The sequence below is a fragment of the Musca autumnalis genome, unplaced genomic scaffold (genome assembly GCF_047663935.1).
Source record: "Musca autumnalis isolate F117 unplaced genomic scaffold, ASM4766393v1 scaffold_2, whole genome shotgun sequence".
NCBI lineage: Eukaryota > Metazoa > Arthropoda > Insecta > Diptera > Muscidae > Musca > Musca autumnalis.
The window spans coordinates 79288644-79432822 of NW_027411755.1; the positions used below are offsets into that span (position 1 = coordinate 79288644).

The 144179-nt window shown below is 35.1% G+C and overlaps 2 protein-coding genes across 6 annotated transcripts; both read left to right on the forward strand.

The window, feature by feature from the left end:
* Nucleotides 1-9865: 9865 nt before the first annotated feature.
* Nucleotides 9866-79363, forward strand: Prip (aquaporin prip). Of its 5 annotated transcripts, none has more exons than XM_073968095.1 (9): nt 9866-9893; nt 10026-10364; nt 42728-42769; nt 72940-73082; nt 73151-73254; nt 77030-77173; nt 77245-77392; nt 77455-77681; nt 78896-79363. In XM_073968095.1, the coding sequence occupies exons 4-9, from the start codon at nt 72992-72994 to the stop codon at nt 78929-78931; spliced, it is 750 nt and encodes a 249-aa protein (XP_073824196.1). In that variant the 5' UTR covers nt 9866-9893; nt 10026-10364; nt 42728-42769; nt 72940-72991; the 3' UTR covers nt 78932-79363. The 5 variants fall into 5 exon arrangements, 4 of the variants coding, with proteins under 4 accessions (XP_073824196.1, XP_073824194.1, XP_073824193.1 ...); XM_073968093.1 differs by having other exon boundaries at nt 9871-9893; nt 77455-77729; XR_012410269.1 differs by lacking the exon at nt 9866-9893 and adding an exon at nt 78556-78650 and having other exon boundaries at nt 9923-10364; nt 77455-77729.
* A 56626-nt stretch (nt 79364-135989) lies between these two features.
* Nucleotides 135990-139248, forward strand: LOC141394149 (uncharacterized). Its single transcript, XM_073968087.1, has 2 exons — nt 135990-136127; nt 136303-139248. Exon 2 carries the CDS (start codon nt 136371-136373, stop codon nt 137361-137363), a length of 993 nt encoding a protein of 330 aa, XP_073824188.1. The 5' UTR covers nt 135990-136127; nt 136303-136370; the 3' UTR covers nt 137364-139248.
* The last annotated feature ends 4931 nt before the right edge of the window (nt 139249-144179 follow it).

Consider the following 144179-nt stretch of genomic DNA (forward strand, 5'->3'; position numbering starts at 1 on the left):
TTATCAATGCTACAGCAAGGAAAAAGTTATGAATTTGCGACATTTAAAATTAATACTGTAGTTATTTTCCATAATAAGTGACTCACATATTCGATTTATGCATATTGTTATGACTTTACAGTTAAATAAATATAAATTCACAAGAAACTGAAAAGTCAGCTTTGCAATGGAAATATACTAAACTTGGTTTATCATGTTAACATACTTCCATACTATGGATTTATACAGAAACATTGGTGCATTAGATGACACGGAATACTCGAGTAGTTAACTGTTTATCGAAAGCGAGATATCCGGTATAATTTTGCACTTTTAACTAAACCATTACAACTAACTAATATACCTATAAATATTTAATAAATATTTGCAAAAATATTTCTCTATCGACCATAATTTGAATTCATTGATTACTATGTAAGGGTGTGTGTTACACCCATGTCTGCATTTATTGCTGTCGCAAAAGAGCGACAACAACAAATATATCCGTATATTAACTGTTGTAACTTTAATCGTATAACAATTGAACGAATATCAATATCTGCACAAATATTGTTTACTACATAGTACCTATCTACGTGATTAATTGATAAAACTTGCCGATCAATCGATTGAATCCCCCACAAGCCATATACACAGATAAACACACCAATGTGCCTTTATGATTTGACACATTTGATATTTTCCACGATCGTTCAGTTGTAAAGTAGCCGAATTCCATGAAAGCGACTTCGTCATTGTCATCACGTTTGTAACACATTTCTGCAAACAAATACAAACAGACTTGTCGACTACTGCAACAGATTGCGGGTCGACAGCGATGATCGACAAATCACTGCAGTTAAAGCACAATGGGTTTGATATATTTAAAATGTGAAACATTTTTACCAATCATTCGTTTGGAAAGTAAAAACAAAGGAAAAGACTAATATTAAATGCCTGAGGTTAACGTTAACGACCCTCACAGAGGTTATAAAGAGTATGATCTTAACATTAGTTTGGCTTTGAGTTAGGTTAGCCTGAGGCTAAACTAACTCTTACGAGATAGCTAAAATATGTCAGAGAACAAACTGCGGCAAACCTAGACAACAAACCCACTGCGTTTTAGATCTCCATTCCATTACATATATGTCAAACAAATCCTTATAAAGAAAGTTTACCCATCAAAAGGCTATAATATAAACATAGCCTAAAGCCCTTAAACGCTGCAGATCAAGAGTTAAAGGCATGGGCAACGAATTTCACATATATCTCCTTTAATTAATACAGAGATAGGGAATGACACCAAAATCCTATAGGGAAACCCAGAAGAAGACAAATCCGCCCGAGCCGAATTTTTTATACCCTCCACCACGAACTATATTGCGTTTATGAAAGTACTAAACTATTCCTTATACAAGGTGGCGCAAAAGTAAATACCCGATGTTTTTTGGCTGTAATTAAAAAAAAATATGAAAAACTTTGATTCTTCTTGTGTATTATTATACCCTACACCACTATGTGGGGAGGATATTATAAGTTGGTTTTGGCCAAAAAGTTTGTAACGCATCGAAATAATGGTCGTAGACCCACACTTATATACATCAAAATGAATGTCTCGACGAGCTGAGTCGATCTGGCTATGTGTGTCCGTCCGTCAGTCCGTCCGTCCGTCCGTCTGTCCGTCTGTCCATCTAAACCTTGTAATCACGCTACAGGCCGCAATTTTGATCGGATCGTCACGAAATTTTGGATGTTGATGGGGGTCCCGGAGGGGAAGAAGCCTATTGATTTTGGTGATGGTCGGATAATATTTAGGGGTCGGAAAGGGCAAAAAACTTAGGTGGATAAAAAGACAACGTTTTTTTTAAGCCAATATCTCAGCTTCTATATGGGGTATACCAAAAGCAAAACCTGACAATGAAAGCAGAAAATATCACCTTTCTAATGATGTAAAGTAGTATAAAACCCCAATTTTCATTTTAGCGATTTTAATTATATTGACAAATATCACAGCTTTGATTGAAAATTTTCCAAAAGCAAAGCCTGACTATGAAAGTAGAAGATCCCGTCTTTACAATGATGCAAACTAGGTCGGCGTAGGTAACCAAATAACGGAGATATCGCAATAGTCGGTAATACATCCCACATTTATATTTTTTTGGAAATCACGCTACAGGTCGCAATATTGATCGGATCGTCAGGAAAATTTCAGGGTTAATGGGGGTCTCACAGATGAAGAAGAATATTGATTTTGATGATGGTCGGATAATATTCAGGGGTCGGAATGGGCAAACACTTATTTGGAGAAAGGTCAACGTTTTATTTCAAAGCCAATATATTTGTTTCTTTAAGAGGTATATCAAAAGCAAAACCTGGAAAGGAAAGTAGAAAATATCACCATTACAACGATGTAAATTAGGTTGTCATAGGTGGTCAAATAGCAGAGATATGGCAATAGTCGATAATGCATCCCATTTCCGATTTTTTTGTAATCACGCCACAGGTCGCAATTTTGATCGGATCGTCACGAAAGTTTAGGGGTTAATGGGGGTCCCACAGAGGAAGAAGCCTACTGATTTTAATGATGGTCGGATAATATTCAAGGGTCGGAATGGGCAAAAAATTATTTGGAGAAAATGTCTACGTTTTATTTCAAAGCCAATATCTCTGTTTATTTAAGAGGTATATCAAAAGCAAAACCTGGCAAGGAAAGTAGAAAATATCACCTTTACAACGATGTAAAGTAGGTTGTCGTAGTTGCTCAAACAACAGAGATATCGCAATAGTCGGTAATGCATCCCATTTTCCGATTTGTTTGTAATCACGCTACAGGTCGCAATTTTAATCGGATCGTCACGAATTTTTTGGGAGTTGATGCGGGTCCCACATAGGAAGAAGCCTATTGATTTTGGTGATAGCCGGATAATATTTAGGGGTCGGAATGGGGAAAAACTCATTTGGAGACAAATTCAAAGTTTTATTCTTTGTGAATCGAAACAACGCAAATCGAGGCAACGCAAATCGAGGTATGAGTGTATTGGCTTCTAGTAGGGGTATTCCAACGACAAAGCCTGTCAATGGAAGAAGAAAATATTTCCTTTACATTGGTGTAAAGCAGGTTGGCGAAGGTGGTCAAACAAGGGAGATAATCGGTATAGTCGGTAATGCATCCAATTCTTCCATTTTTTTGCAATCAAGCTACAGGTCGTAATTTTGATCGGGTGGTCACGAAATTTTGGTCGCTATGGGGGTCCCAGAGACAAAGAGGCATATTATTTTTGGTGGTAGTCGGTTTATATTCCCTAAAAGAAATGTTTACCAGTGAAAAGCTTATGCACAGGGGTAGTGGTGTAGGGTATCACATGGTCGGCCCCGTCCCGACTATAGCCTTTGCTCACTTGTTTTTATTTGGTTTTTTAATTTTTTTACATCAAGTCGAGAATATGGTGTCAGATAAATGGCCGCCGCCACAGTTTATTGTCATTTGAGCCCTTTTTATGGCATTTTCCATCACTTTGGCCAAATCTTCCGGCAATATGTCCTCACATTCTTGACGGATATTGCCTTTAACATCTGAAAGAGTCTGAGGCTTGTTGACATAAACCCGCGGCTTCAAAAAGCCCCACAAAAAGAAGTCTGGAGCGGTCGAATCAGGCGATCTTGCTGGCCAGTGCAAATCGCCAAAACGGGAGATTAGGCGCCCGGGAAATGCATCCTTCAGCATATCGGTTGTGCCACGTGCAGTGTGTGTTTCGTTGCACCGTCCTGTTGGAACCACATTTTTTCCAATCCCAGTTCATCAAGTTGCGGCAAAAAGAACTCGTTGATCATTGCTCTGTAGCGCTCACCAATCACAGTAACCGTTTGGCTCGCGACATCTTCGTAGAAAAAAGGTCCGATGACTCCTCCAGCAAAAACAGAACACCATACAGTGACTTTGAGCGGCTGTAATGGCTCATCATGGGTTACACGCGGATTTTCAGTGCCCCAGAAGCTCAAATGTTGCTTATTTACGTACCCGCTAAGATGGAAATGCGCCTCATCACTCATGATTATTTTTAATGAAAAATCATATTCCTCTTGGTGGTCACCAATACTCTGCGTTCTGGAGCAGTGTAGCGTAACATTGTTTATTAACGTGTATTTCGCATGTGTTTACCACACAAATGTCAAAACAGAACTGACATTAGGGGCCAACCGCAGAATTTATAGCATTTTCTGATAGGATGATTACTTTTGCGCCACCTTGTAATTTTCTGAATTAAGTTTTTGTATCCTCGAACAACACGCAAAATACAGCAATCTCGGTTCGAAAAAATTGATAAAAAACATGAAATAATAGTACGTTTATATATAACCGTATTTAACAAACCGACTGGGTTTCAAATATCAATTCCATTGCTTATATTTCAAATAAATTCTCATAAAGAAGGTTAACCCTGCAAAAGGCTATAATATAAACATTAGCAAATCAAAATAGACACTGAAATAGCAAAAATTCCCACAAAGCTGAATTTCGGTGGAGAGCTACCCAGCAAAATTTGACGGAAGGGGTTCTTTGCGATGACGTGATTTCATGTCATCTTTTGCATTGGTTTAAAGGAAGTCGTGAAAGATCCGATCTTTTCATTAGGATTTGAACCAATGCAAAGGAAGTCGTGAAAGATCCGATCTTTTCATCAGCATTTGTACCCATTCCATCGATCCAATAGAGATGATGTTTGTGTTTTTATTTACACACCTGTTTATTTTCATTTTGGTATGTTCCAGTACTGCAAAAATCTACTAATTTTTACTATTTTTTCCGACAACATAAGGGAAAAATTGTTATCGTAGTAAAAATAAGTAGATTCTTGCAGTTTCTGGAACAGACCAAAGTTGTTAGAACTGTCGTCGTGATGTTGTCTTACATTTCCTGCATATCAAACAACTAAAACTTCTAAACAATTGGTATTATATGAAGTCCCAACCATCGAGCTAAAAATAGAATCGGACTGCACACATTGCTATTTTAAAAGTTCCCTTGTCTGTTCTAAATCTGACATAGAATGAAATCAATCAAATCTCGCTTCTTGGAATTTGAAAAAAAGTCCGAAACGAAAAGGAACAAGAATCTGAAAATAAAGAAAAAACTACTTTTGGAAAGAAACAATTAAAAATAAATTAATTAAGCATAAATGGTATTTTCCATAAAAAGTCTCTCCTCCCCGTTCGTTACATTTTGTTCTTAGAGATCCCTAAAGCAAGCCGGGTTGTAGATCCCTACATATTTCCGTCACTAAACAAAAGAGTATAAATTACCAAAATGTTGTTATAAAATAACAAAATTATAAATATAAAATAAAAGTAATTTACGAAATAAAAATACTTAAAGGAGTGCATTTGGAGTCCATGTTGAAATCTGAACTGGTGATGGGAAGATAATTGAAAAAACCTTTTGTAAGATGAAAGAAAATCAGTTGCGGAGAACGGAGGAAGTAATCTTTTGCGTTGCAGCGGTGGTGATTACATTGCAATTTTGGATGTAAACTTTTGAAAAACTAAACTGATAAATTAATTGTAGCTATTTCATGGATTCGTTTGAATTAATAAAGAGTTTTGTTTTTCATGAAAACCATATTTCAATACAGCATTTCCATTTTCCAAACAAGACATGAAAATTTCATGCCAGGGGGTTGGTGAAAATGACATGCCAAAGCATTGGTTAAAATGACATGTCAAAGCATGGGTGAAAGTGACGTGTCAAAGCATTGGTGAAAATGACATGTCAAATCATTGGTGGAAATGACATGCCAAAGCATTGGTGGAAATGACATGTCAACGCATTGGTTAAAATGACATGCTTAGGATCCAGAAAAGAACGTCATCTTTTGGGGTCCACGCTCATATAAAATTCATCGATGAAGATGCTAAAAAGATGACATGCTAGATCACTTGCACCCATGATTGAATGTCATCTTTGGCATCGAACATTTTGCTGGGCTAGGGTTTGTCATTAGAAGCAACGTCCTAAAAGTCCCATCGATCCCATTTGTGCAAAAAAAGTTATTCCGGGTCAAAGGTCAAATTTTAAGGGTTTTTTAGGTTTACGGATTTATTTTTTGAAAACGGTTGATCGTTGATGAACCAAAAACTGACTAAAGTAAATATTGTAGGCAGAAAAATTATCTACAAGTTTGGTCTTTAGGTTTTTTTCTAGAAGGAATCATTTTTGAGATATAGCTGTTCCAAAAAACACATAATTTTTATGCACATTTAAGGGAAATATGCACATATTCAGACGAACATGTTAAAATAACCGAAGTAACCGGGTCTGTCCCCCCAATAAATATAGGTTTCCTTGAAGAGCGAAATTATATTTATCTTTGAAAAATAAGAGTTATTCCATGTTAGAGTCATTTTATGCAACAACAGCTCATTTAACCCACATGTATAATCGCAAGCCCAACAGGAACGACCCCAACGAAAACTCTCCGATTTTTTGAAATGTTGTCCGAAGGTAGGGTTTGTTTCGCTGATTATGTAAAAAATATAATTTTCATGGACGGACGGCGGATCCGGTTTGCCGGTTATTTGACCCGAAAGGCCTGATTTAAAAACCGGGTTAGATCCGGTTCTACTGAATCGATTACTTCAAAGTGGAAATCGTTTGAAAGCTTATGGAAATACCTAACACACAGTGCGGTTATTTTAAAGGGTTCGCCCCATAATGTATTTACGTGGCTAAGTTTTAATTTGACTTTTAGATCGCGATATCTCGAAAATGGTGTCTTTTTTAAAAAAATGTCTAAAGGTTGGAAATCCAGAATGACGTTTAATGAAGCCTGCGGAGTGCTATTAATCGAGCTGGTAATCAGTAACGACATGGTCCTTTGTATACTTCAGCTTTTTTCTACCTTCGGGGAGCACAAATTCCAATTAACAACCAATTCGGAAGAAAAATCCCGATAGGTGCTTGGCAAAGTTGAGTAGGACAATGGGATCTATGTTTGATAGGAAGGTCAGAGTATATATCTCATATCTACCCAGTATTCGATGTCATCTTGTTTGCAACAAGGGACACCTGCACGCATAGTCTGCTGTCATCCCGTTTCGAATTTATGAATCTCACTCTGCAGTGATCTGCTATAAATCCCACCGCGATTGTTATCCCTAACTTGTCAAGTGAGAGGAGGTAGGCCGTTCTACTACTAGAGACCACAGGTCAGATTGCTTTAGATACCTTGCAACCAGGTTCCAAGAGCCATATTTGATTGCCCTCTCGTTGAAGATCTCACGAAGTTTGCCAATGTAGTACCACATTGGTGGCCGTGTAGTTCCATCAACCGGAAAGTCGATACAATTAGAGCGACCTTCATCTGCTCCTCGTTTCCTGTTATGTTTCTATGGCCCGGAATCCAACATACGAGTAGCTTTACGAAATCGCGTTTGTAATGTAGAGCCATAATCAAGGATAGCTCGAGAGTTAATGATTCATGACTTGAGAGCCTTGAAGGACGCTTGACTATCGACATACATATATAGTCGCCGGTTCTACAAGACTACCTTCAAGTCTTTTCACCAGTTCTGCTGCATTGCTGATAGCAAGAATCTCCGCCTGAAAAACGCTGCAGCTATCGCCAAGCTTGTATGAGTGTTTAGTTAGTGGGTTCTCGCAGTAGATGTCAGCTTTGAACAGTTTGTGTACATTTCCAGACCGTCTAGAAGAGATATGCACTCAGCCCATGCTTGAACGAAGTTGACATATAATCGCTTACGCCACCCCCGCCAAGTGTGAACTTCGCCACGATCCTGACTCTCGGAGTCTTAAAGCCGTTCTTGCCGCTTGAAACTGGATTAGGATGTCCAGAGGTTGGAAATCCAGAATGACGTTTAATGCAGCCTGCGGAGTGCTATTAATCGAGCTGGTAATCAGTAATGACATGGCCCTTTGTACACTACATAATTTAGAAAGCAGCGCTTTTTTCTATCTTCGGGAACACAAATTGCAAATTAACAACCAATTCGGAAGAAAAGTCCCGATATGTGCATGGCAAAGTTGAGTAGGACAATATTATATATGTTAGATAGGAAGGTTATAGTATCTATCTCATATTTACCCAGTATTCGATGTCTTCTTTTTTGCAACAAAGGACACCTGCACGCATAGTCTGCTGTCATCCCGTTTCGAATTTAGAAACCTCACTCTGCAGTGACCTGTTATAAATCCCACCGCGATTTTTATCCCTAACTTATCATGTGAGAGGAGGAAGGCCGTTCTACGACGAGAGACCACAGGTCAGATTGCTTTAGATACGTTGCAACCAGGTTCCAAGAGTCATCTTTGATGTGCCCTTTGGTTGAAGATCTCACGAAGTTTGCCAATGTAATAGCACATTGGTGGCCGTGTAGTTCCATCAACTGGAAAGTCGATATACTTATAACCACCTCTAGCTAGTCAATCTGCTCCTCGTTTCCTTTTATGTTACTATGGCCCGGAATCCAACATATCTTTACGATATCGCGTATGTGATGCAGAGCCATCCTACAATCAAGGAGAGCTCGAGAGTTAATGATTCATGACTTGAGAGCCTTGAGGACCGCTATACATACATATATATTCGCCGGTTCTACAAGACTACCTTCAAGTCTTTTCACCAGTTCTGCTGCTTTCCTGATAGCAAGAATCTCCGCCTGAAAAGCGCTGCAGCTATCGTCAAGCTTGTATGAGTGTTTAATTAGTGGGTTATCGCAGTAGATGTCATCTTTGAACCGTTTGTGTATATTGCCATACCGTCCAGAGGAGATATGCAGTCAGCCCCTGCGTCCCTACTTGGAAAGATAACGGATAAGGAGTCAAATTTGAACGAATTTGGCATATAATCGCTGTAAACTTTGCCACGATCCTGACTCTCGGAGTCAAGCCGTTCTTGCCGCTTGAAACTGGATAAGGATATCCAGAGGTTCGAAATCCAGAATGACGTTTAATGCAGCCTGCGGAGTGCTATTAATCGAGCTGGTAATCAGTAATAACACGGTCCTTTGTACACTACATAAGCAACACTTTGTTCCCAAGTGCTTGCCACCAAACTGGCCACCCGTAGATAAGTATGGGCAGGACAACGGTTACATACTGTCAGTGTAGGATTTGCGGTCTCAACCCCCAGCTTTTCCCAATATAGATCTTGCAGGATTAGACTGCTATGAGTCCTTTCTTCGTTCGCTCCTCGATACTCCTTTTCAATGCGAAAAGGAAGGAGCATTTCATAAAACGTTTGGTATCGAATATAGACGGCGATGAGGGTACTCCAGAACGAATCCCAAACGACGGCATTGAGTGTTTACCAGCCAGCCAAAGTGTGGTCATGAGACGAGATGGCTAAATAAATAAAAACTAATATCCAAATCTGAACCAATTTCAATATATTTTGCCAAATTTATTTCTGAACCAAATACCGTTACACATTCCAAATTTCATCAAAATTGGAAAGATATAGCGTTTTAGGTGCATCAAATACCTCAAATCGGCCGAAAATATATATAGGAGCTATATTAAAATCTGAACAGATTTCAATATAATTTGGCAAATTTATTTCTAGATCAAATTTCGTCTCACACTTCAAATTTCATTGAAATTGGAAAATTTTCACATCAATTGGACAATAAATGCTATGATTTTTGTTGCTCTCTGTATAATATTATTATTTTTCTTATTTTTTATCTAACAACCCAATGTGCGTCGGTGGAAAATCAAAGCTTTACAACAACAGAGCAGTAGCAGCATTTTTGATATGCCTGTCGCTAGATATGGATGCTTGAGTGTTATAAACGAACAACGATAATGGGTATCGCATATCCATGCTGTGTATTCGGTTCAAATCCAAATCCCCACTCAATTGTTTTATACAATGTTCAGTTAATTCGTAAGTAAGTAGGTATGTTCATTCATTCATTTATTTATTCGTTTTGTAGTTCGGAAATTTCTTTCGGTTGTTGTTGTTGTTTAATGTGTGCGATTTTTTTGCTAATTATTTTTATATTTTTGCTGCTTTGAGTCTGCCGCCAAGGTGCTGCCATCGTTGGCGTCCAATTCAAACGTTAAAACGATGCCGTTGCGTTGTCTTTAACATTGCGAATTTTCATCGTAAACAGTTTAATTCGAAAAGCCAAAGTGCGCGCATCTCTTAAGTTGAATAGTTCTAAAGCCTTTTGAAAACAAAAAATAAACAAGAAAACAAAAAACAATAGAAAAAGAATTAACAATCACATTATTGGAGTGTGAATACAAAGTTAAATAAAAATATTTAACAAACAGATATTTTTTAAATTTATTTTTTAAATACACTGGGAAATTAATTAGTGGATTCCAAAATAATTCGGACGACGACATTTTTTGAAAAAAAAAGGTAAGTTTAAAACTAATTAGCGCCTTAATTTGTTGATAACTAAATTAGTTTCAAATAGCTGGTAATCGTTTTATTATTGGCCTATTACAAATAAACATATTTCAATTTTATTTACTCAGATGTGTTAATTATTATGTTAACTAAAATAAACAGGACAGAAAAAGTAAATAATAATATTAATTACGAAAAATAACTGTAATATTTATGAACTACTGTCAATATTTACGTTATTAAATATGTATTAAAAATAATAATTTTAAACTTGAATGCAAAATGTAATTCAATGTTGAACATTTAAAAGCCATTTTTGTTATATTGCGTACAATTTAACTAAAGGAATGAGATTTTGGCAAAATTATCCTTTACTTCTCAGTTATTATTATACATCGAAACATGTGTAAGACATTTTCATGTACATATTTTTGTAATATTTCATTGGATTGGAGCATTATATATTAGTTTTCTCAGATTTTTCGATTTACATTAAAATAAATATTTGGTGTGTTTCAGAAATTCCAAGATTCTACTATTATTACCGTTTTCCTTTATTAAATTGAATAACTTTAAATTTTTTCTGTATGAAAACACACACACGCATTATTTGTAATTATAAATTTTCCCAACAAGTTTGTGAAATATGAATACTCTAGATACGAGTATCTTTTTTATTTTAATTTTTCGTCGCAAAATTATTATTTATTTTTTGATATATATTCAAATTTCAAAATATAACAGTAGAGAATTCAGAGAATTTAATTTTGAATTGGAAATCTTGTCAAATTTGACGGGATTAAAAGGTAGTTCAATATCCACAAAAAAAAAAATGCCAGCTAATGAAATGAACATCTATGTATCTCTCCTTTATTTTGATGGAATAATAATTTGAAAAATTGTTCGATACGTTTTTTTAATTCTCTTTATCTTTGAATCGACTTATGTATGTCCGTCCGTCCGCCTGCCCAAGTATTTGTGTAATCAAAGTAGAGGGAGGCGGCATTTATTATCCTATCCTAGTGAGAATTGAGGATGGTATTTTTTTGTCTACATGAGGAACGCTATTGTTTTTGGTGAGAATTGGTTCCGATTTGGATATAGCCGTCATTTATATTTCCGCCGACTTCTGGTATATGATACACCAAACACGCTATGTATGACAATTTCAATGAAATTTTAGCGGAGGGTAGCGGTAGAAATAAATTTATCAAATTACAGATTTGTTTAGATTTATATTTTCGGCAGATTTGAGTTATTTCAAGCATCAAACATGCAATGTATGTTTGTCCAATTTCAATGAAATTTGGAATGACGGAAATTGGTCCAGAAATAAGTTTGCAATGTTTTATTGAAATCGGTCCAGATTTGGATACACAGTATAACAGGGTACAATATTAGACAGCACGGTGCTCTTGAAGCAACTTGAAATGGAAGGTGCTTACACCTGGGAAGTTTCTGCGGATTCTGAAACTACAATGTTAATAGATGAGAAAAATAAAAAAAAAACAAAAAAATCGCCGGAGCGCTTTTTAAATAAATCGCGATTCAAGTTGACATTTTTAGAATCAATTTGTCATCTTAAAACGTTTATAACAAATATTGCTATTAGCGTTAAACGTCTACCCTCAAGAGATGGCAGGTCAATTAATTCGTATGGAGGAAGTGCAAAAAGAAAGGAACTGATCCTATTTTAGGAGAATAGCATTTGACAATTTCTAGCGTAGGTCGAACAAGAGATACAAAGGAACGCTTGGTCACATAGGGGTCGTCAAATTCTCTTGACCAACGTTTTATAAAGCTCAAAAGCAAAAGTTCAAATTTTGTCCGACGTTTTAATATAGTTCCCTAGTGGCGTACCTCCTGATTTTAGGTTTTTGAAGATTTTAACCACATTATTCAATTTGATATTTAGTCTTCGTTTGGGATATAAAATATTCCGACATAGAGTTGTCGTTGCAGGTATAAATTTTGATATAGCCCCCACACAACGGTACAGCTCGATTATGGGTATATTTTTAGGTTTCATCTACATCATTCAACGGAAATTGCTGAAATCGGGCTTAAAAATTTATTTTGTTTTATTGTATTTTTAAATATTACGAGGTCTATATAAAAAATATAAACGTCCGTAAGTGGTTGCATTGTGGTTTTATACCCTCCATCATTGTATGGAGGAGGGCATATTTGCCAATTTTCTTTATTTTTAAACAAAATTCATTGGTTCTATTGTATTTTGAATTATTACTCATACCATATATAAAAGACTTAAAGGTCCATAAATGGGTTTTATAATATGGAGGGTATATTTGTCAATTACTGAAATCAGGTTTCAATATAATTTATGGTTGAGGGTATAAAAAGTTCGACCGGGCCAAACCTAAGGAAATTTTTGTTTGTTAAACTTGATTCCTTGGCTTTATTATATTTTGAAATATTAGTATACAGTATAAAAAACCCAAACGTTCATAAGTGGGTGCATTGTGGTTTTATACTCTCCATGTCAATGAAACTTGAGTCGTGAAGATTGGAGCTGCAATATTCACGTTATTTGAAAAACACGAAGAAAATATTTTATTTTTATGAATTTATAGGAAAATTCGAAGACAAATTTGAGGGTTTCGCCTTTTTCGTCAAAATTTTGCGCATTAATTAAGATTGTTATATTCCAAGTGTGGCATATAATTAAAATAAAGTATTATTGAATATTGCAACACTTGAAACGCATAGAATCTACGTAATAGAGGAAATGACATGATGCGCATCCGATTTTCCAACACAGCGATATTTTATTTGATATAAACTTTGAGAAATTCTATTTGGCGACCACGATGTAGCATCAGTTAAGCATAGTACACACTGACCAAAAAACTGAAAGTCAACGACGTTTATTTCGTTAATATCAAGGAATTTAAGAAGGTGATCCAAAAGGCAAATTCAGTCCGTAGTCTTCATTTGTTGTAATTTTTTTGCGGGAAATATCTACAGAAAAGCTAGAAGAAAGCGGTAAAATATTCTTCGCGAAGCTTAATTAAAGATGTAGCTATTCTTTATAGTTGTTAGTATTGTGTCACCTCCTTTTTATCACCATGGTTAATATCAAAGTCTAGCTGAATAATTACTTTCCTAATATTTAAATAGTACTTCACATATTGAGATATACCCTCAGCCTGTGTATATTGAAACAATTTTTTCCCAAAAACGTATGTATTTAGGGGGTCTTAAAATTTTTGGATGTATGAACCGCCAAAAATGTTCATTAGGATTAAAGATCAAAAGTTTTGCGGAGGAGATACTTAAAGGAATGGATCGACATTGACCATTATGGAAGTGGATATCCAGCCATTACATATGGTGCTATAGGGGGTTTTTGCACCCATCAGGCTGTTTACTTAAGAAGTATGGACTTGCCCCTGAAAAAAATTTTACCATCGTAATTGAGGCGGCGAATGCAAGTTGCTTCAACAAAAATCAAAGTCATTCGATTGCAGGTCTTAAAGTGAACTTATCCGAAATTTTGTGTGGGAGGTACCGGATGGAGTGGACAAATATAGTCCATATTTAAACCTGATCTATTTCTGGTAGATATATTAGGATTTGTAAAGTATGGACCAAATCGGTTACTCTCTTCAAGAGTTATCGTACGTACAAAATTTCCGAACATTTTCGAACTTTTGTGGGGGAGGTACCGGAAGGAGTGGACCGATATAGCCCATCTTCGAACTTAAACTAAGTTTGGACAAAATATTACGAAAGCCAAATTTTGGATCGAATCGGTTGATCCGTTCGAGAGTTATCGTGCGCACCAGCCAGCCAAACAGACAGACAGACGGACGGACATGGCTAAATCGATTCAAAATTGTCTGAAACACATTTCGTCCAAACATACTTAGGGTCTAAAATCATTATTTCGATGAGGCACATTTTGCATAAATGCTGAGGGTATAAAAAACAATTTTTTTAGAATAAATTACGCACCACAATTTCGAAAGATTCCTTTGATACTTTGAAGGTTACACGCCCAAGTTATAAATTCAAAAAATGCAAAATCGTGAGTACTGCTATCACACAGGAAGCTGTTACATAAATCCAGGTGCGCGTCCCGATTAGAGCCAAAATTCAAACACCCAAATTTTATTCTTCAAAATGTCAGCATCCGTTTGAGGTATGTAGGTGCAGTGGATAAATATTTAAAAATCATACATTAGAAACTTCAACTCTGAAGTGTATTCTTAACTTGCTTACCTGAGCATTAAGCTCCGCATTGTGTTGTACCAGCAAATCTACTAACTGGAAATTAATAAAAAACTTGTTTAACGCATTTTCCAGTTTTTTCATTAATATTTTAAGAAATCCATCGCTCAGTTTATTTTACCTAAATTCTTTCAAAATTTATTTTATAGTATAACTTTTCGGGAGTTACAGTTTCAACATATGCTAATTTTCTATGCTCATAATAAAAAATTTTGTCTTTGTAAAATAAAATTAATTTAAATTGTTTTACCGATTTCAAAATAACAGACTTTTTATAAGTTCTTCAATTTCACATTAAAAAATACATTTTACGTATATTAATTTGCCACTTAAAGATGTATTAAGTTCTTCTTTCGTCTGTCAAATGAACTTGAATTTTAATAAGTTTTTAACGTTTTATAGATTAATTTACTTTTGCTACAATTACAATGTGACATTCTATATCATTCTTGTCTGTGTCTGTTTGATTTTCTGATATACACACAAATCAAGTATTTTATGAGTTCTCGTTACATTGATTCGATTAGATTAAGAGCTAAATTGTGTGCGCATCAAAGAAAGATGTCATCGATCATTAGAAAAAAATAGGAGCGAAACAAAGACTGGGGCGCTGAGTATTGCAGAAATGGTCAAATTTTTATAGAAACTATGCAAATAAGAATCAGATTCACCTGTCAAGTCATTATCAGCTGATATATAACAAAAAATAAAAAAAAAAGTTGATTGTAGACTCATGTTCACGTTAATAATAAAGTTCAGTTACCCAAAAAACTGTTACATTGTGGCATTGTATTGTTTTTTACAAGCATAAAAATTTGTGTAAACGTTTTTGGCACCTGCCTCAAAATATTTGCATTGAAAACTAATTTGCATAAGGAAAACATTAATTTGTTACGTTAACATTTTGATACGATGTTTTTCGAACATTGAAATAAAGATAAAAGTTACCCGTCTGTATTAATTTGTTTTTGTAATAACCGGGTTTTTAAATGTAATAAAGTAGGAGATGTAACAGAAAATATTTAAAAGGACAAATAAAGTTCCAAAATATATTTACCATGCTAATATGTATTTTATTCACATTTTGCAATTTTATTTGCGGCAGTTCTCAATTTTTTGGAGAGAGGGGTGATGCTATTGGGAACCATTCCGACAAACTGAGAATTCTCGCAAGTAAAATGGCCTACAGAAAATTAAATAAAACTATTTCAAATTATTTATTAATGAAACTATAATATAAAAATCAAAATTCAAAAGAATAATAAAACGGAAATGCTAGAAATATGCCTTTTATATTTTTAATACAATATTTTCTATGGTTATATTCCAAAAATTATCTGAATCATGTAAAATAATTAAAGATAAATTGTACCTTTGATCTTTAGAATTAATTAAAGGCATGAATGAATTCCCAAAAATTATGAATCATATCAAATGGTCGAAATACTGTCGAATTAAAAACCAATTAAAATGTCTAATTAGATAGCCGACTAAATTTAAAAACACTTTTTATGACATCACAAACAACAGATCATTCACTCTTAATAAAAATGTTACACTAATTCCTTTCTCACCACTGGTACGTTTAACAGACATGCATTTATATGTATGTACAAATGTTTGTTTAATTACTTAAAATTAATTTTATGAATTTAAATGTGAGTACTGTATGCAGTTCATTGACTTACATTTTTGTAAAATTTGATTCAAATAAACAAAATATAAATAATTGGGTTATAATGAGTTCGCCGGAATGGTAATAAGTCACAGTTAAGATTATTATTAAGTATTTTTAAATTCTATAATTAATGTGTAGAACTGTTAAAATCTTATATTTTTGGCATCTCAATTAGAAATATTTACATGCATGTAATTACATCAAAATTATGAATAAATCACTTTTATACCTAATATTTTTAAAACCTTTTAATTTTGGTTTCTTCATTAGAAAAAAGTACATTAGGGCGAACCAAAAACAAAATTAATTTAAGTTAATCTAATCCTTCCTCCTACATTTTTTATTCGATCCAAAAAGCTTATATGTGTATGATATTTAAGGTGATATGTTAACGTTTACCAGTGCCACTCCAGCGACATTTTTTCCATAGTAATTTGGCCACCGTGGTGCAATAGTTAGCACGTCCGAATTACACTCAGAGGGTCTGCGGTTCGAATCCCAGGCCAAGCAACATCAAATTTACAACGGTGGCAAAATTCCCCCTCAGTAATGCTGGCGACATTTCCTGAGTATTTCAGCCATGAAAAACTTCTCTACAAGTGGTGTCATAAGACACGCCGTTCGGACTCGGCGATAAAAAGTAGGTCCCATATCATTTAGCCAATATGAATCGGCGTGCACTCATTGAAATGAGAGAAATCTCCCTTGTCCCTTCGGGGATGTTGTGGGAACATATGTATGTATGTAATTTGGACTTATGCCAATTTTCAATACCTGTGGACTTATGTCATGGCGATCGGTTATTATTTTGTATTGCATACCAAACTACCGTTGCAGTGAAAAAGTGCGAATGAGGAACAAACAGTTCAGAGCATCAGACATTACATATAGTAATAACAATTCAGGGGTATTGAAGCGGTTTTATTAATGTATATGATTTTCAAAACATTTGTTTCAGTAACAAACTTCTTTATTTTAGCGATCATGATGTTTCTTGTCGTCTTCTCGGTCTTTTGTTAGTAATTGGCCGTCCGACAAGCATGCGTTCGATATTAATTAATGGAAAGGCAGCCATTTGAGTTATCTTTACCATATTTCCTCAGTTTTGGACTTGTAAACCTATCAAATGTCACGTCTTTATAATTTTGTTGTGGTTTTGAACATTTGAAAACAATTCAGATTAAACTTTTGACTTCATTAGTTGTTTCTATCAATTTCTTCATAAAAATATTTTTTGGAGCCCTGTTTTTGTAACTAATTTTTGTTCGTTCGTCTACACGCAGAGAAAAAAATTATGATTAATCCAACAATATTTGAAGAACAAAATATGTATTGTAAAGATATTGTTAGATTTCGTATGTAGTATTGTGACTCCAACAATCATTTTTGTTAATTACAACAATTGTTTTGTCATATCATTCAACAATACTTTTTGTCTGCTGGACAATATTATTCTCTTTTATTCGACAAATTGATTGATTCTCCTCCCTCGGCATTCGATGCCGTAGTGAAAAAACAATTTTGATGAGTTTTGTTTGTATGAGTTCTCTTAGCATTGTTTTTTTATTTTATCTTTGATAGATTCTTGTTTTTGTGTGTATCTTCTTTTTCATTCTTTTTGTGTTATGATAGTTGAGTTACACCACAGGCTAAAAGGAGTGTTTTGGTCGTATTTTTTTTTCTTTTCATATTTGTTCTGGTTTTATTGTATTCCTTATGGAGTAGTTATATTTCTTCATTCAATTTGTTGTCTTCATAGTTAAACCTGGCAAAACCTGGCCGTGTGTTGTGTATGTCAATACTCATAACATTACACGTGATATTTATACCAAAGTTATGTTGTAAATGTATGTGAGAATTATATAGGTTCAAATAAAAATTTCAGTAACAGGTTTTCTGGGCTGAAAATATTTTTTGTGAAAATTCTAGATTATGATAGTTCCTACCATCGATATTGTTAAAGATTTTTACAATATTGAGGAATTTCGCAAGTTGTTTTTGTTTTGTATATTTGGAGCAAAAGATGTTGTTTTTGGATTTGCAATTACAATTCTTGAATAAAACAAATGAATTGTTGGAACAAAAATTGATATTGTTGTTCCAACAAAATCATAAAATATTTTTTCTCTGCGTGTATATTCGTAATAATTTGGGCATCCATAGCTCTGCTCCCAGATGGCATCAGCGCTCTACATTTGCGCTATGGCGAGTAAATCGATTTACAAAATTTGACAATTCGTGTGAGAAGAATATTTTTTTTACTAAAAAAGAAGGGGGTAAGCATCGATTTTCATCATATACCAAAACCATAGTGTACACTTTCTCCCCAATACTTGTTGGAAATATACACCATCGGGCTTCATTATACCCTCAGCATTTATGCTAACGAGGGTATATACACTTTCATATGGGCAAAATGTGCCTCAGCGAAATAATGGTTTTAGACCCCAAGTATGTTTGGACGAAATGTGTTTCAGACAATTTGGAGTCGATTTAGCAATGTCCGTCCGTCTGTCTGTCCGTCTGTCTGGCTGGCTGGTGCGCACGATAACTCTCGAACGGATCAACCGATTCGGTCCAAAATTTGGCTTTCGTAATATTTTGTCCAAACTTAGTTTAAGTTCGGTTATATCGGTCCACTCCTTCCGGAACGTCCCCCACAAAACTTCGAAAATGTTCGGAAAATTTGTGCGCACGATAACTCTTGAAGGGAGTAACCGATTTGGTCCCTACTTTGCACATCGTGAAATTTCTACTAGACTTAGATGAGGTTCTAAAAAGGACTCAATCGGTCCTCTCCTTCGGGTACCTCCCACACAAAATTTTGGAAAAGTTCACTTTAGGACCTGCTCTCGAATCGTTTTGGTTTTTGTTGTAGCAACTTCCATTCACTGTCCTCTATACGACAGTACAACTTTCATCAGGGGCAAGTCCATACTTCCTGAGAAAATAGCCTGAATGGTGCAAAAAACTCCTATGACACCGTATGTAGTGGTTGGAGCGCATGATAACTCTTGAACGGATCTGCCAACTCGGTCCAAAATTTGGCCTTCGTAATATTTTGTCCAAACTTAGTTTAAGTTCGAAGATAAATCATATCCATCCCCTCTTCAGGTACCTCCCCCCAAAAAGTTCAAAAATGTTCGGAAAAATTGTGCGCATGATAACTCTTGATGGTAGTGACCGATTTGGTCCATAATTTACACATCCCAATATATCTACCAAATATATATCAGGTTCGAATATGGACTATATTTGTCCATTGCTTCGGGTACCTCCCACACAAAATTTTGGATAAGTTTATTTTAAGAACTGCTCTGGAATCACTTTGATTTTTGCTGAAGCAACTTCCATTCGCTGCCTCAATTACGACGGTAAAAGTTTTTTCAGGGGCAAGTACATACTTCTAGAGAAAACATTCCGAACGGCGTAAAACCCCTCTAAGGCACCACCTAGTGGCTGCAGAGCACGACAACTCTCGAACCAAATACTGAGTTGATCCACACTTTCCATATCGTAATATATCTTCGAGTATTAGATGGAATTCGAAAGTGATGCTTGTAGATCCACTCCTTCCGGTACCTCCCCCACAAAAATTCGAAAATATTAGCTAAAATAGTAGGCGTTATATCTCATAAACCGAGAAACCCGGTTAAGGCTCTGTGCGAGGATCCCTTGAAAAGTTTTACCTAGTGGTCCTGTTTACAGCGATATCATGCTTTTCGTAGACAAGTACATGCTTCCTGATATAATGGTCCAAAACCTGTGAATTATATGGTGACAGACTAAACGACAGGTGGTCGCGATATCATTCGAGGGGAATGACACCCAAAATAAGAGCCACTTTCAAAATGAAAAATGTCGGTCCATTCTTTTCGATACCTTCCCCGCAAAACTCTTTGAGATTCTATCCAAATCCATATTTTTGTCGGTTCATACGCCCATAATTTTCAAAACCCTTTTTTGGGGAAAAAGGTATTTCAATTCACACAGGCTGAGGGTATATCTCTGTAGGCAAAGCCGGTAGTTTTTTTTTTTGTAAAAGTTTACCACATCTGATAGAGGAATTATGTACATTCTTAGGGTGGTTTTATCCTGATGAACCATTAAAATTTGCTAATATTTAGAGTTGTGTAGTTCCGGAACGAATAGTTCAAAGGAACTATTCCGGACAAGCAACTATTAGAACTATATCCAGCTCTTGGGTTTATATATTTCCTCTAGTTCATATAGTTCCATTCGTTATTCTCGTTACACTAACGTTGCTGTTTATTCGCTGCAATTTATATATTTTTATTGAACGAAGGAAACAAAAAGAACGATGAAAGAGAAAGATTCGACGAACTATTTTGAATGAAAAGAAAGATGTAAGAGAACGATTTGTTGAACCATATCTCGGAACTATTTGGAACTATGGAACTATATAAAAGAACTAGTTCCTTTCGGAAAAGGAACCAGAAACATCGATCCGCTCTGGGAACTAGATTGTCCAATTTTAATAATATTGTGATATTTTTTCATAAAGCGTGTAAAAAGTACCGTTATGACGTATATATGAAACATGTTAGTTATTGAAAATTTAGATTACTATATACTCTACGTGCCCACAAAAATATAATTTACAATTATTCTCTTATCGTTAGATATAACGGTATTTGTAGGCAAAATTGGTTGGTTCTATTCAGATGAACCGGAGTGTATGTCGTGGCTAAGTGAAACTTTGTTATATTTTAAAAATGAGTTTATATTCGTCATTTAATTTCTCTAGATATGTCTCATCTATCATTGATTTGAATTCCGAGGTATTTGTAAGTCGTCACTCGTTCTATATCATCGCCATGTATCTTTAGGGGAGTATTAATGTCGGTATGATTCCTGCATACCACAGTATATACTGCTTGTTACTAATACGGTGTCATCATATAGAATTTTAATACAGTTTATATCACTATCTTCTAATCCAATCTACATTAACTTATCATGGTTTACCGTATTAAACGCTTTTTCGTAGTATACGAAAAAAATACGTCTTTGTGTACCCCTCGGCAATTCTGTATTAATACTTATTTAGCTAGTAACACTTCTCGTGTCCCCATGCCTTCCTTGAATCCAAATTGTGTTTGTCCCAGATCGGATAGATTCGTCTATATTGTATTTATTAAAATTATGTTGGCTCATTAGACTTATTAGTTTATCCGAGGGTTGCACAAAATTATTAGGCCTAGGCAACACCGCGAGTTGCCAAACGCCATTTGAACTTTTGGACAGTTTGTCATACGACCAAGTGTTTTGTTGTTTACAGTGACTTGAAAAAATTACTTTGCAAAAAAATGGAATTTATTTGTGAACATTTTCGTCCGATTATTATACCCTCAGTATTTATGCTAACGAGGGTATATACACTTTCATACGGGCAAAATGTGCCTCATCGAAATTATGTTTTTAGAACCCAAGTATGTTTGGACGAATTTCAGACAATTTGGAGTCGATTTAGCAATGTCCGTCCATCTGCCTGGCTGGCTGGTACGCACGATAACTCTCGAACGGATGAACCGATTTGGTCCAAAATTTGGCTTTCGTAATATTTTGTCCAAACTTAGTATAAGTTCGAAGATGGGTTATATCGGTCCACTCCTTCCGGTACCTCCCCCACGAAAGATCGAAAATGTTCGGAAAATTTGTGAGCACTATAACTCTTGAAGGGAGTTACAGATTTGGTTCATACTTTGCACATCGTGAAATTTCTACCAGACTTAGATGAGGTTCTAGTATGGACTTAATCGGTCCACTCCTTCGGGTAACTCCCACCCAAAATTTCGGAAAAGTTCAGTTTAGGACCTGCTCTCGAATCGCTTTGATTTTTGTTTTAACGACTTCTATTTACTGCCACGCTTACGACGATACATGTCTCATTAGGGTCAAGTCCATACTTCCTGAGAAAATAACCTGAAAGATGCAAAACACCCCTATGACACCGTGTTTAGTGGTTGGAGCGCAAGATAACTCTCGAGCGGATCAACCGATTTGGTCCAAAATTTGACCATCGTCATATTTTGTCAAACATAGTTTAAGTTCGAACACTCCTTCAGGTACCTCCCCCACAAAAGTTCAAAAATGTTCCGAAAAATTGTTCGCACGATAACTCTTGAAGGGAGTGACCGATTTGGTCCATACTTTGCACATCCTAATATATCTACCAGATATAGATCAGGTTCGAATATGGACTATGTTTGTCCACTCCTTTGGGTACCTATCACACAAAATTACGGATAAGTTTACTTTAAGACCTGCTCTCGAATCACTTTGACTTTTGTTGAAACAACTTGTAAGTCCATACATCTTGATAAAACCGCCTGAAAGGTGTAAAAACCCCTATGGCACCATATATACTGCACGATAACTCTCGATTTAGTCCAAAATTTGGCCTTCCTCATATTTTGTCATACTTTCGATTCGAAGAAATTCAATACCGGTCCACAACTTCCGGTGCTTCCCTTAAACGAATTTGGTCCAAACTTTTGATCTCCTAATATTTTGTCTAAATTTAGTTTATCTTCTAAAATGGAGGTACCTTAGGGTACCTTATCCACAAAAGTTCAACATTTGTGTCTAAGTGCAGTTTAAGATCTGTTCGAAGATCCTTTGGAAATGTATACCGATGCTGTTCGTTGTTGTCCTGCTTACAGCGGTATTATATTTTCCGTGGACAATGCTTCCTGGTCTACTGGTCCAAAAGTTATACGATGACCCACTGAAATAATCTATCGAAAAGATATGACTCCCAAAATAAGATCCACTTCCATAATATGACTCCCAAACTAAGTTCCACTTCCATAATGGAATATGTCGGTCGATTCTTTTAAGTACCTCCTCTGCAACCCTTTTGAACTTTAATCCTAATCCATATTTTCGGCAAGTTCATATGTCCAAAAAAGGGCACAACATAATGAAAAGGACATACATACATTCGATCTGACCGTATATGAACGTTTCAGTTCACATAGACTGAGGATATATCTATGTCGGCAAAGCCGACTGATACTTTCTGACTTGTTTTTCACAAATTTCGACGTGGGTAAGTACGGCAGGAGTGCACCTATCAAATTAAATCTTTGTATGTCGATAAAGGGCCATCCTATAGCACTATGAAAAACTGGTTTAATGAATTCAGTCGTGGCCGACACACGCTAAAAGACGAAGGTCTTGAGGTTCGTACAGAAGCGGCCGTTAAGCCGTGTTTGAACGGATAATGCAAGATCGTCATGTTAAATACCGTAACCTGTGACATTTATTCCACCAACTAACAGTTGATATTGCATGAACACATGGCCACAAAAATGATTTTTTGTCGATATATCCGGTAAAATTGGACAATCGCTCAAAAACAGGCTCTTATGGATTGGTGCAATGAAATTGTAAATAGAAACGATCGCGACGCATTCAAACGACGTTTATTAGATTGTCACAGACGACGAAACAAAAGAGGAATCCACCGTTTAGGTCTTCGAAAGCGAGCCTGTTGAAGCGTTCAAAAACTATGTTTTGGAGGTGCCTCAATCGGAGTGGAATAAGTGCTTGAACAAATGGTTTTAGCGCATGAAATAGTATATAAATCATGCTGGAGACTACTTAAGAAAACGATAAAACTATTTTTGGAATTTCATATTCGCCTTTTCATTGTTAGGCCAGATAGTTCTCGTGCAGCCTTCGTAGTCGCCGTAGGTCCTCGCATTATTATTCATATAATAAAGGTTGATTTAAGCCTATCTTGGGGATATTGTCCTGTTTTACATATATTTTGTTGAATAGTTTTAAAATAAGCTTTGTGTTATTTCCGTCTATTAATTCAAGTACCTCTGCAGGTATATCGTCAGGGCCCATTGTCTTTTTATCTTTCATTGACATAATAAGTACAGTCGAACCTCGATTATCCGGGAACCGATTATCCGTTAACCTCCATTATCCGGGAAAGGAAAACGCAGATTTTTTGTTCATCTTACACCGATTAACATTGAAAATCTTTATGATTCAGTATTATACTTGAATTATTTAATTGAATATTATCTTAATATGGACCGGAATTTTACGGAATTTATGAAATTGATTGAACTGAGGCTAACATATCTTTAAAAAGATACATAGGAAAGATATATCTGCATAAAGAAATTTAGACTTTAGGAAATTAAGAAATGTGAAATTATTCCAAAACGATAATTCTAATTTATTACTATAGAAAATATTTATTTCTATAGAAGATATAGAAAATAAAGTATAAGTATGACGCCAATATTATGTTGTAAATAACCTATAAAAGTCATATAACAGTTTTATAACTCTTCCCATTTTCCTTCCCCTCAGTACTATGTAGATAAGAGTTTCCCTTTCTAAAATCCATAATTTCAATAGATTATACACTAAGGTGTGGAATTTTCGGATTTTAATTGAAGGGCCAATTAAAAATACAAACATGTACTTTATTTTGCTATACAAAATGAATCTGCATTTTTCTTTTGATTATCAAAAATTTAAAGATAATAACATAAAATTTTCAGTTAGTAATTTTTTGGTTTATTAATTGGGGATTATAAAATTATTATCAAAATACGTCAGAAAAGCTACACCTTAAAGTAATTACCTATTTGAGACAAACAGTTGGATGGGTTGGTTGAATTTTTTTTATTGCAAAACGTCATTTTGGTGTGGTAGGTCAATGTGCCTATTTTGATTATATTTTATAATTGTTTTTGAGTAATGTGATTTTTATTGTACCATCATCAGTCGGAAGATTATTTCAGAAGTTGAAATTAATGATATGAAAATATGATCAGTTTAGTAACTTCGCGAATAACTTAAGGAACAGACGTATAAAGCCAGTGTATACCATTAGATTTTTCGTGAGAAGTTTTAATTTAGATTACACGTGTAAGCATTAAGTTTAAATTTTTAGCATTTTGTGAAACATAAGACCATTTAGATCAAAAAGGCGAATCGGAATTTTATATAATAAATACATTGAACGAATTTAAAAATATATGTAAGTTCCATATTAGGGTGGGGCGATTTGTGTGGAAGGAAAAAAACCTTAATGAGCCCTTCGCGTTTCTGATTCCTGGGATTGAACTGAGCAAAAAAGTCCACTGGACCATATATCTACCGTGAAAATCCAGCCTCCCGATTTTGACTTTAAGTTTTTATTGACTTTTTTTGGATATTTTGGCATATAACAGCCAAACCATTGAGATTTTCGATCCAACACAAAGACAAACATTGTAGCCAAGACAGTAATTGAAAACTCTCTAATACATCGCAAAAGCATTGGAACGCTCCTTCAGGCAGTTTTGGCCTTAAGAATGTGCAAACTTTTCGGAAAATGTCGATAAATGACATTGTGCTACAAAATTTGACCCGCAAAATATTCAAGTGTTCTGATGCAGAATTATATCGTGTTGGGATCCATGGAGAACGACAATGCCTTTTTTCATTTGGGTCACTTCGTTTTATTTTTTTATAACGGTAAAAGTAGTGAAAATCTGGGTTTCTTACATTTTCAAATTTAAACGGGCACATCTTATTTTTTCCACAACGGATTTCTTTTGATCCTTCTTCCTTTTAAAGGGGTGAATAATGTCTTTTGAATAAGCTATTATTGTTATAAATCGGTTAACAAATGGCTAAGTTATAGTGGTTTTTGTCTGAAAAACCCCACAAAAACCCTATAATGGAATTTCTCATAATTTTCAAAAATATAATGTTTTTTTTGTTTTGTTCAATATTTATTTTAAAAATTATGAGAAATTCCTTTATAGGTTTTTTGTGGGGGTTTTCAGACATAAACCACTATAACACAGTCATTTGTTAACCGATTTAAAACAATAATAGCTTATTCAAAAGACATTATTCACCCCTTTAAAAGGATGAAGGATCAAAGGAAATCCGTTGCGGAAAAAATAAGATATGCCCGTTTAAATTTGAAAATGTAAGAAACCCAGATTTTCACTACTTTTACCGTTATAAAAAATAAAACGAAGTGACCCAAACGAAATAAAGGCATTGTCGTTGTCAATGGATACCAACACGATATAATTTTGCATCAAAACACTTGAATATTTTTCGGGTCAAATTTTGTAGCACAATGTCATTTATCGACATTTTCCGAAAAGTTTGCGCATTCTTAAGGCCAAAACTGCCTGAAGGAGCGTTCCAATGCTTTTGCAATGTATTAGAGAGTTTTCAATTACTGTTTTGGCTACAATGTTTGTCTCAGTGTTGGATCGAAAATCTCAATGGTTTGGCTGTTATATGCCAAAATATCCAAAAAACGTCAATAAAAAACTTAAAGTCAAAATCGGGAGGCTCGATTTTCACGGTAGATATATGGTCCAGTAGACTTCTTTGCTCAGTTCAACCCCAGGAATCAGAAACGCGAAGGGCCCATTAAGGTTTTCATATCGCCCCGGCCTATTCCATATACAAACAAACATGTGACAAAAAGTGAAACTTTTAACTTGTATAGCGGATTCGTTCGTAATACCAATTTTGATTAACGTCCCAGATAGTAATGTGAATTTTTCTCCATACTTTCCCCAAATTAACCATATTTGTTATCTTCAAATATTTCGTCATAAAACTGATTTCTTAAGTTACTTTGGATGTAACAAACTTGGTCTGTTGCAGAACCTGCAGGAATCTAAAAATTTTTACTACGATAACAATTTACCTTTTATGATATCGAAAAAAATAGTAAAAATTAGTAGATTGCCATTCTGGAACAGACCAATTTGTTTGAAAGCAAATAGTGATAATGTGGTGTTTAAAGTTGCCCAGGCCTGTAGTTCTGAATTCATCAATTTTGTGAGGCAAATTTTAAAATATATGGAGTGGGAGAAAATTGTATAAAGGTGAATATCGATATTAGTTGCTGTTTGAATTGTGACAACTGCAGAGTTTGGAGACGAACATGTTATTTATCTTTTTGAGTGGGTTTTTTTAACAAAGCGTTTTGCGGTGGCGACTAAAGCTCGAAAACGAATGAACCGGTCATCATTTTGTTTGTGGGCTTATTAAGTACCTAATAATATCAGTTTTTTTTTTTAAAGGTGAAGACTCAAAATCGAATTGTCGATTTTTAACAAAAATGGGTAATTTTTTGATTTGATTTTTTTTTTTTTAATCGGCCAAAAAAAAAACATTTTTTAGGGGAAACTCTATTATTTTAAGAAAAAAAATTGATGTATTCAATAAGCCAACAAAAATATATGGCGATGACTAAATAAATAGTTACTTCGGTCGGATAACGTGGCTAAAACCGCCAAAATACCGAAAATCGGGAGGTAACGTTGTATGGGTGCTATATCAAAACGTGGGATCTATGCCCATAATTTTTATCAGAAAAGTTTCTTGTCCACTGGGAACCCTCGATGCAAAAATTCAGACAATTTGGTCGAAAAACTTAGGTCAAATCTTCAAAATACCCAAAATCCATAATTTTTATTGCGTTGTTTTGCCAACTGGGAACCATGGAACTCAAAATTCAGCAAATTTGGTCATAAATTTAGCTAAAATATTCAAAATATCGAAAATTGGGAAGTACCGTTATATGGATGCTAAACCAAAACGTGGACCCACCTTCCAAATTTTTTGCCCTCGACATTGTCAGCCAACAATAAGTACGTGTACCAAAATTCATCCAACTCCGGAACTACTGTCTAACATATAAGTAGGTACCGTTATCGTTTTGGTTTGTTTGTAAAGAACTACATTTACCTTCCATTGATGTTGTTGATGTTTTTTTGCTACCTTTAGTCAAAAGTATTGTAATTCCTCGAAATATTGTTTTTTTTTCATTCGTCGATTTGGTAACAATCACCGAATGCTATTTCTAAATGTCTTTGGTATTTTTTTTCATACAAATTTTAATTTTTTGAAGAAATATGTAAGTACTTGTAGCCAAGTCGGACCGGTCCGTCTGGAAGACTAGTGCCAAGGAAAGTGGTGTAGGGTTTCATATGCTCGGCCGCGTCCGACTACAGCCCACTCGTACTTGTTTTATTCTAATTCGGATGATGCAGATTACTATATAGACACATATGGAAACGTTTATTTTACCCAGTTAGAGACATAATTACAAATTATACACTTTTGATCCTGATATCCTGTTTTTCTAAAACGACTGTACAACAAATTTGTTCGAATTTCGAAAACATTTGATTTAGTCAAACATTTGATTTAGTCAAAGTTTTCAAAAGATAAGAGATATAGATTTTTCGTTATTTCGTTTACTATATTGACACCTCCAAATAACACTGTGCAACATTTTTAAGGTGATCTTGTGCAAACAATTCGAACTGAGGATTTTTTGTAAGCACAGACCCAAACGACAAGAAACCCTAGTTGGGTTTTGTTGTGTCAGATCCAGCTCGGATTTTATGGCCCCATCTAAACGTGGTTAAATATTGAGTTTTGAAAGAAATTCGAGGCTATATCTCTGAAACCAATGCGAATCTTCTTCTGACCTCTGAAGCAAACTTGTAGATAAGGACAAGAATAAAATATTTGGAAAAAAATATTCCCTGGAATGTAATACACAACTCTTCAGAACATGTCATTGTTGTAAAATGCTTCTATGCCGTTGTTTTCAGTACATCTTTCAACGACGATTTAATAAAAATGTCAATAATGTAGTGAAACCTGAAATGCGAGAATAAACTGTTGGTGTGAACTGTGTTTGAAATACGTGTTGTAAAAGATATGATGAAAAATACCGCTGAAACAACATGAAGTAAGCATTTTAGAGTTTCAGAATGTTCTAAAGAATTGTTGAGAACTTTATTTGGAAGATTTTTGCAAAAGGTTACTTGGTTCAACTCCCAATAGTTTAGCCGATACTGACCAGAATTTCAGCAATTATGTAAAATTGTCTATATTTTATAGATTTTGATGCCTTAGATGGAGTTTTTCTTAAGTGGTTTCTTCAAAAGATAATTTCTACTAATTTAGGGCTACAGTATTGCTAAAGACAGCAACGCCGAATTCATATTCGTTTCTGAGATAAAGGCCTGATAAATGCAAAAAAGTGTAGATTTAGCCCGGTTTAGATGAGGCCATAAAATCCGAACTGGATCTGACAGGACAAAACCCAAGTAGGGTTTTTGTAGTCTAAATATGTACTTTCAAAAAATCCATACTCGAAGTTGTTTGCATTTTCAGTGTTGCATAGTGTAATAGTATGCTAAGTCTAAAAAGTGAGTTTTGCAGGAGAAGCTCTAAAAGTGTGGAAATTTTTTTTAACTTCAGTACTATGCTAAGTCGATATTTTTTTATAACTTCTGTTCGGATTGACCGATCATTACCAAAATTTGACAGAATTTAAGTTAAAGGACGTTCGACATCTCCAAATAATAGTTTGCTAATTCTGAACAGTGAGTTTTGCAGGACAAGCTTTAAAAGTTTGGAAATTTCTTTGACCTCCAGTACTATGCTAAGTAAATATTTGTTTATAACTTCTGTTCGGATTGTCCGATTATTACCAAAATTTGACAGAATTTAAGTTAAAGGACGTTAAATATAAAAATGTAAAGAACTTGAAAACATGCTAAGTCGACTTAGCATACTATTGTTTGGAGGCGTCGATATGTAGACAACACTTTATAGTTTACATCATAACTTGTGTGGTATATTCCTTGTGTGGTATTTTTTACTATGTAAAGTTATTAATAATTTTGAATGAATAACATTTATTCTTTCCTAAAATAAATAGTGATCTGTGAAAAGACTATGCACGAAGGTGGTGGTGTAGGGTGTCACATGGTCAGCCCAGTTGGTGCTATAGCCTTTGCTTACTATTTGTTTAGTTTTTAATATTTTATTAATATACATCTACAAAGAACTGTTTCATTACGTTAATTAAAAAAAACTAAATTTACTTGGCATACAAAATTTAATGATGAATTCGCAGAACTTTTTGTTCATGGTATTTGAAATTTGGCTATTTCGTTACATGTGATTTTTAATTGACCAGACTAGAATGTACTCACGACATAGTAAATGAATGACAGACAAAGTTGTTGTCATACAAAACACAATAAAACTGAAAATTCATATTATTAAAATAAGAGACTTGATGTGAATGATGCACTTATTGTCCAAGTGTGCAAATGTGCATCATGTGTCCATGTGACAAGAACATTTAATGTAAATAAGGTCTATGTTATTAAACGGCAGATTAACTTTTTAATTTGGTTATGGTTCTTACACCTCTAATCACGAGATATTTGAAATAAATACATTAAGATCGAAGCACTTGTCATATTATTTTAAATTCTCTGCAAATATAAAGTTTGCTAAGCTAACATCTATCTATATGTATGTCGCTGGTTATCAATGAATGTTATTTTGTGTACTTTCTTGTCACGACATTATCTTTTCCTTGCACTTAAGTGTTTATCTAGTTGTTTACGTTTTTAATCGTTTTTGTTGTTGTTAAGAAACATAAGTGCGATAATACTCTAAAACCTATTTATTATTTATTTACAATATAATTAATTGTAGATGTAAAGAGACTTCAAATAATTGAAACAATATTGTACCAACATTGTGAAGGTAAAATAACAATTTTTGTACAAACTTTCAACAATAGGTAAGACTAAGAATTCCCAGGAAAAATAATTTACATTCGAGGGGATGAAGAATTATTATGTTATAAAGAATAAATATATAAAATTTGATAACAGTTCTAAACCAAATTGAAGACAATTTTTTGTAAATTTTCGATTTTTTCTAAAATATCAAAGACGAACAAAAAACTCTCCAACCAAACAAAGTGAACAAAATAAATAAGCATTAAAACTAGCCGATCGGAGATCTGAAACACACGTTGCCGGAAAAATATCAAAATTCGCTATTAAATAATTTAATTTACACACGGAGGAAAAAAAGACGCCTCTCTAACATATGTCCCAAACATATATTTGTTTGCAATCAGTCCCAAACATAACATATGTTTGGGTCCAGCAAACAAATATATGTTTGGGTGTAAACAAATTATATGTGCAAACAAAAACAAACCCAAAATCCACAAAAAAAAAAAAAAACAAACATATGCACATGCGGGCGCTTTCTGAGAGCAAGGGAGCGTAAATTTCAATGTGAAACATTGAAATGTATGCTCACTTGCTCTCAGTAAACGCTCACTGGCTATCTCAAGCATGTACACACATTTATAAATGGTGGTGGTTTATTGAAAGGCATAGACAAAAAGCAAAAGCAACAACAAAATTCCAAAGAAATACATAACAGACTTTAATAAAAGAAAAAATTGAATGAAATAATGTATAAAAAGTCGCACTTTTAAAAAGAAAATTTTGTAAAGAAACATCGTTGAATGCTTCTCCTTAGTTGTGAAATAAAACACAATTCCTTCAAAGTTGAAATCATCAGCGGGAAATCGGAATCTGGAATCAAATGATTATATAATGTAATAAATAGGTACATCCATATTTCAAATATACATATGTATGTATGCATATGAAAAATGTATTGAAGTAATTACCAATATTAAATGCGATTTCTTCCTTATCCAATAAAATATTTCCATTTATCTTTTTGATTCAATTATAAAATGTATTGGGCATTTAATTTACTAAAAAGCACAATTTCTTTAAGAAAAGACAAAACACTGATTTATTCACTCACTTTACCGTCTTTACCCAACGACTGTAGAAAAGTGAAGAAAAAAGAACGACATAATTAATACCACTTTTTTATTTTCCTCTACGCTTGCTACGTTGGTTAACAACAACAAAACACGAAACACACCTGTTTTACCGCATACACACCACCAAAGCTTATGCGTCTCCGGATTTTTGGACAACAACATTATCGCTATACTAATCTATTGTTTATATTTTCCATAAGCTTGTTATCGAAAAACTAATTCTTGCGGTATTTGTTAAAACGTACAGATTATCTGATCCATTTTTACCATGTCAAATAGCCAGATTTATGGCAGCCTTTAAGGGAATTTTATTTTGGATTTTTTAAAATATAACTGTTATGTCATTACTTTTTATATGACTTGATAAAAAACGGTCAGTTTCATATTAAAGAATGCCATGCATGTGAGAGGTGGATTGGTGGTAATCCATCATACTAGTGACGTATTTTTAGGTTTAAAATAAGTATCGGGTGTTTTGTTTTCAAATTTTGGTGGAAATGTTTTAAAAATAGTTCTATTATAAATCTGAAGAATTCGACATAACCTTCCTTCGATAACACTAAATGAAAACAGGTAAAAACGACGTAGAGTTTAACCGGGTGGAACTCTTTGTACTATATATCACAATTATACTAAAGTAAATCGGTGGCACATTTTCTTGGTATGAATTTGAATATAGTTAATTATGTGGAAATTATACCTGCAAATTTTTTATTGAAATTCATACCTCCAAATTGTTCCCATTTGGTACAAAAACCTTAAATATGAAATTTTATGGCGATCGGTTTACGATAACAGTGTCCCCTGACAGAAATTTATTTCCATACTAATTCGTATGGGCCAAAAGTGTACTTTCACCAAATCATTCTACAGCCCGCATTTATTGTCCAAACGATTTTTCGATAGTGGCGAAAAATCATTTTTGGTAGAGTTTCGGTTTTATGACAGGTTCATATTTATCTGATGTTTCTTGATATTTCTGTTATGTAACTTTTTCTTCTTTGTAATGTTTGCGATTCGATGTGTGTAACTGTTGATAAACATTGTTGTCTTGTATTTTGTAACCTAGTCATATCCCCCCATTCCAAAACGACTATCACTGTTCTTATTTATATTATATGTAGCATTTATATCGAAATTATTGAGAAAATTTGCCAAATGATCGAAAATGATATCGTTTTCAAACTTTTGGCGAACAAAAAAACAACGTGATTGTATACACACGAAAAACATTTGCCGAAAATTCGACAGTGGTAGTCGTTTTCGAAAGTTGCGCGGAACATTTGAATAATATCAGCAACTGGTATGGGGGATGTAGCATTTATACCAAAGTTATTATAAAAAAAGTATGTATATGAGAATTATATACAACCAAAAATTCAGCAACTAGTTTCGTCAGACAATAATATTTTTGTATATAATGTGTGCGAAGACATTTGTATTGTAGGTGATTTTTATAAAATTTCTCAATTTCGGTCGCCAAAGTTTGCTCCAAAATTTTCTCCTCAGGTGAGATGAGCCGTCTGTGATTCGTACATTAACTGGACGAGAATGTTTTAAGGGTTTTTTTAACTCAAACTGTCGAGTTATTTTCAAAATCCGGATGCAGGTTTTCTCTATCAGCTCTTGTTTTCGTGATATAACTCAGGGACCTATTTTGTGATTTTTACCCAGATTTTCGTTATCCTTGGCCACTAGAAATATTTTTTCGGTGTTCTTTTTTTTGACATGAGTTTGTTGAGAAGATGTAGTGTGAACGATCTAAACAGGGTTTGCTATATTCATCGTGAATATACATGGGAAAATACAGAAGAATTTTCAAGACCCTCGACAAAATCTTAGATGTTACGCCCCGTTTGAAGACTTCTTCTTCCTCCTTTATTTTAAGAGCCGCTATAAAAGTACCAGAAGATGACGTTTTTCAGCTTCGCAAAAATGTCGCTCAGAAAATTTTAGGTACGGCTCTCACTGACAGCTAATCGATTTTGTCGCGTTTCGTTTTGTGCATTTGGTGGTGGTCGTTTCGCGCATTTTCTCTTGATTTTGTTCAGAAAAAGACTATATTTTGTTTTTTGTATATTCGTAACAGAACATACAAAAACACAAAACACAGCTTTTTTTTTACAAACAGGGGTAAATGTAAAAATGACTATGAGAACGCGACAAAATCGATTAGTTGTCAATGAGAGCCGTACCTAAAATTTTCTGATCAACATTTTTGCAGAACATTTTTATAGCGGCTCTTAAAATAAAGGACGGAAAGGACATTGAAGGAAGCGAGTTAGAAGGTCGAAGTGCTCTACGAAAATAATCCTCATTCGATTTGATTGAAGACATGTCATCTCAAGAATAAGCTAATGCAACAGTAAACAAAGATATAACGCTAAATCCTGATGGCTTACAGGGTCTCTAGCAAAAACTTCATCACGCCATAACGCGGAAGTTTGACTGACGGCGGATCTGTCCTTCGGGGTTCTTAATATACTCACCAAGGGCTTTCATCTCCAAAAGGAATTATTTCTGCCCCAAAATTTGTGTTCACAGTGTAATTGGACATAGGTTAACGTTTTGGAATAGCCCCATACACCCCCGGATTTCAGGTATTTTGACGTTTTTAAGCTACATTTCACTAGGCATTTAAGTTTCTTAGTGGCCAAAAAACTTATCTACCACAAATTGTGGGCATAGGTCTATGTTTTAGAATAGCCTCCATATACCTGTACAGCCCCAACTGTGACCGAATCAGTTGTAATTTGTCATTTGGGATTTTTAGTAGAAACTTGTCCACTAAAAATTTTGGACATATGTATGTATGTCCATGTTTTGGTTTAGCCCCCATAAACGGTACCACCCGATTTCGGTTATTATTTATGTACATTATAATGTGCGACAACAACAACAATGACGAGGAAAATCGAGTAGATTATGAAAGTAGAGCTAAAAATATGAGACACGTGTATCGGCGTTTTAAAAATAGGCGGGGCAAGTTCTGCCCATTTTTAATTTTTTCGAAATATTCGAGTTAAGATATCTTTGAATCCTTGCATTTCAGATATATAGTCTCTTTGGCAACTTTACGGAGGAGCATGTGGGCTTTATTTTTGTAAAACATTTTAACCCTCATGCGGTTCATCAAAGGGGTCTTTTTGTCCTTTTTTCATAAATCTTTCAAAAACTCCTTAAAAATGTGGTTGTATCAAATCCAAATACTCTACAAAATTCTTCGCCATAAAATTTTACTACAGGTCTCAGAATACACCAAATCTGTCTAATCGCCAGGAATCTCTAAAGATGAAAAACACATTTTAGGGTTAAAGTCGGACTTCATCTGAGTTTATTCAAAATTGTCCCACAAAACATAATTTTAGAGAGATGATGTCAGAGACAAAAATATTCTTCGTCAAATTTCTCTATGGGTCACCAAAAAAATGAAATGTCTATTTACATTTAATAGGATGAAAATATCAGTATCAATTTTGCTGAAAAAACATGAAAATATTTCCCAATTTTTTTGATGACAAATTTTTCCACCTTTTTTGGAGTTGGTACATGGAAGTAATATGAAACTTGGTTATAGGTGAAAAGTGTCAAAGGATGAAAAATTTTACACAAAATTTCACTATGAGTTTCAAAATAAACCATATATCTATGTATACTATTTCCTTAAAAAAATTAGATTACAAATTTAAATTATATGTTTTAATTTTGGACTGTTAATTTTACATAATACCATACTGGATCAAAATCTAGCAAAATCCTTTAATTTTGGGAATATTGTTAAAGAAAGAAATGTTCCAAATGAAATTTCATTATGGGTCTCTGAATAAAAGAAATCTGTAACCATAGCATATAACATTCTTAGCAGCACTTGTTTTTGATATATTTGTTTTAGGGCCATATTTCCCAATGTTCATACAGATTGTCGTTGTGATTGGATACAGTAAATATCATATTGATGGTTTTTCGTTGTGAATTCATACAGAAGATGTTTTAAGGAAATAGTATACATAGATATATGGTTTATTTTGAAACTCATAGTGAAATTTTGTGTAAAATTTTTCATTTTTTGACACTTTTCACCTATAACCAAGTTTCATATTACTTCCATGTACCAACTCGAAAAAAGAAGGAAAAAATTTTCATCAAAAAAATTGAGAAATATTTTCATGTTTTTTCAGCAAAATTGATACTGATATTTTCATCCTATAAAATGTAAATAGACATTTCATTTCTTTGGTGACCCATAGTGAAATTTGACGAAGAATATTTTTGTCTCTGACATCATCTCTCTAAAATTGTTTTGTGGGACAATTTTGAATAAACTCAGATGAAGACTGATTTTAACACTAAAACGTGTTTTTAATTTTTAGAGATTCCTGGCGATTAGACAAGAGTTACAGATTTGGTGTATTCTGAGATCTATAGTAAAATTTTATGGTGAACAATTTTGTAGAATATTTGGATTTGATACAACCACATTTTTAAGGAGCTTTTGAAAGATTTTTGAAAAAAGGACAAAAAAGACCCCTTTGATGAACCGCATGAGGTTTAAAATTTTTAACAAAAATGTTGCCCACATACTCCTCCGTAAAGTTTCCAGACACTATATACCTGAAATGCAAGGATTCAAAGATATCTAAACTCGAATATTTCGAAAAAATTAAAAATGGGCGGAACTTGCCCCGCCTATTTTGGTTACTTTCCGACGTAAACTTTTAAAACGCCGATACACGTGTCTCATACTTTTAGCTCTGCTTTCATAATCTACTCGATTTTTCCCATCATTTTGAAAAAAATTGAATTTTGTTGCACAGTGTCATCTATCTGAATTTGCTGAAATCTGGAATTCAAGCTTTGTGTGGAAGGTACCCGAAATTGTGACCCGGAAATAATCGGTTTCTCCCTTCGAGGGTTAAGTACTACCCAGTTTAGATGTTGCCTGCAGGCTTGTTTTGAGCTGTTAGACCATTATCTAAGGAAGTATGGACAAGTCCCAGAAAAAAATTGCGCAGTCAAAACAGAGCCCTCAATAAAAACTTGTTACAAATAATTTCAAACCGATCCGAGACTAGCTGTTATACTGTACTTTTTCCAAATTTTGTGTGGGAGATACACGAAGGAGTGAATATGTATACCGATTTAGTTCATATTCAAACCTGACCAAACCTGGTAGCAAATTTATCATATGCAAATTTATGACCAATTCGGTTACTCCCTTCCAAAGTTATCGTTCCCAGTATTTTGGCGAAGCTTGGACAGAATGTTACGAAGGGCAAAAAAATGAGTTATCCTGCGCACCAGCCAGATAGATAGGAGGACGGACAGGGCTATATCGACTCCAAATTTTCTGACACGAAAAATTTTCCAATTCCAACAAAAAAAAAAAAAAATTTTGCTATTTCTTTACCAGAGAAATGAATTTAGTTGATATAGATGTGTAAATTATGTGTACAGGCGCAATAAAATGCTAAATTTGCAGAAGTAGTACTTTCTTGCTGGTTTTGAAACTGAACTATTGAGTAGTATTATTTCTCTCTCGTTTCATTATCATAAAAATACTGTAGACATAATAGCCTTGGGCACACTAATAACATGGAATCAGTAGCTATTACTTCTTTAGTTTGACGATAATTATGTGTCTGGTACAATCATTTTGATTTCATGTTTTAGATAAGAAATGTGTCTGAGAATATTCCCATTTATTGCATGGTCTTGAATCCTGAACAAACGTAAAAACTATGATATAAATAGGAGCCATGACCCACCACAAATAAGAAACCAATTATATTTATCTATTAACAATAAAAATAGCAATAAGAGATATGTTAAATAGCTTATCCAAAACAGATCTAATTAATTCTCAATTAAATTCATAAATGTTCGCATATGGTATAAAGTGATATGTATGTATTTTGTACAACAGTTTTATGGGCAGTTAACCGGTAGTTTGATAACAAATCATGTATTCATGTTTGTCTCTTACGTCCATTTAAACAATTAAGTATGTAAAAAAACAGCATAACACATTCGGTTATACACAACTGTCTTAAGACTGCCTAAATTGTTAACTCTTTTGATTCGAAATAATCAACAAATACTCATTCACTACTTTTACACCTACACACGATGTAAGTATGTGAGTTTGTATATGCAAATGTTTATCTATGAAAAAAAACACATTAAGAGTTTACGACTAACGTGCCACAAGTGTATCCGCAATTGTTATGTATGGCATGTTTTCCAAGTGGTATTATCTAAATGCGTGATCAAAACATTGCATTTGGGAAGTGGCAAAATTAGTTGACAATTTTCTAATGCAAACTGAAATCAGACTATGCGATAGACACACTGGCTGACGGACTGTCACAGCGCGTAAGACAGCGTCCAAAAGCAGACGACAACATGCGAATACTCTTTTGGGCTTTTTTGCAAAATAGTATTTCATTAATTTAAATCACACATTTAACCTCAATTTACAAAACTTATCATAGTCGCGCACTTTTCAATCTACTAGCTGCTGAAGTGTAGGAGGTGTAATAAAAATATGGTGATTACGTATGTATGTACATACGTTCAGACATACTTACATGTGTACTTATTTAGATATGACGTTTTATACGCAAATATACTAAGTGTGTGCAAGATGTTTGGAATAAATCTATTTATAAATGACACTTGATAGCGTTGAGGCATGAATAATTTGTTTTTGTGACATTTAATGGTCGTTGTGTCTGAATCGTACAAAATAAGCAGAAAATATGTACAAATGTGCAAAAAAAGACAATAAAGTGATCTGGAATAGAGAAATTAAAAAAGTAGAGCTTGCACATACATACATACTTAAAATGTTTGTGATCTAAAGGTCTGTGTCATAAAATTTCTTATATATTGGCAAATAATAAGACCAACATTAGCATATGCTTTCCCAGCATGGTTTGGGATCTCATCTGCTCAATTGGGTAAGTTGAGAATATGGGAAAGGCGCGTTTTGAGGGCATGTTTAGACCTCCACCCAACTATTAGAGATGATGGTACTTATAAAAGTCCATCGTGTAGACAAATATGTGACGCTTATCAATTTGAAGGGATTGATAGATTTTTAATCAAGATATAGAAAATGACATCATTGCAGAATCCTTAATCTTTAATGATGATATCGAAGTTATCTGCTGTTGGAAACATTTACCTACAGCAGCTCTCAAAAGATTCGAGGATGAAGAAATGCTCTACAGAGATGGAAAACTCTTATGCTATCACAGAACATATAATAAGTATGATTTTAATGATTTGGTTTATATAACTATGCAATAATGCAATTATAAACATAACCAGTAAGGAAAGAATCAAAGTCGGGCGGGGCCGACTATATGATACCCTACACCACAGTGAATATGTAAAATATAAATCGGAGCTATATCCAGATCTTAACCGATTTCGATATAATTTGGCACATTTATTTCCAGACCGAGTTCAGTAACACATTCCAAATATCATTGAAATCGGACTTATATAGCGTGTTTGGTGCATCAAATACGCGAAATCGGCCGAAAATATATATTGGGGCTATATCCAAATCTGAACCGATTTCGATATAATTTGGCACCCTTATTTGTAATTCAGTTACACATTCAAAATTTCATCAAAATTGGACGTATATAGCGTGTTTGGTGCAGCAAATGCAAGTCCCCAATTTTCAGCTGAATCGGACAAAAAATGCGACCTGTACGTTGCGATCAAAAATACATGAACGGACGGACGGACGGACATGCATAAATCGACACATAAAGTGATTATATGTATATTCCCAAAAGGAACTATGGGTCTATTTCGTTTCCTATTGTATGTTACATACAAATGCACAAAGACATAATACCCCTTACCACAGTGTGGTGTAGGGGTTAAAAATATAGAAATAGGGAAACGTAAATAAAACCACGGCCCAATAAATTTTGTAAATATTAGCTTTAAGTATGTACATAGTTGTGTAAGTCTTTGTAGTCTTAAGTATTTTTAGTTTGAAAATGCATTCCCTTTTCCAATAATTCCCGTTTTTGGGAATATTTTTATGGAAGATTTCTCATGAAAAATTTAAAATAATTGAAGACAAGTTGTAGATAAGATTCAACATTAATAATGAATTTATAAGCCTGACTTATATCGGGCAAATATCTTATGATATAGAAAAGATGTTAGGAATAAGTCACAATTCCTGTATAATATGTAAGGTTCTTGAATTAATAAATGTGGCTTAAGGTCTTTGTCCTTTTATTATAACCTTCAACTTCAAAAAGGTACTCGTAATCTTGTCCAGCTTTTTTCTGTCTATTGTTCCTCCAAATGGTTAAGGCTTAGTTTGGGCTCATGGTTGAATGTGGTTATCATTTTCTTGGTCCTTTGAATCTCCTCCAAAAATGGTGCAGATAGAAGCACGTTTTAGTATAGGCCCCATATAACGGTATATCCCGATTAAGCTACATTTTTTGACCGACTTAGCTGAAATTGTGGTTAATAATACTGATGTTTTATTAACCACATTTTACACACTGTGTAAGTTAATAGAATAAAACTGTGTGTATTTTTTGAGTCATACCCCCATTACTATAAGTCTTCTTTTGTTATAGTTTGGATTTACCGAACAGATTAATAGCGTTCCGGTTAACTTAAAGTTAAAAGTGATAACTGAATTTCAAGGAGGAGCTTCTTAACATTAACTTTCAATATAAAAATTATATTTTTAATGCCTTCCCGACGCACATACGGGTAATATAGGCCAAAAGTTGATCAAAACTCAAAATATAAAAATAGCATTTTTAAAAACAAACTATTGATAAACAGTCACCTGACCCTTTTCCCCATTCGCTATGACCATGCAACTATCTACTGTTACCCAACCCAAAGCAGCAGCCGATTGAACTTAGTTATAATGAAAGCAAAAAAGTACATGTTCAAATACTATAAAATTAAGTGAACATTAAAGTAAAAATATTTTCGCGAAAATTTATATTTTTCAACGTTTTTTGTTTTTGTATATTCTCCGTACGATAACTCAAATTTCAATGGCGAAAAACTAAATGATGCAAACGTTTGTGGACCATAGTTACTTTTGATGTTTTATGCGCTTTAAGCTCGAATATCAGATTCAAAGATAATACGATACGCATAGTTGCTCCAATCTGAAATAATCACATTTTTCTCCACTGCAATCATGAAAACTTTTAAATTTGTTTCTGCAGCAAAATTGGAATAATTTATGTAAAACAATTCTAAAAAATTAAAAAATATTTTGGCAAAGTTTGCCAACACTGATATTTGGTCTGTCTTATAACCAGGACTCTTATTTATCAGAACATATCATAACTTTTGATATAAGTTTGCGCCATTCCAAAAAATCACTTTTTTTCTGATGTAAAATTGGAATAAGTTATGTAGCACAGTTCTAAACAAATTAAAAAATATGTTGGCAACGTTTGCCAACACTAAATTTTGGCCTGTCTTATAACCGGGGCTCTTATTTATCAGAATGTATAATAACTTTTGATATAAGTTTGCGCTATTCCAAAAAATCACTGTTTTTCTCATATAAAATTAAATAATTGAAGTAGAAATAGAAAATCGAATGGATACATATAGGACTATATTAATCTGAACCGATTTGAACCAAAATTAATACACTGTACTCTAGGCTAGTTCTGGATGCATGTATCAGTTTTCAGCTTCATCGGACCTATATTGCGTTGTTAGTGCATTATTTACCTCATATCGGATGCTAATACATATGGGAGATAGATCCAAATCTGGACCGATTTTCATTATTTTCTACAAAAATAGTCCTTGGACCAAAGATATCATTTGTGCAAAATATTATATCAATCGGATTATAAATGAGGTTTTTAGGAGTTTTAATCAACTTTTAACATACATTACTCCTATGTGCGACGTTTTCCCCCATCACTTTCACTCTAGGAGTTATGGACCCCCAAAGCTTTGAAACCTTAATACCAAAAGGGATCATTTTGTCAGTCTCATATCTTCTAAGTCGTTAAGACTTAGTATTTGTGAACATTGAAAAATGGGATTACCAAGCAGGACTATAGGAAAAGTTTGGAGTTTCAAATAACTGACATAATTTCGCATATGCATTTATCTAATGAAGTGCGATATATATATTAGTTCCCAAGCTTCGCCTTCGTCTGCCACAAAAACAACATTCAATACGCCTGAAGATCGGCTTAACCACCCGTGAAACGTAGCGTAATGGTTGAATGCGTGGGACTTCGGTAGACTCCTAATTTTTCAATGTATATAATAGGTCTAATAAGCTCAACTCGAAAGGGAATTAATTAAATATCACTATAAATGACCTTCGCCTTAATAAGACAAAAATAAAAAAGTTAAGAATTTTGTTTTACTGTCGGAGGCAATTTTCTAGCTCTTGTTATAAAGAACAAAATTGTAAACACATCCATAGCACTTCATCTTCAGGGTCAAAATCGTCGTTCACAACTCAAGCAAACAACAAATTACAAAAATGTACCTAAGATCTCAATAAAAACTCGCTGTGGTGTCAGAATATGGTTATTTTTTTGTGTCCAACAGTGTAATATAAATTTAATTAAAATCGAATTTACAAAATACAAAATATCCTCTCATATTCAGATGTTTTCTTGAATTTAAATACAAATGTAATACTAATTTTAATACATTATCAAATTTTGTTTATATTTTCAGATTTTGTTGATTTGAACACCTAAAAGAAATAAGTTTTCAAAGGTAAGTGTATATTTCGTCGATACTCGAATTAGTTCTGATCAAATACTTTTTAAACTGGCAAAAGAGTGAACTGTCATTGGCAGATAGGGAGATAAAAAAACATGCTAGTTTTTGTTTGGAGAAATTTTTGAACTGAGATTTTTGCTTTTTTTTTTTTTTTTTTTTGAAGTGCATGCTTTGAATGTTTAAGAAGTTGTATAGTATACACCTAGTTTCAGAAATTGCAATAAGATATGCATACATAACACAAACATTGTGAATAGAATCTTCACTTTTTGTACTTCATACTGTAAAAATTGTAAAAATATTTGAAATTGACGCAAACTTAACGTTTTAAAAAATGCCTAAGTTACAACACGCAAATACTTTCATTACAACAAATCATCTAATGTCTGAATGAGGATTTCAGCACGTACAAAAACATATTGAATGTTTAACGAGATACTTGTTGTTCCTAAATATACTCCTCTTTACAGTTGATGTAAAAAATTCTTGACAGTTACAATGGTCAATAAAATAAGTATATAATGTATACAATTTTCAAGATCAAGTATTTTTTCACTTTTATACAAATATGTACGCTATGTGAAAGGAATTCAACAATGTAAGAATCAGCTGCTAAATGCAAATTAATTAACAAACTTTAAAAAAATGTACATACAGTATACATACCGTTTATAATTGATACGCGTGCCTCAAGTACATGCATTTCTAGTGACTATATTAATGAGCAAATTACCATAATTGTTTTTTGTTTGACTTTGCTTTGATTCAAGATCAAGAGGAATTCTTCATACATATTTAGCAATAAAGTGTTAATTCGTTGTGGGTTCTTTAAGTTTTGTATGGATAAATAAAAAAATGTGAAATTCATAAATGAAATGGAACATGTGTTCATGGATAATATCTACATATTATATACGTATGTATGTACAAAACTTTAGGTCATTGAGTTGTCAAAATATAAACTATACATATCTTTGTTAGCTAATAATAAACATGCATCCCCCATTAATGCTGTCATATTTTAAAGTATTTGCAGAGCAATACAAAAAATGATAACATTCTTTTGCTATTTTAATAGAACTCTTGTTAATTATTGTTGTTCTTTAAATAAAAAAAAAAATAATTGAATATAAAACTGTACGAAACAATTTGTTCTTACTTAATTTTTATTGGCGTCATTTAAGTATGGGGATTACGTTTATTATTGTTAAGCATTTGCAAATAGATAACCCAAAATAGGTACGTATATTCTCTTTTAATAGATAACAAACAATATTTTTGAAAAATTCCGCATTCAGTTTCTTGTTTTGAGATATATTTGTGTCATTACACTATTAAGTCAAACACTATTTTAAGGTTTGGAACAAATTACTTAACGTTGATGACTTACTTTATATAATGTTAATGTGAATGGAGCACAAGGGAGAACCCCCAAAATTAATCGCTTGTTTGTATGAAAAATAATAAATTCCAACGTCGAGATAATTCATATTCTTCTACATTTATATATATAAAAAAATTGGATCACCTCTCCGAAACAACAAGTGTTCCAGAAATTGTCATGTCAGCAATAACTTTTTGTCCGTTTTTATCGCATTGAAAAATCATTTCATTATATTTGTAAATTATATATTTTTCGACTCTGGCCGAATTATGGAATTGTTCGCATTACCGAATATTACCAAAAATAAACTATTTTTCATGAATAATACTTTTTTAATAGAAATTGCTAAAACCGAACTCCTAAATAAAATATAGAAGTAAAAATGGTCTAAGAGTAAAAATATTGATGTCCGGATTTTCGAATAGCAAAATCAAGTGAGTAAATGCTATAGTCGGGACGGGGCTGACCATGTGATACCCTACACCACTACCCCTGTGCATAAGCTTTTCACTGGTAAACATTTCTTTAAGGGAATATAATCCGACTACCACCAAACACAAAATGCCTCTTTCTCTGTGGGACCCCCTTAACTGCGAAAATTTCGTGACGATCCGATCAAAAGTGCGACCTGTAGCGCGATTTCGAAAAAAAAGAAAAAATAGGATGCATTACCGACTATTGCTATATCTCCGTTATTTGGACACCTACGCCAACCTACTTTGCAACATTGTAAAGGGGGTATATTCTACTTTCATAGTCAGACTTTGCTTTTGGAAGCTCCCCAACCAAAGCTGTGATATTCGTCATTATAATTAAAATCCCACAAATGAAAAGTTGGGTTGTATTAGCGACTATTGCGATATCTTCGTTGTTTGACCACCTACGACAACCCATATACATCGTTATAAAGGTGATATTTTCTACTTTCATTATGCCGCCATCAGACCATCTGCTTTTTCACATGTATGGCATCAGCTGTTCTGTATATTAGTATATCCAAAGTGACAACATAGATGTCAAAAAGCAGATGGTCTGATGGCCGCCTTAGCAGGTTTTGCTTTTGATATACCCCTTACAGATGCGGAGTTATTCGCTTTGAAATAAAACGTTGACTTTTTCCCCAAATAAGTTTTTTGTCCATTCCGACCCCTGAATATTATCCGACCATCACCAAAATCAATAGGCTTCTTCCCCTCCGGGACCCTCATCAACACCCAAAATTTGGTGACGATCCAATCAAAATTGCGACCTTTAGCGTAATTACAAGGTTTAGATGGACAGACGGACGGACGGACGGACACACATAGCCAGATCGACTCATCTCGTCGAGACATTCATTTTGGCCAAAACCAACTTACAATACCCTCCCCAAATAGTGGTGTAGGGTATAAAAACGACTTTTAACAAATCGCCATGAAAGTTCACATTTTTAGTTTTTTTAGGTTTTTACGATTTTGCCTGGAAACCACAAGTCCCATTGAAAAAAGATTAGAGCAAATGTTGTAGCTGTGAAAATTCTCTACAAGATTAACCTTTATGATATTTTCGAAGGCTTTACCATTTTTTTAGATATAGAAGTTGAAATTGGGACAATGAACTGACTGTATCGCCACCTTATAAAACAATATCATGCACGGTGTGCCTTAACTAACTTTAAATGGAAGGTGCTTCCACCTGGAAAGTTTTTCCAGATTCGGAAACAACATTGTTCATAGATGAGAAAAATTCAAAAACAAGAAAAAATCGATCGAGGGATTTTTAAATAAATCGTTGCCAATGTTCTCATTTTTAGAGTTTTTTAGGTTTTCACGATTTTGCTTGGATTCTTTCTAATAGATTGGAATCAAAAACACTCATATTTTGATGCAAAATATGAAAAAAACTTAAAATTTTAACTTTGACCTTGAATTCCTCTGCAACTACTAGACTGAATTTGATAGTTTTTGATTTGTTTAAAAGTTACAGAGTTTTGACAAGGAAAAAACGTTTCTGTGCTGGTAGGAAGTATGACTTGCCTCCGAAAAAAATATACCGTCATAAAAGAGGTTGTGAGCACAACCTGCTGCACAAAATTTCATTACGGTTCGAGAAGAGCTTTTAACTGCATTGTGCCACGTTTATTGTCCAATCGAAGAGAAAATGTTACCACTTCATAACTGTGGATAAAAAAGTAATCCTATAAAAAATTGTGAAAATCTGTTGGATGGCTATATTATAGGGTTTCAATTGGCCAAATATACTATTGGAGCAATATCAAAATCTTACCGGATTTACATACATTCTTGTAGGATTTTATTTCTAGCCACAGCAATGAACTGCTAAAATTTTATCATCGATTGGACAATAAATGTGGCCTTTATACATACAAATTACTATGGAAACTTTGAGGCCCCAATGGCACGTGTTAATATATGTATTCCGATTGTGTCCAAACTTTGGCGATCTTAAAATCTGACAAAACTAAACATTAAAAATCCGATATTGATTTTTTTTTTATAAGCAACCCTAAAAGGGACAATGGCGACCTTCCTCATATAAATGAGTGCACCCCGATTCATATTTAATATTTCAAAGTGACTGATTTTTTAATTTACACAACAGACTATATAAATTGATCAACTGTGTTTCTCATTATCGCAATTGAAAATTATGTCATAATAATGTTATTAATGTTAACTTATTTGTGTTTTGCACGTTTTGTATACATTTTCTGAATGTTCTTCAAAAAAAAAAAAAACACAGCTAGTGAGACAAATCAATACTAAATTTCGAAATTGTTGTTCTACCTCATTTCTCAAGTTTATTGTCGTAATTGGCTAGAGCAAGTTTTCAGTTTTCTACACAAACCAACAACTTTGACACTGACTATGCCGCTGAATCTAACAGCAGCCATAATAACAGAAGCATGCATGTAAGGCAGATCTTAACTTGAAAATCAATTGTATTTAGTAAATAAAAATGAACAAAAATGACTCAGTACGTGAAAGGTATAATCTGTTCTTAACAAACTGTTAAGGCTATTGACCCAGTTATTTATGAGAGTAAGAACACAATACCATTTATGTTATAACCCCACCATCATAACCATATCGGTAAAACAAAAACTTAGAACAACTGCATTTGTAATGTACACACTTGTTTACGTTTTATATTACTACATTCAGGCAATGATGATAAGATTTAGATTTATGGGTTTTGTTTGGTGACTGACTGCACAAAGCTCAATGCTACGCCATAACGCGTTCAATCGAATGACAACAAACCTGGTTTTGTATTTCTTGAGAAAAAACATTTTTTATTTGATTGGCATGTTTTGTTCTAATGATTTTCACATAGTATCTGTTGTCATGATACCACCACAACAGTCACCTGTAAATTAGTTAATAATTAAAAACAATTACACATTTTTTATTAATATTATTCAGTGTTAGTAGACATGCCAAGAGTTAACAATTGCAATTTGATTGAAATTCATTCATTAATTCACAGGAAATACAATTAAAATGGGAAATATTTTATCAATGATTACTGTGGGATAAACCAGAAAAGTTAATTTAACGGAAAAAATTGCGTTCATTAATGGAAATTTTGAGGACTGAAATCTTATTAAAAAAAAACATGAAACAAAACTGACAAATTTCTAACATTTTGTTATAGATTTTGTGCATATAACAGTATACAATATGCAAATTAGATGATTTGATTCAATTCGCAATTAAAGTATGTCATGTAAAACTTAACTATGTCCGAGACTTTCGGACTCGGCTATAAACTGAAGGACATATATAATAAAGGAATCGGGCTTTACTTACATATATGAAATATGATAGAAGCCTTCCCTATTCGTTCCTGGGATGTTCGTGGGAGACAGTACAATGTACATAATAAAAATTGACAGCAAACATTTTTACAAAAAATAACCATACTTTTTTAAGGGTTGACCCACACATGTAAATTTCAGAAAATCGAAAAAAAGTTTTATTGACCTAAGGTATTTTAGAATATAAGTAGCATAAAATATGTGGTAACATTTTTAAGTCGATCGGAACAAAATTGACTGAGATATGAGTGTTGGAAACTCTTAACGTGTTTTTCTCAAAATGACATTTTGAAAACGGTGTCAACTCTAGCTCAAAAAAACTGATAAACCTATTGTCATATAATTTTGTTGGCTTATCAAGGACATTAAAAATTAATCTTTCAACGATCGATTTTGTTTTTAAATTTTTTTTTGGCCGTTTTATGACCAAAAAAGTTTTTCCAGCCAAAAATTGAAACATTAATTTTTGGTTCCAACATTTCCGCAAAACCTAATATTTCTTAAAAAAATTGATCGATGAAGGGCTAGATCTTTGTGTTTTAAATAGGCATACAAAAATATATGACAATCGGTTCATTATGTTCACCATAGCAAATAGGAACTTTAAAGGTAAAACATAATAATGGCGCCAAATAGAGTACATTTCTGAGTGGCTATTATCGCGGTATTGGCAACAAATTACTCGTTATAGAGATGTTCGTTACAGACAAATTCGACTGCAGTTAAAGACTTCTTCTAACTCGATATCACCATAAATAAAGCTAGTAAGAAAGCTGCTAAGTTCGACTAGGGCGAAATTTGTATACCCTCCACCACGAGTTGTATTGAAGTAAAATGGAAAAATTTCCTATCATTTATAAAACAAGTAAAACCAGTAAGGAAAGAATCAAAGTCGGGCGGGGCCGACTATATGATACCCTACACCACTGTAAATATGTAAAATATAAATCGGAGCTATAAACAGATCTTAACAGATTTCGATATAACTTGGCACATTTATTTCCAGACCGAATTCAGTCATACATTCCTTCCTAATTTCATCGAAATCGGAACTATATAGCGTGTTTGGTACAGAAAATACGTGAAATCGGCCGAAAATATATATGGAAGCTATATCCAAATGTGAACCGATTTCGATATTATTTGGGACACTTATTTCTAGACCGAATTCAGTCAAACATTCCAAATTTCATCAAAATCGGACTATATAGAGTGTTTGGTGCAGCAAATACGTGAAATCGGGCGAAAATATATATGGGAGCTATATCCAAATCAGAACTGATTTTCACCAAAAGCAATAGCGTTCTTCCTATTGCTAAAAAAATTGTAGTCCCCAATTTTCAGCTGAATCGGACAAAAAATGCGACCTCTAGGCTGCGAACAAAAATACATAGACAGACGGACAGACGGACGGACATGCATAAATCGACTCAGAAAGTGATTCTATGTATATCCCTCAAAGGAACTATATGTCTATCTCGCTTCCTTTTGCACGTTACATACAAATTCACAAAGACATAATACCCCTTACCACATAGTGGTGTAGGGTATAAAAAGTATCAGTCGGCTATTCCGACAGAGCCTGTGCAAATTGAAACACTTTTTTCACAAAAAAACTTATGTATTTAGGGGGTTTCAAAATTTTGGTTGTATGAACCGACAAAAATTTTGATTAGGATTAAAGTTCAAAAATTTTGCGGAAAAGGTACTTAAAGGAATGGACCGACATAGACCATGGGCGTGCCACAGGAGGTTTTTACACCCTGTTTTCTCAAGAATTATGGACTTGCCCCTGAAACTACTTTTACCATCGTAATTGAGACAGCAAATGTAAGTTGCTTCAACAAAAATCAAAGTGATTCAATAGCAGGTCTTAAAGTGAACTTATCCGAAATTTTTTGTGGGAGGTACCGGATGGAGTGGACAAATATAGTCCATATTCGAACCAGATCTATATCTGATAGATATTATGAGAATGTGTAAAGTATGGACCAAATCGGTCACTCCCATCAAGAGTTATCGTGCGCAAAATTTTTCCGAAAATTTTTGAACTTTTGTGGGGTAGGTATCTGAAGGAGTGGACCGTTTGGAAACAATATTACGAAGGCCAAATTTTGGCCGGAATCGGCGTATCCGTTCGAGAATTATCTTGCGCTTTCACCCATAAACATGGTGTCATAGGGTTTGTTTTTCAACTTTCAGGCTATTTTTCTCGATAGCAGGTCCTAAACTGAACTTTTCCGAAATTTTGTGTGGGAGGTACTCGAGAGAGTTTACTGTTTGAGTCCATATTGGAACCTCATCTAAGTCTGGTAGAAATTTCATAATGTGCAAAGTATGGACCAAATCTGTTACTCCCTTCAAGAGTTATCGTACGCACAAATTTTCCGAAAATTTTCGAACTTTTGTGGGGGAGGTACCGGAAGGAGTGGACCGATATAATCCATCTTTGAACTTGAACTAAGTTTGGACAAAATATTACGAAAGCCAAATTTTGGACCGAATCGGCACATCCGTTCGAGAGTTATCTTGCGCTCCAACCACTACACACGGTGTCATAGGGTTTTTTTTGTACCTTTCAGGTTATTTTCTCAGGAAGTATGGACTTGCCCCTAATGAAACTGTAGAGGACAGCGAATACAACTTGCGTAAACAAAAAATCAAAGCGATTCAAGACCAGGTCCTAAACTGAACTTTTCTGAAATTTTGTGTGGGAGGTACCCGAAGGAGTGGACCGATTGAGTCCATATTGGAACCTTGTTTTGAATCTGAATTTCCCAAATCTGAACAATTTCGATAAGATATTAAGGCCACATCCTTCAAAATACAGAAAATCTGGAGGTACCCATCTCTCAGAGCTACATGAAAACGTGGACATATACTGTTCTTTTCTGGAATTTGATGCCCCCATTGAAGAGTCAATACTAGGGATTTTGGTTTTCCTGAGAAATTTTAAAATACAAAGGTGGATCAATGTTTCCGTGATTTTTTTTGATAATGATATAGGACAAACAAGCCTCGTTATAGTCCATGATTTGGGTGCGGCTCTTGAAACTTTCTTCCTGAATAAACTTTTGTGGATTAAAGTTACATACATATTTGCAAAATTTTTGTCATTTCCTAACAAAACCCTTGTCAATACCAAATTTCATCCATTTTGGTTTGATAATAACGTTGAAACCATAAAAGTACCGAAACTCGCGAGGGACCGTTCTATGGGGGCTACATGAACAAATTTCTGATGAAATGTTTCGTAGCCTGTTTCTCTAAGACGATTCGAATACAAACTTCTGTTTTTTTGAAAAATATTTTATTCCTTTTAATTTTCAATCAAACAAACATTTTCTACAACAACAGTAGTTTGGTAGTAATTAGAACGAGTTTGAATTCCAATCGTCTTAGAGAAACAGACCATAAATACCAAATTTCATCCACTGTGATTTGATAATGACGTTGAAACATTCAAAATAGCGAAAATTGGGAGGGACCGTCCGATAGGGGGATATATGAAGACGTGGACCGATACCGACATATTTCTGGTGGAAACTGTAGACCAAATATATTGATATTCTAAATACCGAAAATGGAGAGGTACCGTTCTATGGGTTATATCAAAACATGGGCCTATACTGACAAATTTCTGGGGGGGAACCTTCCCTTAGCCTTTAAAATACCGGAAATCGGGAGGTACTGATCTATGGAGGCTATATCAAAAAGTGGACCGACGATTTCCCCTCTTTTAAAATGGAATATTTAATTTCTCCAAAATACATAAAATCGGGATTTATCGTTATACCAAAACATGGACCTTTGTTGACAATTGTCGAATTACAAGTAGTTCGGTCAAAAAATATAGCTAAAATACTAAAAAAACACCTAATATCGGAAGGTACCGTATATGCTTGTAAAAAAATTTAGCTAATATACTCAAATAAATAAAATACTCGTAGCTTCAAGGAAATTCAAATGGCAATTTAGAGATAGTTTGGTCAACAAATATGGCTAAACTCCTCAAAAGACCAAAAATCGGGAGGTAATATTATATGGGAACTATACTAAGCCGTGGACCTTTGTTGAAAATTTTTGGCGGAGAAGTTTCGTAACTGCAAGGGAACCTTGAAGTTCAAGTTACAGGTAGTTCGGTTAAAAATTGTAGGTAAAATCTTCAAGTTAACGAGGTACTGTTATATGGGAGCTATACCAAAATATGGGCCAATTTAGCCCATCTACGAACTTGATCTGTCTATAGAGAAAGATACTCGCATCATTTTAGCGAAAATCGTAAAAACATAACGATATGCAAAGTATCCGAAAGTCGCCATGCGCACCAGCCACTTTACATGGTGGCGTATGGGTCATTTTCTCAGGAAGTATGGACTAGACCCTAAAACATCTTAAACAGTCCTAATAGCGGACACGAGAACAACCTTTGAAAAAAATGAAACGATTCGAGAGCAGATCCTAAACGATAAATTTCATATTCGAACCTGATCTAATACCCTAGACAGACGGCAGCGTTAATTTGCATTAACTGCCTTAATTCAAATTAATTCGTGCATTATCCCCATTCTTAATGCACAAAATCAAAGGGAATTTAAACTGAATTTAGGTATTTCAATAAGGCAATGCTGTAAAAGAGAGCCCATATTCATGTTGGAGAGAGAGCATATTCATGCTCTGAGACACAATTTGCATTACAAACAACAACAAAACAGTTGTTTACCAGCAAACAGCTGTTTCGTAAATGCAGATACTGTCGTCTGTCAGGGTGAAATTAAATACAGTTCTTAATGCAAATTAACGATGCCATCTGTCTAGGGTATAATATTATGATAGTTCTCGAGAGTTCTCGTGCGTTTCATTCTAGCGAAATTTTTTTTATTTATTTATTTATTTATTTCAGTCTTTAGAACAATCTTTCTTTACAGACTATGATGGGATAGATAAAAAAATATGTTTATATAAATTTTACAATTTGGTAATGAAATACAATTTAAACTCATCTCTTGATATGCAATTTTAAACTTTTTTGGGGGAGGTGCCCAGTGAGTGGACTGATATGTGGCTAAAATCCTCAAAATATTATAATATAAATTTAAAAATCGGATAGATATAACGTGTTTGCTACATCAAATACATGCAATCGGCAGAAAAAATATATGGGAGCTATATCCAAATCGGAACTGATTCTTACCAAAATACATAGGATTCGTTCTTACGATCAAAAATCAAATTTACATGCGAATTAGACTACAAATGCGACAAAATCGAGTTGTGGTTGTGCTAGTTACGTGACCTGAAAAATAGATCTTGTGTGTTATATATCCTTTTTATTTATTACATATATGTATCTAAATAGATATTGCAAATAAATATATTTAACAAAGGTTCATGTTGAACATTGGGCGATAGCAATAGTTTCTGTAATAATATTTTTTTTACTTGTGCGGGTTAGTGGCCTACAGCAAAATCTGCTTCTCTAGATGAGGGTAATTTTTTTGGGACACGGTGTTTCTGAGGGTATTCAGGCTGACATATTCCTAGTTCATGAGACGCACTAAGAACGTGCAGGGTTTCACTGACGTGCCCCCTCCTCCTTTATCCGGGCTGGGGACCGACAGGTCATTTAAAATATAAGTCTTGGTGTTGGGTAAAAAAAAAAAACAGCTGATCATCATCAAAACAACTGATGATCATACTATCTGTCATAATTAATATTGTGTAGGTCTTTTTGAAAACTTCGCAAGTAAAAAGTACTTGGAAGTTCTTGCAACTACTTCTCATTTCTGCATATCAGCATTTTGTAAAAGTTTGTACCAAGGCTTATTTATTGAAGGTAGAAGTGACAATCAGCTGTATTCTTACTTTTTTTGTAAATTTAGTTTTCAAAATGTAATAGGGTCTACTTATGAAATTTGAAACTACTACCATAAAATACTACATCCTAAACGTGTAATAAAAATTACCTACGACAATTCTGAATGCTTTATGTTTACATTTTAATTCAAATTTCTTCTATTTTAAAGAATTTTCAAAATGTATTTATGTTTTTTCTGAGAAAATTTTTAGAACGACAATATTATTCAATACTTTCTTTGACAATTAATTTTCAATAACAACAGTGTTGTTTTCGTTAATTTGTTAGTTGTTGTAATTCATGCATATACCTTATATAAATTTGCCTTGGTTTGTACAATTTTGTACAAACTATTGGCTTATCGAACAGACCTAATGTATTCAGTACTCGATAATTTGTAATAATGGCCGCGTCTTTTTACGTTATAACTTGTAATAATTGTTACGAAATGTTACTGAATGTTAAATTTTTACGCTTTACTGAACTTTTGTGTAAAAAGACAAACGAGAGAAATGAGAGAACAATTTTAACTATTGTGTGCTGATAACTTGCTAAAGGTTGCTGGAAGAAAGGCATATGGTAGCAAACCTATTGACGGTAAACGCAGAAAAAGAAAACCAAGACTCTGATGGAATTAAAAAGTAACCAATGTTATCGAAAAGCATGATATTGGAACAGGAATCTGAAAAGCATGATATTGCAAAAACAAAGTAAATAATTGTAGGGGATGGAAATATATTTTTCATTCTGTAGATGCCCTAAGATCCCCCAGCAAAATTTGAAGGAAGGGGTTCTATGCGATGACGTGATTTCATGTCATTTTTGCATTGGTTCAAAGGAAGTCGTGAAAGATCCGATCTTTTCATTAGCATTTGAACCCATTCCATCGATGCAATAGAGATGAAGTTTGTGTTTTTATTTACAATAGGCTTGATGTTGATAACATAACAGACAAGTACAACTTCTAAACAATTAATGTTGTACCTAGCTCGAAACGTCGTTCAGACTCTGCAATAAAAAGGAAGAGCTAACAATAGTATCGGACTGGTATTATAAAAGTTCCCTTATCTGTTCTAAATCTGACATAGAATGAAATCATTCAAATCACGCTTCTCGACATTTGAACTAAAAGTCCGAAACGAAATGGAACAGGAATCTGAAAAGAAGAAAGTAATGGCTTTTGGAAAGAAAATGTTATATATTACATTTTTTCTCTAGATATCCCTAAAAGCAAGTCGATTTGAAGATATCAGCGATATCATTTCTACCCGCAACAAAAGAGTATACATTTCCAAAATTGTTGGTCTGTTCCAGAACTACATGAACTACAAAACTTGTAGATTCTTGCAGGTTCTGGAACAGGCCTTTTATTATAAAATTAAAAGTAATTCACGAACATGAAATTCGTAAAGGAATGCAGTTGGAGTCGACGTCGATGGTTGTTGAGAAGATAATAGAAAAAACATTTTGTAAGATGAAACAAAATCAAAATCCGGAGGAAGTAAACTCTGTTGCGGTACAGCGACGGTGATAAAATGCAATTTATATATTAGTTGTGATTATTTCATGTATTCATTTGAATTAATAAAGAGTTTTGGTGGTCATGAAAATCATATTTAAATACAACATTTCATGCCTAAGCATTGGTGAAAATGCATTGGTTAAAATGTCATGTCAAAGCATTGGTGAAAATGACATGTCAACGCATTGGTTAAAATGACATGCTTAGGATCCAAAAAATGAACGTAATTTTTTGGGGTTCACGCTCATATAAAATTCATGACTGAAAATGACAAAATCACTTCCACCCATGATTCAACTCATTATTTGTCATCGAACATTTTCCTGGGAAAGAAAAAATTCTCAAGCACATAAAGTATAAAAGACGATCGACAACCGCTATTATTTTGAATTGTCTATACTAAATACAATATCGTTTAATTTTTTTTCTTTTGAGATTTGATTTCAATTTGTATTTGCATAATGTGTATCACATTACAACAACATCTTACAAAATTAGAAATAAGGTCATAAATCATTGCAATAGTACATTAAGATTACTCCAACAACAAAAGTATTAATAAAGGTGTTATTTTTGTTATTATTGAAAACCACACACGTTTGTTGCAGACTGAGGTTAAGAAAAGTTGTTATTAGAAATAAGTTAAATATAAACAAAATACATGAATTGAATCACCATACATTCACGTTTATGTCAAGATTTAAACAAATGACTTGTTAACATTGTATACCTATTTATGTAAAATTATTGAATGACATAACCTATTTATTGCATTAAATCGTAGATATATTGAAACAAAATGCAGCATTAGTTATAGATGCTGATATTACGTTTTTGGTACAGCAAATCAACAATTAAAGTTTGCATACACATGTATATATTTTTGACGTTATAAAGTCGTAAAATATGTTTTCTGAAAACTGCTTAAAATAAATCGACATCGTTTGTTTTTCTTTTTTAAGAGTAAATTATTTATTGTATGATATCAGACAGCAAGATACAAAAAAACATTAGAGATAAAAATCATATAGCAACAATTCTCAGGTTCGAACAGTTTTATGTTTTTTAAGTCCACCGACAAACGTATATTTTTATACCCTCCACATATATGGTTTCAGTAGCACCCATCAAAAATACGTCTATATACACATATTTCAAACAGATTCTTCAAGAGCCCCGGATGTGCCTCCACATTCTATTTTGTCAAAATAAATTTTTGCTGATTTTCCTATTTTCAGGGTATCTATATCCGCGGTTTTAGTGGATGGATTCGATCGCGGATGGGCTCATTAGATCCGTCGCTTAAAAAAAACTAAACTCACGCGGGGTACAAAGGAAATTTAATGGCACTTGTAAATTTTAAAGGCAAAAAATAGGTTTTTTAAAAAAATTCACGCATCAAATATTAGCCTTTAGACTCCAATTACTAGGATGCTGTAAGGAGCACACTCATGAGATATGCATTACACGACGTAAAATCACGAGTTTTATAATCCCATTATTAGTTTTGAATATTATCTTGTTGCGCGTCCGAATTATTAAAAAAATTAAAAAAAAACCCCGAAATTCCGGCTTCAAAATGTCAGCATCAATTTTAGGTGGATGCAGTGGATATATCGAAAAATGATACACTAGTATCATATTGCCCATGAAGTATTCTTTGAGTCTTTCTTTGGGCATATGTCTATAAAATGTAAGGTTAAGCCAGAAATCGGAAGGGAGCATAAAAAAACTTGTTGGCTTCAACCCATTTTTACCTATTTTTCTACATTGATGCCAACACAGCTTCCAAGTAAATTAAATTTAATGGTCGATATTATGGGATTCCTCCTAAAACACTTCATTTTAAAGAATGTATATCAAACTATATTGGGTGCCACCGTGGTGCAATGGTATGCACGCCCGCCTTGCACGCAGAAGGTCGGGGGTTCGATTCCCCGGCCAGGCAACATCAAACATTTTTCAACGGTGGCAAAATACACCTCAGTAATGTTGGCGACATTTCCTGAGTATTTCAGCCTTGAAAAACTTCTCCATAAGTGGTGTCTTAAGACACGCCGTTCGGACTCGGCGATAAACAGTAGGTCCCATATCATTGAGCTTATATATGAATCGGGGTGCACTCATTGATATGAGAGAAGTCTCCCTTGTCCCGTATTGGGATGATATGGAACAATGTTTTTTTGTTTATATCAAACTATATAGAATATGTTATAGAATTCGCGAACTCTGAATGGGTGAAACTCGGATTCATCGATTGTAAAACATTTTTGGTTTTCGTCATATACAGGTATAAAACAATATAAGGGTAGCATCCATATAAGGATAGCCTCCGTTTAAGAGTTTTTGATGACTTTAGTCACATTTTTCTACCGAAATGGCTGTTAAGTGGAATTTTGTGTTCCCAGAACATAGAAAATTTACTCAGAAAAAACTACCCACATATATCCAGGTTTAAGTCTAGCCAGTATTACTCAATTTATGTATTTCGAGGGTTTATTGTCAAATTTTCGAACCGAGATTGCTGTAATATTGTGTGTTGCAGAAGAAGAAGATATTGCTGACAGCTTTGCTATAAAATTTAATCAAAATGTTATGAACATTATACATCAATGTGATATAATCACACTAAACACACACAGCCCAAAAATCGTTACTAATTCAATATTCCTCGAATATACGACAGATACTGAGATAAATGGAATACTAAAGACTATTAACATCAATAAGTCTCCAGGAATAGATAATATCAGAGCTATTGTTATTAAAAACAATGCAAGTTTTCTAACACCAGTAATCACCAAATTAATAAACCAAAGCATATGCGAATCATCCATACTACAAATCCTTAAACATTCAATAATCAGACCAATTTACAAAGGAGGAATAAAAACCGACTATGCCAACTACCGGCCTATTTCAATACTTCACATTTAAGAAAAAGTTTTGGAAGAGGTTTTAGTCAGAAGACTGAACAGTTTTTTTAACTAAATATCACATTACACTGTGCAACAAAATGGAGCTCAAAGTCTGGGGGGTGGAAAATTCCTATTGGAGATGAAAGCCCTTGGTGAGTATATACAGAACCCCGAAGGACAGATTCGCCGTGAGTCGATCTTTCGCGATATGGCGCGATGAAGTTTTTGCTAGAGACCCTGTAAGCCATCAGGAATTAGCGTTATATCTTTGTTCACTGTTGCTTTAGCTTATTTTTGGTATGACATGTCTTCAGTCAAATCGAATGAGGATTATTTTCGTAGAGCACTTCGACCTTCTAACTCGCTTCCTTCAATGTCCTTTTCTTCCTTTATTTTAAGAGCCGCTATAAAATACCACAAGATGACGTTTTTCAGCTTCGAAATGTTCTGCAAAAATGTCGGCCAGAAAATTTTAGGTACGGCTCTCCTTGACAACAAATCGATTATGTCGAGTTTTCGTGGTCGTTTTGTGCATTTACCCTGTATTTTGTTTTTTGTATATTCGTTACAGAACATACAAAAACACAAAACACAGTTTTTTTCTGAGCAAACAGGGGTAAATGCACAAAACGACCACGAAAACGCGACAACATCGATTTGTTGTCAATGAGAGCCGTACCTAAAATTTTCTGGCCGACATTAGTAAATGTGCTCGAAAAGACTGGCATAAGAGGAAACTGTCTAAAACTGTTTAAAGACTATCTGACATACAGGACATTCAGCGTCAAAATTGATAAGACGAACAGCTTACAACTACCAACACGATATGGAGTCCCACAAGGATCAAAATTGGGCCCAATATTATATCATATATATACAAACGAAATGACACTAACTCTGAAAAACAGTAGTTTATTCACATATGCAGATGATACTGCAATAATAGTCTCACATCATGATTTAAAAGAAGCTACATTAACAATGCAGCACGAATTCAACACAATAACTAAATGGTGTCATGATTATGGTCTCATAATAAACCCTAAGAAAACAAAGATTATGCACTTCAGATCAAGAAATGTTCTCAAAAATAGCATCCAAATCCTGTTTCACAACAGTGATTGTCTACATGAACAGACAACCCAACAAAATAGTGAAAACTGCACAACCTATTTGGAAGTATTTGAAAATTACAAATACTTAGGCATTAACCTGGATCAAAATTTCAAATGGAAAAATCACATAGAAAGCTTACAAACCAAATTACGTAAATCGGCTTATGCCCTCTACCACCTCGGCAATTGTGCACCATATATTACATTAAAACAAGCATACTACTCACTAGTAGAATCACACCTGAGTCATGGTATCACAGCTTGGGGAAATGCAAGGTGTTGCAGAACGCTTCAAGAAACCCAGGACCGAATCGTAAAGTACCTACACAAAAAAATATCTTCACACACATAATAACACTCGTGAATGTGTACCCGGCAATAACAAAAAACACATATACAAAAACCAAGGAATACTGAATATAAAAGAAATTTTCGTACTGACAATTGTTGGAGAATTCTCAGATGATCCCAATCTAGCAAAAAAAAAAAAAATAAACCACGAAAGAAACACAAGAAGAAGACTAGAAGGACGCTACATAATACTGAAATTTAAAAATGAATACGGAAAACTCGCTCTTGATGTCGCCCTTCCTAGCATTCTAAATGAAGTTCCTAAGGAGATCTTAGAAATAAGAAATAAATATTCCAAAATTAAACATATTAAAAATAGTTTTATTAACAACTAATTAATTACTATTAAGTAAAAAAATGAATTCTACAGCATGGAATTAACACTTTGTACATTAGGGTGGGGCGATTTGTGTGGAAGGAAAAAAACCTTAATGAGTCCTTCGCGTTTCTGATTCCTGGGATTGAACTGAGCAAAAACGTCCACTGGACCATATATCTACCGTGAAAATCGAGCCTCCCGATTTTGACTTTAAGTTTTTTATTGACGTTTTTTGGATATTTGGGCATATAACAGCCAAACCATTGAGATTTTCGATCCAACACAAAGACAAACATTGTAGCCAAGACAGAAGTTGAAAACTCTCTAATACATCGAAAAAGCATTGGAACGCTCCTTCAGGCAGTTTTGGCCTTAAGAATGTGCAAACTTTTCGGAAAATGTCGATAAATGACATTGTGCTACAAAATTTGACCCGAAAAATATTCAAGTGTTCTGATGCAAAATTATATCGTGTTGGGATCCATGGACAACGACAATGCCTTTATTTCGTTTGGGTCACTTCGTTTTATTTTTTTATAACGGTAAAATTAGTGAAAATCTGGGTTTCTTACATTTTCAAATTTAAACGGGCATATCTTATTTTTTCCACAACGGATTTATTTTTTAAAGGGGTGAATAATGTCTTTTGAATAAGCTATTATTGTTTTAAATCGGTTAACAAATGGCTAAGTTGTGTCTGAAAAAACCACCTCAAAAACTATAACTGAATTTCTCATAATTTTCAAAAATATGTTTTTTTGTTTTGTTTAATATTTATTTTGAAAGTTATGAGAAATTCCTTTATAGATTTTTTGTGGGGTTTTTCAGACATAAACCACTATAACTTAGCCATTTGTTAAACGATTTAAAACAGTAATAGCTTATTCAAAAGACATTATTAATTAAAAGGAAGAAGGATCAAAAGAAATCCGTTGTGGAAAAAATAAGAAAAAAATAAATTTGAAAATGTAAGAAACCCAGATTTTCACTAATTTTACCGTTATAAAAAAATAAAACGAAGTGACTCAAACGAAATAAAGGCATTGTCGTTGTCCATGGATCCCAACACGATATAATTTTGCATCAGAATACTTGAATATTTTTCGGGTCAAATTTTGTAGCACAATGTCATTTATCGACATTTTCGGCCCGGCCGAACTTAACGCCGTTCTTACTTCTTTATAATTATGCCAAAATAATTTCTAAGACTACATTAGACTAGACTTGTAATACACACGGTGCGCCTGAACTAACTTTAAATGTAAGGTGCTTACACCTGGGAAGTTTTGGCGGATTCTGAAACAGCCTTCATAGATGAGAAAAATCCAGAAACAAAAAAAAATCGCTGGAGGGATTTTTAAACAAATCGCGATTAAATTGCACATTTATAATTTTTCAGAAAAGTGCTTAATTTATCGAAATGGGTCTAAAGAAAATGTTGTAGAGAATTTTTACTTGGAATGAACTTGATTAAGTCATTCCAACAGACTAACTCCATCTATTGATGAATTATCCAGAATTTCACTCATTTACCGAAATGATATGATGATTCATTCACAATATAAGTTGGAAATGAAGCGTGATTCACAATAACGTTAACCATTATTTCGGTTTGTGTCTATACTAAATTATTTATCTTAACCAATAACCATGTGATTGATGCTACACATTTCAAACTATAAACTTGTAGGTAGCATTTAATAGAAGTTATGTTCGTTGAAAAGGGATGAATCCTGTGTATTTGCATGTGAAATAAAAAAATTTAAATGAGTTTTTCTTGAAATGGCATTTTGAATGCGGATGAATCGATATTCCTATACTTTTTGGCTTATTTAGTACACAAAAAATCTTGGAATTTTTTATTGACCGTTTTACGACCAAAAAACTATATTAGTTTTGGATAATTTTCTGTAAAACATCAATGGCGGTAAAATATCACATACATATCAGTGGATATTTACTTAATTACTCAGTTGGCCCTCTACAGAACATTTGTCCTATAAGCTGAACTTTATGGCCAAAAAAACTATATTAAAAAGTTGGATAATTTTCTTTGTCAAAAATTAATTCACTGGCGATTATACATCACAGACATATCAGCGGATGTTTATTTAATTACTTAGTTGGCTCTCTACAGAACATTTGTCCTATAATCTGAACTAAGAACATTTGTCCTATAATCTGTCCTGACTATACTGATGTCACTGTAGTTTATACGACGTCGATATGACTGTGAGTCAACGCAAATTGGCCAAATTTCTAACGTATTTCAGACAATGAAAGGCAATGAAAGGCCACATCCTTCAAAGGGTCTTATTTTCCTAGTATTAAAGCCATATTTTGACTAATTTTAGCGCATTAAACTTCAAATGGCTTTAATTCATTCCAATTTTAGAGAATCGTAACAGTAATATTCAAAATTTTCAATTGTATTCAAGTTTTTATTGAGAGAAATTTTAAAAAGTTTATAACGGGGCGATATCGAAGCAAAACTTTTGGTTGAAAGATACTCCATAAGAGAACAACACAAGATACAGTGCTGCTCAAAACATTTGCAACTCAGATGCCTATATCGCATTTAGGCTATTTTTAAGGACATTTTATGTTTTGAAATATATTTATTTTTGCAATTAGATTCTTTATTGACCCTACTTTCATGATTTTAAAATGATTATTCAGTTCTTAACACTTATGTTACAGAAATGTGTGAAATGTCGGAGGATCACGTGTTTTAGCCTGCTCAAAACATATGCAACTCCGTGGTTCGAATATTTATTACCTAATTTTTGTTGAGTTTTTTTGTATTGATTGGCATAAGATGGTTTTTAGTCAGAAGAATAGGGCAAAAAGCTTTCATGAGGAATAGATTTTATGCCGCCTATGTTTAATTTTGACAGACAAGTATGCCGAAAACAAGACATTTCTAATTTTTTAATAAAAACAAAAGTTATGGTCCCAAATTTGTATCAAAGATATGAAAAATGTTTATTTCTGAAAATTGTGGATTCAACGCATTCCAGAAATAAATATAAGAACATTAAAATATTTAAAATTGAGCTGTATACCGCGTAAAAAGTACTAAAATTGCGGTAAGATGGGAAGGAGGTGAATGTAGAACGGCATCTACTGCAGGGGATAATCAAATAATGGTGCGAATTATTAAGCAGATCCCTCAAATGTCATCAACAGACGTTAAATAAAGGCTTGACATCGATAAATCTATACAACACCCTCTGATGCATACCATAGATACCGGTGTACCAATATGGGCAAATTTTCGGAAAATAGTAATTTCCAGGAAAAATTAAATTTTTCATATAAATTTTGCAAAAAATGTTTGGAATTGATTTTGGAGTTATAAAATCGAGTGTTTTTCGTCGACTTAAATCAATATTTGAGTTATATGACTTGAAAAAATGTACTTTATCACCAAGTCGAGTGATAATCGAATTTGTCACCTTATACAAAAAAGTTGACCCAAAACGAAGATGGTGTTTTATATTGACCTGAAGGTATTTTTATGGACAGAGATGGTACTAGAGGCATAAGGTCGAGATATTTATAGGATTTAAAAACTAACCAGACATATAATATGTCGAAATCGCACCACGTACACACTACAGGCGTCGTATAAGAGGGGTTTTTGGCATAATACCGCCACAAAACGTATGTATAACCACGTAAAACTAGCAATTTTTTGCAAATATTTTTTGTGTTCTTATCGGACCCGATCAGCCTTAGTGATCTGAATTCATATAAAAGGTTCCGGGACTCTAAAATGGACTCTACACTTCTAAATGTCTAATAAAACTTTTGTATTTAGTAATTATCCTTAGAGACAGGATTCAAAAGGATATATTAATTTATTTAATTACCTGGATACCTTTATGATGTGTCTAGATAATAAATAAATGGTTAAACTCACAATATATTATCAAAACACAAATCATATCTTCAGATTTTGAATCAAATTTTCTAAGTTGCAAATGTTTTGAGCAGGACCAAAAGTGAGTCCGAGCTTTGTTTCGTGTATTTTTGTAAAATAAGTGCAATTATTGCCAATTCTATTTTAAATCTTTAAAAAGGGATCAATAAACAATCAACCTACAAAAATATTTGCATTTCAAATCCATAAATTACCTCAGAACTATATAAAAAGTGAAGTAGTCATTCCAGTTGCAAATGTTTTAAGCAGCACTGTATATAAACATATCCCAGGATATTCGACGAATGTCAACTAAAATGGAGTAACAAATAAAATGTTAAAGTGTGCTATTGAAATGAAAGGGAGTGTACATATGTTATATGAAATAGGGAGCAGACTTATGCCCCTGTAGTTTGAGCACACAGTCTTATCTTCTTCCTCGTGGATGTTACACAGTATGCTTATTCCAATCGTCGCGTATGAGTTCTTCCTGCCATCTAGCTGACGCATACACCTTATCAGCGTGTCGCCTCCGGCTTCGAACAGCTCGACTAGTAGGCCGTACGCTCCTGCTGCCTTATTATTCTTCAGTCGGTTTGTTACTATATTTACCTCATCTTGACCGGGCAGTATACATTCAATACCATCTTCTGGGTTTGGATCTGCGGTATCTTCGTTATCTTTGCTAGTATTTGAACACAAATGTTTGGAAAAATGCTCTTTCCATAAGATATAAGATAAGACTAATATACCTAAAATTATAGTTTTATTAGAAATTATATGTTTTATTTTTTTAAATCATTTTGTGTGTGTGGTTTTCATCGAGTCACCTTATATTTAAGAATTTATCTAATATTAAATAAAAACTGATCAAAATATGATACAGGGACACGAGGTTGTAAAAAGTCATCATCCTCATGTTGACAGGTGGGCGGTACAATAAATCTGAGAATCTGAAATGGAAACCCAGGCTTAAAGGATTAAGTTTGTTGTATATCTGTGCGAATGCGAAGGTTAACTAATAGTACGTTTATATATAACCGGATTTAACAAACCCACTGGGTTTCAAATGTCAATTCCATTGCTTAAATTTTAAATAAATCATCATAAAGAAGGTTAACCCTGCAAAAGGCTATAAAATAAACAGTGTCTTACTTAGTTGGCCAGATAGAAGAGATATGTACCATAAGCGAACTAAGAATAGATTTCCAATCCATTACCTTGTACTTCCAAATAACATCGAAATCTTAAGCACTTTTATATTTTGATGCGTTTTGGAAGACATAAATGTGTGCATAAGGTTATAACTTTTCTGGATTTTTTAAACTAAAAAACTCCATATTTACAAATGTTTTTAACGGATATTATGAATACCCGTTTAGTGTAAATGACGTTTTAATTGTGACCTACCTGCACAAATTATTTATTTAAAATTCTACATTTCTTCATCTTTTTTCTGACTTAACGTCTGATTTCATAGTAGTTTCATACATCCTATGATATCATATTCGAATTGTGACACTTTAAGTTGACAATGAGAATGACTTAATCGTCGTTCTTGTTTAATATAGTCACGATTAACATATCATTTGTTGTTGTTAGTAGGTATGCGTTCAAATTGAGAATTCGAAATATATGAAAACAAAACATAAACATTGCTTCATATCGAAAGTGGTTTAACTAACAACATTTGCAAGTGTGCCAAATGTTATTCAGCCATAATTTTTGCAACAATTGTAACCATAAAAATTCAACAATAAATTTTGACTATGAAAATAAAATATACACATACATATGTACATTTACATACAAAGTATAGAAAAAACAAATAAAAAATTTGCAGTGTCAGCGAGGAGAAATTGTTGGGGTGCATTGGCATGTAACGGCAAAAATAATTTTAGGAGGATTATAAAATGGCTCAATTTGTTATAGTTTACATTTACAACTCAAATCATATACTAAAATAATTTGTTTTATACTGTGCTCAAATTTTAAGAGTAATAATATGATATAATAACATGTCCTCGGTTGTCCTGCTAACTGAACATTTATCATATAGGCCGAACTATATTTTGTATAAAAATAGGTTTCCAACAATGCAATTTTTGTCGGTACAGGCCCCATATACATATATAGATATTCGATTCAGCCATGTTCAGAAATGTTTCAAAATATTTTACTGTATGTGTACTCAAATTTAAATTCACAATTTTTAGATTTTTGCAGGTTTCGAATGGTCATACATTTTAAAATGCATTTCCCCCTAATAGTCCGGTCAAAATAGACATGCGTATAAGGGGGAAATAGCAAAAATTCCCACAAAGCTGAATTTTGGTGGAGAGCTAGGGTTGGCCATTAGAAGCAACGTCCTAAAAGTCCCCATCGATCCCATGTGTGCAAAAGAAGTTATTCGGGGTCAAAGGTCATTTTTGGAGGCATTATTCAGTTTTCTTATTTTTTCTCAAAAACGGTAATACTTAGCAAAAGCCCGCTAAAGTAAAAGTTGTAGATTCAATAATTGTCTACAAGATTGATCTTTATGACTCTTAAAAAAGACTTACCATTTTCGAGATATCTCGATCTAAAGGTCAAATAAAAAATTAGCCGCGTTAGTACATTATGAGGCGATTACTTCGCTTATTTTAGCCGGTTCGTCTGAATATGTGCATATTTCCCTTATAAGTGCATAAAAGTCATGTGTTTTTTAGAACAGCTATATCTCAAGAATGGTTCCTTCTAAGAAAAAAATTCTAAGGGTCAAATTTGTAGATAATTTTTCTGTCTACAATATTTACTTTAGTCACTTTTTGATTAGATCAACCGTTTTCAAAAAATAAATCCGAAAACCTAAAAACCCTTAAATTTTGACCTTTGACCCCGAATAATTTTTTTTGCACACATGGGATCGATGGGAACTTTTAGAACATTGCTTCTAATGGCAAACCCTAGCTCTTCACCAAAATTCAGCTTTGTGGGAATTTTTTTTTCATGAATTTGTTACAAGAAATCTACCAAATTTTTTTTCGACAAACGACCGCCTACGAAACACTCATCATTTATGCTAACGAGGGTATATTCACTTTCACACGGGCAAAATGTGCCTCAGAGAAATAATGGTTTTAGACCCCAAGTATGTTTGGACGAAACGTTTGGACGTTTTAGACAATTTTTAGCCGATTTAGCAATGTCCGTCCGTCTGTCTGTCTGGCTGGTGCGCACAATAACTCTCGAACGGATTAACCGATTCGAACCAAATTTTGGGTATCGTAATATTTTGACTATACTTAGTTTAAGTTCGAAGATGGGTCATATCAGTCCACTCCTTCAGACCGATTTAGTCCATGCTTTGTACATCCTGAATTTAGTTCATGCTTTGTACATCCTGAATTTTACCAGACTTAGATGAGGTTCCAATATGAACTCAATCGGTCCACTCCTTCGGTACCTCCCACACAAAATTTTGGAAATGTTTAGTTTAGGACTAGCTCTCGAATCGCTTTGATTTTTGTTGTAACAACTTGTATTCACTGCCCCCCATACGTTGGTACAAGTTTCATCAGGGGCAAGCCCATAATTCCTGACATAATAGCCTGAAAGTTGTAAAAAACCCATATGACACCGTGTGTATTTGTTGGAGCACAAGATAACTCTCGAGCGGATCTGCCGATTCGGTCCAACATTTGGCCTTCCTAATATTTTGTCCAAACTTAGTTTAAGTTCGAATATAAGCCATATCGGTCCACCCCTTCAGGCACCTCCCCCAGAAAATTTCAAAAATGTTCGGAAAAATTGTGTGCACGATAACTCTTGAAGGGAATGATCGATTTGGTCCATACTTTACACATCCTAATATAGTATAGATCAGGTTTGAATATGGACCATATTTATTCACTCCTTCGGGTACTTCCCACACAAAATTTCAGATAAGTTCACTTTAAGACCTGCTCTTGGATCACTTTGATTTTTGTTGAAGAAAATTGCATTTACTGACCCCCTTTACGATGGTACAAGTTTTTTCAGGGGAAATAAATACATCCTGAGAAAACAGCCCAAAAGCTGTAAAAAATCCCTATGGCACCATTTAAGTGGCTGGAGAGCACCTAAACCTCGAACTGGTCAACCGATTTGGTTGGAAATTTGGCCTTCGACATATTTTGTCCAAACTTAGTTTCACTTCGAAGATGGGCAATACCGGTCCACCACTTCCAATACTTCTCCCAAAAATTTAAAAAAATTTCACTATTTACGATACACTTTCTTGAACGGGGTAACCAATTTGGTCCATACTTTGGATCTTCTAATAGTTTGTCCAAATTTAGTTTAATTTCCAAAAATGACCCATATTGGCGCTCTCTTTAAGGTACCTTCCCTGCAAAAGTTCAAAATTTTTGTTTAAGTGCAGTTTAGAGTCTGTTGGAAGATCCCTTGGAAATGTATACCGATGCTATTCGTTGTGTGTGTTTACAGCGATATTATGTTTTCCGTGGACAAGTTCATGCTTCCTGGCCTACTGGTCCAAATGTTATACGATGACCCACTGAAATGACTAGTGGGTGCGATATCTATCGAAAAGATAAGACTCCCAAAATAAGATCCACTTTAATAATGGACTATGTCGGACCATTCCTTCAACACTAATGAACACTAATGAACTGATACTTTTTTACTTGTAGTTTGCGGTGCATACTGTAACTCGAAAACGAATAAACCGATCAGCATATCGTCACCATAAATGCCCAAAGACGTAACTTACAAAATAATAATTTTACAGGAGAAGCAAAAAACGTTATGAAATATATATCATATATATATATCATATATTATATATAAATATATATCATATATTATCAATTATATACGAATGGGTGTAGGTATATATATATATATGTCCTGTCGTTGGAATGGTTCAATAAAAACAACATTTTTGAAAAGACGCATCCGCAGTAATGATGGCATATTTTAAACAAAGCATTTGACTTTATTTTTTTATTTTTGGATTATGACAGCAGCCAGCCAATACGTATTATGCTTCAGTGATGATACGAACCAACATTCCAATCTCAATATTACAATTTGTCTATATAACAGTAAAAATGGGATCAAGCTCAAAGCGGTACTTTATACAACCACCACTACAAACTGTATTGAAGTAATACTCCCTTGGGGGAGTAGAATATTTTAACTAAAGAAAATTGTTGTATATTGATAATTTTCTGCGTGAGTCCAAAATACAAACTTACATTCACATAGAAAGGAAAATGATCAAATTCCTTTAAGATAGCTCACATGGGCCCTTTCCAAAACATTGACCAATATTTATCATTTTCCGAATTGAGCTTTTACATTCTCTAACAATACAAAATACCAAAGTACAGCAGCAATCTCGGTTTGATAATTTCACAAAAAACCTCGAAATACATAAAATTAAAATTGGTATTGTCCGGTTCAAGGGGGCTATATTACATCTTGGATATATATGGATAGTTTTTTGCGAATAATTTGTCTATCTTCGAAGAACACAAAATTTCAATTAACAACCAATTCAGTAGAAAAATGTGACTAAAATCTTCAAAAAAGCTTAAGTCGGCTGGTACCCATATACAGAGACTATAGCAAAACAAGGACCAATACTGTCTGCTTTTTTGCAAGGAATTTTTGTGCCTATTATAATGTTTTGTACCCCTAATGAAGTCTAAATAAACTGCCTAAAACTTTCAAAATACCGAAAATCGGGGGTACCGTTCTATTGGAACTGTATCAAAAAGTGGACCTGTACCGATGAAATTCCGGAGTAACATTTTGTATATCCAACGAAGGCTAAATTCCAAATTTCAGTAATTTCGTTTAAATAATGCTACGAAAACTAAAAAAATTCTGAAAATTTCGCTATACGGGGGCTATATGAAAACGTAGATCTACACCGACAAACTTTTGATGGAAAGTTTTATAGGTATTAATAATTATTTTCGGGAATATTTAATACCCCCATGGAAAACGAAATAAAAAATTTCATCCATTTCCATGGATATTGAGGCCACAGCCTACGAAATACCGAAAATGGGGGAATCATTCTATGGGGGCTATATGAAGGCGTGGTGCAAACCCGAAAATTTTCAGGTGGAAAGTTTTATACCCAAACGAAGACTAAAAACCAAATTGTAGTTATTTCGGTCGGATATTAAGGCCACAACTTTCAAAATACCCAAAACTCGCAGGTGGGGACTATATCAAAACGTGGACCGATATAGCTCATTTTCGTTTGGTATTCCTAGGAGGAATATAAACCTTTATGCCAAATTATAAAGCTCTACCTTAAATATTCCGTGCTGTATCTTGATTTCAACAGACAGATGTTATATCGACTTAGAATTTGATGCTGATCAAGAATATATACACTAAGGCGGGCCAAAAACGATCCGATTTTTACATTTTTTTTGTAGAATTCGCTTTTAGTCACAACAATAAACTGGTAAAAATGTCATCGATTGGACAATAAATGCAGATTTTAACCCTCCTTTGGACACCTGAGTCTGGTCAGGGATTTTTCGTTTTATTTTGCATTTTAAACTGAGTTACGATAAAGTTATGAACCTGAGATTCCAGGTAGCTTAATGAAATGTTCTTGCCTTTCAAACGAAGGAAACATGAAATCAAAAGGATCGCCAGAAAAGGAGCTACATACAAGGATTTTTGACATACATGTCACATTCGTAACACATGAGTCTGGCTGGGAGACGGGCAGACTGAGGGACATCGAATTGGCATTTTATGCAGATTAAAATTATGTGAACTAGGGTCATATATTTTTTGTATATTTTACAAATATCGAAAATACCACATAGCGGTGTAAAAAAGTATTTTTTTTCTTTCATTACGCCATTGCGGCAAAAAGTCGTTCTTAAAAGAGCTATATTTTATTGAATATAAATCTTTTAATCTATTTGACGCACCAAACATGCAATATATGCCCGATTTCAATAAATTTTGGAATTTTTAACGGAATTTTGCCTACAAATAAATTTGCCAAAATTATCGAAATCGGTCCAGGGGCTCAAATCTGTTTCTCTGAAAATGTGAAATGAAAACTTGTATAAAGGAGAAAACTGTCAAATGAAAAAAGTTATAAAGGAAATATTTTTCATTTCAAATTTTCATAGAACAAGAATCCAGCCCCAGATTTGGATAGAGCTCCGATATAATTTTTGGCCGATTTGAGGTATCTGATGCATCAACACGCTATGAATGTCAAATTTCAATGAAGTTTTTAAGTGTGAAGGAATTGGGACTATATATTAATTATATTAAAATCGGTCGAGATTTGTAAATTGTGTGCAGAATTTTGACTAAAAAATATTTTGAAAACCGTTCAGATTTCAGGTCATCCTATTGTTAAAAAATATCACATAAGTAGAGATAAGGAATAATAATAAAATATAATTATTTTCTGGAATATTTAATACCCCCATGGAAAACGAAATAAAAAAATTTTATCCATTTCCATGGATATTGAGGCCACAGCCTACGAAATACCGAAAATGGAGGAATCATTCTATGGGGGCTATATGAAGGCGTGGTGCAAACCCGAAAATGAAAAAGGTTATAAAGGAAATATTTTTCATTTCAAATTTTCATAGAACAAGAATCCAGCCCCAGATTTGGATGGAGCTCCGATATAAATTTTTGGCCGATTTGAGGTATCTGATGCATCAACACGCTATGAATGTCCAATTTCAATGAAGTTTTTAAGTGTGAAGGAATTGGGACTATATATTAATTATATTAAAATCGGTCGAGATTTGTAAATTGTGTGCAGAATTTTGACTAAAAAATATTTTGAAAACCATTCAAATTTCAGGTCATCCTATTGTTAAAAAATATCACATGAGTAGAGATAAGGAATAATAATAAAATATTGAATCTCTGATTCATTATTTAAGGAAGTGTCTTTGAAGTCAGTAGAAGTCAGCATTATAGTATGCGTGTACATTTAGTTGGAGAAAATCAAGGCTAAAATTATTAAATATGGATGGACGAAGGGGAAACAGTTACCTATTCATAAGACACGTCCTTATCCTCATTATTATTATTGGATTAAAACTGTTCAATACAAGTGGAAGTTACCCTTATAGTAATTTTAGGTGTCACAACAGCTTAATATATGCCCTTGGAAAAACGTTCTTAATCTTAACGTTATTCCTAATTTAATTCTCTTCTTTAAAGGGGACATTTATGGTGACGATATGACATTTGCAAATGTCACCCACGTAGGTGTAGTTATAGTAGGAAAGGATTTAGAAGGAGTCTTACTACCTGCACCATACAAAAATACCATAACATAAGCTCCATACACGGCACTGAATGTGTAAAGATCATATTCATATCTGCTATATTTATGCATTAAAGCATTTTAATGAATAATTTCAATATAAGTATAGCATTCCATTATATTTTATCTTGGTCGGGGTGGCGAAGCGCACCGGGTTCAGCTAGTGTGTTATAAACGGAATGACATATTTAATAAAAATGTAATTATCCCCTCCATATATGGTGGAGGGTATAAAAATCAACTAGGTTTGGTATGATTGATGGTACACCTTGTTATTGCTCCATGGAATGTTTCAACTGCATATTTGAAAACCGCATCCCGTAGCAATTAATGATGGAATATTTGACTTTTCTTTTTTTGTATTTTTTGTCCAATAACAGCAACCAGTGATGATACGAACCAACATTCCCATCTCAATATTCCAATTTGTCTATATAAAAATTATTATATTTGTCTATCCATATAAAAAGTAATATATGTAAATATTTACATGGGACTCACTACTGTTGAATATTGAGAAAAACACTTATTAGATTATGGGCACATTAAAAACACATCAACACTTGCGCCAAGTTAATATGCCAATAAAATTATATGTTTTTATTTTAATTTTTTTTTTCTTTACAGCATTAAAACAAAGAAACATTCCAATTTTTTCTGTTAAAAAAGCTACATAAATATGGCAGGCAAATTCCAATACAAACTTGGTATCAATGAACTTAAAACAAAGGACTTTCATTTATGGCAATCACTTATTGGGGAATTTATTGGTAAGTTTTACATAAAAATCCATCTGCACTTGTCAATATTTAACACTGTCTCTTTTGAATATATTTAGGAAATTTAATACTCAACTTTTTTGCATGTGGTGCATGCACACAAGCTGAAGATGGTACATTTAAGGCTTTGGCATTTGGCCTTGGTGTTTTTATGGCAATTACCGTAAGTATACATTACCTGCACTCAATTGAGTTGAATTGTTGTAATTTGTATGCATTAATTAGTATCAAAATTTGCCAATAAACTGTTTTTGCTTACATGTCAACGACTATATTTAGTAGGTAGACAAATTTCACAACTAAATGGAATTAGACTGCAGAAAACAGAAATAGGGACTACCTATCTAGCTTATGGGTACATTACACCATATGTATATATTACACAATGGGTGTACTATTATATACACCACCTGATATAAAAAACATATAGTGTTATGTACCCATTAGCCAACCTACTTATTCAAAACCTAGATCGCGTAGCCAGTGTTGGACTCTGTCCATAAAGTCTTTAAATCCCGATTGAAGGTCGACCAAAAACCAACAAAAACTTATACTTTTTTAAGGAAATTTATGGAATCTGACCAATGCATTTCAATAATTACAGACATAAAATACCGACAAAGATCGGTAAAATTTATATACAGAATAGCACTTGCCGACAAATATCGCAAACTATCGACATTTGTCGATAGAGAGTAGAGAGCTACAGAATCGCACTACAGGCTTTAAACCTGACTTGGGGACATTTTTCTTGTCATTAGCGTTTTCTCAAAACACAGCTGTTGATTGTGTTGGCAACTCGGCAGCAGCAATTGTGTAGATATTAGCACTGTTCCTTTACGTGCAAGAATCTTCAAGTTTTACCACTTTTTACTCGAAAAGCGTTCCTTTACTTCAGACACCATACAATTTACATGGGAGCAGTTTACAACTTTTACCACTTTTGCCGGTTTTACCATTTTCAAAAGTAAAGGAACAGACCAATTATTAGGTGTGTCTTTTTACGTGAAAATTTGTAATAATTATTACGAAATGTTACTAAATGCAGTCTTTTTACACAAAAGTTCAGTAAAAGAGAGCGAAATGAGAGAACAATTTTGACAGTTGTTTGCTGAGAGGTTGCTAGAAGAATTTTTCCCAGCAACATTTAGCAAGGTCGAACAACTGATTTTCAATCACCTGCTAATGGTCAGATGTTCAATGTTTATGTGATATTTGGGGAAAATACTGCAAATAATAGGTGTGTACGATAACTTTCCCAGCAATAATTACTCAGTCAGTTCCAGCAACCTCTCTCAGTGAATTTTACACTCTCAAGCAAGAAAAATTGCAGAAAGTTATCGAACAACATTTTGCAAAAACTTGCAAGAAAGTCAGCTGTTTCCGAAAATGTATGAAATTTGTTTTTGTTTCTTTTGATATTTCAAACCAAACGGAACAAAAACACAAATTTTAAAATTGCAGTTTACTTATTTAACGCTTTACGAGGGCAGTTCGGAAACTTCTTAGCCTAGCACAAAAAGCGCGGTATAAACAGAAAAAGTTAAGTGTTTTGGAAACTTCCATCTCTGTTATGAACACATGTTAAATTTTGTTTCGATCTGGCAACTCCTTCATATAGTTGCAGGTGTTCAAAAAAGACGCATCCGCAATTTTTTACAATGGAAAAATTAGAAATGCGTGCTGTCATTAAATATTTACATAAAAAGGTTTATCGGAACAAGAAATTCATAATGATATGGTGAATGTGTTAGGTGAAAGTGCTCCTTCATATGCAACAGTAAAAAATTGAGTTGCTGAATTTAAACGTGGTCGTACAAGCATTGAAGATGAACCACGTAGTGGACGTCCAAAATCAGCAACAACAACAGAAATTGTAGCCAAAGTGCATGATATGGTATTAAATGATCGACGAATAAAAGTGCGTGAAATTGCTAATATCATGGGCATCTCAAATGATCGAGTCCATTTAATTTTGCATGAAGAACTACAGATGAAAAAGCTTTCTACAAGATGGGTGCCGCATTTGTTAACAGTCGATCAAAAACGCATAAAACTGAACATTTCTCAAGCTTGTTTGGATCGTTTTAAGCGAAATAAAATGGATTTTAAGCGTCGTTTCATAACTGTTGATGAGACATGGATCCACCACTATACTCCAGAGAAAAAAGAACAATCCAAACAATGGACTGAAGCTGTATGAAGTGCCCCAAAGAAGGCAAAAACAATTCAATAGGCTAGTAAGGTTATGGCAACGGTTTTTTGGGACTTCAAAGGTATTTTATTGATTGACTATCTGCAAAAGGGTAAAACAATAAATTCAGAGTACTATTGCAACCTTTTGGATCAATTAAATGTACAAATTCGAGGAAAACGTTCTGGCTTACAACACAAAAAAATAATTTTTCATCAAGACAACGCACCAGCGCACAAAAGTCTTTTAACAATGGCTAAAATCAACGAATTAAAGTACGAGTTGCTTGACCACCGACCTTATTCTCCTGATTTAGCTCCAAGTGACTTTTACTTCTCAAATCTAAAAAAATCCTTGCTGGCAAGCTTCTTACCTCAAATGAAGATGCAATTACAGTTGTAAACCTCTATTTTGAAGACCTTGAGGAAAACTATTTTAATCAAGGGATAGAATTGCTAGAAAAGCGTTGGACTAAGTGTATTGAAGTTTCAGGAGATTATATTGAAAAATAAAAATTTTTTTGAAAAACTAACTATTTTCTTTCATTGATAGGCTAAGAAGTTTCCGAACCGCCCTCGTAATCCTATCCATAACGCTTTAGAATCTAAAAAAATGTGCAATTGTGAAATTTTCTTGGTCAAAAATGTTAACATTTCGAGTTGTTTACATTAAACAGGTGATTTAAAGTCAGCTGATCAGACTTGCAAATTTTTGCGGGACAAATTTTCCCAGCAAAATTTTTGCAAGTTCTCAGTCACAAAACTCTCCAAAATCTCTCCAAACTCGTTCTCTTTTGCTGGATAATTTTGTTATCGAACAGCATTCAGTAAGAATTTGTACAAATGTTTGGGATATCGTACAGACCTATTCTCCTGATTTAGCTCCAAGTGACTTTTACTTCTCAAATCTAAAAAAATCCTTGCTGGCAAGCTTCTTACCTCAAATGAAGATGCAATTACAGTTGTAAACCTCTATTTTGAAGACCTTGAGGAAAACTATTTTAATCAAGGGATAGAATTGCTAGAAAAGCGTTGGACTAAGTGTATTGAAGTTTCAGGAGATTATATTGAAAAATAAAAATTTTTTTGAAAAACTAACTATTTTCTTTCATTGATAGGCTAAGAAGTTTCCGAACCGCCCTCGTAATCCTATCCATAACGCTTTAGAATCTAAAAAAATGTGCAATTGTGAAATTTTCTTGGTCAAAAATGTTAACATTTCGAGTTGTTTACATTAAACAGGTGATTTAAAGTCAGCTGATCAGACTTGCAAATTTTTGCGGGACAAATTTTCCCAGCAAAATTTTTGCAAGTTCTCAGTCACAAAACTCTCCAAAATCTCTCCAAACTCGTTCTCTTTTGCTGGATAATTTTGTTATCGAACAGCATTCAGTAAGAATTTGTACAAATGTTTGGGATATCGTACAGACCTAATGCGATTCAACTATATTTATTGATTATTAATCTTTTAACTATCTTTTAACTATTTCTTATTTATTTTACTTAAAATTGAAGAAGTTTTTAACTGCTTTAGATTTAGTTTTTCTTTGGTAATCGACAGTTATCTTGCTAAATTTTTCTAAATGCTGTCTTTTTACTTTTCTCTTTTTTCCGTATAATTGTTCTTACTCTCTGAAAACAAGTTACAGAGTAAATGTTACTGAAAAAGTAAAAAAGATACAGCTATTTAAAAGTAAAGTAATTTAAAATAATCAAATTTAATTTTTTTTGAAATACTCTTATAGGTTGTTGGACATTTAAGTGGTGGTCATGTAAATCCAGCCGTGACAATTGGCATGCTAGTTGCTGGTCGTATTAGTGTCCTACGTGCAGTGCTATACATAATCTTCCAATGTTTAGGAGCGATAGCCGGGACAGCAGCTGTTAAAGTAAGTATCTGGTTAAAAGCTGGGATAAAAATTATGTTTATCTATTGTTGCATTGTTTGTTTTTCCAATAGACACTCATTGATGAGAAATATTATAACGGCCTTGGACACACAAATTTGGCCGCCAATATTACTGAACTCCAAGGACTTGGTATTGAGTTCTTTTTAGGTTTAGTATTGGTACTGACTGTATTCGGTGCCTGTGATGCCAATAAGCCTGGTAAGTGCTTTGAAAGTAACTCCATCTCAATATAATACATGTATTTTTTTCTAATGTTTCAGACTCACGTTATACCGCACCTTTGGCAATTGGCATGGCTGTTACTTTAGGCCACTTGGGCACCATTGCCTATACAGGTTCCAGTATGAATCCAGCACGTACTGTGGGTACTGCATTCGCCGTTAACAATTGGGAATCTCATTGGATCTATTGGGCTGGTCCAATTTTGGGTGGCATTGCTGCTGCATTAATTTACACTCAAATTTTGGAAAAACCAGCTGAGCCAAAGGTTAGTGAAGTATCGGAAAAATACAGGACACAAGCCGATGAACGTGAGGTGAGGGTTGTATGCTCATAAAAAGAAACATAATCCATTATACGTTTTGGCAATATGCTTTCATTCTTTCGAGTTTTGTATTAATGTAAAAAGAAAGAATTTAACCACACTATACATCACCATAGAGCTTTTTAGTATTCTTGGAAGGAAGAGTATTATAATACATAGTTGTATTTTATTTATTTGTTTCGTATTAGTTTAGCATATATGTATGTACATATGTATTCTTATATATTTACATTAAACTTAGCTGCAATAGATGTCCTACACTTAAATTAAAAAAAAAAAAAACTCTAAGATACCTAACACTGCTTATTTTAAAGACCTAGTTCAGATAAGAGCCAGATTGGCTTCGATAGCGTTATATGGCTTTATAAAGACATTTGTATGTGTATGTCTATTTCTTTACATGAGATCAGTTTCAAATATAAACAATGCATTTTTTATATTCACACCTCGTTAGAAATAAATTATTAGGAAAGAAATAGAAAAAGAATTCCATTTTGGTAAGGGTAAGTGTGAAGGGACAAGATAGACAGATATTCGAACAGTTCATTCACTATCGTTAAAAATAATTTTAAGTAATGTTTCCCCAATGTCCTCTCAGATTCCTACTGATCAATTAGCCCTTCTGAAGCCAGTAATGGTGCATGGCCTCAGTAAATAGATTTAGCTGAAGTCCTTTTAATAACAATTGATGATTGACTAGTCTAATATAGAAATTCCTAATTTTTATAACCACATAAACAATTTTCGATCTAAATCATTTAAACGAAATTTTTTAAAATAACTGACACTATACCTAACTTTTTTCCTATATCCCAAGCCACAATATGCCATGAAATATATACAGCACGAGAATCAAATCTAATTCACAATAGTAGGACCCTCCTTCAATATTCATATTTCAATAAAAAAAAGGTTTGCATATTTTCACAGTTTTGTTTGTCTTACGTGTTTTTCATCCAATGCAAAACATTTTCTATTTCTAACATTGAGCACATTCTCATACCCTAAAGCATACGCACCGAAACACAGCCACATCAATTTATGCACCAAAAAAGTTTCTAATAATGGATTTATGTTTGTTAAACTATATTTTGATGTGTATTTTTTAACTCAAAAGTAGATTTTTGTTTATTAAAAAACCATTTATCTAAATACAGATGAGAAAATTGGACAGTGGCCGTGACTACGCCTAGAGCATTTATTACATAAATCAAAAGTAATTTGATTCCGGAATATGGAAAACAAACAAATAACTACACTGCGTTTTGCCTACATAAGCTACATTCAAATAGGAGTTTTTGGAGCGCATCGAATATAGCAGCAGTAAATTTTATTTTATTTTTAAGTCGATTAATATATAAAATTAAAAACAATATTATAAAATTGTATTTATTTTTTAAAAGATATAAATATATTTGCATTTCAATTAGTTGTTTTTGTTAACATATTTAATATAAGACAGTTGACAATATATATTTATGTAATGTATAACATTTAATATTTTAAGAAACTTCCATAACCATTTCGTTAACTTAACTATAACAATTTGTAAAAATATTTATGAACACAAAAAAATGAAATTAAAATAATACCTTCCATAATAAAGTTAAATTATGCAAACCGACATTATAAGTATTACAATAATAAACAACAATTATATGATATCTTCTCAATATGTGCAATTTTAAAAGAATAAAGAAATGGTGAAGTATTTTATTAAATTTATAAATAAATGGAAACAACATACAATTTAGTTCAGAAAAAGTAAGAACGGAGTTACGTTCGGCCGGGTCGAACTTACTACATATTCCACCGCGAACTGTATTGTAGTAAAAAGAAACAAGGCTTATTTCTTGAAGGAGTATAATATCTTAACTGATGAAAATCACTTTACTTACATACTTAGCTAGCCCATTACAGAACATTTGTTCCATAAGCCGAACTAAGAAAAGATATCCAATTCCCTCTGTTTGTTGCTTTGCTTTCTGGAATGCCTCGTCTTTTCATTTTGTTATCCACTTGTTTGCTCCATCAAAGCCTTGGCCTGCCAAATCTGCGGGCACCGCCATATGGCCCAGGTGAAAAGTGCTTACACCTGGATAGTTTTTGCGGATTCAGAAACTACAATGTTCATAGGTGAGAAAAATCAAAAAATAAAAAAATCGGCGGAGGGATTTTCAAATAAATAGCAGTCAAAGTTCACATTTTTAGGGGTTTTTAGGTTTTTACTGTTTTACTTGGAAACCGCAAGTCCTATCGTATTGGGACTAAAGGAAATGTTGTAGCGGTGAAAATCCTCTACAATATTTTCTTTAGTCCCTTTTCGACAGGACTTGCCGTTTCCAAGCAAAATCCTGAAAACCTAAAATAAACCAAAAATTGGGAACTTTGACCGCGATTGCTTTAAAAGTCCCTCTAGCGATTTTTTCTTATTTTTGGATTTTTTTCATCCATGAACATTGCTGTTTCAAAAATCACAAAAACTTCCCAGGTGTATGCGGTTTTCACTTAAAGTTAGTTAAAGGGCATCGTGCATGGCATTGTTTTATAAGGAGGTGATACAGTCTGTGCATTGTCCCAATTTGAACTTCTATACCTCAAAAATGGTAAAACCTACGAAAATACCATTAAGGTCAATCTTGTAGAGAATTTTCACTGCTACAACATTTCCTTTAGTCCCATTATCACTTGTGGTTTCCAAGTAAAACCGTAAAAACATAAAAAAAACCCCTAAAAATGTGAGCGTTGACCGCGATTTATTTGAAAATCCCTCCTGCGATTTATTTTTTGTTTTTTGATGTTTCTCATCTATGAACGTTGTAGTTTGTCTCGTCCACAAGGAAGGAGAAAAGACAGGGTGCTCAAACTACAGGAATATAAGTCTGCTCCCTATTCACGGTGCGCCTTAACGAAATTTAAATGGAAGGAGGTTACACCTGGGAAGTATTTGCGGATTCTGAAACTACAATGTTCATAGATGACAAAAATCAAAAAACAAAAAAATCGCCGGAGCGCTTTTTTAATAAATCGCGATTCAAGTTGACACTTTTAGTTTTTTTAGGGTTTCACAATTTTGATTGGAAATCGCAGGTCCTATCTAAATGGGACAAAAGAAAATGTTGTTGCTATGAAAATTCTCTATAAGATTGACCTTTATAATAACTTCATAGGTTTTACCGTTATTGAGACATAGAAGTTCAAATTGCGACAATGCATTGACTGTATCGCCTCCTTATAAAACAATGTCATGACTGCAATTTCCCAACTTAAACTTATATATCTCGAACATGGTACGGTATATAATAATGAATTTATATAATTCATACTTGATTTAAAATTTTTAGGAAAATTAAGTACAAAATAAGTAGTAGCCAATACAAATCGAACTGTGTTCAAAATTTGCCTTCAAAACTATTTTAAACGAAAAATTTTGCCTGCAGGAAAAAAGAAAGTAAGAAAATAAAAAGTTTTTGCTAAAATTCGCAAATACTTTTTGTAAAAAATCGCGCGATTTTTTTTTAAACATTTTATAACCTTAAATAGTGAAAATATTAAAAAAAATCGCGCGATTTTTTTACAAAAATATTTTCACAATTTAAGAAGATAAAAACTTTTTGTTAAAATATTCAAATACTTTCTTAAAAAGGAAATGCGCCGCAGTCGAAAATATTTTTGAAAAAAATCGCTCGATTTTTTACAAAAATTATTTTCACATTTTAGAAAGATAAAAAGTTTTTGTAAAAATATTGAAATACTTCCTGCAAAACGAAAAGCGCCGCAGCCGAAAATATTTTTGAAAACATTCAGATACTTCCTGAAAAACGAAATGCGCCGCAGATGAAAAAAATCGCGCGATTTTCTTAACAAATATTTTCACAATTTAAAACTTCTCCGAACTGCTACTTACATAATTTCGGGTATGATTTCGATTTTAAATTAGGCCTTCTAAAATGTATAAGTCCGCTTAAATTCTAACTTCTACTCTAAAATTTAAAAAAATATATAGCTATAAATTTCAATATTAAACAAAGAAATGTATAAATTAAAGAAAAAATCGTTGGGTGTTTTGTCCGCGATTTTTTGGGTGTTATCATAACAGCCAATCCTCTAGAGAATTTTCACAGTTACAACACTTTCTTTAGCTCCATTTAGACAGGACCTGTGGTTTTCAAGCAAAATCGCGAAAACCTAAAATAAACCAAAAAAATTCGCATTTTGACCGCGATTTATTTAAAACTCGCAGGAGGGATTTTTTCTTGTTTTTTGGATTTTTCTCATTTATGAACATTTCAATTTCAAAATCCGCAATAACTTCCCGGATGTAAGCGGTTTTTACTTAAAGCTAGTTAAGGCTCATCATGTATGACATTGTTTTATAAGGTAGCGATACAGCCAATGCATTGTCCCAATTCGGACTTCTATATCTCAGTAACGGCAAAACCTACGAAATTATCATAAAAGGTCAAACTTGTAGAGAATTCCACATAGCAACAACATTTTCTTTTGTCCCATGTAGATATGACTTGCGGTTTCCAAGTGAAAACCTCCTAAAAATGTCAACTTGAATCGTGATTTATTTAAAAAGCGCTCCGGCGATTTTTTTGTTTTTTGATTTTTCTCATCTATAAACATTGTAGTTTCAGAGTCCGCAAAAACATCCCAGGGTGTAAGCACCTTCCATTTAAATTTGCTTCAAGAGCACCGTGGCAGGGATACGAGGTTGTAAAAAAATTCATAATCTTAATGTTGACAGGTGGGAGGTATAACACTGTACAACACAAAAAATAATTACAAGATAATTCGGCCAGATTATGAAAGAGAACCGAAAAAATAAGGCACTTGTATCGGCGTTTTACGTCGGGAAGTAACCTAAATAGGCGTGGCAAGTTCCGCCCATTTATACGGGTCTTGAAATATTCGACATCAGATTCCTTGGAATCTTTGCATTTTAGGTATATTACTGACAACAATGCGGGGTATCCTTTTATGAAAAAAATCAACCCTCATGCGAGTCACTAAAAGGGTCTTTTTGGTCCTTTTTTTTTAAAACGAATACACCAAAACTTTATCTGAGTTTATTAAGTTTTGTCCCACAAAACTTCATTCTAGATAGAAGGCGTCAAAGACAAAAATATTCTCCATCAAATTTCAATGTAAGTCACCGAATAAATGAAATATGTATTTACAATACATATCAACAAAATGTGTACATCAAATTTGATAACAAAACACCCAAAAATTTTTTGAATAAATTTGTTTTGTTCTTTTTTCGAGTTTATGGATGAAAGTAACATGAAATTTAGTTTTAGACGAAAGGTGTTAAAAGAAGAAATATTCTACACAAAATTTCACTTTAAGTCCCAGAACAAACTAGATATCTAAGTAAAACACTTTGTTAAGGAAGTGAGGTTACAAAATTAGATATTATAGGTAGAAATTATTTGTTAAACTTTTAGACTCTTCATTAAAATTTATTCCATACTGAGTCAAAATATCCTAAAATACTTCACTTTTTGGGAATTGCGTCAAAAGAAGAAATGTTCCAAATCATATTTCATTATGAGTCTCTGATCAAAACAAAATTGTAGCTATAATATTTAACATCTCCAGAAGCTTTCGCTTTTTATATATGACTAGCAAAATGCCCGCTACTTTGTGTGCGGAAAGGGAAGAATATACAAATAAACAATATTTAATATGAAAATTGTGAACACTAAAAATTTTGATGTACCAATACCTATTTTAATTGATATTTAATTTCATTTAAATACCGTTCGTACACCTTTAGCTCGAATTTCCAATAAAAAATGCCTTATCGCATCCTACACGTTAATATTTTAAATTTCAGTTCACGTTTCATTACAACGGTACGGGTAGTTTAAAAATTGTATCTACGTTTTCCAACCGAAGTAGTTGTAACTTCGAAATTTGTGATATCAAAATGTATTTCCGTATTTCCAACACCAGCTTTATAACTGAGCACTCAGCGACCCCCATACCTAATTTCGAAATTTGTGTGCATTTAAAACAATTCCTTATCTAAACACTAACACAGAACCTAATACAACAATTTTAATTTCAGCTATATTCCTTTATGCAACACCAAAACGGTACCAAATTTAGTACTTAAAATAGGTAATAGTTTCAAAAATTACATCCCTATATCAAAAACTATATCGCGACAGCGATACACATTTACAGCTCTATATATTCTTCCAAAACCAAATATGTATGAAAACATCCTCCTTATCTCAACTATATACCCCAACTGTTATCCTAATACCGAATTTCAAAATTTCAGCTCTACCTCTTATGGTACATATATCCACAATGACATCCATAACTCAACCTTACACACCAACAGCGACTATACTACTATTAAAATCAGCTGCCATCTAGTGCCAGACTATAAATGGTGGGCTGCTGACTAAAGCTGCCCTAGAATAGGGTTTCTATGGATATATTAGCGTATAACTCCGTTATCTGACCACGTACATTAAATTACATCCCTATATCAAAAACTATATCGCAACAGCGATACACATTTACAGCTCTATATATTCTTCCAAAACCAAATATGTATGAAAACATCCTCCTTATCTCAACTATATACCCCAACTGTTATCCTAATACCGAATTTCACAATTTCAGCTCTACCTCTTATGGTACATATATCCACAATGACATCCATAACTCAACCTTACACACCAACAGCGACTATACTACCAAATTTCCGAATTCCATATACCAAACTTAGTACCATTTAAACTTTCGTACGAAAGTACGAATTTCAATGACTAACTCAATCCTCCATTCTGGCAGTAATCCTTATTCTGTATTTCAGAATTTTAGCTCGGTGCGTTCACCAAATCCAAATTTTATCACATTAAGTACAATTTAGTACTATTGGTAAACATAAAAACGAATTTCAAAGGCTACTTAAATCCAGTAATCTTAATTTCAAATTTCAGTACCATTTAGTACTTTTTCGTTACCTAACAGTGAGTATTTCCAATATCATTTCAGTCATCAACGACCCTCATACCAAATTTCAGAATTTTTACACATTAAAAAACTCCTTATATTATCGTTCATGCAATAACAAAATCGTACCAAATTTAGTACTCTATCAGTTCCCCTAAACCCAATTATAGTACTTTACATATAAATACATAACAACGAAGTTCCGAAACTTCCTCTTAAAACTTCAAAAATTCCTGCTAACCCCTTTACACAATAACAAATTTTATCAAGTTGTGTACCATTTAGTACTTTTTATAGTATGTATTTCCAAAACCATCTATATATCTTAACCCCACATACCAACAGTGACTCTAAGAACAAATTTTAGAATTCCACCCGATACAACATTTAGACTTATTTAGTACTTTCTCCTAACTCCAAAAATACAGATTTCAGCTTTGTCCCTACAAAATCAAAACTACAAATTGAGTACCATGCACAGTGGATCCACCCATTGGCCAAAAATAAAAAAATGAATGTCAAAATTTTGGTACAACTTTTGGCAACTCTGACAGCTATGACATGGACCTTTTTAAAAATATATTAGTTTTTGTTTCATTCGACCGCGATCTTCTTAAGAATAGCTTCAAAAGTCGGAACATTTGACTAATATTTTTTGTTGTGAGTACAACCTATATTTTAAGCGCTAGTAAATATATTCAAAATATCGCGAAACTAATACATATAGCAAAATGGATTTTGAAGGAGGAGGTAATAGCTTAATTTTGATTAAAAAATTGTGTTTTAGCGTGTTGTGGAATTCTAGTTAGCTGCTTATTTTCTTAGTGTATTTTGTAATGCCAATTCGATCATATACTTAAATTTGACCTAAGGTTTTAGTCATGATGCCCACCAGTGCCCACCTCGGGAATAATTTTCCAAAGTAGTTCATGGGTTTAAGATTATTCAGTATTAAAATCAGCTGCCATCTAGTGCCAGACTATAAATGGTGGGCTGCTGACTAAAGCTGCCCTAGAATAGGGTTTCTATGGATATATTAGCGTATAACTCCGTTATCTGACCACGTACATTAACATAATTGGTATCAGTGGCAAGATGAAGAAATCTTCTTCCAAATTTGTCTTACGTTGGCGGTACGTGCTTTCCAGGAAGAACGCTATAAGATCTATATTAAAAATTTTACCAATTTTCAGACAAAAATTTTGATTTTTTTTAAATCCGCTAAATTGGTTGGATTTTATGTTGTTTTGGAGATTGGTTTGTTTCCCCAAACATATTTTTGCATCATATGATAATCGGGACCGTTGTTCATGTTATTTTGTATTAACAGCATAAAACAATTTTTACCGTATACCCCCTCCAGAGGGGAAAGGGGAAGAATGTTACGCTCGTGGTTTCTTAAAACACTCTTCGCAGCAGCACAAACCGGTAACCGGCGCATTGGCTTGATTTATACACTCTAAATATTTTTGGCCACTTTCTCCATACAAGTGGATCCACTGTGCCATGGTACGTATTTTGCAATCACATCTCTCAAACCTACACTGACAATTATACAAAATAACAACAGTAATCTTAATTCCAAATCTGAGGATTCCAGCAGTATCTGTTCGTCCAATATCAAATTGTACCAAACTTAGTTACATATAGTACTCTTCATACCCATAAATACGATTTTCCAAAACTACCTCAACTCTTTACTTTAACAGCAATTTTAATTCCAAATTTCAGGATTCCAGCTCTAACCCTTCAACCAAGTATAAATTGTACGAAATTTCATATTTTTTGTACCCATAAGTACGAATTTCCTCAATCCTACACTGCAACTGTAATCTTAATTCCAAATTTCAGAATTCCAGCGCTATCCGTGCACCGAAATTTAATTGTATCAAATGTGGCGCCATTTAGCACTTTCCGTACCCATAAGTACGAATTTCCACAACTACTTCAATCCTACACTCCAACAGTGCTCTTAATTCCAAATTTCAGGATATCAGTTCTATTCGTTCACCCAAATCCAAATTAATTCTACCTCAATCCTACACTCCAACAGTAATCTTAATTCCAAATTTCAGGATTCCAGCGCTATCCGTTCGCTTAAAAGTCAATTGTACCAAATTTAGTACCATTTAGTACTTTTCGTACCCATAATTACGAATTTCCAAATCTTCTTAATTCCTACTCTCCAATAATAACCTTAACTCCAAATTTTAGGGTTCCAGGCTTATCCGTTCAATCACTTCCAAATTGTACCAAATTTAGTACCATTTAGTACTTTTCGTACACATAAGTAAAAATTTCCAAAACTACACATATATCTCAATCTTACTCTTCAACAGTAATTTTAATCCCAAATTTCAGGTTTCCAGCTATGTCCGTTCACTTAAATCTAAGTTGTACAAAATTTAGTACCATTTAGAACTAGTTGTACACATAAATACGAATTTCGAAAACTACCCCCATATCGCAATCCTATGCTCCGGCAGTAATCTTAATTCCAAATTTCAGATTTCTATCTCTATCCGTTCACCCAAATCGAAGTTGTACTAAATTTAGTACCATTTCGTACTTTTCGTACAATTTTATACTTCGTCAGTAATCTTAATTATAAATTTCAGATTTCCCGCTCTATATTTTCACCCAAATCCAAATTGCACTAAATTTAGTACCATTTAGTACTTTTCGTACACATGAGTACCAATTTCACAAACCATTTGCTTTTATAAACACCACTTCCCAACCTTCATTTCCATAACAAATTTCAAGTTTTTAGCCACATCCGTTCAAAATATACAATTGGTACTAAATTTAGTACTTTTCGTACACTTATAGGTCGAATTTCCAAAAACCCTTTGGTACATCATTCTAACTCTCAATCAGTTACCCTCGTTCCAAATTTCAGAACTGTAGCTCTTTCCGTTTGCCTAATACAAAGGGTGCCATATTTAGTACTTTTCGTACCTTTCTAGTTCGAATATCCAAAAACCCAGCCTTATCTCACCCCTATACACCAACAGCAACCCACAGTAAAAATTTCAACTTTCTAGCTTCAGCGGTTTCGTCTGTGTGATGATATACATACATACATGTCACTCACTCACTCATCACTAAGCTCTTTTATATATGTACTAGCAAAATACCCGCTACTTCGTAAGCGGAAAAGGAATAATATACAAATAAACAATATATAATATGGTGAACAGTGAAAATTTTGATCTACTAATACCTATTTGGATTAGTATTTAATTTCATTTAAGTACTGTTCGCACGCGTTTTGTTCGAATTTCAACAAAGACTTCTACACTTCAACAGCGTCCTACATTTTAAATTCCAGTCCACGTTTTATTAGAACGGTATGGGTATTTTGAAAATGTTATCCACATTTGCCAACCGAATTTTGGAATTTGTGATATCAAAATGTTACCCTACATAACGGTTAATTTTTGAGACATTTTATTTTAGGCCTTTTTGTTCTCAGGGTGTAAAAACCTTCTTGTAAAACATTAGCCGCATAGATTTTCCTTTTTCAAATGAACTTACGTTATAGACAACAAAAATAAAAACAATTTTGTTGAAAAGATACGTTTGACTTGTTGGTTTTTAGTACATTATTTAGAAACCGAATTTCAGAATTTGTATGCATTTCAAAAAATCCTTATCTAAACACCAACACAAACCCTCATACAACAGTTCGAAATTCCATTTATATCCCTTCATGCAACACCAAACTGGTACCAAATTTAGTACTTATAATATGTTTAAGTTTCAAAAATTAATTCCTTATATCCAAAACTATATCCAAACAGCGATTTAGTGTTTTTTGTATACATAATTTTCAAAACTTACTCTCAATCTCCACTATAAACGCCAACTGCTATAACAATACCGAATTTCACAATTTCAGCTCTACCCCTTTCACAATAACAATTTGAACCAAATTCTGTGCCAGATACATTTAATTGAATTAATTGAGCTATCATGACCATCTAGTAATTTTCGTACACTTATTGCACGTATATCCAGAACCACATTCATATCTCAACCTTACACACCAACAGCAGCTATAATACCAAATTTCCGAATTCCAGCTCTATTCACAATACAATTAAAACTTTTCGTATGAAAGTACGAATTTCAATTACTATCTCTAACAGTAATTCCGAATTGTTAAGGATTCCACCTCAATCCCTTCACCCAAATCCAAATTGAACCAAATTTAGTACCATTTAGTTCTTTCCGTACCCATAGGTACGAATTTCCAAAACTACCTCAATCCTGCACTCCAATAGTAAACTTAATTCCAAATTTCAGGATTCGAGCTCTTTCTGTTTACCCAAATCCAAATATTACCAAATTTAGTATTTTCGTACCCATAAATACGAATTTCCAAAACTTCCTCAATTTTACACTCCAACAGTAATCTTAATTCCACTTTTCATGATTACAGCCCTATCCGTTCACCCAAATCTTAATTGTGCCAAATTAAGTACCATTTAGTACCTTCCGTACCCATAAGAACGAATTTCCAAAAGTACCCCAATCCTACACTCCAAAAGTAATTATTTCCAAATTTCAGGATTATTTATTATAATTTCAGGATTCCAGCTCTATCTGTTCGCCCAAATCAAAATTGTACTAAATTTAGAACCATTTAGTACTTTCCGTCCCCATGAGTACGAATTTCCAAAACTTCATCAATCCCTAACTCCACCAGTAATCTTAAATCCAAATTTCAGGATTCCAGCTCCATCCGTTCACACAAATCCAATTTGTACCAAATTTAGTACTTTCCGTACTTATAACTACGAATTTCCAAAACTACCTTAATCCTACACTTGAAAGGTAAACTTAATTTCAAATTTCAGGATTCCAGTTCTATCGGTTCACCAAATCCAAATTGTACCAAATTTAGTACATTTAGTACTTTACGTACCCATAAGTACAAATTTCCAAAACTTCCTCAATCCTATACTCGAATAGTAATCTTAATTCCACTTTTCAGGATTCCACCCCTATCTGTTCATCCAAATCTTAATTGTACCAAATTTAGTACCATTTAGTACTTTCCGTACCCATAAGTACGAATTTCCAAAACTTCCTCAATCGCTAACTCCATCAGTAATCTTAAATCCAAATTTCAGGATTCCAGCTCCATCCGTTCACCCAAATCCCATTTGTACCAAATTTAGTACTTTCCGTACTTATAACTACCTAAATCCTACACTTCAAAAGTAAACTGAATTCCAAATTTCTGGATTCCAGCTCTATTAGGTCACCAAAATCCAAACTGTACCAAATTTAGTACCATTTAGTACTTTTCGTACACATAAGTATGCATTTCCAAATCTACCCCCATATCTCAATCTACCCCCAATATCTCAATCCTACACTATTTCCTAAACAATTTCCTAAACAATTCCCATATCTCAATCCTGCACTTCAACGGTAACCTAAATTCCAAATTCCAGGATTTCAGCTCTATCCGTTCACCCAAATCCAATTTGTACCAAATTTAGTACCATTTAGTACTTTTCGTACCCTACGAATTTCCAAAACTTCCTTAATATTCACTCCATCAGTAATCTTAATTCCAAAATTTCAGGTTTCCAGGTCTATCCGGTCACCCAAATCCAAATTGTACCAAATTTAGTACCACTTAGTACTTTTCTTACACATAAGTATGTATTTGCAAAACTACCCCTATATCTCAATCCTACACTTAAATGGTAATCTAAATTCCAAATTTTAGGTTTTCAGCTCAATCCGTTCACTCAAATCCAAATTGTACCAAATTTAGTACCACTTATTACTTCTCGTACACATAAGTACGAACTTCCACAACCATTTCCTTATAATAACATCACATCCCAAAATTGATTCCCATACCAAATTTCAAGATTCTAGCTATAACCGTCCAAAGTATACAATTGGTACAAAAGTTAGTAACTTTTAGTACACTTATAGGTCGAGTTTCCAAAAACCCTTTAGTACATCTTTCTAACTCTCTATCAGTGACCTTCATTCCAAATTTCAGAGTTCTAGATTTTCCCGTTGGCCTAATACAAAGGGTACCACATTTAGTACCTTTTAGTACTTTTCGTACCCTTCTAGGACGAATTTCCAAAAACCCAGCCTTATCTCACCCCTACACACCAACAGCAACCCACAGTCAAAATTTCAACTTTCTAGCTTCAACGGTTTCGTCTGGGCGATGATATGTCAGTCACTCATTCACTGAGCTCTTTTATACATATATATAGATATAGATATTTGTATTTATACCCCCATCAACGACTAAACCTCCAAAATACAGGGAGGGACTGTTCTATGGGGACTATATGAAGATGTTCCCGATTTCGACACATTTCTGGTGGAAATACTATATATGTATATACTTCTAACGAAGGCTAAATACCAAGTTGTAATAATTTCGATGGAATATTGAGGCCAAAACCTTCAAAATACCAAAAATCGGAGGTACCATTCTATGGGAACTATATCGAAACGTTGATCGATACAGCACATTTTCAATACCAAACATCCTAGGAGTAATAGAAACGTTTATACCAAATTATAAAGATCTATTTAAAATATTGCTGCATATTGAATTCAATAGACAGACGGATGGGCATGGCTATATCAACTTAAAAATGTATGCTAATCAAGAATATATCTTCTTTAAAGGGCCTTCGACGAATATTCCGAAGTGTTACAAACGGATTGACAAACTTAATTATACCCTATATTTTATGGTGGGGGTATACAAATATATGCATTGAATTGGTTTTTAATTATCAGCTTCAATGGGAAAATATTATTACAAGCAAAATAACGTAAATTGTCAATTTTGATATTCTCTGAACATAAAAAATGGGAAAGGCTATAGTCGAGACGGAATAATGCATCTTCACATCGTTAAAATACGTATTGACTTACATCTATCTAAAATAAAATAATTAGAAAATACTTGCGAAATCAAGATATTCAATTATATCAATTATTACTCAGATGGCTTATATTTTAAACAGAACGTTTTGTTCCATAAGGCGAACTAGAATATATTACCAAACGCAACGATCTTTTACATTACTTTTTCAATTTTGAATGTCATGTTTTGTGATATCATCTTCAAACTAGACTTTCCATCTAAGTTTTGGTTTTGCTTCGGGGCATATACCATCAAGTGGCTCTGATTCATATACCTTTCTGACGGGGCCATCCTTATCGATCCTTCTGACATGACCCAGCCAACGCAATCATTGTAGCTCAATACGTTTTACTGTATCGATGTCGGTCGGCGATATTTACCGTCAACGCATACTGGTCCATAAATCTTTCAACGAATTTTTCTCTCAACACACACCAAGTTCTGCCTCATCTGCTTTCACAAGTACCCATGCTTCGGATTCATACATAAGTGCGGTTAGTATCAGTGTCTGGTAGAGTGCAATTTTTGTTAAACGAGTGCAAAGTAGCATCTGTTGGTCAATATTATTCATCTCTTTATTTATAAGCAAATGTTCCGAAGTAAAAAAGTAAAAAAAATTTAATTATCAATGTCCACAGTATGTCCGAGTCTACGGGACGTCTTGCGCGCTGATACTATAAACTTCGTCTTATCCCCATTAACTGCCAGACCCACTTTGGCCGCTTCTTTAATTCTTCAATTTTTCCAAAAGTGTTCAAGATATTTGTCGGAGATCTATAGAACGGTACCTCCCAATTTTCGGAATTTCAAAGGTTTTAGCCGAAATTTGGTATTAAGTTCCCGATGTTCGATATTTACATATAATTTAATAAACTGGATTAACATTATCTTAGCAAAATGACTGAAATTTGGTATTTAGTCTTCTTTCCTCGAGAAATTTGTGAGAATAGGTCCACGTGCTAATATAGTCCCAATAGAATGGAACCTCGGTAGAAAACATTGATGTCTCACTGTTTAAAAGAAAGCGGCATTCTTCAGTTAGCGTGACGGAAATGCTTAGATCTTTCATAAACGAAAGGAAGCTAATTGTTACATTTTATTTCAATACAACTCGTAGTGGATTGTCGTTCTTACTTATTTTATATACCTTAGCATCTCGTATGAACATTTCCAGCAAGATGTTAAATAGGTCACACGATACACTGCCACCTTGATTGAAACCTCGTTGGCATTGAAAATCACGCATTGGTTCGTTCCGATTTTTACTGCAGATCTCGTGTCAGTTAATATTATTCTGCATAACCATGTTAATTTTGCAGGAAAGCCAAACTTATTGGGCTGCCGAAGACGGCTCTAAAACTGCATTGGTATGATCAGATTATTTGATTGACAATAGGTTTTTGGCGTGTATATATACAATACGCCAGCATAATTATACAGCACTTTTATGCGATTGGTAGTAGAAGTATACCCAGTAGTAGGCACAAACCGTCTGTAGTTGGGTAATAGAAGACTGAGGTTCCAATTGTTGTATGTAGATTCTTCCAGCCAAATGTTGCTAATTGTTGCTAACTGATGTATACACCTAATCAGTATGTCGCCACCGGTTCTGAACAGTTCGGCAGGCTGTCCATCAGTTCCTGTTGCCTTTTTGTTCTTCAGCTGATTAATTTGTGCCTTTACCTTACTTTGACACTTTATTAGATTAGCTTCATTCTGTTGTCGGCTGTTTCATAGTCATATATCCTATCAGAATATACTTTTGGTCAGTTTATATTTCTCTGCGGTCGGGGAATGAGCACAGATAAGACTGATGTTAAAGAACTTTTTGTTTTTATACGGATTGCGGCAATTTTTTCTTCAAACGGACTGAATCTGGAGACCGAGTTTTTAAGCTTCCGATTTACCATGAAACCAAAGCCTAGCTCATGATTCGGAGCATGGGAGCTATAACACAGTGCTTAATCCTTTGTGGTCTTTACGTATGTCCGATACAAACGCACTTCCTGTAAGGCTTTGATATTACCAGCTTTGTACATACCGAGTACACCCGCTAGTTCAAAAACCGTACTTGCATTGTAAAGAGTCCGATTGTTTGTGGGGGTCGTCAACTTTATTAGGTTTTTTTTTTTTTTTCATAGTATGTTCCTTCTTACCGTTTATATGGGTGAACGCGTTTTTGTGCAAGGGAACACACTGATTATTTAACGGAATTTAAACGTTTAATACAACGTTTATTGCCAATCATTTGTTCAATTTAATTTATCTGAATTACTCATTGTGAAATGTTAACATAGCTAGAATTGCCAACCGCAATGAAAAGAATCCCCAATCGCAATTTATCTGAACAAATGTCAACCAACAAATCAAAAGAAGACGCCATTACAACTGAACGGTAAATTGTAAATTGACTTGGAATTTTATTAAGTGATTAAGTGATAAGCAAAAATAATTAAGTGTATAAATGAATAAACATACATTTGTATAAAGCTTAGCGATAACCATACATAGGAATAACAGAATACCCATTCAACATTTTGTTCAACAAATGATGAGACCGGATTTTTAAGATGGAACCATCACTTTCACAGGTATGTTTGAATATAACGAATATAATGTGATTACTTTTAAAAACCCCGTGAAGAGCATATTAGGACGTAATGTGCATTTACTTGACAGTGATATGTAGCTCATACGAGTATTGACATTTCGAAAATGTACTTTGTTTATGGACTTATTTACGGCATAAGTTGAACGTTTGGACTGGATTCGAATCGATTATAAAAAATGTTCGCATTTCGATTTGCGTTAGCCGAGATTTGCTCCTGTCCATTGGAGAAAGTCTTAATCCCCGGCCGAAATGCCGGCTATATATGAAACAATTTCAATTTAAACTAAACTTATGCAAAAATAAAGGGATTTTATGGAGTTGCTGAACATGATACATACAGTCAGGGACAAAAGTTTACATACACCCCTAAATCCCGGGTATTAGGGTTAGTAGTAATTTTTCTGAAATTCCAAGTATGCAGTTTTATTTCGTCTCACTAATAAACAAAATTTAATAGAACAAAAGTATCCCAGCAAAATGTTCGATGACAAATCATGAGTTGAATCATGGGTGCAAGTGACATGTCATAGGTGAAAATTTAGGTGAATCACCAATGAAATTTACAAGAGAGTGACACACACTTTCACCAATTCATTGTCATAGCATTTTGCACCAGTTCATTGTCATAGCATCTTGCACCAGTTCATCAACATAGCATCTTGCACCAGTTCATTGCCATGGCATTTTGCACCAGTTCATTGTCATAGCATCTTGCACCAGTTCATTGTCATGGCATTTTGCACCAGTTCATTGTCATAGCATCTTGCACCAGTTCATTGTCATGGCTTCTTGCACCAATGCTTTGGATCCGGTTTTTCGCCAATCAGAAATAAAATTTGCAATACAATTATGTAATTTGTTGAATTAATAAGAATACAATGAACAGATGTTATTTTTCTTTATTTTGTATAAAATTTTCAAAACTATATATTATATTAATCTGCAATATCATATTTATCTCTTCCATGGCTGCAAGATATTTCTTTCAAATTGGGGTTCCTTTTTTCCAATATTCGATAAATTATGTGTCAATCTCTGAACCAAGCTCATCATTTGGGAAATCTAGTATAAATTTGAATTCTGTTATGTTATTTCAAAAGAAAAAACTTAGCCTGTAATAGTTACCATGTTATGGTCTCTTTTATACTTATTTTACCGATCTTCTACTTTGCTTCTCTAATTTTGGATGCCATGTTTTGTGATATCACATTCAATTTGGCCTTTACATTGGATTTTTTCTTCCCTCGGGTCGCATAACGTCAAATAGCTCGTATTCATATGCCGGTGGCATCTTTATCCATCCTGTTAACATGGCCCAACCAATCCAATACTTGCAGCTCGATATGTTTTACTATATCGGTGTTGGTCGGCTGGTGGAGCTCGTGGTTTATAGACCGGGTCTTTTCCATACTTCTTTTTAATATCCACAAAACGAAACAGGTTTCCAAACACAAAATATATTTTTCTTTTGTTTTATATCAATTTACATTGTATTTTTAATTAAAATATATAAATTTTTGGCACTATCGATCACATTTTAACAATTACTTCATCAAGTACACAATTATTCGGGTACATCAGTATTTGATAATTTATTGTGCTGGTAAATATCAATTTATTTAAACTCATGACAATATAATGACAATGATCGGATCTTTCACCACTTCAAATTCACTCATGAAAATTCTATGAAAAAGATCGGATCTTTCACGACTTCAATTGCACTCATGAAAATTCGATGAAAAAGATCGGATCATTCACGACTTCAATTGCACTCATGAAAATTCGATGAAAAAGATCGGATCTTTCACGACTCCTTTCGCACTCATGCAAAACAACCAGTGAAATCATGATTTCACATGGAATCACTTCCATTTTATTTTGCTGGGTATATTCCATAATACAAATAACGGTACATTTTACAAAAACCTAAAAATGATGGGGACAAAAGTTTACATACACCCCAAAGAAATATGCGTATTGCCGTGCAATTTATAGAATTAACAGCAAAATGTATACATTTTATTGTTTTGGCGAATGCCTCTGGGTGTCTGAGATATATTTTAGAGAAAAGAAAATAATTTTTGGGGGTCAAATGCCGTTATTTAAGGTCAAATTTCTTGTATAGCTTGTTAAAGCTGAACCTTGCTTAATTCTTTGCGTTTTTAGGTAATGCACTTTAAAAAACAACAAAATTAGTGTCAGATTACAGATTTTGAGACCCTAGAAAGCGTTGGAGTTGTTCTTGTGCAAAATATTACTTCTTGGACATCGATAAATTCCCGCTTTTCATCAGATTTCTCAGGAAGTTAATAAATTCCGCGGAATTCTTGGTGCAAATTACATATAGAAGGCCTTGAATTGCCTTGTAATATGGTCTGATACAATCCTCTGGCATCAATTAACTCAGAAATGTACAATTATACGAATCTTTTCGCCCCTATAGTGACGGTAATGATCATAATACGAAAACGACGTTGTTCACAGTACAAATTTCATGCTTTTTTGGTAGTGCTTACATTTTGATGCTTTGGAAGCTTCGGGAACGGAATCTATTAACTTCCTGAGAAATCTGATGAAAAGCGGGCATTTATCGACGTCCAAGAAGCAATATTTTGCACAAGAACAATTCCAAAGCTTTCTAGGTTCTCAAAATTTGTAATCTGACACTAATTTTGTGGTTTTTTTTTAAGTGCATTACCTAAAAACGCAAATAATTCAGCAAGGGTCGGCTTTAACAAGCTATACAAGAAGTTTGACCTTAAATAACGGCATTTGACCCCCAAAAATTATTTTCTTTTCTCTAAAATATATCTCAAACACCCAGAGGCATTCACCAAAACAATAAAATGTATAAATTTTGCTCTTAATTCCATAAATTGCACGGCAATACGCATATTTCCTTGGGGTGTATGTAAACTTTTGTCCCCATCATTTTTAGGTTTTTGTAAAATTTACCGTTATTTGTATTATGGAATATACTTTTGTTCTATTAAATATTGTTTATTAGTGAGACGAAATAAAACTGCATACATGGAATTTCATAAAAATCACTACTAACCCTAATACCCGAGATTTAGGGGGTGTATGTAAACTTTTGTCCCTGACTGTATATTGGCGTGATCAGCACTGCAAGCCCTATCTGTGGTAAACATTTCCGATCGAATCCAATCCCAACATTCAACCTGCTCCAATACTTCCCGAGATATGTGTCTTGGGCAATGTGAGTATCGTTTTGGAGGTAATGGAGAGTACTTTTGTACTTAAATCTGCTATCGAATGCCGGCTACTTAAATAAAACGTAGAAAGCATAGCTTTAAAGCAATACCCATTGCAATAAAAGTAAAGAAGTCAAGACATTTTTTGGGAAGTATAAACTTCACCGGAAAATCAAGGTCCCATGAACATTTCAACCTGATACTAGAGGTGCCATTAAACGAGACTTGATTTTAAATCTACCAAGAATTCTCCTTTGGATTTTATTTTCGGACCGGAAACTACGGTCACGACCTGTTTATAACCGGTTCCTATAAGTATAATTTTGCTGCCAAGGGCAGTGGTAAGATTCCAGCCCGATTCGACAGGTGACCACAAAAGGGGCTTGTTCTTAAAATGTATAAAGATTCTGGGTACAAAAAAAAAAAAATAACTTATTCGTTCGTTGTTCGTCGTTTTAAAATTCTCCAGGGTAAGGAAGCAAGTTTGACGGAGATTACTGAAAATTTCCAAAAAAAAGTCGTTCAAAGTTTGGGGTGAAACATGGTCCCTACCCTTGTTTTACTGTAGAGGCAAAAGATATCTTGCACCTAATTTTGTAATTTTCATTTGCAAGATAATATCACTTTCCGGGGAAAAAGTCTAGTTACAGCAATTTAAAAAACGTTTACGGTCTTATATGAGTGCACTTTATTTCTTTATTTTTATTTACTTATTTATTTTTTGTTTTGTATTCAATATCAATACAAAGAAAGCTAACAAAGCCTTTCTTTAAAATTGAGTGTTTAAGAGGGTTTTCATAATATCGACCATTAAAAATAATTTACAAGGAAGCTGTGTTGGCATCAATGTAGAAAAATGGGCTGAAACCAAGAAGTTTCAGCCCTTTTGCAAGATGCCTGAATTTCTGGGTTTTTTAATTTTTTTTTTAAATCCGGATTATAGGATTACAGAACTCGTGATTTCAAGTCGTTTGATGTTATGTGTAATAGTGTTCAATGTCGAAAAATTGCATAAATTTTCTTAAAAAACCTATTTTCTGCTTATAAAATTTGCAGGTGTCATACAGGTACCTTTAAACCCTGTGTGATTTTAGTTTTTTGAGCGCCGGTTTTTTGCACTGAATGATTAAACTGATGGCAGACTTTGACCGCTTAGTGAAACATTGAAATATGCATAGATATTGACACAAAAGCAACTAATAGTATATTTTGAGTATATAGTATATTTTGAGGAAGCAGAATCATCGAATAATATAGACGACTGATTCTCTCGGAGACCGTTGGTCCATTGTGTTCTCATTATAAAATGCAGGTAAAGATAGATTGTTGGGATTCATTACTTGATGAGTTGAAGATGAAGGAGGAGATGAGGTAGTGACGATGTTGAGCTTTTTAAGCATTGATCTTTCGGTTAAAAATAAAGAGGAAGGGATTTCCAGAGTATTGTCGTGTAGTATATCGATTGTTTTGCTGCAAATAGGAACATATAGTAGTTATGTACCTTTACCAAGGTATGATAGGCGCTTGTCAATGTAAAGGAGGATAATGAGACCTATCTTTCATCGGAAGATGAGAGTATCTACCTCATATCTACCTATTAGATGGTGTCTTCTTGTTTGGCCGGACTGTTTCATCAGTCGACTAAGAATAATAGTTGACTCCGTCTTTAGAAAGTCGATTAAGAAAAATCGATTATCCGGTTTTCGCACAGTCAATAGTCGACTACGACTTTTAGAAATTTTGCGGTTAATAATCGATTAACCGAAATCGACTTTACGTACCACTATCAAGGATACCTCAAAAATTTATGGTCCAGGACTTATGAGTCTTGAGGGTCGCTGGGTCGCTTGACTATTAATTATTTATAATAAAAAAGAACGTTTATATACTAAAATACAAGGTGCCGACTATTGGAACATGTGATGCCCGACTATTGGAAAATGGTGCCGACTACTAGCAAAAAAGCACTAGCGGTATTCACTCATGTTGGTAAAGTGGCATTGTAGATCTTGTACATCTTGTTAATATTGTAGATCTACAAGTGTTTACAATACCACAACAACAAAATACATGAAAGTTTAATTTACCACAGGGTTGTTAATTTACTCGACCTAAAAGTATTGTAAAACATTCCATTGTACTTTTACAAGGGTTAGAACAGCTGATTGTTGTGCCGTCACTTTGTTGTGAGTTTTATTTCATGTCGGAGTTTTGTTTTTTGGTGGAAAAATGGGAAAATAAAAAGAATAAAGGATAATAAAATAATGGAGGCCAAGAAAAAAACAATTTCTTATGAAAAAAGTGTAATAAAATTGAACTAAAAGATAGACTTACGACGACGTTAAGATGCTTTGATTTGTTTACGATATTCACAAAAAGACATTCACACTTCGTTGTAAAAAACCCTGGTACATATAGTATATTAACAAGAGTTGTAAATCTACCACAATGAGTGAATACCGCTACTATTTTAAAAAATTCGCAAATTTCACAAGTTTTAAAAGAAATAACTCAACATTTCTTTATGTCATCGGAAAGTAAACTAAATTTGGAAGCAAATAAGCTTTATTTCATTGCAATTGGCCAAATTGTCTCGGAATGGCGAATGATTGAAGTTAGGCAAACTCTTAAAGTGCCGACTATTGCACTTACCCTATTACTCACCCTGACAAGGGCCTATTAATCTTTACGCTCAAATTTTTTTCGAGACCAAGACATGAATTTTGCTAATAAACGATATAATTGCACTCTAGACTCTGAATTTTTTTAAATTGGAAACTGAAAAGTGTAGAACTTTCCATTATTTCCACTGTTGCTGACTCTTGAAACCATGTTTATGCTTATCCCCTATGACCCGGCACCCCACCGGTGAAGTACGTATGACTGATACATATCAGTTTACTCGCTTTTACTCGCTTTTAGACTTTCCAAATACATAAGGAAATAATTAGAAACATATAAAAATGGTATTTTACAAAATATTGATGTGATTTGGTTCAGTTGCAAATGTTTTCACCATTAAATTTTAAGGCGTGTTATCATGGGCGTAGCCAGGAATAGCTTGGGAGGGCAGCTGCACACCTCCCCCCCTTAGATCCTAAAAAAATACGAAAAAATAAGCATTGTTGTTGTTGTAACAGTGTTTTTGTTATGTTTATTTGTTCGTTCCTCTGTTCAATCTGGCTCTGGGTCTATCTCCAGTTCAAGAAAAGTGGCTGCTTCGATGGGATGTAGCCATAGATCCACTGGAGTTAGATGGGTAGGTTTGGCGGCGCAGTTAAAAAGGTGTTGTGTGTCGTGCGGGCCCATGCCGCATACTGGGCAGATGTCTTGTACGGCGCGATCGATTTCCGCCCAATAAGAATTTAGGCGACTGCAATATCCCGAGCGTAGTTGAGCCAAAACTACTCTAGTTTGTCGTGGCAGCTGACGCTCCTTAGCTGCGATAGATGGAGGATGTACTCCGAGTACTTTATTCACACTATAATTGCTTAAGCCCTTGGCAACTGCGTCCGTGTGAATGCTATTCAATCCTGCTTGATATGCTTGTTGATCTAGGGGTTCTCTCCTGTATCGTTGGACCACTCCCTCTAGAGCATGGATATCCTTCCTGATCTCCCTGAATGGGCCGGGCCTACCCACAAGATGGTAATTGGGATGGCTCACACGATAACATCCAAGCAGGTACTGCAACGAAAGCATCTCATTGTGTTGCTTTACAGGAAGAATTTTTGCCTCCTCATGTAGATGGTCCACTGAAGATTTGAGGAGGCACCCTGTCGCTGTTCTCAGGGCTGCATTCTGGCAAGTTTGAATCTTTTTCCAGTTCGAATCACACAATCTCTACTACTTACTTTTCTGTTTGTCGAAGATAGATGTGGCGTGCGCGCACGACCTGAAAGTAATGTCGAATGATTGAACAGAGTGGCTGTTGATTTTGTGGCGGAAATCTGCATATTCCTCGAATGGAAAAAGGTGGTGAGTTCGGTTAAATAGTTGTTCAGTCTCTCACAGATATCATCAGGATAGGTTCCCGACGCCAGGATCGTGCAATCATCCGCATACGTTACGATCTTGATGCCGTCTGGAGGGGGCGGAATACAGGAGAGGTAGAGGTTAAACAGTTCCGGAGATATCACCCCACCTTGGGGGACTCCCGCCAGGATCACTGTTCTATCGCACGGCCGTCTCTTGTTGAGTCCTTGACAAATATGTGTTGTAATGGCGTGCAGCGCAGTTGTTGTGCTGTGCTGCTTACGGAATCCATGCTGATGATCGGCAACTTGATAGCTATTTCTGATACTGGGGAGGACTAAGGCCTCAAGGGTCTTTGCTACGGGCGACAAAAGCGAAATCGGCCTTTACGATTCACTTTTACTGGCATCCTTGACGGGCTTCCGTAGTGGGACCCCCCTGCCCATTTTCCAGACTTCGGGAACAATGAGGGTGGATAGCGACTCTCATTTGCTAATCCCGTCGGCTCTGCTGGGAAGTTTAGTCTTACTTCGGGTATTCGACCAGCAGTGATGTGGCGAGCGGCTGCAGCAGTAATGATGTCTCATGTCATCAAAAGGATTGGGCAGTTCTCTGAAGCGGTGATTGGTGAACTCTCTGAAACCCAGCCTATCAACTTTCTTATGATTGACGAAAGTGCGGCGTTCAGAGGTAATGAAATCGGGTGGTCTGCTAATGGAGACAATTATGGGGAGATAGTCTGATCCAAAGGAAATGACGAGTTGCCAGGTAACGTCATTTGTCAGACACGATGGTTATGTCTGGCGACCTATGACCACTCTCCTCTAATTCTGGTAGGGGCGTCCTCATTGACCGTGCAAAACGTAGAGCTGTCAATCTGCTCAGCCAGCGCTGTACCTCTCTGGTCGTTTCCGAGGGCCGAATGCAACATCTCATGATGCGCATTAAAGTCCCCCAGGACCAGACGATTATGACCTTCCGAAACCGGGCTAATGTTAGGCACGTAATCTGAGATACAGCTATTTCTCGGCGGGATGTATACGTTCAGCAACTCTATCTCGGCAGTTCCACACCTGACTGCTATCCCCATACATTCCATGTACGGGTCATTAGAGACAGGCTCAAGCGAGATAGGTCTGTATTGGACAGACTGGTGCAAGAGGAAAGCTAATCCCCCACCTCCACTTCTGGTGCGATATTTCCTTAGCACATTGTAACCATCACAACGTTGTAAGCAACATTTGTTGTTGAGCTTGGTTTCTTGCACCGCAGCGACCTTGATGTTCTTCCGACTCATGAAATCTACTATTTCCTCGATCTTACCTCGGAGTCCATTGCAATTAAATTGCAAAAAGGATGCTTTCTCTGGGATTGGGACAACAACGGCTGGTGTTAAAGGCTGCGTGTGCGGTTGTTGTCGATAGGACTGGGGGGAAGTTTCGTAGTCAGACGACGACGGAGTTTGGTAATCCGACGACGACTCACTGGGGACTGTGCTCACGCAGCATGCAGCAACATAGTCCCTGTCGTAGTCCCTCACGTGGACAAGTCCAGAGCAACCCCTTAGATGCACCCACTCCTGACATCTATTGCATCTCACCGAAGGCTGGACGTGGGTGAAGATGCGGATGTGACAAACTGAGCACAGATATATTGGTCCTGGGTTTTCCCCCGTCCCGGCACGGACCAAAAGAATTCGGAGCAGGCATTCCGGGATATGCTGCTCCCAACACAGAAAAACGAAACAAATACAAACATATGTACACTGAGGTGGCAGCCGCTGGCCGGAACGATGATTTTGTATGGTACGAAAGAACCCGCTGCCGTGGGATTTTTCTGCCGCTTTACTCGGAGACCTGGGTGAAGATTGAAAAATTTTCGGAATGTTGCTGTGTTGCTAATCGATAATTTGTACTGAAACAGATAAAGAGTACTACTGACAGTAAATAGTTATGTATGTGTTTTTGTCAAACCATGATAGATTTTTGGCAAATTTAAAAAATAACCCGTGGTAAGTCCCTCGGTGATTCTCATCCCTTACATATTGAGTGAGAAAAAATAACCAAAAAATAACCCAAACAATTCTTTTGCGGAAGTAGAGTGCAATAAGACTGCTATTCATCCACTCTTCCATGTCAAGGAATGGCCAAGGATTGTGCGGAGCTATTTAGCTTCAGGAGAAAGTTCTAATGCAACTCCATTCAAAACTGGTGACTAGAAATTTAGTAGTTTGCGTAATTGCAATTAGTTCGAGGTTCGTCTTCTACGGGTTCTCACTTCAAAACCATTGCTATGGCCCCATATTGATAGTTGCACCATGGACTTCACTTCTGGCTTCCCCGGTGGATTTTTTTTTTAAGAATTAGATTGAGGTCCTTTGTAGCAACTATAAAAGTTCTCAGATTTGTCCTCCAAAAAAAAAAAAAAAAAAAAAAACATAAAATATATATTTTTTTGTTTAGTTGTGAATTCAATTCAAAATGATGAACAGATGGTATTTTGCGGGTGAAATGCAGTAATACTTTTGTGTGAAATTGATAAAAACATTAGGGTTATGAAAATGGTAGCATAGATGGATGAACTTTTTTGCCCATAATTCACTAAAATAACTTTTATTCCATTGAAATATAAAAAATTCACACACAAAAAATCGATTTTAACAAAATATTTTTGTTTACAAATTTATGAAATGAAAAAAAAAATATTTTCTCAAAACCATGGCATATGGACCACTACCTTGGTAATTGTACAATGCTCAAAATGTATTTCCTGTTGGACAAATGAATAAACTTAAGCCTGCTAATAACTAAAATAACGTTTATTCCATTCAAATATTGAAAATTATCATGTACAAACCACTCTGAAAAAATATTGATTTTTTTTTTTTTTTTTGTTAAAAAATTATATCTTTGGATAAAACTTATACCACATTTTTATGATTCTCAGAATTCAAGAAGATAGTGAGAAACAAATGTTATGTCAGTTTGGTTATCTCATGTGGCTCGAAAGTTTATTTTCAATTATATATATCTGCTTACAGTGACTTCACAAAATTGCCCATAATTCTGATAAATTCAAATTTTAAAATCAATTTGAGCGTGAGGTTTTCTTCACCAAATTACCTTGTAATTAAGATTTATTGGGCTTTTAGTTTCCATACTACGAAAAGTGTATAAATCGTAGTATGGAAATTAAAAGCGTAATATCAGAAACTGTTCTGTTCTTGATATTAATATTAAATTTCCATACTACGATTTATACACTTTTCGCTGCATCTCAATCAGGTGTTCGTGATTTGTTACCTTACTTCTTCTTAACGAGTTAAGTGATCACTGTTATTTATGGTTTGTGGTTGCTTTTTTGATAGCAGCTGACACAGTCTTTGTGTCAGTACTTGGATACTTACAAATTTCTCGTGATCTACGTTTGGAATTGAACCTGGCATTTTGAATCGTGAGGATCGCCATTGTATTCTCTCTTCGATGTTCATAACTTCATAACTCAAAAATGTAATCTTATGTAGAAACTCATCACACCAAATCACCTTATAATTAAGATTTCATGTAATCGTATGTAGAAAATAATCACGTTATGATACAGGGATATTAGGTTGTAAAAAGTCATAATCCTTAACGTACATATGTACGTCCATAACATATTTATTTTACATATTTACAGCCTAGGGATCCCGCAGTTTTGTGGGGACATAATCACGCTAGAGGTAGCAGTTATATTTTAATACTGAAAATGTTTTGCAAGAAGTAGGAGGTTTGGTCAAGGAAAATTTCAACAATTTTGAAAAATTATCGCGGGTGAAATTGACCATTGCACTTACATGGGAAGGTGTAAGAAAAATACTTCTAGATAATATATCGAACTGAAATTTTTATCGAAAACACTCTAATATAAATACTGTTGTTGTCCTAGGTCCAAGTTTTCGCGTGGTTCCCATGTTAGGAATCATCCTGAATTGAAGTATTTTACTGATACCAACACTTTGTTCAATCGTATTTGCTGTAATCCGATACCGATAGTAAACTTCCCCGGGAAAAATTGTCAGTATTGGTCCATGATTTGGCATACTCCCATATAATTTATATCTCGATTTATTTCGGCAGATCTTAACCAAATATTCAAACCCAATGGGCATTAACAATGAACTCAGAGTTCAGAAAACCACCTTATAAAAAAATGTGATATCGGTCCACTTTTGATACTTTATACGATTTAAACACCTTTTTCTGGAGAATTACCTGTAATAACGTATTTTTGGTTCTCAGTGTGGGGAAATTTCCACGTTTTCCATGATTTTTCTTATTTTTGTCGTTGGACGCATACACTGTGCATTGTGGCCCCTTGTGGGAAAAATATCCAAATTTAATTTTGACCAATTACGAACACGAAACTTGAAAATCAACTATTGACCTATCCTTTGATGCAAATTATGTCAATAATAAATGATGCAAATATATCAATTAATTATGTCAATAACATAACGTGTTGCAATCATATTAAGTAAATTCCGTGAAAACTAGTGCCCAGGTAAAGTGGTGTAAGTTATCACATGGTCGGTACCGTCCGACTATAGCCCTCTCTGTTTCTTGTAAATATATACACTGATGTGCGAAATAATATAGCCACCAAAGTTACAACGCATTAAACGTTTCTAACTCACTTCGGAAAAGGGTGTTATGGCGCAAATTTCCATTTTCATTCCAACAGTTGTCCAGTTTGGGGGTTAGTTTAGGTTCAGGATGCGTAACTGCCATGCTGGCAGCTACTCCACTCGGAGACCTTGACGTCCATTGTGATCATCCAAACTATTGAATTGTATGTGTTGTAGAGGTGAAAGATGTTGTAGTGATGTGTGGTTTGGGCTATTTGATTGTAGATGATGGATATGGCTATGTGTGTTGATGTTGATTGGGCGATGGTGTATGAGAGATGTGTACGGCTATATGGTGTTTTGTACATGTAGATGGTGATGATGTGTAACTGATGGCTATATGGTGATTTGTGCATTCAGGTGATGACTGTGCAAAAAAGAGATGTTATATAACTGTAGATGATGATGCGTGGCTGTTTCAGATGATGATAGTATGTGAAGATCTTGGTGGTGTGGAAGACTAGTGATGTGGTGCCTGTTGTGGATGAAGCTATGTGGTGCTGTGTGTGTATAAGACTGTGGGTGATGATATATGTCTGTTGATGTGATGTGCTGTGTGGGGGGGAGATGATTAGGTTGGAAAGGTTGGACAGGAAGGGAAGCGGAAATTGGTGTGACAGGAGAGAAGAGTAAGAATAATTAGTGACTGTACTGGAGAAATCAGGTTATTTAAAGAAGGAAGATGGTTTAGTAGCTAACTACGATTTAATTACTAATGGTTTTAGGTCAGTGCTGGCCTACCCCAGAGAAACTTAAGGCTCTTGCAGTAAACTACCAACACTGTAGGGTCAATAGAGGCGAAGTAGGAAAGAGATTCAATCACATGTTCACCAAATAGTCTATGTCTTTTGACCATCAGTCTAGGACATCTACATAGAAGGTGCTCGATTGTCTCCGTTTCCTCCTCATCCTCACATAATCTACAGTACTCAATGTTATTGCCATCCCACTTGCAAGTCATGGATCTTATTCCGCAGTGACCGGTTATTACCCCCACAACGGTTCTGATTTCTGATTTGCACAGCGAGAGGAGGGACGAAGTTCTACGCCATGAGATAACCGGCCAGATTGACTTAGATACCTTACATCCAGGCATATCTTGCCAAACTTTAACGGTTTTCTCTGCGTAGAGCTTACTGAGTTTGTCGAGGAAAAAGCAGAGAGGTGGCTTGACACAATCCTCTACCGTGAGGTCCGAGGATTGGGATCCTCTTCTAGACAATTCATCAACTATCTCGTTTCCCTCAACATTGCAATGCCTTGGAACCCAACAAAACCTAACAACTATGTTACATGTTTTTAAGAGAGACCTGCATCTTTGAACTATCCTGGACTTAATACTGTATGACCCTAACGCTTTTAGAGCAGCCTGACTGTCAACATAAACAGTGACTGCCTTATCTATAAGGTCCGTCATTCCCACTATTAATTCCAAGGCTTCAAAACCGCAAAAACTTCTGCCTGAAAAACACTACAATTGTCATTAAGCTTGTATGAGTTCCTGATGTCTAGTTCTTCGCAAAACACACCAGATCCCGTGCCTTCTTCCATCTTCGACCCATCGGTGAATATCGAGCCCACTCACTCCTGTCGGGGATTAATACTTCAGCTGTGTCAAAGTCCAGGGGGGTAACTCTGTATTGCGATGCGTAAGAAAATTGCGATGCGTAAGGAAATTAAATGCGTCTCTAATACGTTTTCGTATCTCCTTTCGCAAGTATTTTTGTTCCATTTTCCTTTCTGGCACCGCCGCAATCTGTAATACAAAAGCATATGTCAAAATCGTGCGTTAACGCAAATATCTTGCGCTAACAAAATACCAAACGCAAACGCATCGCAATACAGAGTAACCCCCCAGGCTTGGTGAGATGTAGTCAGTCTCATCTCCCCTGGCTCTTAGTCCAATCTGGCTACCTATCCGCTGTAGAACACTAGCATGTCCAAGATGTGAACCACGCCACAGATTTAGCTCTTTAAGCCTCAAGGCAGATCGTGATGCTTGATACTGTACAAGAATGTGCATAGGTTGGACGTTCAGTATGGCATTCAATGCGGCCTGAGGGTTGCTTCTTGCTGCTCCAGTAACGAGTACTGACTCAGCTCTTTGCACAGTAGCTATTTTGGACAGATTGGAATTATTGCCTAGGGCATGCCACCAAACGAGACAACCATAGGTCAGAATGGGACTGACCACTGTCCTATACAGCCAATGTATTACATGTGGTCTGAGGCCCCAGCTCTTACCTTTGGAGTTCTTACAGGAATAAAGCGCGATTAGACCCCTCTTGGTGCCCTCCTCCGTGTTCCTATTCCATCTTAGCCGATGGTCCAGGATCACTCCCAGGTATTTCGCCACTGTAGACAGATCCAACCGCACTCCATCCAGCGTTGGCGGCACAAATTCGGCAATATTTCTTTTTCTGGTGAATAGTACCAGCTCAGTCTTCGCAGGGTTCACCCCAAGACCATTGTGGTGAGCCCAGCGAGAGAGCTTAACCAGCGCACCCTGCATCAGTTCCGACAGCGTCGGCAAGAATTTTCCACTTGTCAATCCAGTTGATTAGGATAGAGGGGACACTCAAAAGCTCTAGAGAAGAATGAATGGATTCAAGCTTCACATTAGGGAACGCTCCCTCTATGTCTAGAAAAGCGGCCAATGTGTGATCCAAGTTATCCATATTCTTCTCTATATAACTTACTACCTCATGTAGTGCTGTTTCTGTCGATTTCCCTTTCATATAAGCATGAGAGCTGCTTATAAGGTCACAATTTATGTACGATCTGATCTCCAAGTCGAGCAACCTTTCTAAAGTTTTTAATAGAAAGGAGGAAAGACTTATCTGTCTGTAGTCCTTCGGCAACGCGTGGCTTGGCTTCCCAGCCTTGGGGATACAAGTCACTGTTACTTCTTTCCACAGTGCCGGTACGTGCGACAGCAATAGACAAGCCCTGAAAATAACCTTCAGTATAGTGATCAGTATCGGTGGTGCGTTCTGAAGCATCGCCGGAATGACACCATCTGTGCCAGGATATTTATAGGGTTGAAAAGTGCTGATCGCCCAAGAGATCCTTGAGTCACTTATCAACCTATCGACGAAAAACCTCTCCTCGGGTGTATAGGTTCTGTTCGTTTCGGAGCTCGGATACGAAACAGCGTCCTTGCATCCAGGGAAGTGGGTCTCTGCCAATAGGTCAAGAGTCTCTATAGCAGAGTTCGTCCACGTGCCATCATTTCGTTTGATGCTCCCAATAGGTTTGGGGTCCTTTGAGATTACCTTACGAAATCTTGCCGCCTCGTTTATTCCCTCTATCGACTCACTAAAGTTAATCCAGGAGCTTCTCTTAGCTTTCCTCACCTCACTTTTGTACTTATTGAAACTGTTCCTATACAGATCCCAATCCGTACTAAGTTTGGTCTTGTTCGCTTTGTTATATGCTCTCCTGCTGACCTTCCAGAGGTTAGCTAGATCTTTGTTCCACCAAACGGGTTGTGTTCTCCTACCTGGATAAGTCATGTCTTTTCATAGCAATCCCTGAGGTCATTTGTGAGACCCTCAACCCGTCTGTCCACTTCCCTCTCTGTGTGAGGTTCAGATATTTCACACAGTCTTGAAGAGGCCATGGAGTTGAATTTCTCCCAATTAGTTCTCCTGGGATTCCTATGAGGTTGTTGCCGTTTACTTCCACTCGAGACTCGAAAGTGTATCGTCCTATGGTCCGAAAAGGAACATTCCTCCGATACTCTCCAGTCTGTTATGGAAGTATCCTCCATATTTGTAAGGGTGAGGTCTATTACCTCCTCCCTTACCCTATTCTGGAAGGTGGCCGTATTTCCCCTATTACACACTCGCAGATTATTAATTAAAATAAAATCGAATATGGACTCACCTCTCGTATTAGTGTCACTGCTACCCCAGTGGAAGTGATGGGCATTTGCATCACAGCCCATTATGAGATTACAACTACCCGAGATCTCATCCACTAGCTTGCGCACCAATCGACTAGGTGGGTCAGGTACCTCGTACGGCATGTAGACCGAGGCTAGCACCAAGGCCCTTCCGGAGCCTACTTCCAGCCTCACTACCGCCGTGTCGCCATCACTGTAATTATAGAGATGAATAGGGTTTAAACTTTTCTTTACTATAATACAAGATCTTACCTTCTCCCCATTCGACGAATAGAACAGGTAGTACCGCCCATCGTTTAGTCCAGAAACCCTATTTTTGTAAAGAAAGGTTCCTGGACCAAAGCGATGTCAATTACCGACTTTGTAAGGGAGAGAAGGAGTTCTGCAGCCGCCGCCTTGCAGTGATGCAGATTGATCTGCACCACGCGAAGGCCCTGCTGCCCGAACTCCTTATTGGGGCTGCGAGAAGCGGAACCGAAGCCAACCCAACCCGAAGTCCAGCTCTCCCTTACAATTCTTAATGAACTCTGCGCTTGAACTGTCCATGGTGAACTTCATCACCGTGCCTCCGCCTTCTGGGTAGGATCTCACCAATTTCCAGCTATCGGTCTGGATGGGCCAGTTTTGCTTCCTAATCAGCTTCAACACCTGTGCCACATCCGAAGCAGGAGGTGGCACCCATGTTGTAGCCGCTACTCTAGATGGGATCTCGGCGATGGGAATCGCAGCCAGCCTGCAGCCGTCCAACAGAGCGTCAGAGCTATTTACTGTTTGGGTGAGGAAATCACGCGATTCCTCATCCTTGCAGTTAATAACTTTGACACCCTTGTATACGGATGCCCTGGATGCCGGTCTTCCTCTCATCCACATCATCGGAAGTAATGACATTCCTCAGAAGACCTTCTACCATCAACCAGTGATCGTCACTGATCCTACCTTCAGGGTCAGTTCTATCAATGATTGCCACCAAAAGGTCATCTGGGGCCGTCGTTCTTGCAGGCCTGTTTGCTCATATGGCTTCTCTCCAACAGGTTTAGGAAGTTTTTGCCCGGGCTGCCTTTACAGGCCCTCCCTGGTTGAGCTCCCTTAACCGTCTGTCGAGCAGCCATTTTTGCATACGATGCCGGTCGATTGTCAGACTGGCGACCACCCAGCCTCTTAGCATCTGGATGCGGATCCTCAGAAGACCTCACTCTCTTCATACCTGGTTGTATTGAAGAAGTAGTCTTCTGACCGCTAGCCAGCTTTGAGGTTGAAGGGCCGTCAGTCCCATCAATCACCCGACCTCCAGCAGAGCCGAAATTCCCTTTCGGGCCAATTTTGTTGTTCCCCGAGGGGCTGGATCTGTTCCTCGTCACCGATACCGCAGATGCCTGTTTAACAGGCTTCCGCTAATCAGCGGCCTTAGAGCATTTCCCGCCCATGTTTTCCCCAGCAGCTTTGTTTAAGATTCGTGATTTCTGTACACCCATAAATTGTTTGGACTGTTCTTAAATAGCACCTAAGATTTGTTAAAGTTGATAGCAATCAATTATTTAATTGTTTATTCGAGCAGATGAGCTACAAAGGGTAATATTCCTTACAGGACCCCAAATATTTTGCTCTAAAATCATAAAAATATTAACTTTTTTCGACCGGTTTTTGATGTTTTCTAATTTTTGATAGTAGTTTAGCAAATTTTCTTCAGAATCACAAATATTATTGATACTTGCGATATGTTGGAGGTCTTTATATGGCATTATCTTTGATTCTGGGCCGATAGGGAGCTTCAACCCCAATTACTCTGGAAGGGAAGTTTAAATTTTAATTGTTGGTGCAGGTTTATTCAGGAAATCGAATCGTATGTTTTTAGGGTCATTTCAGAATTTTTTGTGGCCCTTTTTGGACATTTGAACTTGCCGACAAGAATGTGGATTAGGAATAAAGTTCAAAAGAGTTTGCGGAGGAGGTACTTGAAGGAATGGAATGACATAGTCCACTATGGAAGTTGATCTTATTTTGGGAGTCATATCTTTTTGCGATAGTCAATTCAGTGGTTCGTGGTATAAATTTTGGACCAGTATGTCAGAAAGCATGGACTTTTCCACGGAAAACATAATATCGCTGTAAACAGGACCACAACGAATAGCATCGGTATACATTTTCCATCTTCGAACAGACCCTAAACTGGACCTAGACAAAAATGTTGAACTTTTGTGGGGGAGGTACCCTAAGGAGAGATGATCGAGGAAATATGGGCCATTTTAGAAGCTAAACTAAATTTGGACAAAATATAAGGAGATCCAAAATTTGGTCCAAACTCGATTGCCCCGTTCAAGAGATATAATGCATACCATTTTGTGTCACTTTTTAAATATTGGGGGGAAGCACTGGAAGTGCTTCGGCTGAAACTAAGTTTGGAAAAAAATATGACGAAGGCCAAATTTCAGCCAAACCGGTTGATCCGTTCGACAGTTATCGTTTGCTCCAACCAGACAGACATGACTAACTCAAATCCAAATTGTCTGAAACCGATTTCGTCCAAACATACTTGGGGTCTAAAACCCATTATTTCGATGAGGCTCATTTTGCCCGTATAAAAGTGTATATACCCTCGTTAGCATTAATGCTGAGGGTATAAAAAATGCTCTAAGTGTAAAAAATAATTGTATCCGGATTGTCAAGTAGATATTTTAGACCGCGTCAAAAACGTTTCTTTTTATTGAAAAATACAACCCTTCGTTGGACACCTGAGTCTGGCCAGGCCTTTTTCATTTTATTTTGAATTTTAAACTGGGTTACAATAAAGCTATGGACCTGAGATTCCAGGTAGCTTCATGAAATTTTCTTACCTTTCCATCGAAAGAAACATAAAGTCAAAAGGATCACCAAAAAGGAGCTACAAGGATTTTTTGACATACATATCACATTAGTAATACATGAGTCTGGCCAGACCCCACCCATTTTTATACCCTCAGCCTTTAGGCTAGAAGGGTATATACACTTTGATACGAAAAATGTCTGGCTTGTGCGCACGATAACTCTCGAACAGTTCAGCCCATTCGAACCAAATTTTTGGTATCGTAATATTTTGTCAAAACTTAGTTTAAGTTCGAAGATGGGCCATATCGGTCCACTTCTTCTGGTACCTCCCCCACAAAAGTTCAAAATTTTTCTGTAAAATGGTCTGAACGATAACTCTCGAAGGAAGCAATCGATTTGGTCAAAACTTTGCACATCGTATTATTCCTTCCAGATATAGATCTGGTTCGAATATGAACTATATCTGTCCACTCCTTCGGGTACCTCCCACACAGAATTCGAATAAAGTGAAGTTTAAGGGCTCATCTCGGATGGTTTTGCATTTTTTTCAGTAAGTTTTCCTTGCGGCTCCCTTTTTTACGGTACAATTTTTTTCTTGCGGAAGTCCACACTTCCTGTGATATAGGCCTAAAAGCTCCAAGAGACCCTGCCGGCACCAACCAAAATGGCAAATCCGCAAGATAATCCCCGCAGGGAGTTTTTGATTGATACAGGCTTTGCACATCTTATTATTTCATCCAGTACAGTATGGGATTGTAATATAGACTATATCGGTCCACTCCTTCGGGTACATCCCACACAAATTTCGGATAAAGTGAAGTTTAGGAGCTCCTTTCGCATCGTTTTGACTCTTTTTCAGTAGATTGTTGGAGCGGCCTCATTTACAATGGTACATTTTGTTCCGGAGTAAGTCAATACTTCCTAAGATAATGGCCCAAAAGCTTCAAAACCCTGTCGGATATTGTGCAAGATAACTCTAAAACTTTTTCAAAAATTTCTTTTAAACTATTTTTTTAGCATAATTTAATATTTTGAGTCCTTTAGGAGGAAGTTTGGTTGCCAAAAATGTTTAGTATATGTCAATGATTGGTATAAGCCCACGTTACGGTACCTACAGATTTTAAAGCAAACTCGTGATATAAAATCAATATATTTTATATACGGCATAATTATTGTGTTTGGTTTGGTTTTGTTGTTTTTTTCTTGGTCAGTGGCTGAGGATATTTCTCCGTCAGCACAGCCGACTGATACGTCATTACTTCTTAAAGCAATATTTCCGAAAATTTTCTTAAAATTAGATTTTTTCCTACATTATTTGACAAAAGGAATACCCTTTTATGAAATTTGTCGCATTTCACCCTACCATGACTTCAAAATTGCACATAAAAAGGTCACAAAACTAAGAGATAGGTTTGAAATCAGTGAATGTGCCACAACCTAAAAAAAATCCCTTGCAAATAGGGTTACACTTTTATTTTAGACAATTATACTGGACAAATAAAACCCATTACTTAGGATTTTCCATATGAATTAGAAGAAAATCCTTAGGATATATGGCTTCATTTACTTATTTATATTATCGTTATTGCACTGCAATAAGCTGTAAAGTTATAAAAGAGACACTATTCATTCAGAATAATAGCTCAAAATAAAATATAGTGCATCCAAATGATATATAAATCGGATTTTTGAGCCTAGAGACGAGAAAAATACGAATTTTTTACTATCTTGATAAGATTTATTAAATTTAGTGTTTTTCGGCATGTTTTTTTGGCAAATAAGGACTATTTATGTGAGATTACATTTCTTTAAACATATTCTACAACTTTTTATACGAAAATGTTAATTAAGTTCACTAATAAATATCAATAACTAGCTGAACCCGGTGCGCTTCGCTACCCCGACCAAATTTCATTAAAATCGTGTATATATATGGTAACATGGGGCGCCTTCGCCACGTTTTTGTTCAAAATGTTCTCATATCGACATCATTGAAGTTTTTCCAAATATTATTTTTGGTAAGAATATTAGCATGTCTTGACTATAAGTTTTGATATATAAATGATTATAATTTTGATTTTAAAATATTATTTTTGAGAATTTACAAAATGTCTAAAAAGTGGCGAAGCCTCCCCTCCCATGGGGTAGCTTCGCCATCGACATAGGACATATATCAACGGACTCTAAAACTGGCATTTACCATACTTCCTCCCCAAATATCAACTTTATGCATAAAAGGAACATGTTTTCTATTTAATAATCAAAAATGATTCTAAAATTTACAAAAAGAAACATATTCTAGCCGTTAATTGAATTTAGGCATAAAAATGAAATTTTTGCCAAATTAGATACGTTTAGCTCAATATTTGATTTCAACTTCACATTATAGCGTGGTATATCAATAGCATAAACAATTTAAGTTAAACCTGACATATTTCTCAAAATTAAACCACAACACCCCTATCATGGCGTAGCCGCCCCACCCCCTACATAGTTCATAATATGGATATATTGACATTTATAATTACTTTTATCATGCAAATTATTTGGATTTATATTCTTCAGTAGTTGTCTATTAACGGTATAAAATATAATTTTGATATAACAAAAGGTATACAAGATATCACAAAATACACATACCATGAATATTTTTCACTATACCCCAAAAACATGAAACCGCGTGCATCATCAATCATATATTTGATAGAAATGCCAATTTTTGGGAGATAAAAGATCTTGGTTAAACTCACAATTTTCCCTTTAACGGCATTTCTGTAGCAGTTATAATTATCAAGAAAATCGGTGCTGGCGAAGGCGCCCCAGTGCCGAAGCCGCCCCATGTTACCATATATCATGTTTGGTGCATCAAATACATGAAATCGGACGAAGATATATATGGGAGCTATATCCAAATCTGAACCGATTTCGATATATTTTAGCACATTGTTTTTTAGTCCAAATTCCGTCACACATTCCAAATTTCATTTAAATCGGCCAAATTTCATTTAAATCGGACGAAAATATATACTGGTATGTGATGGAAAACGATTCGACTCGTTTTTGCATAAATCGAAATCGTATATTTGAATTTTGTTGAACATTTTAATAAAATTGAAAATGCATTTTAAAAATTTTATTCAAATAAGGGGCTTTCGCGAAGAAAAATTGCATATATCATGAAAGGCACTCGGAATATAAACCATTTCGATTCTGCAAATCGATTCGATTCGGTTTTCATCACATACCTGATAAAATAGTAATTTTTCGCATGTTATAAATGGAAAACCCTTCAGCATTGTTAAATATTTTTCATATTGATAGTTGGTTGGTAAAAGTATCAGAATAGGCCTACTGCTCCTGATTACACGCATACAAGTTTGCTTATTCGAGTGAACTATCCAGACCAGCTGTGCTCTTATTCAAAGAAAATCTATGCGAACAGGCGGTGTTAGATTTGTCCATTGATTCAAGGATTGGATCGAAGCATTTTAAATCTACACAAACACATTTTTTTAGAAAAATCATTACAAAAAATCCAACAGATTTTGGTGATTTTTACATATTTTACTATTATCAGTGATATTGGTAATTACCATCAGAATCAAAAACATCATTGTTTCGATTTTTTCAAAATAACAAATGAGCAAAAAGACTGGCAGACTATGTGACTCCCTACAAAACTGTGTTTAAGCTTCTAACTGATAAACATTTATTTTATGGAGATACGAAAGTTATCAGCCACCCTTTATACCAAATGACTGAACCAATATAATTAATAAAATGCCACAAATTTATTTCTACCACTTTTGGCAATTGGGAATAATTTAATGCTCAAAATGTCTTCATTAATATACACTCCTCGTCAGTAGAATAGAACACCTACATTTTTGTTAATGTTAGCTTATTTATCCCAAAACGAATGAATCTGCGTTTTTAATCTTGTGGGGATTTAAAGTCTATGATGTTACGTATCAAACACAGAAAAAATTATGTTTCTAGCTCTTCGCGAAATGATTTTCTGATCAATTTTCCGATAGTACTATGAAAAATAGGCATTTATTTTTGGTCATCAGGATAGAACAGTCACTTTATTTTCGCGAATTTTTGAGATATTAACGCCGAATTTTCTTTCAGTCGATAAAGCAAGGCGTTCTAATAATTTTTCACTAAAGAAAACCTATAAATTATTTCGCGGACACCGAAATAACAGCGTTAAAGGGTTTAAATTGACAGATATTTGAAACATCTCGGAATATCAATAGGAATCGCGCAGTTATGTCATATTTCTTCACAATAAGATAGAATATGACACAGACAACCTCGACGGATACAATCGAGTGCTTCGGATGCTGATAAGATGGAACATTTTCAAAATAATTATGAAAAACGTCGAAATTTCTTATAAAACCCTTGATGTTTTGTTCAACAAAATGGTTTTTCCGCGAACAAGTCCGCCGTTTAAACGTTTGGAAATATGCTCCAGATTTGGAGGAAGATAATCTGATACGAAAACAACCGTTATTTTATTGCACTGAGGGAAATTTTAGTACTTTGTAAAACAACATACGAAACCTAAAACCTCAATTTCCATGACTGTGTTTTCCCGCGAAATCGGGGCTTTTACTTTTGCGAGCTCAGTTAAAAAAAACTACTAATTCGTAAAATCCGACATAGAGAGCATAACCTGGTCCATTTATATTGGAGCATAACACTGTTGAGAACAGTCGCGGACACCGAAAAAAGAACACATATAAAACTCGAAGTCCAAAGGGTGTGTTCAATTTAAAAAATGTGCTAAAATGTCCCTCAGTGCATTAAAATAACGGTTGTTTTCGTATCAGATTATCTTCCTCCAAATCTGGAGCATATTTCCAAACCTTTAAACGGCGGACTTGTTCGCGGAAAAACCATTTTGTTGAACAAAACATCAAGGGTTTTATAAGAAATTTCGACGTTTTTCATAATTATTTTGAAAATGTTCCATCTTATCAGCATCCGAAGCACTCGATTGTATCCGTCGAGGTTGTCTGTGTCGTATTCTATCTTATTGTGAAGAAATATGACATAACTGCGCGATTCCTATTGATATTCCGAGATGTTTCAAATATCTGTCAATTTAAACCCTTTAACGCTGTTATTTCGGTGTCCGCGAAATAATTTACAGGTTTTCTTTAGTGAAAAATTATTAGAACGCCTTGCTTTATCGACTGAAAGAAAATTCGGCGTTAATATCTCAAAAATTCGCGAAAATAAAGTGACTGTTCTATCCTGATGACCAAAAATAAATGCCTATTTTTCATAGTACTATCGGAAAATTGATCAGAAAATCATTTCGCGAAGAGCTAGAAACATAATTTTTTCTGTGTTTGATACGTAACATCATAGACTTTAAATCCCCACAAGATTAAAAACGCAGATTCATTCGTTTTGGGATAAATAAGCTAACATTAACAAAAATGTAGGTGTTCTATTCTACTGACGTGGAGTGTAGGTCACTTTTGTTGAAATACAACCAACCAAACTTGGAATATACAATTTAAATTAAAAATGTAATATGTGTTATGTACGCCAACTTATTTTGCATTATTGTAAAGGCGATCTTTTCTTCCTCCATTGACGATCTTTCCTTTTGGAATACCTATACTAGATGTGGAGATATTCTCATAAGAATAACTTTTTTGTCCAATCCCTGAATATACAATATAATCTCGATAATCCGGACACCACATGTTTCGACGGTGTCCGGATTTTCGAATTGTCCGTATTACCGAGTAATAACAAAAATATATAATTTTGTACTTTTAATCATTAATAATGGATTTTTACTTGATAATAACGTGACATATAAGGTAAACAATTTTATATTAAGCAAATATTATGGGTTGCAACCATTTTAAAACCGGAAGCAGAGCCTTCTGGCTTCTCTACAACTGTTGTATATTTATGAATAGTTTTTTAAGGATATCAACTTTGTAGCACTGTATGTACATTAGGCCGGGGCGATTTGAAAACCTTAATGGGCCCTTCGCGTTTCTGATTCCTGGGGTTGAACTGAGCAAAAAAGTCTACTGGACCATATATCTACCGTGAAAATCGAGCCTCCCGATTTTGACTTTATGTTTTTTATTGACGTTTTTTGGATATTTTGGCATATAACAGCCAAACCATTGAGATTTTCTATCCAACACAAAGACAAGCATTGTAGCCAAGACAGTAATTGAAAACTCTCTAATACAGCGCAAAAGCATTGGAACGCTCCTTCAGGCAGTTTTGGCCTTAAGAATGTGCAAACTTTTCGGAAAATGTCGATAAATGACATTGTGCTACAAAATTTGACCCGAAAAATATTCAAGTGTTCTGATGCAAAATTATATCGTGTTGAGATCCATGGACAACGACAATGCCCTTATTTCGTTTGGGTCACTTCGTTTTATTTTTTTATAACGGTAAAAGTAGTGAAAATCTGGGTTTCTTACATTTTCAAATTTAAACGGGCATATCTTATTTTTTCCACAACGGATTTCTATTGATCCTTCTTCCTTTTAAAGGGGTGAATAATGTCTTTTGAATAAGCTATTATTGTTTTAAATCGGTTAACAAATGGATAAGTTATAGTGGTTTATGTCTGAAAAACCCCACAAAAAACCTATAAAGGAATTTCTCATAATTTTCAAAAATATAATGTTTTTTTGTTTCGTTCAATATTTATTTTGAAAATTATGAGAAATTCCTTTATAGGTTTTTTGTGGGGTTTTTCAGACATAAACCACTATAACTTAGCCATTTGTTAACCGATTTAAAACAATAATAGCTTATTCAAAAGACATTATTCACCCCTTTAAAAGGAAGAAGGATCAATAGAAATCCGTTGTGGAAAAAATAAGATATGCCCGTTTAAATTTGAAAATGTAAGAAACCCAGATTTTCACTACTTTTACCGTTATAAAAAAATAAAACGAAGTGACCCAAACGAAATAAGGGCATTGTCGTTGTCCATGGATCCCAACACGATATAATTTTGCGTCAGAACACTTGAATATTTTTCGGGTCAAATTTTGTAGCACAATGTCATTTATCGACATTTTCCGAAAAGTTTGCACATTCTTAAGGCCAAAACTGCCTGAAGGAGCGTTCCAATGCTTTTGCGATGTATTAGAGAGTTTTCAATTACTGTCTTGGCTACAATGCTTGTCTTTGTGTTGGATCGAAAATCTCAATGGATTGGCTGTTATATGCCAAAATATCCAAAAAACGTCAATAAAAAACTTAAATTCAAAATCGGGAGGCTCGATTTTCACGGTAGATATATGGTCCAGTGGACTTTTTTGCTCATTTCAATCCCAGGAATCAGAAACGCGAAGGGCTCATTAAGGTTTTTTTCCTTCCACACAAATCGCCCCACCCTAATGTACATGTATATTGATTTTCCTTGTCCATGGGACATCAGCCTCTTATGACTCGCGGTAGAACTTCAGGATTCAAATGCACTCATCTCATTATCGGGAAAATTTAGCGATTTCTATGAACATCACATCACACATAGCTTACGAATACGACAAAATGTAATTTAAATCTATTGGTTGAATAATTGGGAGATTGCAATACAACAATCCTTAGTTATTGGTGATTTTGAATGTCAAAGAAAGAAAATAAAAGTGGCCATACCACTTTGTTTTAAATTTATTGAAATTCCTTTCTTCGTTTAGCTATAAATCCCAATAAAATTTAAGCTATTTAATCCCAACGCTTTAAATGATTTAAACATTTCTACGTAAAATTCCTTGGAACACATTACATGCCCACAAGGGACTTTCTGACTAATAGGTTAGGTTAGGTTTAGGATGCGTGACTGCCAATACTGACAGCCACTCCACTCGGAGACCTTGAGGTCCATTGTGATCATCCAGACTTTTGTTGTTATTGGTGATTGATGGTGTTTTGTTGTGATGTACTTAGGTGAATCCGGTTATTGTGTTGAATATATGGTGATTGTGTGCATGATGGAGATGATGATTGTTGCTGGTTAATGTGTTTGTTATTGGTGATTGCTGGTGTTGTTGTTGTGATGTAGTTAGGTAAATCAAGTTATTGTGTTGAATATATGGTGATTGCGTGCATAATGGAGATGATGATTTTTTGCTGGTTAGGGTGTTTGTAATGGTGATGCCAAAGATGATGATGTGAGAGTTCCAATGCTATGTGTTTGGGATGTGGTTGGTTACGTAGGGGGTTTGGATAGGAAGGAGAGGGAGAAAATGGAAATCTACAGAATAGATGAGAGGAGGGAAAAGAAAATAAAGTAATTAGTAATAATCAAGAGTAGGAGAAGAGTAAATGAAAGTAAGGAAAATATGGATATAAGTAAATATGTAAATATAGGTATACTACATGCTACATACGGATGCAGATTAAGTCCGCACTGTACTGCCCCAGAGCCACTTAAGGCTCTTGCAGTACGCTACCAAGATTTTTGGGTCGACAGAGGAAAAGTAGGAAAGAGATTCAATCACGTGTACACCAAAAAGTAAATGCCTTTTGACAATTAGTCTAGGACATTTACATAAAAGGTGCTCAATTGTCTCCGTTTCCTCCTCATCCTCACATAGCCTACAGTACTCAATGCTGTTACCATCCCACTTGCACGTCATAGATCTAATGCCGCAGTGGCCAGTTATGACTCCTGTGGCGATCCTGATCTCCGACTTGCATAGTGAGAGAAGGGACGCAGTCCTACGCCTCGAGATAGTCGGCCAGATAGACTTTGATACCTTACAACCAGGTACGTCCTGCCATATCCTTTCTGTTTTCTCTGCGTAGAACTGGCTAAGCTTGCCGAGAAAATAGCAAAGCGGGGGTTTGACGTAGTCCTCTACCATAAGGTTAGAGGACTGGGAGCCACGTCTTGCTAATTCGTCAACAATCTCGTTTCCCTCAACATTGCAGTGCCCTGGTACCCAGCATAGCCTAACACGTGAATTACAAGTTTTTAACAAGGACCTACAGTTTTGAACAATCCTAGATTTAATAGTATAAGACCTTAGCGCCTTAAGGGCGGCCTGGCTATCTACATAGATTGTGACTGCCCTACCTGTTTCGTCCGTCAGTCCTACTATTAATTCTAAGGCCTTCATTACTGCGAAGACCTCCGCTTGAAAGACACTGCAATTCGTATTAAGCTTGTAAGAGCGTTTAATGATTAGCTCATTGCAGTACACCCCCGCACCAGTACCTTCGACCATCTTAGAGCCATCAGTAAAGATGGAGAGGCTATCGGGTAGTGGCCTGCCATGCTCCCATTCACTTCTGTCAGGGATATAGACCTCCGCTACATCAAAGTCCAGCGAAGGCGGGATGTAGTCTGTTTCAGACCCACCGCCACATAGTCCGATCTGACTGCTAAGATGTAAAATGCTAGCATGTCCAGACCCTGAAGTACGCCATAGATTAAGCTCCTTGAGCCTCAAGGCACTACGGGATGCTAGATACTGAACAGAAGCATCCAGAGGGTGGATGTTCAGTATTGCACTCAGTGCTGCTTGAGGGGTGCTCTTCATGGCCCCCGTAATAAGAACTGAGGCTGATCTTTGCACACTAGCTAGTCTAGACAAATTTGACTTACTATTCAGGGCCTGCCACCAAACAAGACACCCATAGGTCAAAATGGGGCATACCACTGTCGAGAACAACCAATGTACGACATTTGGTCTCAGACCCCAACTCTTACCTATCGAGTTCTTACAAGAATAGAGTGCAATTAGACCCCTTTTGGTGCGCTCCTCTGTGTTCCTTTTCCATCTAAGTTGATGGTCAAGAATCACACCCAGGTATTTCGCCTCCGTAGAGAGATTCAACTGCACTCCATCTAGTGTTGGTGGTACGAACTCGCTGATCTTTCTTTTCCTAGTAAAGAGCACCAGCTCTGTCTTAGCCGGATTCACACCCAGTCCATTGTTGTGAGCCCAGCGTGAGAGTTTAGCAAGTGCCCTTTGCATTAAATCAGATAATGTGGTTAAGAATTTCCCACTAATCAGGATTACCACATCATCCGCATAAGCAACTACCTTTGTTCCTAAATTGTCGAATTCCAAGAGTATCCCATTTATCACCAGTAGCCAGAGCAAGGGGGATAAGACTCCCCCTTGAGGTGTGCCCCTGGTGACAGATCTCCTAATAGAGCTCTCCCCAATATTAGAATTGATCAGTCTGCTTCTAAGCATGCTGTCAATCCATTCTATCAAGATAGAGGGGACACCCAGAGATTCTAGAGCGAGATGGATGGATTCGAGCTTCACGTTATTAAAGGCACCCTCTATGTCCAGAAAGGCAGCCAAGGTGAAGTTCGAATCCCCCATATTCTTCTCTATATAACCTACGACACAATGTAGCGCTGTTTCTGTCGATTTACCTTTAATATAAGCGTGTTGCGAATTGCTTATAAGGTCACTGCTGAAGAAAATTCTAATTTCTAAGTCTAACAACCTTTCCAATGTCTTCAAGAGAAAGGAGGAAAGACTAATCGGCCTATAGTCTTTAGGCAGCGAGTGACTTGGTTTCCCAGCTTTGGGAATATAGGTCACTGTCACCTCTTTCCATAGTGCCGGAATGTGCGATAGTAGTAAACATGCCTTAAAAATCTTCTGAAGAATGGTTGTCAGCACAGCCGGTGCATTCTGAAGCATCGCTGGAATGACACCATCAGGTCCAGGAGACTTATATGGCTGAAAAGTACTTATCGCCCATGAGATTTTGGAATGGCTTATTAATCTGTTGACAAGAGCCACCTCCTCGGGCGTGCGGTTCATGCTTTCGTACACACCCGGTGTACTCGAGCTGAGATCCTCGCTCCCAGGGAAGTGTATTCCTGTCAGCAGATCTAGAGTCTCCAGAGCGGAGTTAGTCCAGGTACCGTCATCCCGTTTGATACTCCCGAAGGGTTTTGGGTCCTTCGAGATCACCTTACGGAATCTCGCCGCTGCAATAACCCCTTCTATCGACTCACTAAAGCTTTTCCACGAGTCCCTTTTAGCTTTCCTGATTTCACTCTTATACCGATTGAAACTCTCTTTATAGAGATTCCAATCGGTATCAGATTTTGTTCTGTTAGCTTTATTATATGCTTTCCTACAGCTTTTCCTAAGCTTAGCCAGCTCCTTGTTCCACCGAACTGGTTGAGTTCTCCTACCAGGATAAGTTAATGGGCAGGACTTCTCATAACAACCCAGGAGGACACGCGTGAGATCTTCAACTTGGGGCGCTAACTACTCGCTGAGGTGCCCAGGTATCAAGCGAGGCTCCGTTCGAATACAGTTGGTACCCTAACTGCAAACCTTGGAACACCGATGGGCACGAGGTCGCTTAACACCCCGGTGTTAGGGGATCTCACAATTACTTTGGTAGGAGATCGCTACCAAATATGTGTCACTCAGTCCGGAGATACACTTTGAATTCCAGTGCACTGAATTGGTGCGTGACAGAGAGTGGATAACCTTTGGTCGATCACAGCCTCCCAGTTCAACACTACAAGAAGTTAAATGAGAAGATTGTGACGTCTAGCCCCCGCATCGCTTCAAGATTGTTATCCCCGGCGGGGATGCCAGTCCATTTGGTGTTTGATATATTCAATATAGATTTTATAGCAGATAAATTGTCGGTAAGAATCAACGGTTTTCCTTTAGATTGTTTGCTATAGTGATAGCTTGTAGAATTCCTGCTACTTCGGCGTTAAAAATAGAGCAGTAGTTAGATGTAATTTTAGAAGCAAGTACATTGCCAGCATTATTTACAACTGCGTAAGCGGTTGTAAAATCATTCTTTGATGCATCAGTAAAAAGTGTTGACAAATCGGTGTGCCTTGCGTTTAGTTGTTGGAAATGTGACACATACATATATTTTGTTGGGTGTGTTAGTTATCCTTTCAGAAAATGACAGAGATATATCACATGATTTTATGGGAAACATCCACACCGGATATTTTGAAGAGTAACTCTTCGCCTTATTCTCAATCAATAGTATTGTTGTGGTTACATTCATATATCATAGATGACATTTTAGGTATACGTTTCGATGAAATCGCCGTACTAACATCTTCATATATTATTGACGAGTTTATAGACATCATTTTGGGCAATAGTCTTTTTTTACTCTCTATAAATCTAGTAATATTTTAATTGGTGTTGTACGGTAGGCATATAGACTTGATCTTAGGCAGTCGTGGTATACAGATTTGATGAATTTTAGCGATAAGATTGGACTGTTTCCAACCATGTACAACTCAAAATCGATTTTACTTAGTATGTACTAATGTTTTCACTAAATACGTAAGGGTGTTGATATGTGCGTAGCATTTTCTGGACAAGTACTTGATGATGTTTGCTCTGGGAATTAACTCCTTCTTTAGTTTTAAAATATGGGCTTTCCATCTGTAATTTTTAGTAAATGTTATGCCCAGACTTTTTACTTTTTCATTGACATATGGAATAGTAATGTCCTCAACTGAAAATTCGTTGGGTTGGAGTATCGAGAATTTCGATTAGGAAATTTTTGAACCGGATGTTTTGCACAAGTTTAACAACTGACTGATTATTTTGGAAAATGTTTCATTGGTCTGGTTGTAGTCCTTTTGAAGACTTAATGCGAAATCCGCAACTTATTTTTCCAACGTTATCTCCAATTTTGGAGCGTTCATTCCATGTAAGAGTAACTAGGGTTTATAACTCTCTCCCGCTTGGCTTAAGAATCTTTAATTCATCTCAATACTCATATCGAAAAAATCTCCTCCGACACCTGAACTCACTTGAGTAAACTTCATCAGGCAAATTTTGTGTTTCTTTTTTGTGAAATATGTACTTTCAACTTTGTATTTATATGCTGATTTTAAATTATATTTTTATGTTGTTTATGAATCATAAAATTTAACACAACAACATTTAACACAATCTCTGATTTTATTAACGTTTGATGTTAACATAAATTAAGTTATCCTTATGAACTGATATTTTTTTCATTCATTCTATTTGAGAGTAGCTGAATTTTTTAATTTTTTTTTTTTTTTGCATAAATTATCTTTGTAAATGAATTAATTAAATTATATTTCTAATTATAAATTTTAAAACCAGAGTAGATGTCATTCAAATCATTTTATTTTTAATTTTAATTTTTTTTAATTTATTGTTAGCATTTAAGATATGTACATTGTATTTATTGTAGTATACTAGCCATATATGGCCATTTGGCTTGGCTTTGAAATGAATAAATAATAATAATAATATGAAGAAGGGCATCGGAACAGTCCTGTTTGGCTTTGAATGCTGATTTGATGAAACTAATTTCCTTGTTTTCAAAAACCATGCTAACCGATTGGAAATAATACGCTCCAGTAATTTCGCAATACAATGCTGTAACGAGATTGGCCCTATATGCGGAGAAGTCGGTTTTGTTCTTATTTGGTTTTGGAATCGAGACAATTATGGCTGACTTCCATGAGTAGGGTATAACACCAGCGTCAAAAATTAAGTTGTATAAGGAAAGAAGTTTATCTTTGCCTATGCTGGAGAGGTTTTGTAAAAACACATGATAAATTCTCTCATGCCTAGGTGTGGTACCTTTAACTTTCTGTTAGGCAAAATTTATTGGTTACAGTGTTGGAGAAATTGGTTGCGATGGCGTTTTTTTTTGCGCTACAAAATTCTAAGGTGAAGTTGTCATCCAAAGATTCTGCGTATTACTTGTTTAGCCTCAGAAATGAACTGGTAAAATGTTCCGTTTGATTGGACAATAAATGTCGCTATTAGAGCAATTTCTTGAAAATTCACTTTTAGACCCGTACAAATTGCTATGGAAACTTTGAGGCCCCAGTGGCACGTGTTAACATATTCCGATTATGCTCAAACTTTGGCAATCTTCAATAGTCAAATGTTTCCTTAAATGATTTAAAATATTAAACATAAACAAGTAAAAAGGGCATTAAGTTCGGCCTGGCCGAACTTGTTATACCCTCCACCACGAGTTATATTGAAGTAAAATGGAATAATTAGTTTCCTTTCGTGTATGAAGAAGACTTAATACTAAATTTCAGCAATTTTGGTAAAACAATGTGAGGCGCCATTCTATGAAAGCTATTTCAGAACGTCGATCCATACCGACAAATTTCTGACCGAAAGTTTATAGACCCAAAAAAGAATAAATACCGAAAATCTATGGGGGCTATATAAAGGCGTTGATCTATACGACAAATTTAAAGAGGAAAACTGAGTATCCCCAACGTTGTCTAAATACCAAATTTCAGCCATTTCGTAGGAAAGTTGAGGCCACAACCTTCAAAATACCAAAAATCGGGAGGTACCGTTCTATGGGGGCTATATGAAGGCATGGCTACCCTTGATGGGATCTCGGCGATGGGAATCGCAGCCAGCCTGCAGCCGTCCCACAGAGCGCCAGAGTTATTTACTGTTTGGGTGAGGAAATCGCGCGATTCCTCATCCTTACAGTTGATAACTTTGACACCCTTGTATACGGATGCCCTGCCAAAGCCGGTCTTCCTCTCATCCACATCATCGGAAGTAATGACATTCCTCAGAAGACCTTCCACCAGCAACCAGTGATCATCACTGATCCTACCTTCAGGGTCAGTTCTGTCAATGATTGCCACCAGAAGGTCATCTGGGGCCGTCATTCTTGCAGGCCTGTGTGGCTCATATGGCTTCTCTCCAGCAGGTTTAGGAAGTTTTTGGCCCGGGCTGCCTTTACAGGCCCTCCCTGGCTGAGCTCCCTTAACCGTCTGTCGGGCGGCCATTTTAGCATATGATGCCGGTCGATTGTCGGACTGGCGACCACCCAGCCTCTTAGCATCTGGATGCGGATCCTCAGAAGACCTCACTCTCTTCATACCAGGTGGCAGTGAAGAAGTAGTCTTCTGACCGCTAGCCAGCTTTGAGGTTGAAGGGCCGTCAGTCCCATCAATCGTCCGACCTCCAGCAGAGCCGATATTCCCTTTCGGGCCAGTTTTGTTATTCCCCGAGGTGCTGGATTTGTTCCTCGTCACTGATACCGCAGATGCCTGTTCAACAGGCTTCCGCAAATCAGCGACCTTGGAACATTTCCCGCCTATGTCTTCCCCAGCAGCTCTTGTGGCATTCACCGGCGGGGTTGTCACAGTAGCTGAAGGCTGATGTGGCAACTCCTCCCGTGAATTCCCAATTCGCTTCTCCGACTTCGAGGACCGTGTCGGTGGGGCCAGTGTGGTCCGGGTGTCTTCCCCTACCGCAGACACATTAGGGGTCCGCAAAGGGTCCGAACAGGCCGGCACTACTGGTTTTTGTACTGTGGCTGGTTCCGGGGAAGTCAAGCCAGTCGTTGGGCTGGCGCCTACCTCCGGATCCGGCCTCGGAATCCGTTCGATTGGAAGTGGAAGCTTCTCAAAATGAGGGTACTTCCTCTCAATACGCCTCAAGAAGCGAAGCTTCAACCTAATCTCCCGGAATTCCGCCGTGGAGACCTCACCTAGAGACTTGTCTACAAATCTAGAGCAGTAGTTAACTGCTCTTTTGTAGCCATGCTTATCTTTTCTTTCCCGGGCCTTACTACTTGTTAGGGTTCTACTGTAAACAATCAGAAACTAGGCATCATTGTTATTATACATACACACACACACTTGCTACCCTCATGCTATACTCTTTCTCACTGAGTCAGTCTCTTTCAGTCATTCAGACAACACAGTCATTGTATTACACCACAAGTATTAACACGCACATCAACTATTGTAACGTATTTCAGTTTCCAGAATTAAACAGAATAAATCTTGCTTAAGTTTGTTAATTTATCAATAAGTCTTTTATTTACAACATAAAAGCACAACTAAATCTTTTACTCAAACGTAAGAGTACAACAACTGGCGACGAGGACGGTGAATAAGGAAATAAATTCTTTAATTTCAATTCATCTACGCAAAAATCAACTGCACATAAAATGTCAAGCGAGAACATTGTGAAATTACTAGCTGAACAGCAAGCGGCTATGAATCTTCAAACGCAGTTACTGCAACAATTAACAAATCTACTTCAAGCACAGAGTACTGGAAACACCAAAGATGCTACGAGTCCCAGCACTTCAAAAGCAGCATTAATGGAATCTCTTTCACATTCCATGACAGACTTCGTTTATGAACCGGAAAGCGGATTAATTTTTCAAGCGTGGTACAATCGCTACCAACATGTCTTCGAAAAAGAAGCCCAATCTCTGGACGATCATGACAAAGTTGCGTTACTCTGGAGAAAGATGTCAAACAGTGTTCACGAAAGATTCAGGAACTACGTTCTTCCAAAGAATCCAACAGAAATGAGTCTCAAAGACACCCTGGAGAAACTTAACAAACTATTTGGTAAGGTAGAAACTCAAGTGTCTCAACGCTACAAGTGTTTGCAAATGAAAAAACTTGAAGGAGAAGACTATAAGGAATACGCCGGTAGAGTTAACTTACAGTGCGAACTCTTCAAGCTAAATGAAATGCAAGTGGATCAATTCAAGTGTCTAATCTATGTCTTAGGTTTACAATCAAGCAAAGACAACGACATTCGCTTACGTTTACTCAAATTGCTAGACGAAGCAAAGGACTCCACAACCCTAGACACCCTTGTAGATGAAACTCAACGACTCATGGATTTGAAAACAGACAATACATTGATCGAGCATCAATCGCAATCAATATGCGCAGTCAAGAAATTCGCCAAGAACAACAACAAGCATTCCCATAAAATTCCTAAAACGCCCTGCTGGTTGTGCGGAGACATGCATTACTCAAAATACTGTCCATTTAAAAATCATAAATGTTCAAAGTGTCAGCAGACAGGTCACAAGGATAACTTTTGCAAAAGCGCAAAACGAGGCAAGTCCACTACAGACAAAACTGCAGTCAAGTCGGACAAAACAAAATACAACGCCAACGCTGTATTCTCTTCAAAGCAACTCCAATTTCAACAATTGCGAAAATATACCACCGTGGAAATAAACAAGAAACAAGTCAAATTACAAATCGACACAGCATCCGATATTTCAATCATATCACGATCAACATGGGAATACATAGGTAAGCCTCACGTACACAAAACAAATGATACTGCAACAGACGTGAATTCCAACAACATCAGCCTAATCGGAAAGTGTCAATGCAACACAACGGTATCAGACAAAACGCTAACTCTACAATGTTACGTCACTGAAATCGATAACTTAAACATAATGGGTATCGACTGGATACAAAGTTTTAACCTTTGGGATAAACCAATTTCAGCTTGGTGTCGCCAAATATCAAACGATGAATACATATCAAACCTGAGAAGCAAGTTCAAACCTGTTTTCGACAACAGCAGTCTTGGCCTTTGTACAAAAACCAAAGTGCATATTAAACTTCTTCCAGACGCAAAAGAAACATTCATTGCAAAACGCCCAGTACCATATGCCGTGAGAACAGAAATAGAAACAGAGCTAGATAGACTTGAAAAAGCAAATATCATCACACCAGTCAATTCTTCAAAATTTGCAGCGCCAATAGTCGTGAGTAGAAGGAACGGAAAAATTAGAATTTGTGCAGACTATTCCACGGGTCTCAACAATTCAATTGAACCAAATCAGTATCCTCTGCCCACTCCTGAAGAAATTCTCTCAGATTGTCACGATTGTATGATATTTAGTCATTTGGATCTCTCTGACGCATATCTACAAGTAGAAGTCGACGATCAAAGCAAAGACTTGCTAACTATTAATACTCACAAAGGGTTATACAGATTTAATCGCCTCACTCCAGGTATAAAATCAGCACCAGGATCCTTCCAGCGAATCATGGATGAGCTATGCACAGGCATCCAAGGAGCACGAGCGTACATAGACGACATAGTCTTGGCAAGTAGATCTCTTCACGATCACAAAACTAATCTTAATTTGTTATTACAGAAAATTCAAGATTACGGGTTCAAACTCAAATTCGAAAAATGTCAATTTTTCAAACCATCAATCAAGTATCTAGGTCAAATCATAGATAAAAATGGCATACGACCTGATCCAGATAAAATTCTTGCAATACAGAATCTGAAGGTCCCTGAAAACATTTCAGAAGTACGATCTTTACTTGGCTCCATAAACCACTATGGAAAGTATGTCCACAACATGAGAAACATCCGAAAACCACTAGATGATCTCTTAAAAAAAGATCACAAATTCATTTGGACCAAAGAATGTCAACAATCTCTCAACGAATTCAAACGCATTCTAACATCGGATTTACTACTAACTCATTACAATCCAGCATTGCCAATTCACATTGCAGCGGACGCATCATCACATGGCATCGGAGCGGTAATATACCATACTTACCCAGACAACAGTGTCAAAGCCATTCATCACGTCTCAAGATCACTTACTCCAACGGAGCGAAATTACAGTCAAATCGAAAAAGAAGGACTAGCACTAGTTTTCGCCGTACAACGTTTCCACAAAATGATTTTCGGAAGAAAATTCACCCTACATACCGACCATAAGCCATTGCTCACCATATTTGGTTCCAAAAAAGGTATTCCGGTCTACACCGCGAACAGGTTACAACGTTGGGCTCTCATCCTTCTCACCTACGATTTCGATATAAAGTATACCAATACAAAGGATTTTGGACATGCAGACGTTCTGTCAAGATTGATAAGCGCACATGAAAAACCATCAGACGAGTACATCATAGCTTCAATCAACCTAGAAAACGACATAAGATATGACATCACAGACGCCGTATCAACACTGCCAGTTAGCTTCAAAATGATACAGGATGCAACCAAAAAGGATTCAACCTTACAAACAGTTTCAAACTACGTACACAACGGCTGGCCAGAAAACAAAAACAGCATAGATTCTTCAATTCTTCCATATTTCAACAGGCAAGATTCAATATCAATAACAGATGATTGTCTTATGTTCAATACGCGCATAATAGTACCCGAATGCTACAGAAAACAAATTCTCAAACAACTGCATCGCGGACACATAGGAACAGAAAGAAGCAAATCTATCGCACGCAGCTACGTATATTGGCCAAACATAGACAAGGACATAGAGACTTACGTCAAGATATGCAACAATTGCCAACTCGCAGCAAAAAGTCCCATCAAAACCAACCTTTGTCCTTGGCCCACAACAACACGCGTTCTCGAACGTGTTCACATAGATTACGCAGGTCCTGTAAAAAGCATTTACTACCTCGTAATAGTGGATTCATATTCCAAATATCCCGTCATATATGAAACTTCATCAACCACGACCGCAGCAACATTAAGGTTACTAACAACTTATTGTTCACAGTTTGGAAATCCTGAACAAATCGTATCCGACAATGGAACACAATTTTCCTCAGCGGATTTTGAAAATTGGTGTTCTAAACGAGGAATCAAACACACACGAACAGTTCGATATCACCCAAGTTCCAATGGTCAAGCAGAAAGATTCGTCGATACTCTCAAACGATCTTTAAAAAAATCAGAGGGAAAGGAGACGGCATCTAATGCACTACAAACATTCTTAGAAGTGTATCGTTCAACACCGAACAAAAACTCACCTAATGAACTCTCTCCAGCGGAATCATTCCTAGGTCGAAAACTGAGAACAGTTTTCGATTTAATAACAAAGCCTCCACCAGCGAGCAGAGAGAGAAACATTCAAATGGAGAAACAATACAACCGGAAACATGGTACAAAACAACGAAATTTCATCACTGGAGATCTTGTCTACGCTAAACACTTCAAAGGTAATAAAAGCTACTGGGTTCCAGGTGAAATTATCAACAAAGTGGGAAATGTTACCTACAACACTCTCATTCAAGTGGATAAGAGACAAATTCTTGTGAGATCTCACGCAGATCAACTCCGAGCAAGAGAAACCGATCAAAATGTACCTGCAGAGCAAAATGATAATCTTCCTCTTCAAATCCTACTAGAAGACTTCAACATTAGTCCACCAATGGAAGAAGATTTCACAACTCCACCATCATCACCGGTTATGCACCCACAACGCATCACTTCTCGAAGAAACCCTGTACAGCCAGTATCCCGGACCCCCGAGAAGTCTCAAAAAGGGAGATGTTAGGGTTCTACTGTAAACAATCAGAAACTAGGCATCATTGTTATTATACATACACACACACACTTGCTACCCTCATGCTATACTCTTTCTCACTGAGTCAGTCTCTTTCAGTCATTCAGACAACACAGTCATTGTATTACACCACAAGTATTAACACGCACATCAACTATTGTAACGTATTTCAGTTTCCAGAATTAAACAGAATAAATCTTGCTTAAGTTTGTTAATTTATCAATAAGTCTTTTATTTACAACATAAAAGCACAACTAAATCTTTTACTCAAACGTAAGAGTACAACACTACTCTTGATGGATGGGGAGGTGAGAGAATTTCCATTCTCCTCATCCATAGCCTCATCCACCAAGGCGTCCTGCCTGGGAAGAGCGGGTCTATCGGTCGCGACCGACGTAACATCCCCTGACGGAGTTACTCCCTTCCCATCCGGTTTTGTGCTCCCAGAAGCAGCTGAGGAGGACATCTCCTTGTCCTTCTGAGATGGGATGACCGTAGTATCCATCTCATCATCAGACAGGGGGATGTCCTCCCAGTTGCTTATGGGAGAACTTTCCCGACTCAGGTGAAGGGACGCACTTTCCCTCAGGAGATTGAGCAATTCCCTGCTCTGCGAGTTTATTGAGTCGCTAACTCTGTCCAGGGTCGGTGTGGAACAGTCGTCCCCGCCCAAATTTAAGTTAATTGCACTAGGTGCAGCAGTGTCCGTGGTCATAGCAGGGGTCGTTATCAAAGGTGTTTGGGTTTTTGTTGTTTTATTTTTAATATCATCCATAGAAAGATTTTTAGATGGGGGAACTGAGTACAACCATGGCATAGCCCTCCACTACCATGATTGGAACTTGACAACTAAGCCTGCTACTCGTTGAGGTGCCCAGGTATCAACGAGGCTCCGTTATAATACAGTCGGTACCCTGACTGCAAACCTTGAACACCGATAGGCACGTGGTCGCTTAACACCCCGGTGTTAGGGGATCTCGAATTATTTTGGTAGGAGATCAGTACCAAATATATGTCACTCACCCCAAAAGTACACTGTAGGATTTCAGTGTATTGTGTAGGTCTTCGACAAGGAGTGGATAACCTTTGGTCAGTCACAACCCCCCAGTTCAACACTAAAGAAATTGAATGAGCAGATTGTGGCGTCAAGCCCCCGCATCGCGCCAATATTGTTATCCCCGGCATGGACCGATACCGACAAAATTCTGGGGGAAAGTTTTATACCCCTAATGTAAACTTAGTGCCAAATTTTAGCCATTTCGGTGTGATAATGAATCTAAAACCTTCAAAATGCCGAAAATCGGGAGGTACAGTTCTATGGGGGCTATATGAAGGCATGGACTGATACCGACACAATTCTGGGGGAAAGTTTTATACCCCCAGCGTAGACTAAGTACCAAAATTCAGCCATTTCGGTGTGATAATGAAGCTAAAACCTTCAAAATACCGAAAATCGGGAGGTACCGTTCTATGAGGGCTATATGAAGGCATGGACCGATACCGACAAAATTCTGGTGGAAAGTTTTATACACCCAACGTAGACTAAGTACTAAATATTAGAAGTTTCGGTGCGATAATGAAGCTAAAACCTCCAAAATACCGAATATCGGGAGGTACCGTTCTATGGGGGCTATATGAATGCGTGGAATTATACCAACAAATTTCAGGTGGAAAGTTTTATACAACCAACGATAACTAAATACCAAATTTCAGCCATTTTGGTAGGATAATGAAGCTAAAACCTTAAAAATACCGAATATCGGGAGGTACCGTTCTATGGGGGCTATATCAAAACGTGGACCAATATATCCCATTTTCAATACCAACCATCCTGCAAGCAATAAATACTTCTGTACCAAACATTGACTCTCTGTCTTTAAAAATTGCGAGCTGTGTCTTGATTTCGACAGACAGACGGACTTGGTTAAATCGACATAGAATTTTATGCTGATCAATAATATATATACTTTATAGGGTCTCCGACGTATATTTCGATGTGTTACAAACGGAATGACAAATTTAATTATACCCATATGGTGGAGGATATAAAAACATATATTCAAATAAAATGTTTATAAATATCGACACAAGTCAATGAAGCCATAGACACCAGTAAGTGTTCTCATCTGATATCTTCGAAAAAAGTACCACAATTCGTATTATGTATTTTTACTGTATGGCTTCAAAATACATACATAATAAAAGTGATTTGAATTGAAAAAAAGTAACAAATTGCAATATTTTTTTAGCGATAAAATGAGTGGTTTTGAGTTTCCTTATAAAATACATGACACGGTGCTCTTGAATCAAATTTAGATGGAAGGTGCTTAGACCTGAGACCTCATCATAGATGAGAAAAATCAAAAAACAAAAAAAAAAAAAAAAAAAAAAATCGCCGAAGCGCTTTTTAAATAAATCGCGATTCAAGTTGACATTTTTAGGGGTTGTTTAGGTTTTGCGATTTTGCTTGGAAAACGCAAGTCCTATCAAAATATGAATAAAGACATTGTTGTAGCTATCTAAATTTTCTACAAGTTTGACCTTAATGATATTTTCGTAGGTTTTACAACTTTTGAGATATAGAAGTTGAAATTGGGACAATTCAAATTCAATTCAATTCTGTATCGTCTCCTTATAAAACAATGTCATGACTGCAATTTCCTAACTTAAACTTATATATATAAAAAATGGTACAACCTAGGAAAAATTACATAAGCCAGTCTTGTAGAGAATTTTCACAGCTATAAGATTTTCTCAGGTCCCATGCCGATAAGACTTGCCGTATTCAAGCAAAATCGCGAAACCCTAACGAAAAAAAAAAAAACTAAAAATGTAAACTGAGCTTCTTTATCTCAAAAATGGTACAGCCTGAGACCAAATCATAAACGTCAATCCTGTAGATAATTTTCACAGCTACAACATTTTCTTTAGCTCCATTGGACGATTGGACTTGCGGTTTCCAAGCAAAATCGTGAAAACCTAAAAAACACTTAAAAATGTAAATTTTGACCGCGATTTACTTAACTTGGCAACCCTGTTCGCTGTAGTGTCAAATTTTTGTGTGCTCTGTGCATTTTTAAAAAAATTCAATTTTTAATTAAATTAGCGTGTATACGTTATCAAAAGTTTATTAAAATTATTAAATAACTTATTGTCTAAATATTGTGCTAATTGGTGAAGTGTTATTAATTACATTTGTGCTAATAAGCTGCTTTTTTGTGTTGAATTTGTCTAATTGGCTATTTCGTTTTGTGCATATATTCTGTTACATTAGCTTATTGTGTTGTTGTAACAGCTTGGTTATCATATCAAAACAGAGTTGCCAAAGATTGCTTTTTTTTAATTAAAGGATTAAGAAATTCAGCTACAAAATCTCCAAAAAATTTTAACTTATTAGTAAACTGAAATATAGTTAACATGGTCTGTTCATACGAAATATGTAATATTCGTGATGATAGTGAAGTTTGTGTTACATGTTGGTTTTGTTTAGATCAATGGCATTGTAAGTGTGCTCGTATGAGAGTAATAGTTACTGACATAATTAAAGAAAATGATGGAATTCGTTGGTGCTGTCCCAATTGTAGAAAAATCTCTGCTGATTTTTACAATTTTGCAAAGAATCTACATTCCGAACTAGTTTCAATTAAAGGGGAACTTTCCATAATTTGTTCCCGTTTTGATAAAGTTTCAAATTTGTTTAGCAAATATCCGGATTTGGACGAATTTGCATCGTCACCATCGGTTATCGGGCAGAAACGCAAAAGGTCGACGAAAAAGAGTACAGGTAAAACTGTTTCTAGTCGTAAACCTAGTGTTTCTCGGGATACTGTAGTACAATCGGATCCAGTTAATATTTCTGATACAACTGAATCTGGTCGTGCTCAGTTATACGCCAATGTTGTGTTGGATAAGCCTTTGGAAGTAAGCAAGCAGTTAAAGGAGGTTGTAGCAACTCCTGAGTTAATGAGTACTGGTGGTGCTAGTCTTGAAAAGACCTCACAATCTGCTCAAGGTATTCAGGAGTTGGCAACATCCTTGCCTGTTGTCTCTTCAAGGGGCTCATCTGCCAATGCAGGCCATACCCAACAACCTGTGCAAAGATCATTATCTATGCCTCCAGCTATGAAAATGGTATTTGCGTCAAGGTTCCCTCCCGAAACGACGGCTGACGAAATTTATGATTATATTAGATCAAGTATTCAAGGAGATTACTTTCTTAAATGTTACAAGCTTCGTTCAGCATTTTCGGAAAGTAGATCTTCTTTCAGGATTGTTACTAATCAGTCAATATTTAATCAAATTATATCGAGAGAATTTTGGCCTGTAAATGCTTTTATAAAAGAATTTGTGGAAAGAAACGACAAGTTAGCACATTTGCCTCCGCGAACAGCTACAGTTTCAAAAAACTAAAAAATTCTATTTCTATATGCTATCAGAATGTAAGGGGTTTAAATACAAAATTAACTCGCTTATATACTGATAGCTTCGGTTTTAATTATGATGCAATTGTTTTATCTGAAACTTGGTTAAAAAAAGCTGTATTAAATAGTGAAGTTTTATGTCCGAAATATCAAATATTTAGAAATGATCGTGTTGCTAAAAAAGGTGGTGGAGTCCTTATTGCAGTTGACTCCTCTTATTCCACTAATTTAATTGAAATAAATAATATTCCTGATATTGAATTTTTAAGTATATCCATTGAACTAGGCAATTTTAAATTATTTATAACTTGTTCCTATATTCCTCCTTCTTCTCAACTTGACATATATAAAAAACATATATCCGCAATCAGTTCAATCGTTGGAAATATGAATGAAACCGATCGAATTTTGGTTCTGGGCGATTTTAATATGCCCTCTGTTAAATGGCTCTTATTACCAGATTCTGAAGCTCTAACACCACTAACATCCCGGGCGAATGCTAATCAAGATACATTCGAAATTGTTAGTCGATTTTGTGACCTCAATCTTCATCAAATAAACGATATACTGAATAGTTACGATAGAATCCTTGATTTAGCATTTGTAAATGTTACTCAATATTTTGAAATAATTAGAATTCCACCAATTTCTATTCCTGAAGATATTCATCATCCCTCATTATGTATAACCATGACCCATAATCATTCCTTTGGGGAAAATCAGTCCAAAGTGTTAAAAACTGTCCTTAATTATAAAAAAACAGATTTTCGGAAACTCAATTCTCTTATTTCTTCTGTTAACTGGACATCGGTATGTCTTTGCAGCAATGATATTGATCTTGATATTAAAATTAACAAATTCTATGAGATCATAAATAAATTTATGCTTGAATGTATTCCAACTATTAAAGTCACAAATTCTTATAAATTTCCATGGATTACTCCTGAGTTATCAACTATAAAAAATTCCAAAAATAAACTTTTTCGTAAATATAAAAAGTCAGGTTCTTCAATTGACTACGCCAATTATTCTGTAGCTAGGTCTAAGTATACGCTAGAATCTCGTAGATCATATAATGAGTACCTTAACAAGATTAAAGAAAATTTTAAGTCCAATCCTAAGTCCTTCTATGACTTTGTTAATTTAAAAAGAAAAACACCTTCTAAGCCCTCTTTATTGAAATTCAATAATCAAGAATTTACTAAAAACACAGATATTGCTGAATGTTTTGCAGAATTTTTTGCTACAACTTATTCAAGTGCATCTTGCCAAATTAGAGATACATATCCTTATAAATTATCTCAGATTGATGAAATTTACATGCCTTTCTTACAATACCAAGACGTTTCCAAAAGTCTGCGATGTTTAAAACCCATTAAAAGTCCAGGTCCCGATGGAATACCTAGTTTAATTCTGAAGCATTGTTCAGTTGCATTGTCAACCCCTTTAACTCTATTGTTTAACTATTCCCTTAAATTCGGTCATTTCCCCGCAATATGGAAAAAGTCTTATATTGTACCTTTACATAAGTCAGGCAGTCTGACTAATGTATCCAATTATAGAGGAATTGCAAAATTAAGTGCAATTCCTAAATTGTTCGAAAAATTAATTACTTCTGTAATTTCCCATAAAATTCAACCCACGCTAAGTCCATATCAGCATGGTTTTCGTAGTGGTCTTTCGACCATAACAAACCTTATAGAATTCACATCGAATGTAATAAAAGGATTTGTTCGGCATAATCAAACTGACACAATATATACAGATTTCAGCAAAGCATTTGATAGGGTTAACCATAGGCTTTTGTTGTATAAATTAGATTATATGGGCTTTAATACTAATTTAGTAAGATGGATATCTTCTTATTTACAAAATAGATCACAAACAGTTTTGTTTGATGGATGTGTCTCAAAATCGATTGACGTGCCATCGGGTGTTCCGCAAGGAAGTCACCTCGGACCGGTTCTCTTTCTTTTATTTATAAATGACTTGCCAAACTCAATAATGCATTCTAGATTGCTAATGTACGCTGATGATGTCAAGCTATTCATTACTCATAAATCGGAAAAGCAAGCTGATCTCCTCCAGAGTGATTTAAATAGCCTTTTTCAATGGTGTAAAATCAACTGTATGGACTTAAACTTAAAAAAATGTAAACATATGTGTTTTTCCAGATCTTCTTCTTTAATAAGGCAATACAATATTAACGGTTCTCAATTATTAACTGTAGCATCATTTGTTGATCTTGGCCTTTTGATGGATCGAAAATTAAAATTTAATAATCATGTAATTTCTATTGTTAATAAAGCGCATGGAGTTTTAGGATTTATAAAAAGATGGGCCAAAGAATTTTCAGATCCCTATATAACAAAACAACTATTTACGTCACTTGTAAGACCTATATTAGAATATGGTTCTGTTGTATGGGACCCTCAATATGCAGTGTATTCTGATAAAATTGAATCAGTGCAGAAACAATTTTTGCTTTTTGCACTGAGAGGTTTACATTGGAATAGCGATTTTGTCTTGCCTTCATATACAAGCAGGTTAAAATTAATTCGATTACCTACATTAAAAAGTAGACGCACAATGTTAAACACTATGATGGTGCATAAAATTTTAATGGGTAATATTCCCTCGGATTTCTTAATATCATCTATTAGAATAAATGTTCCTTGTAGAACAATTAGAAACTATCAACCCTTATTTAGAGATTTCCACCGCACGAATTACTCTATGGGAGATCCTATTAACAAAATGTGTGTAGATTTTAATTCCATGTATTGTAATGTAGACTTTGGCATGAGCCTTGACCTTATAAAATCTAACATAATTTTATTTTTAAATGAATAGTATATAAAAATGTATTAGTAAGTAACTAACTAGCTGATGAAGTAAATTCTGTAGCTGGTTTTCAATTTCCCTCTCATACCCCATCATGATGCGGATCATGGTGTGTACGCGATCCCTACGTAAAAGGGAGGTCGCCCCCTCGGTCGGCAGGGGTGGGAAAGTGAGGCGTGGGAACGTTCGAAAAAAAAAAAAAAAAAAAAAAAAAAAAAAATCCCTACAGCGATTTTTTCTTGTTTTTGGATTTTTCTCATCTATGAACCTTGCTGTTTCAGAATTCACAAAAACTTCCCCTGTGTAAGCGGTTTTCATTAAAAGTTAGTTAAGGCGCACCCTTCATGACATTGTTTTATAAGGGGGCGATACAGTCAGTGCATTGTACCAATTTGAACTTCAATATCTCAAAAATGGTAAAACCTACGAAAATAATAAATAAGCAAATCGTGAAGACCTAAACAACCCCTAAAAATGTCAACTTGAATCGCGATTTATTTAAAAAGCGCTCCGGCGATTTTTTTTGTTTTTTGATTTTTCGCATCTATGAACAGTGTAGTTTTAGAATCCGCAAAAACTTCCCAGCTGTAAGCACCTTCCATTTAAATTTGATTCAAGAGCTCGATGATGAAGCGAAAAATATGAATATGGCTTCAAAAAACATACATAAAAAAGTGAATTGAATTAAAACCAGTAAGGAAAGGATCAAAAAATATATATGGGAGCTAAATCCAAATCAGAACAGATTTTGATATAATTTTTCACATTTATTTGTAGACCAAATTCCGTCACATAGTCCAAATTTCATCAAAATTGAACATATATAGCGTGCTTCGTGCATCAAATACCTCAAATCGGTCGGAAATATATATGGGAGCTGTATCCAAATCTGAACCGATTTCGATATGATTTTCCACAGTTGTTTCTAGACTAACCACCGTCACACATTCCAAATTTCATTGAAATCGGACAAATATAGCGTGTTTCGTGCATCAAATACCTCAAATCTGCCTTAACATATATATTTATATAATTTTGCAAACTTATTTCTAGGCCAAATCCCGGCAAACAGTCCAAATTTTATCGAAATCGTACATATATAGCGCGTTTCGTGCACCAAATTCCTTAAATTGGGCGAAAATATATATGGGGGCTATATCCAAATCTAAACCGATTTCTATATAATTTGGCACACTTATTTCTAGACTAAATTCCGTCGCACATTCCAAATATCATTGAAATCGGACATATATAGCGTGTTTCGTGCACCAAATGCCTTAAATCGGGCGTAGATACTCTAAAACTACACGCTGAAACTTTCATACGAAACTTTCCCATTATTTTGGCGTTTATAGATCGAGTTCAATACTAAAGTGATATTATGAAATTACTGTATTGGGAAACTCGACCTAAGAACCCCAAAATAATGGGAAAGTTTCGTATGAAAGTTTCAGCGTTTGGCTTTAGAGATATATATGGGGGCTATATCCAAATCTGAACCGATATTTACCAAAATAAATAGCGTTAGTCCTTTGGCCAAAAAACTATCTTCCCCAATTTTCATGCGAATCGGACAATAAATGCGACCTGTACTTTGTTTACAAAAATACATGGTCAGACGGACAGACAGACGGACATGCGTAAATCGACTCAGAAAGTGATTCTATGTATATCCCTAAAAGGAACTATGGGTCTATCTCGTTTCCTTTTGCATGTTACAAACTAATGCACAAAGATATAATACCCCTTACCACATGGTGGTGTAGGGTATAAAAACTAACAATTTCAATATTTGTTCAACGATAAAATTAGTGGTTTTGAGTTTTCTGTTAAAATACATGACGAAGCGAAGAATATGAAAAATATCAGTTAATTCGTTAGAAAACTGCAAAAATGATTTTCAATGTCTAGTCAATCCTCTCAAAATCTGAATGTCCAAAAACCCATCAGCTGGGATAGGAAAATGAAGCTTCCGTTTTTTGTGGCTTCATTAGTCTTTAACAGTTGTGTCCAAAATGTAACAAATACAATATCTCCAGTGGAATAAACATAAATGTTTTTACGCACTGGAGATAGTGTTTTGCAAAATCAGATTACTACTGATCTGTATATATACAGGGTTATCATGAATAAAAATTTCGTGCGGATTTTTTCCCTTTCCCCAATTTTACAATTATTTATTTCCATATTTAAGTCCAAAAAGGGAATATTTATGTCGATTTGGTGAGAATATTGAATAATTTATTGATTCTAGTAGTTTTTAGCATTTTAAAATATCTATTTTAAAATAATTTCACTTTTCAAAATAATTTTCCATGTGGAAAATTCCGCGGGAAATATTCATGATAACCCTGAATATTTTTATAAACGTGTTTATGTTTTTTATTAAAGTATATCTTAAGGCTACATTGGCAAATACAAAAATGACATCACGCAAATTCATCTTGACACTAATCAAAACTTTGTAATGTGTAATTGTGAATCGGATGATCATCTCAGATTGTAAGCTTGTTGTAAAAAGCTTTTTTTATCCCAGACGAGTACCACAACTTCGTAGAACAGTTTGTTTCTACCTGTTATTGTAGCTTTATTCTGCTTAGATAAACAATAGATAAAGCGCAGACATCAACCAACAAATTCAATACTTGTAGCATAGATAATGGAAGCTTTAATTTTCTCATCCTAACAGATTTCGCATAAAAAATTTTTGTGCGTTCACCTGGTTGAGCTTTTGTGTTTGGGTGGTGTAGTCACTTGACTTCGCAAATAATTGAATTGATATTTTCTGTATATTTTTGCATCATCTTGCAGTTCACATTTTGTGTTATCTGTCTTATATTTTGTTTGCTATCTATTTAATATCAAGCAACACCTTACGTTCGATAGCGGATACAAAGATCGCAAAAAAGCATTATGAAAAAAACACTAAAAAATAAAAGCTTCGAAATAGTTAAAAGCTTTTAGATGACGAAAGTACTTTTAACTGTTATAAACATGATACAATACGGTGAACCATGGTAGAACAAGAAAAGGTAGCAGCAATACCCAGCTGACTGAACTGGGTTGTAGTGTTAGTGTCAAATTCCATTCGACATTTTATGTATTTATTTCTATGTTCGATGTATATTAGGGATATATATTTTTGAAGAACAAATTTATTCATCAGAAAAAAAAACTATTTCCCATAAAGACGGCTTCATATCATTGACATGTAACCTCCTCCAGGTCCGAACGACATGCCGCACACTAAAACACCGCTTATAGAGGCGGTAAAATATTTGTTAATATGTGTGGTATTTTCTTAAACTTGAAAAAAATAAAGCCCTAATAAACATGTGCTTTTTTGTTTTCAAAAGCAAATGATTGAAACATCTTCTCTTTTTTCAATGAATTACCAGCGACCCGAAACATTTTTGCAAGTATTCTACTTTCTGCGAGAAATTATGCATTTAGTGGAATGATATGGAAACATTCAAATTGAAAATCTAACGAGTTTTCATTCATGTTTTCCAAAATATTCAATCAAATGTGATAAATTATTAGTTTTTTAAATTCCAATAATTTATAGACATTTCCTTGTTTTGTTTACATTTACGTTGACACTAAGGTTTACAAACAAAAACAAATTCCTTTGTGGTTGTTGTTCGAGTTGTATTTGTTGTAGTATTAACTTTACCTTGTATTTGTTCTACCATGACGGTGAACCAGAAACTACAAGACTATTTTGATTGAAAGTTCTTCAAGTTGTCAACATATTTGTTTACGTTTTCATACGATTAATTCACAATAACAATGAATTTTGCAGATTGTGTGAAATCAACTGTTCTTACTGTTCCACCATAGACCAACCAAGATCACCCATATACAGTGACTGTCACTAAAAATGATGCTACGTTGAAAAAATGAAACGAGTTGAGATTTTTAAAAATTCAAAAAAAAAAAACACAATTTTGTAAGATGA

What these genes read in the sequence shown, in the direction of transcription:
- Prip (XM_073968093.1), top strand. Translation starts at nt 72,992, where the DNA reads ATGGCAGGCAAATTCCAATACAAACTTGGTATCAATGAACTTAAAACA. An exon ending in GTGTTTTTATGGCAATTACC is followed by an intron (nt 73,255 to 77,029) that starts GTAAGTATACAT and finishes ATACTCTTATAG; the next exon opens with GTTGTTGGACATTTAAGTGG. An exon ending in CCGGGACAGCAGCTGTTAAA is followed by an intron (nt 77,174 to 77,244) that starts GTAAGTATCTGG and finishes TTTTTCCAATAG; the next exon opens with ACACTCATTGATGAGAAATA.
- LOC141394149 (XM_073968087.1), top strand. Translation starts at nt 136,371, where the DNA reads ATGGTCTGTTCATACGAAATATGTAATATTCGTGATGATAGTGAAGTT.